This window comes from Podarcis vaucheri (genome assembly GCF_965113315.1).
Source record: "Podarcis vaucheri genome assembly, chromosome: 11".
NCBI lineage: Eukaryota > Metazoa > Chordata > Lepidosauria > Squamata > Lacertidae > Podarcis > Podarcis vaucheri.
In genome coordinates this window covers 47,724,244-47,868,422 of record NC_138749.1, presented here as the reverse complement: position 1 = coordinate 47,868,422, position 144,179 = coordinate 47,724,244, and the positions used below count along the sequence as shown (strand labels likewise).

Genomic DNA, 144,179 nt, shown 5'->3' with positions numbered 1-144,179 from the left:
AACAGTGTGACGCGGCAGCTAAAAAAAGCCAATGCAATTCTGGGCTGCATCAATAGGAGTATAGCATCTAGATCAAGGGAAGTAATAGTGCCACTGTATTCTGCTCTGGTCAGACCACACCTAGAGTACTGTGTCCAGTTCTGGGCACCACAGTTCAAGAAGGACACTGACAAACTGGAACGTGTCCAGAGGAGGGCAACCAAAATGGTCAAAGGCCTGGAAACGATGCCTTATGAGGAACGGCTAAGGGAGCTGGGCATGTTTAGCCTGGAGAAGAGGAGGTTAAGGGGTGATATGATAGCCATGTTCAAATATATAAAAGGATGTCACATAGAGGAGGGAGAAAGGTTGTTTTCTGCTGCTCCAGAGAAGCGGACACGGAGCAATGGATCCAAACTACAAGAAAGAAGATTCCACCTAAACATTAGGAAGAACTTCCTGACAGTAAGAGCTGTTTGACAGTGGAATTTGCTGCCAAGGAGTGTGGTGGAGTCTCCTACTTTGGAGGTCTTTAAGCAGAGGCTTGACAACCATAAGTCAGGAGTGCTCTGATGGTGTTTCCTGCTTGGCAGGGGGTTGGACTCGATGGCCCTTGTGGTCTCTTCCAACTCTATGATTCTATGATTCTATGAAAATACAGGCCAAAAGAGAACAGGTCTGGGAAGAGTGAGGCATACTATGGGTACCACCAGTGAAAATGCCCTGCTCCGTGTAGCTCGTGCCCTGTCATTTGATAGGGTGCCCATTTGTCCTCCTTCTTGACATGGAACTCTCTATTGGAGTCTCCAGGTCCAGTACAAAGACCATAAGAAGGGAGAGCAGAGACATTGAAGTTCCCAATAGCTGTTAATCAAGCAAGCAGGCACACAGGTCACCTTAGTCACAGTCAGGATGCCTATGTCTTGTTTTTGTACAATCTTGTTTGTTCTCAGTAACCAAAATTATATTATCAACATATACAAGCAGAAAAGTTGTTTTTCCTTCATTTGCAAGGAATTGTACAAAACAAAGTGGCACTAATAAAGAAAAGTTCCAGGGTGGCAACAGAAAGCAAACTAAAAATGCTTTCACAGTTCATCAAAACTATCCAGCAATATCAAGTTATAGGAAAACTGGTGCTATAAAAAGTAACCCTTCTAGTTGGTTTGGCAACTTCCATGCACATGGCATGTGATGCTAATTATTTCCCCAAAGAGTTAAATGATAACTACAGTTGCAAATGGCAACAAAATATCTGTGAAAGGAAGAGGAGCAGGTTTGCTCAAGTGTGTTGCAGGTAGAAATACTGTTTGTATTGAAGTGAGAGCAGGAGTTTACTTGCTCAAATTAACAAATAAGAAAGTTTTGAGAATTTAAATTCTAGATTAAAATTGATTGCTTAATTGAGAAGGGGATTGTAAGAAAAACACTGGGGCCTAAATTTAATAATAGAGTGCCTGGTATCTGGTGGGCAATCTCATCCTTTATTTCCAGACTGTGGCTGCAGACCAAAGCATTCGTCAGGAGAGGTATGAGATTCAGATGAGGGTCAGATGCCTTGACAATCCCAGGAGTTATATAAGAGGGAGACTGCCCTGGCCAGGCCTCTACCTGGTGGGACAGAGCAACAGGAGCACACCCCACCACGGGGATTCAAACCGCCGACCTTCCGATCAACAAGCCCAAGAGGCTCAGTGGTTTGGACCACCTGCATCCCTTGGCTACTTCCATATACTCTTCCTTCATTATTTCCAATTTCTTCCACTTCTTATACATGCCCTTCTTAAATCTCTGCTCATCTGCAAGTGCCTTATGCAGCCACAGCAGTTTCTTTAGATACCTCCCACTTTTTTTCCTTGTTGGAATTGTCTGTATGTGTGCCTTCAATATTTTACCTTTAAGAAACCATCTTGGACTCCCTTCTCTTTGAGTATTTCTGACATGAGGGAAGATTGGATAATTATAAAATATTTAAGAAAGGAAAGAACTAAATGAAATATGCATTTCCCATAAAAGCTGGGGGAGATGCATTTCATGATGAAATGGACTTATTAAGAGCTGTGGGCTTGAAAAGGATAGCATTTCCTTGCCAAAATATTGATTGCCTAAAATAAACAGAGCATAAAAAGCAGATGTTCCATTGGAAGAGTAATGAGTGAGAATCATCAATGAGATTTTCACACAATAAGCAACTTTTAATTCTGGGAGGACATTTTACCTTCACTAAAATTGTAAAAAAAGAGGGCTTTTTAAAGAAGTTCCTTTTTTTATCAAAGTGCTTTTTATTCATAGAATGAAAATTGGACTCAATAGTGTGTAGGATCTATGGAACTTAACTGGACAAAGCAGTTTTCACTGGCAAAGTGTTACCTTTAACAATATGGAAAAGCTTTGCAATAACAAACTAAACTGCATCACCTATAAAATACCATATGCCTACAAGATTACACCAGAATAAGTGGTGCTAATGAGCAATTAAGCTGATTCAGGAAATGTTTGTATGAACTTCTCTCAAAGAAGATGCATTTTAGCAGCTTGCAGACTCTCACCACTGTATCTTCAATGAAAAGATGCCATTTCAGGAATTTGTATGGAGAGAAACAGGACTTACGGTACTTCTGTCTGCATGACAAAGTGTTACCCAAAATATGTGTGCTTACAACAACAACAACAACAACAAATCTTTATTATCGCCGTAGACCAGCATAAGGATGGAGGGGTACAATAATTTAAAATCTAAAAAAGTTTTAAAAACTAAAAGGAAAGTATTTATAGAAGTCTGTGAGAATCCAGAAGAAGCTAAGAGAGTCTAAAAGGAGGTTTAGGAACATTAGACAAGAGTGGAAGAGCGTAAAAGGTTAGTATATATAAGACTATGGCTCTCAATCTACAGAGCACTCTGATATGAGTGCTCATTAAATCTAGTTTGTGGTACAGGTCATCATCTGACAAATTTTGAGCGCTACTGTGCAGAATCTGGCAGCATTGTATGTTGTAGCAGGGTTAGTATCTGAAAGCAGCAGGGAGGTATAGAATTGTCCTGGGCACCCTGGGTACTTATGCAGTAATGGTAAGATGAGGCTAGTACTAATATCTCTATAATAAAGGCACTGGAGAAGCACAATAGAGAAGCTCTATTGCTTCCATTTGTCCAGAGTCATAGGGGCATTGTCTCTCCTGGTACTGCTTACATCTTTTTCTATGTTTCCCCACCTACATTTGTTCCCTACTATCACAGGAAGGAATAAGCCTAATTTAGCTTGGTTAAGTGCACACTTACACTTTTCAGGATGATGGGATCAATATAACAATTATCAAAATGTTGACACTGCAGCGGACTGAGATGGCAGAACTCAGACTGATACACAGTTGGAATCTCATTCTTCCATTCCATGGGCATCAAGGGAATGTTCCATGTTTGTTCTTGACCGCAGATGAATTAAGAATATTGCTTGTAGTTTGGATCATTTACACTAGTGGCCAAAATTGTGGAAACCTTTTGGAAAATGTGTATTTCCGAGGTTTGATGGCTCATAACACCTGATTGGCTCTCTAAACACGCATGCTCATTGGCTATATTAAAATGAAAGAAACCTTCTGCATATCAACCTAAGCTAGTTATGCTCCTTTTTCTGGTTGTTTGGCTATAACTTTTGATAGAATACAGTTAACTGAACAAACTTTGTTGCATTGCATTCTTCATTAAATTATCTTTCCATTGATATATAATTTTATGGTATTACTCCAAAAAAAAAAAAAAAAACCCAAACAAAAACAGTGTTATGAGCCACCAAACCTCAGAAATACACTTTTCCCAAAAGGTTTCCACAATTTTGGCCACTGGTGTAGGAACATGGCTGGATGAAAAGACCTCTTATACTACAGTATGTCATAATGGCAAAGATTTTCTGGGATGCTCCCATGGTTTAATTATCAGTATGCTAGAACTAGACTTTAACCCAAACCACAATGACAAGAAAAGTAGAGGAAGACCCTAAATGATTTCCTATCCCCGCTTCAACATGAGTTTTCCTGAGTACATGGAAGTGAGAGAACAAAATTCCTGATGAGCTAGTTCACAAGAGCACATTACCAATACCTATTCTGATTTTTTGGCCACCCAGAAGTGTACATCTTAATTCTTCCAGGTTTCTGCATAATGTCCCACATCGTCACCTATTACACTGGAAAAAAGAACCCTTCAGCTATATGGGTATAGTATGAGCCATGATATCTATTATTATATCTTCAATGATGGGTGATTGGGTGGAGTAAATCCTTTTGAATTTGTTTTGAGAGGTGGATAGAAAAATGCACCATGTGAAGGAATGATTGCATGGCTTAGGCTCATGAATGATAAGTGAAATGTGCCAATCAAGTATACCTAACTATGTTCTAAGCAAGCCATAAATAGCACACAGTTGATAGGCTAAAACAGTTAAATGCAGCTCATTAAGTTTTTTAAAATCTTGTTTTATATAAAGTAGAATCTGAAATCCGTTTGGAGAATGTTCAGTATCAATTAAAACGTGAACTTAATAAACGCTTCAGGTTTGACCGGACTGTCATTGCCTGTCGTGTTCACTTTGTACAATTATATGTAATTCAGGGCAGCAAAAAGAATTTTAATGAGATATTATTTATTTTTGGAGCAACGTTTCTGGTTTTCTCTATATGTTGAAGCCAATCCAATGTTTTAACTGATTTTAATATGGTATATTTATATTTTATATCCTACCCATGGACCTTATGGCTAAGGGGAGTAAGAAAGCGAATAAGTAAATAAAGACTCTCCTCCCTGGAAGAGAGGGGAGTGGTTGTGGGCGGGAGACCGAGCTCCGCCCCTGGTAGGGGGCATTAGCCCCCTCCCCTCCTACCTGGCTGGCGCCCACGCCCACCGGAGGTGGCCAACCAGGTGCCTCCGGGGGGCGTGTGTAGCAGCTTAATGCTGTGGTGCCAGCTCCGCCTCCTCCTCATTCATCGTCGTCCCTCAGCGAGTCACCCACCCTCCACTCCCATTTAGCTCAGGGTCTAGGTTTTTGGCCTTGCTATGGACCTTAGGTTGGTCGCCCTGGTTGGCTGGGGGGCCTGGTAGGAATTTTTCCATTTGGCATTAGGCCTTTTGGTTTTTTCGCCTACCTCGTAGCAATCGTCACAACTTTTGTGGTATTGGTGGGTAGGTTAGGCATTGGATTCATGTGTTGTGCTGTGTCAAGGGCTAGGTGTGGCCATCGCCTATGCTATCTACCGTGGGTTATTCCGTTAAAGGAATCTGGCGGTCGTGTATTCCGTCCGATGCCTGCTTGGCGGGAGGCCATGGCACGACCCTCGGTGACATCAGGGGGTGAGCCTATAGTTGGATGAGCATCAACAGGCTCCACCTACTGTTGAATAAATCCACCACCTATAGTCATCCAATGCCTAAGCCAATACCTTTTCACTGCTGTAATCAATAAAGTTGTGGCCTTTTCTTGCCCATTAACCTTATATCACGTGTCCTTGTGTATTTATTTCACATAGCGGGGTCGGGCCCTCAATCCACAAATTGAGGATCCTATGGCAAGATCCACCGGGATGAGCAGTTTAGGATGTAGCATCGTAATTCTGGATTAGCTGAAGATATGTTGGCATAATTTGCTTAATGTGGCTCAGGCAGCTGACCTGGAGGTAGCTAAGCAGAGGTTGGTCTAAGTGCCAAAATGGTGCATTCTGCTTGTGTGGTAGGGGCAACACCAGAGAAAGGAGACTTGGGCTGGATCCTAAGCCCGTCCAGCTCAGCACATGACCTAGCAACCAAGCGAAGAATCTCTTTTTAAAGGTTTCTTTCCCTTCTGCCTGGCTTTGGCAGAGCAGCAGCCCCACTACTGAACGTGTTTTGGATCTGTAACTTGCAGTGATTTGCTTTATTCGAGCTAGGATTGGGAGCTGTTCACTTCTGAGGGCCTCTCCAGGGGATCTGCCTTTGCACATATGCCATTTCCTCCGAGTTGCGACAATGAATACAGGAAGCTCTTGCTACCCTGTTGGGAGAAAGGGAAAAAACTTTTCAACTCAGGGCCCATTGCATTTGAGAGCAGAAAAATCCTATTTTCATCAGAGAAATGTTAGAGGGTATGGAGTTATGTGACCCCTGAGCCAAGAACATAAGAAACTATGCAACCTTCAAGAGACATCTGAAGGCAGCCTTGGATAAGGAAGTTTGTATAATGTTTACTATTTCATTAGGTTTTATATACAGTGGCACCTCAGTTCTCAAACAAAATCCGTCCGGAAGCCCATTTGGTTTCCGAAATGTTTGAAACCCGAGGTGTGGCTTCCCATTGGTTGCAAGAGCTTCTTGCATTTAGCGGAAGCTGCATCACACGTTTGGGTTCTGAAAAATGTTTGAAAATGGAAGCATTTACTTCTGGGTTTTCGGCGTCAGAGAACTGAAATGTATGGCAATGGAGGCATTCAGGAACCAAGGTTCCACTGTATGTTGGAAGCCATCCTGAGTGGCTGGGGCAACCCAGTCAGATGGGTGAGGTAAAATAATAAAATTGTTATTTTTATGGAATAGGACATCCTTATTTTCATCAGAGAAATGTTAGAGCGTATCTGTATGTGTGTAGATATAGAGATATAGACATAGATATAGATGATATAGATGATATATAGATATTCGTGCTTGAAGATAATATTGGCTTTTGATTCATTTATTTCATAGTTGAAGATTTTGCCTGACTAGATTTGTGCATCTCTGTTCTTCAGTGTGCTTTCTTTGTTCTCGGCACTGTGGCTTTCTGAACCACCTTCTTTTCCAGGGTAGGTGGGTGATGTTTAAATTTCAGGGACAAGCTTAAAACGAGTGGGTTTTGATTGTTTGGAACCTGCCGTAGAAAAACCCTTAAAGCATGTGGGTGTAGCATCCACAATGGAGCCTGAATCACTTTTCTTCCTTTGCGGTTTCCATTTAATCAGCACCTTTAATGTGTTCAAGGCTGGCCTTGTGGAATTGCACTTGTTGAGACGGTGTTCTCATACAAATTTCGCAAGATCTCAGAAAGGCTCAGAATAAACGAGGGACAAAACAATATTAAGGTTGTTGTATTAAGGGGCCTAAGGTCATCACGACGGACTTGTCGCAGATAAGACACACTGACACTTCTGAGAATGCGGCTTTGTTTGAATAATAATAATAATAATAATAATAATAATAATAATAATAATAATAATAATTTATTATTTATACCCCGCCCATCCGGCTGAGTTTCCCCAGCCACTCTAGGCGGCTCCCAATCAAGTGTTAAAAGCAGTACAGCGTTAAATATTAAAAACCTCCCTGAACAGGGCTGCCTTCAGATGTCTTCTAAAAGTCAGATAGTTGTTTATTTCCTTCACATCTGATGGGAGGGCATTCTACATGGCAGGCACCACTACCAAGAAGGCCCTCTGTCTGGTTCCCTGTAACCTTACTTCTCGCAATGAGGGAACCGCCAGAAGGCCCTTGGAGCTGGATCCCAGTGTCCGGGCTGAGTGATGCGGGTGGAGACACTCCTTCAGGTATACAGGACCGAGGCCGTTTAGGGCTTTAAAGGTCAGCACCAACACTTTGAATTGTGCTCGTAAACGTACTGGGAGCCAATGCAGATCTCTCAGAACTGGTGTTATGTGGTCCCGGCGGCCACTCCCAGTCACCAGTCTAGCTGCCGCATTGAATGTGGTCACATGAAAAACAGCAACGGAGATGATACCATTGGGGTGTGTGCATCACAGAGATCCTTTCCGGGTGCAACAGGGACAAAATATCCCTCCTTCTTCCTTTGCTTCCGAAATGTTTCGCTACTATTTGTTACAGCTTTGTGGCAGTCAAACACAGTATTTGTTAGTATGTCATAAAGTCTTCCTTTATTTATACTTTTTGAAAGTGTGTGGCATATATTTCTAATGAAATTTGATAGAGTTTAAGTAGATCCTTTCCTCCTCTGAAGACTAAAAAGAAAACAAATGAATATGATAATAATTTATAATAATAATTTATTATTTATACCCCAGCCACTCTAGGCGGCTCCCAACAGAATATTAAAAACATGACAAAACATTAGACATTAAAAACTTCCCTAAACAGGGCTGCCTTCCGATGTCTTCTAAAAGTCAGATAGTTGTTTATTTCCTTGACATCTGATGGGAGGGTATTCCACAGGGCAGGTGCCACTACCGAGAGGGCCCTCTGCCTGGTTCCCTGTAACCTCACTTCTTGCCATGAGGGAACCACCAGAAGGCCCTCGGAGATGGAACTCAGTGTCTGAGCTGAATGATAGGGGTGGAGACACTCCTTCAGCATGAATTATTGCCTTTCCGTTACAGCTGATATCCACTCGCACCCAGCTGCACATTCAGCTATAGGGGAAATAGGATCCAGTAGATCAAATGCCGCTTCAGCAGATGTCATGACTCCTCCGAACAGTCTCACACATTGATCTTACTCCGAAGGGTACTTAGTGCACTTCAAGTGATTTTTCTGAGGAAGATCAACATGAATAAAGAAGAAATATCAGAGAAAGTAACATAAGAAATGGGCAAAGCTTAATTGGCAATGTACAAGTAGGGAACCTCTGTCCCCCTCAGATGTTACCTACTGAGAACTCTCATCATCATCCTATTGGCCATGCTGGTTGGGACGGATGGGAGATGGAGGCCAACAACATCTGGAGGAGAACAGGTTCTCCAGTTTCAGGTTGATGCCTATCATAGGAGATGAGGCATTTTTCAAATTAAAACCAAAACATTCTTACTGAACCTGTACTGTACAGATATGGTAAGGTAAAGGTAAAGGGACCCCTGCCTATTAGGTCCAGTTGTGACCGACTCTGGGGTTGCGGCGCTCATCTCGCTTTATTGGCCGAGGGAGCCGGCATACAGCTTCCCGGTCATGTGGCCAGCATGACTAAGCCGCTTCTGGCAAACCGGAGCAGCGCACGGAAACGCCATTTACCTTCCCATCGGAGCGGTACCTACCGTATTTTTTGCTCTATAGGACGCACTTTTTCCCCTCCAAAAATGAAGGGGAAATGTGTGTGCGTCTTGTGGGGTGAATGCAGGCTTTCACTGAAGCCTGGAGAGTGAGAGGGGTTGGTGCGCACCGACCCCTCTCGCTCTCCAGGCTTCAGGCAGCTATCCGCAAGTCTTTGGAGCGCTCCAAAGGCTTGCGGATAGCAGGCTGAAGCTCGGTGACCGCAGCACCAACTCCCGCTGTGCTCGCTGGGCTTCAGGCAGCCATCCGCAAGCCTTCTGAGTGCAGCGGGAGTTACCGCTGTGCTAGGAAGGCTTGCGGATAGCTGCCTGTTCTGGGAGCTGGGGTCGGGGGAAGCTTGGGCTTCCTCGCCCCCAGCCCCGCAAGCTCCGCGAGCGTCAGCGAGGTTGCATGCAATCTTGCCGCCACTCCTGGACCTGGAGGGGGGGAGAATAAAATGTTTTTTCTTTGTTCCCCCCCTAAAAACGAGGTGCGCCCTATGGTCCGGTGCGCCATATGGAGCGAAAATTACGGTATTTATCTACTTGCATTTTGACGTGTTTTTGAACTGCTAGGTTGGCAGGAGACAGATATGGTAGCTCACTGAAAAAATAAGCTGTTATTTACATGATTAAACTGAACTGTAACTCAATTTCTGCTTGCTTGTACCACCCCGAACCTGATTTTAGGAGATGAAACTACACAGAGAAAATAATCATGAGTTAAAGAAAACACTTACAGGATTATCCAGCTTTCCACTTTCAAGATTTTTTTTAGTGTTTTTTGGTTGCAAAATAGGGAAGCGCTTTGCAGGTTTGTGTGGGCTTGCTTTTTTCTTTTGCAAACTTTAATCCTGTAGTGGAGATGGAATTAAGTATATAAAAAATATTCTGCTAAGGATTGATGATGGTTTTGTTTCTGTTTTGTGAGAGGCACATTTTGCTGTCATTTCCGCAGGTTTGAGTATGGTTAAGTTGATTTTTTTAGGGATGCACTGGCCTTGTTCCCAAGGTAAGTTTGATTCAGTGGTAAAAACGTCCCATAACTCTACTGAGCAAAGATTGGTCTTCTCTTGTGACCACATGCCAATTATCAAAGAAAGAAATAAACACCATAAACCTCAAACAGAAATCCTCGTTTACAAATTATGCACACATTCACGGTATATCATTTCCCAGAATGCTTTTAGAACCTTACAGGTCCACCACATATGATAGAAGGTGCCTTCCTTTTGCTTAGATTTCCAGTAGATATTTGCATTTGTCCTATACATTTTTGCAAGCTTACTAGGAGTCAAATACCACCAGTACATCTTTTTCATATAATTTTCTTTCAGCGTACAGCAAGATTCTGCTGCCAAAAGAGCTCCTCTGTCATGGCCTGGACAGGCCGGGTCTTCCTGTTATATACCTGCTGGGATTGGCAAGGCATATGACCCTCACCTGAATCTCATTTAACTCTTGGGGGGGGATTAGCATCAGACGTCATGTGCTAAATCAATAAACCAACTAGGGGTACTGTGAATAGCACCACCTTTCCTATAAATTGATATTACTGGATAGTTCTGATGAACTGCAAAAGCATTTTTAGTTTGCTTTATGTTGCCTCCCTGGAACTTTTCTTTATTAGTGCCACTTTGTTTTGTACAATTCCTTGCAAATGAAGGAAAACAACTTTTCTGCTTGTATATGCTGATAATATAATTTTGGTTACTGAGAACAAACAAGAGTGTACAGAAACAAGTTGGGGTGCAGGCCTGGTCAGGACATAGGCGTGACATACCTGTGACAAAGGTGACCTGTGTGCTTGCTTGCTTGTTTGCTTGCTTGATTAACAGCTGTTGGGAACTTCAAGGTCCCTGCACTCCCTTCTCATGGTCTTTATATTGGACCTGGAGACTCCAATAGAGAGCATTCCATGTCAAGAAGGAGGGCATGTGCGCAAAGGACAAGGCAGGAGCTACACGGAGCAGGGCCTTTTCACCGGTGGTGCCCATTATATGGCTCGCTCTTTCCAGACCTGCTCTCTTTTGGCCTGTATTTTGGAGCTTTATATTCTAGGAAGACTTTGGAATAACAGGTTGACAAGTCTTATCATTTGCTGATGTATGAGCGGATTTTATTTGCTGTTATTCTGGGTTCCTGGTGCACCAGGGTTTACACCAGCGTAATAGAGTTGGCCAGGATGAAAGAAGGGATACAATTTATGAGCTTTCTCCATTATCTCCACAGCAGGGGTTGTTCAGTCAACAGTGCAAAGGCTGAGCTGAAGCGTTTCCTGCTGGTTACCTGCTTTCAGCAATAGGGGTCGCTGTTTGGTAGTACCCAATTGGTTAGCTGTCAGATTCTAGAGCTCCCTATTGGTGGCTCTTAGATAATTCCAAAAACACAGAGTCCATTAATAAAACAGTGTTCATTCATAAAGCAGGAACATAAATCTCCATTGCTATATGTTGAGTATATATTTCAGTGGTTGAACGTACAGCTTTATGGCCATGCTGTAGTGTAGTGCTTATGCAACTGTGAATAAAAGGTGGCTGGGCTCATCGTCCTTGGGCTTTGGGGTGTGTGTGTGACAAAACTGATTTCCAATAAGTGTGCCCCCTTTATTTCCATTACAAGTCCTTCAGCAGAAGGTGCAGGGCTTGTCAGTCCAACCCCTGCACAGACTCATCAGGGCTGACCTTAAAGCAATTGGAACAATTGGGCCAAATTGGGCCCTGTGGGCTGCTCCTAAGGGCCCCCCCACCATTATACCGGTAGATACCACTGTCGCGGGAAGGTAAACTTCATTTCTGTGTGCTCTGATTTTTGTCATGGTGTTCCATTGCACCAGAAGTGGTTTAGTCATGCTGGCCACATAACTTGGAATGCTGTTTGTGGACAAATGCCGGCTCCCTTGGCTTGAAAGCGAGATGAGTGCCGCAATCCCATAGTCACCTTTGACTGGACTTAACTGTCCAGGGTTCCTTTACCTTTTTTATTTTTTACCTTATCCCATGTTATGTACTAAGCTTGGATCCTAGAACAATAGGCAAGTAGAATCCTGATTGGCTAGCAGCAGCCCAGTCAGACCCCAGGAGGAAGCTAATTAGCCTATTAGGCTGGTAGGACTGTAGAATGCAACAACTGATTGGACTGCAATAGCAGCCCAATCAGGCTCCAGGAGGGAAGCAGAATCAGCCAATCAGACGGGACTCATTGTGTGAATAATGTATACAAAAGCCTGAGGTTTTGGGGGGAAATCATCACTGTTTTACAAGCTGCAATAAAGAGCATGAAATCACTTCAGGACTCCGAGTATATTTCACCTTTTCAGTGGCAGCACCCTGACCCAGAAGAGAAGTTTGCAAAGCTTTGGAGGTCCTCAGGTGGCATTTTGTGAGTCAAAGGGGTCTATTTAGGAAAGGGGGGGCTGACAGCTACCTGTGCACCCTCAGAAATGTTTGGTGCAGGATCTTGGCACTCAGAGCTGGAGTGCCAAGGCCTGGAACATATTCAATCCATCATTTGACTACTGTGATTGGAGTCACCAAGGTTTATAATCTTGATAATTAGACTCGCTCAGACATTTGTGATATAAAATAAGTGGGTATAAGTCTGCTAAATTAGGACGTGATATTGAGAAGTCGCCTACAGCTAAAGATGACTGAAGATTAAGACCTTTGAATTTAGTAGGGAACCAATTAAATATTTGGGAGTATTCATTGCAGAAGATAATGGATAACTTTCATACGGAATAATTTCTTGCAGTCAGGTGTAGAAATCTTAAGTAGATGTAAATGGAATGGATGAATTTAGGCTGTATTGGATAGTATATTGGAGAATAGTAACTCTAAAATGAATATCCTGCCAACATTTCTCTTTATTTCTTTTCACAATGTAGGGAAGATACTGGTTAAGAAGGAAGGAAAAATTATAAGTAGCAATTGTAAGTAGGCTTTGGGGAGCTGGTTTCATTGGGGGAAAAGATTCTTCTCCCCTTCCTATAAGGTTTGTGGATATGGAAAAACAAAATTAAAGGATGCAGATATTACGAATACCGTATTTTTCGCTCTATAAGACGCACCAGACCACAAGACTAGTTTTTGGAGGAGGAAAACAAGAAAAAAAATATTCTGAATCTCAGAAGCTAGAACAACAAGAGGGATCACTGCGCAGCGAAAGCAGCGATCCCTCTTGCTGTTCTGGCTTCTGGGATAGCTGCGCAGCCTGCATTCGCTCCATAAGATGCACACACATTTCCCCTTACTTTTTAGGAGGGAAAAAGTGAGTCTTATAGAGCAAAAAATGCGGTATTTATAAACCTCCAACTGAAAATAAATAAATACTGGCAGCATATAATAAAATCATCAACACATAATAAAATGCAATTGCCTATCTCAAAGATGATGCCATACATTTTCCCTCCTCTCATTGGTTCTTCATAAGCCACTGCATTTATTTTCTTGTACTGTAGGGATTTGTTTATGCCCCAGAGGGGCTAGGGATCCTTTTGCCGAGTTTCCTTGGCCTCCACACCCGAGGGAAATATTCCAGGATGAAGGAAATTAGAGTCAGATGCATCTGGAGCTTCTTCTTGGAATGTGGCTAGAGGCTGATATCTGGTTTCTCAAACACCTTGGTACTCAAACGCCTTGGTTCCCAAACGCTGAAAACCCAGAAGTAAGTGTTCCGGTTTTTGAACAGCAGCTGTTGGCTTTTATTTCTGGTGCACCTGCACCAATCAGAAGCTGCGCCTTGATTTTCGAACCTTTTGGAAGTCAAACGGACTTCCGGAACGGGTTACGTTTGGTGCTTTTGTTTTTGCTATTTATTTTGCGTTTTTGTGGCTTTTGGGGTTAATTTGCTTTTGTGACTGTGTGGAACCCAGTCCAGCTACTGATTGATTGATTGTGTGACTGCAGAAATGGATAAAAGCCCCCCATTCAAACAATGACTATCATCTGTGGAGGTAAGGGGGAAAAAGAAATTTTAATTTTTCTTATCTACAATACTGTCTTATTTATTTTATAGTACAGTACATTGATTATTGCTTACATTACAGTATTACAGTACATTGCGTGGACAGGCGGAGTCCCCAGATCCCGAGCGGTCCCCCCCATCATGTGGAATAACGACTCAAGACAGCATGCTATGGGATTAAATTGGCCACAACTTTATTAAATTTCAAATGTGGGTAGACCTTGGCTCAGGCATTGGGCGTTCTCCCTCCCCAGTCCCCAGCCGGGGACCTAGGGAGCATCAGGGTTATCCAGTGTGTGTGGGGGGGGGATGGGCCAGCTCTGGAGAACATATGTTCATTACGCCGCTGCCGCAGGGGAGAGCAATGACGACCTTTCGGCGTATGGTCAAAGCCTCCCTTCAGAAACCCCTTTAACGGGGAACCCTGGTATCGCCGCCGCAAAGAGGAAGATGGACTAAAGGATTCCACCCAAGGCCTGATACTGCCAAAGTTGTGACGTTTTGCTACGGGAAAGGCGAAACCTGCCAATGCAGGGAAATTCCTTTCCGGCCCTTTAACAGCGACCTTAACGTAGCAGTGCCCGCATACCTGTGAAGAAAAGTTAACCTGCAAAACCTGTGAAGAAAAGTTAACCTGCAAAATAAGACCTTAACTGAGGGTGGGTAGGGTGGGAGAAGCACTGGAGCCGAGTGAGGATTCCCAGGTAAGATCCTCCCTCTATTGTGTGGGCAGGTAATCCCTCTCCTACCTGGCCTGGTCTCCTTGGCAACGCTTCCCCCAGGTGGGATTGGACAACTGACTGAGGTAGGTGGAGGGAAGGCAAAGCCAAGCCTATGCTGATGGGGCCGGTCCAGATCTAGGGCTGCGCGCGTCCACGCAAAGGGCGCCCCCGTTTTAAGCGGGGAGCAGTCATTGATTATTGTTAGTAAAATTCATGTTAAATTGCTATTTTGGGGGTTGTTTTTAAAAGTTTGGATTGGATTAATCCATTTTGCATTACTTTCTATGGGAAAGCATGCCTTGGTTTTGGAATGCTTTGGTTTTGGAACGGACATCCGGAATGGATTAAGTTTGAGAACCAAGGTACACTGTACTGGTTCATCTACCGCAGACTGGTAGAGATTCTCCAAGGTTTCAGGCAGGAACCTTTCTCTCTCCCTAGAGATGTCAGAGATTGAACCTGCGACCTTAACTATGTGCTTACCAGTGAACTTCGTAGCAAATGGAGGCCGGTGTCTGGATTTCTGAGCTCTGTACAGTGGTGCCCCGCAAGACGAATGCCTCGCAAGACGAAAAACTCGCAAGACGAAAGGGTTTTCTGTTTTTGCGTTGCTTCGCTAGACAAATTTCCCTATGGGCTTGCTTCGCAAGACGAAAACGTCTTGCGCTTTTTTTAAAAAGCCGCTTGAAGAGGTGCAGTTGCGACGGACCGTGCTTCACAAGACGAAAAACATCGCAAGACGAAAAGACTTGCGGAACGAATTATTTTCGTCTTGCGAGGCACCACTGTATATGATTTTAGGAAATGGACTTGGAAACCCATAGCAACACTAATATGCATCATGCTTTTTCACCTCGGAACAAAGAAGCTTTACTTTCTTCCTCTCACTTTTAGAAATACATATTTATTTATTTATTTGCTTTGATGCTTGACTGCCCAGTGATTCTTGTTTCCTACTTAATATGTCCACTTTTACATATTGCAGAGTGTGTACAGATTTAATTTCTTTATGCCTGTTCAAGCTGAAATGCATTTTCATGCACTCTTATTGATAGCAGATGGTTGTGATTTCTATGACAAATTAATGCCTAGGGGCTAAAGAAAAACAGGCGCTGTGGTTTTAAATTTTTTTGGTATTGAAGTTGCCTGAAGTTGTGCCGTAATAAGTTGGAAAAGCACTTGCTTGACCCTGGTTCCCCCCTAAAATGCTTTTCACCAGTTCACCTGAGATCGATGTCAGGCTAATACCTCTGTAATTTCTTGGACTTCTTCTTTTTCCTTTTACGTAATATCATATTGGCAGGACTGGCCCAATAGATTTTGGCACCTGAGGTAGACCCTAAAATGGTGCCTCCCCTCCCTGCCAGGGAAGGAGGAGTGAGGGAAGATCTACATCAGAACCAAGGGAGAGAATTAAGAACAACATCAGAATTTGCTGCCCTGGTGGATTCTGCCACCTGAGGCAGGCACCTAACCCTGTCTCATATGTGGGCCGGCCCTGCATGTCAGTTCCTTTCCAATCTTTTAGTGCATATTGATTTTAGAGCCTTATCTTATGAGATGCATAAAAGGAATGCATGAGTCAAAAATAGCAGTTAAAGTGAAAAAAATCTTCAAAGTACAAAAATCACTCCAAATGATTCCGTAAACTGCAGCATAACAGGCTATATTTTCTGTTAAGGGAAAAAAAAATCACTACCATGAATAAGATGTTTTATGGACTTATATGTAGAGCTCTGAGATCAACGGGAAAGATTTTCAGTGCAACTCAGAATATTATTGCTTGTATTATATTTTTGAAGAGATCCACTGAGAGAGGTGAGTATTGTTTGTGATTTCCCACTTTTAAGAACATAGCTGAAGTTTTATGGCAAGGCTTCCAGTGAACAGAACACATATTTTGTATCTTCAATCTAAATTAAACAAACACAAACTGAGAAAGTTGCTTATTTGCTACTCTCAACACATATATCCAGGTTTTAGATCAAAGGATCACACTGAATCCAAATAGAATTGCTGTGGTATTACAGTATTTTAACATGAGTTAGAAAAGATTCAGAGACCAGATTTTTCAATAATTATTACTGGGCTGTAAAACTATATATGTATATATTGCAAAGCACTATCTTCTGCCCATTTCTCACTTCCCATATTATACCTAAAATTGGTCTCATTGGGTAAGATTCTTTTACCTAGACCCTAAGTACAGGGGAATACTTGCTATTTTCAGATCTATTATCTAATATTTATTCTTATAATTTATTTCAGGCACTTTTAGTCTATTCCACATTACCGTAAATTCCGTCCCAGAGGGGACTACAGAAGAATAAACATAATGCATAAAATATTATAAAAGCACATTTATATACAGATAATATAACTTTAAAAGAGCAGCAAAGAATTAGCAAGTCTAGCAAAGGACCCATCTAAGACGACAGCTATTTAGCTGAAGGCCTGGGACAAATGAATGTGTTTTAAATTGGCACCAAGAGCTGATGCGGTTTAGTGTCAGTTGAATGCAGGAGAGTAGGGCTCAGCAAATGTGGCCCATTTAAGAGGGGCGCGGGGACTGTGGGTTAAACCACAGAGCCTAGGACTTGCCAATCAGAAGGTCAGTGGTTCGAATCCCCGCGATGGGGTGAGCTCCCGTTGCTCGGTCCCTGCTCCTGCCAACCTAGCAGTTCAAAAGCACGTCAAAGTGCAAGTAGATAAATAGGTACCGCTCCGGCGGGAAGGTAAACAGCATTTCTGTGCTCTGCTCTGGTTCGCCAGAAGCGGCTTAGTCATGCTGGCCACATGACCCGGAAGCTGTACGCCGGCTCCCTCAGCCAATAAAGCGAGATGAGCGCCGCAACCCCAGAGTCGGTCACGACTGGACCTAATGGTCAAGGGTCCCTTTACCTTTACATCTCCATACAACTGTAACATCCAGTCAATTTTGTAGCGGGAGCAGGCAATTCATTGGGTAGGTTATCCTCTGTACAGTCGTACCTTGGAAGTCGAACAGAATCTGTTCCAGAAGTCGTTCGACTTCTAAAATGTTTGAAAACCAAAGCGCGGCTTCGGATTGGCTGCAGGAAGATCCTGCAGCCAATCGGAAGCTGCGGAAGCCGCATTGGGAGCCAAAACATTTGCTAACTGAGACTTCCGGTTCGGCGCCAGCGCTAATGGCTGCTCCCTCTCCGAGCTCCGGAGAGAGGACGGCTCTGCGAGTTCGGGTCTGACCCGCTACGGCAAGCGGGGGACCCCTAAAATCACAGGCACGGAGCCTGTGAACAAGGAGATTCGGTGGGCACCCGAAGCGCCCCCCTTTACCGCAGAAAGAGCCTTTTTAAAGGCTCCGGAACGACAACGGGGAGCGCGGTGCTGAGAATCGCTACCCAGCCCGCAGAGTGAAGCCGCGTCGCCATTAGTGGAGAGCGCCGATTCCTTCCTGAACAATTTGGACTGAAAAAACCCGTGAGTAAGATTGAAACTTTACTCATGTTAAAATACCTGCAATTAGGCTGAAAACGGGAAAGGCAAAATTAAGGAAGTCTGCCTTCCCCCCGACTGCATGACAACCAAAGCAACTAAAGTAAAGAAGCTGCATCCGTATGAGAGATTGCTTTTAACTGCCTAAATCTGACATCTGGACTTTGAATATCCCCTCTAGCTTGCAGGGCAGAGGGGAGGAAAAATAGACTCTATAAGCTGCATGATTAATTTAAAGAAAAAGGAAATTCTCTGCAGCCTCCAACCTGGTACGATCTGCTTATAGGACAACGGAACACTGAACTGACTCTATTCCTGTGAATGCTACATAGTGGAAGTTTTACTTGCCATTTGTTACAAAGTTTTGGGGACTTGATAGTTACAGTATATTAAGCAAGGCTAAGACTGTATCTTTGGAAAAAGTGCTGCAATATACATACAGAAGCCTCCTGATAAATTTATCCTTTAAATATCCTTTGTCTTTGTATGCGGACATTTTGATTTGCTCCCTCTAGAGGGTAAAAAGTTGCTACATCTTGGGACAGTGGAATTTTCCTCTAGGAGACGGTTCCTGTGGGAAACGACCTTGGGATATGAGTGGCCCAGCAGAGGAGATAAGCACAAGAGCCAAGACAAGGCAACATCAACAACAGTTACAGCAACAAAAGAAAAGAGGCTCGATTTCAGGCACAACACCTACAGTGACAACAGGACAAGAAAAAGGGACTGTCGTCTCCATGGATGCGGTGTCACAAGCTCTGCTTAAGATAAACCAATCTCTGGAGAATCTAACAAAGCAGACGGCAGAAAATACTAAGAAATTGACAGAAAATTCACAGAAACTGACAGACTTAACAACAAGACTTGATTTGAATACAGAATCCATTAACAGGCGTACGCAAGAAAATTCTGCCACACGCCAAATTGCGGAGGAAGCCAGAACTATTGCTGGAGAGACCCAGGAAAAATTACAACCGATTGCCAAAAAGGTCCATGACCATGATGCAACTCTGGCATTGTGGGAACTACAAAGAAAAGAAAGGAACCTGAAATTACGATCAATACCAGAGGACGAAGGGGACAATCTCTCGGATTTTTTAATGCAAGAGTTTGTTGACGCTTGGGAAGACCTAGAGGAAGACGAATTTAAGATTACAACAGCATTCAGACTGGGCAAAAGACAGAATAGAAAGGCACCGAGAGACTGCTTGATTACCTTGAGATCGAAAGAGGAAAGAGACAAAATCTTAAGACTGCACTTTGAAAAGGCCTTACAAATTGGGAACTCACAGATACAGATCTTTAAAGATATCCCTAAACATATTCTGGACTTGAGAGCTTTTTATAAGGATTTGGTTTATTTGCTGAAAAAGAACACCATCCTTTTTAGGTGGGAATTTCCACAGGGATTGTCTTTTGACTACAAGGGAAAGAAGGTAAAAATAAAGACGATACAGGACAAAGAGAAGTTCTTGGAAAGAAATCAAGAGGATTTACAGAAAGGAACTGTGGACCCAATTGCTGAACAAAAGAGGGCAATAGATATTTTGAACCTCTCGTTTGGACAGAATCTCCCACCACCATCAGAGGAAGAACAACAATTGGGAGCTGTTGGAGGAATACCAGAAAAATAACAAGATGGCCTTGCAATTCCTTAGTTGGAATTGTAATGGGCTCAACATGCCTTTGAAGAGACGACAAGTATTCCATATTTTGTACAGAGAACAACTGGACTTGATCTGTCTACAAGAAACCCATATATCTAGAGCTCACAGGAGATTGCTTATAAATAAAAGATTAGGACAAGAATTTATTTCGTCGGATAAAGTGAAAAAAAGAGGAGTTGTGATTTACGCAAAAGAGAAGTGGGCCCCAAAAATGATGTTTAAAGATGAACAAGGTAGATATTTAGCAGTGGAGATACAGGTACAAGGAGAAAAATTCTTGATAATTGGGATCTACGCACCAAATGAAGGCAAAGCAGAATTCTTCAAAAAACTCCATGAAACTCTGATGGACTATCTGGATTACAATATGATAATTATGGGAGATATGAATGGTGTAGTTTCTACAAATATGGACAAGACACAAAGACTGACACTTACTAAAGAAGGGAGACTTCCGAAGACTTTCTTTGAAATGACAGAAAATATGGACTTAATAGACATTTGGAGAACAAGGAACCCTCTTGAAAGAGAGGGAACTTTTTTCTCCCATGCAAAGATGACCTGGACTAGAATTGACCAAATATGGATTACTAGTGGAATGGCTCCGAAGATTAAGAAGGTAGAAATCTGCCCAAAAACCTGCTCCGACCATAACGCCGTGAAGATGGAAATGAAACTTACAATAACTGGTCAGTTTAGATGGAGGATGAATGACACCCTATTTCGAGATAAGGAGATCCACATGAAGGCCCAAAAAACTCTAAAGGACTATTTTGAAATAAATCTAAAGGACGATGTCGAAAAAAGAGTGATCTGGGACGCAAGTAAAGCTGTGATGCGAGGATTTTTGATTCAACAAAATTCAATAAAGAAGAGAAAGCAGAACGAGAAAAAGGAAAAGATTTTGGAAAAGATAAAAGAAGGAGAGAAAAAACTAAGATCAAAACCAAAGTCCCAGGAGATCTTGAGAGAGATTAAGTTATACCAAACACAATATATGGAATTGATGAACCAAGAGATAGAGTGGAAGATAAAGCAAATGAAACAAAAGACATTTGAATCGGCAGATAAATGTGGCAAACTTTTGGCATGGCAATTAAAGAAAAGGCAGAAATTGAATATAGTTACAAGCCTAGAAGTGGACGGAAAGAATATAACTAAACCCAATGAGATAAGAAATTGCTTTTTGAGCTATTTTAAAAAACTTTATTCTCAAGGATTACAAAACGAAGAAGATATAGACAAATTCTTAAATAAATATGGATTACAAAAAATCTCTCATCAAAGCAAGGTGGATCTAAATCAGACAATAACAGAACAAGAGATAGAGGGAGCCATTCAGGACATGCAACTGGGCAAATCTCCAGGACCAGATGGATTGACTTCCAGATACTATAAATCTTTGAAGGAGTGGCTGGTTCAACCGTTAAAGGAAGTATGCAACGAGATTTTAGAGGGGAAAAAGGCACCTGAATCGTGGAAAGAAGCATATATCTCACTCATACCAAAGACAGAGACTGAAAAGACTCAACTGAAGAACTACCGCCCAATATCATTACTTAATGTGGATTACAAAATTTTTGCAGACATTTTAGCAAAAAGATTTAAAAGAGTATTGATGGAGAAGATTCATAGAGACCAAGCAGGCTTTCTCCCAAAAAGACACCTCTCAGACAATGTTAGGAATATAATAGACATTTTGGAAAAGTTAGAGGTGAATATAAACACTAAAGCAGTTTTGATATTTGTGGATGCGGAGAAAGCCTTTGACAATATCTCTTGGAGCTTTATGAAAAAGAATCTTCATGGGATGGGGGTAGGGCAAGGATTTGAGAACGGTATGGGTGCAATATATTCTGAACAAAAAGCTAAGCTGATTGTAAATAATGTAATAACTGAGGAACTTAAGATAGAAAAAGGAACACGACAGGGGTGCCCAATTTCCCCATTGCTTTTTATTTCGGTTCTGGAGGTGTTGCTGAATACGATTAGAAATGACCAGCAGGTTAAAGGCGTACAGGTCGGAGATAAACATTATAAGTTAAAGGCTTTTGCAGATGACCTAGTATTGACCCTACAAGAGCCAGACACTAGTACGAAAAGGGTGTTGGAGATAATTCAACAATTTGGCCAGGTAGCTGGATTCAAACTGAATAAACAAAAAACTAAAGTCTTAGGAAAAAACTTAACAGATATGGAGAAGGAGAAATTCCAAGAAGAGACAGGTTTGATGTTGGTGAAGAAGGTGAAATACCTAGGGGTAAATTTAACATCAAAAAATCTGAACTTGTATAAAGACAACTATGAAAAATGTTGGTCAGAAATTAAAAAAGATCTAGAAATATGGTCAAACTTGAGATTGTCAATGTTAGGCCGAATTGCAGTGATTAAGATGAATGTATTGCCTAGAATGTTATTTTTGTTTCAAACGTTGCAGATTATTGACAAGATGGACTGTTTCAAGAGGTGGCAGAAAGATATTGCGAAATTCGTCTGGCAGGGCAAGAAGCCCAGAATAAAATTTAAAATACTAACAGATGAAAAAGAAAGAGGGGGATTTGCCCTGCCGGACTTAAAATTGTACTATGAGGCAGCAGCGTTTTGCTGGCTGAAAGAGTGGATGCTCCTCGAGAATACAGATATCTTGGACTTAGAAGGTTTCAATAATGCATTTGGATGGCATGCATATCTATGGTATGATAAAATCAAAGTGCATAGTGTCTTTAAACATCACATTGTAAGGAAAGCGTTGTTTAATGTTTGGATCAGATATAAAGATTTGTTGGAAAACAAAACCCCTAGATGGTTGTCACCCTTAGAGGCTAAGGCATACAAGAGAGTCAATATGGAGGTCGGATGGCCAAAGTATTGTGAGATTTTAGAACAAGATGGAGAGAAATTGAAATTAAAGAGCCATGAAAAACTAAAACCCAAAGTACAAGATTGGCTCCACTATTATCAAATAATGGAGGTTTATAAACAAGACAGGAAAATTGGCTTCCAGGTGGAAAAATCAAAACTTGAGACAGAATTGTTAGAATCCAACACTAAGAACTTGTCGAAAATGTATAATTTGCTGTTGAAATGGAATACACAAGATGAAATAGTTAAATCAGCCATGATTAAGTGGGCACAGGACATTGGTCATAATATTTTGTTTGCTGACTGGGAAAGGTTGTGGAACACCGGTATTAAATTTACGGCATGTAATGCCTTAAAGGAAAATATTATGAAAATGATCTATAGGTGGTACATGACCCCAGTCAAGCTAGCAAAAATTTACCATTTGCCCGATAACAAATGTTGGAAATGTAAAGAAACTGAAGGTACTTTTTACCACCTTTGGTGGACATGCCCGAAGATTAAGGCATTCTGGGAAATGATATATAATGAAATGAAAAAGGTATTTAAGTATACTTTCCTTAAGAAACCAGAGGCCTTTCTCTTGGGCATTGTCGGCCAATTAGTACCAAAGAAGGATAGAACTTTCTTTATGTATGCAACAACAGCAGCAAGAATATTGATTGCAAAGTATTGGAAGACACAAGATCTACCCACCGTGGAAGAGTGGCAGATGAAAGTGATTGACTATATGACATTAGCGGAGATGACCAGCAGAATTCGTGATCAGGGAAAGGAGACTGCGGAAGAAGAGTGGAAGAAATTCAAGATCTATCTTAAGGACTATTATAAACTTAACGAATGCTAGAATGTCGAGGTTTTCTAGAAAGAAAGGGTTGCAGTAATATAAGATCAGATTAAAAAAAAAAGGGACTATGATGAATTAGATTTGAAAAAACATTTATAAATTGCTGTTAAAATATGGACATGAGAATGCAGAAAGGGGAGGTATGGGGAAGTCCGAGGAAAGAAGTCTATGAAAGGTTATTATGAAGTTATGCTTGTTTGTTTGTCTTTTTATATGTGTGTTTGTTATAAAAAAACTTTTGTAAAACTAATAATTTTTTTTTTTTAAAAAAAACATTTGATAACTAAGCTGTTGGAAAAGCAAGGTACCACTGTACAATGGTACCTCAGGTTATGAACTTAATTTGTTCCAGAGGTCCATTCTTAACCCGAAACTGTTCTTAACCTGAGGCGTGCTTTTGCTAATGGGACCTCCCGCTCCCACCGTGCCACCGGCGCATGATTTCTGTTCTCACCCTGGGGCAAAGTTCTCAACCCGAGGTACTACTTCTGGGTTAGCAGAGTTTGTAACCTGGAGTGTTTGTAACCCGGAGTGTTTGTAATCCGAGGTACCACTGTATTGTGCTTTAAGGTCTGTATTCAGTGCTGAAGCTCCACTAACACAAAAGATGGACATGCATGCAATGGCATTCCTTTTCTTCTCCTGTCTCCCCCAACACCCTGCTCTGTGCCCTTGAGATCATCTTGAGAGACTGGGAGAAAACACTCTGGAGCTGATTTTGGGGGTTCATAGGGGGAGACCGGAATTTGATGTGGTTTGAATTCTGAGCAGTTCAACAGAAGATTTCTCCCCCCCCCCCAACTCTGTATTTTTGACATTAAAAATGTTGTGTTCAAGCCAGGTAATCAGCTCATGTTTTAGACAGGGTAACAGATTAGCCTGAGAAAAGTGAGAGCTGGACCATAAAGAAGGCTGATCACCGAAGAATTGATGCTCTTGAATTATGGTGCTGGAGGAGACTCTTGTTGCCTACTGAAGTACAGGAGAGATTTCCTCTGTAATAAATAACAGATTGTTTTATAAACTGAATCCAGTCTTTGCTGGTGCACACAGTACAGATTTACAGTGAGGATAACGAGAGGAGATGTATCAAAAGGTAACCTGAGACTCAAAGTCTGTTTGCCTTGTATTACAAAACCTCAAATGCAATTTTGCATCTCTCCATTTTTGTTGATGTTGTGAAAGCGCTTATGACGTGGTGAAAAGGAACAAACAGAGGAATAAGGTCAATCAAATACAAAACATTCTTGGTAGGAAAGATGTAAATCTGTGTCAGGCAGTGTACTGTAAATTAAAAGGAGTCAGGGATCAACAAAATTGACAGAAAAGGGAAAAGGGAAGGGGGAGATTAAAAGCAGATCAGGTTTGAGACTCAATAAATGGATATTGCTGCTGTGAAACCAAATTTGGGGCTATAAAAAACTTTCCTGATTGTTTCTTATAGTTATGCATATTTCAGAACATTAAAAGCTGGAAATAGCAAATAAAAAGTGACAATAATATAACAGTATAAACAATTTCATAATATCATAGTTTGTTACTGCTACTAGTAAATTCTTACATTTTGTAGTATTATGTATTTGAGGGTTGTGTTATTTTACAGCTGTTGTGGTTTGTTTTTTATCTCATTTTGTTTTTTATGCCCTGTGGCATGTTTCAATCTGTCTTAATGGTTGTTGTTTTTTAATATTTAGAAAAAGATGTACAAGAAAATTAATATTCTAAACTAAATTATTGTGATGAATTTATCTTGTTGCCCTGCTCAGACAGCGAATTGGTTTGCAAAGAACAAGAACGAAAAGAAAAAAATTCAATAAAACATTGGGAGATGGGACTGGTACACCTTCTTTAATTATTCAAATTTAACTTAGCCTTTTAAGTGTTTGGTCTAAGAGTCTGAGTGATCATAGATCAATCTTTTTTTCTAATTTAATTTCTCTATTGAATTTTTTTCAGTTATAAAGCAGTAAAATGATACAAACATTCATTAGTGACCAAACCATACAAAAGGAGATTCCCCCCCCCCCAATTCTGCTGATCTCAAAATTAAGTTTTTTAGAGATCTGAGCATTGATCACCCATTGTGATTCACTGGTAGAATTTGACACAGCATATATACCTGAACAGTTTCTAGGTGTAAGTGATAATTAAAGGCATAGATACCCACTCCAGTTAATGACACATTACTGGCTCTGGGTGAATAATTTGCTTCCACAGATAATTGACTCTCTTCTTTCTTAATTTCATTAATTTTAAATGTAGACTTTTAAACTTCCCTTATATCTCTAATAGATTTTAAAACCTTCACTGCAGAACCAGGTCTTAACTGTTTACAATTCAAAGCTTTAACACTGTACAAGCCCTTCGGTAATTTAAAGTCAATGTCATTATGTAAAATCTTGTAAAGATCTAAGAAACCTAAGAAACAGTTCAGTTCACCATGAGCTCTCTCTCTCTCTCGCCTTGAGTAAATGGTTTTAATATGCAGCTGTCAGGGGTTCAGAAGCAGAGACGCAGAGAAGGGTGGAAACAGAGAGCGAGGGGGAGGAAGCCGAAGGGAGAATGAGTGATGATGACGACCCGAGATCGCCAAGCCTAAGCAGTGAGTCAGAGGACTCCCAAAAGGGAGCCCCAGTGAGCAGAGCAAGGGGGGGATCCGGGGGGACACCCCAGGAGGAAGGGAACAGAGGAGACTCAGAGAGCAGCAGCTGGAAGTCGGGACCCACGCTCAAGACTGAGAGCAGCAGGGAGGAAGGCAGCCAGGCATCGGGTTCCGGAGGCCGTCAGCAGGAGGGAGGGCACGAGTCAGGGGTGGTCACGCCCTCCTCAGAGAGCGAGGCAACGGTCAAGAGGAAAGTAGAGAGTTGGGCGCGCGCGCCAAGTTCAAATGCAGCGGAAGCTGGAGCAGTAAGCAGCCCGGAGAGTGAGCCAGGTCCCAAAGCCCGCCGAAAGGAAGCGGAAGGATCAGGGGGGTCAGCGTCAGAGGAGAGTAGAAGGGAGGAGTCCCAGGGGGGCAGAAGGACCCAGAGACGTAGGGAGAGGCGAAGGAGGTGGAGCAAGGCTAGGGTATTAAGCTGGTGTGCAAGAGGCGGGGACTCAGATGGGTCTTCGCCGACCTAGGGCAGAAGGTGTAGAGCTGCACGCTGCAGTTCGGAAATGAAACCTGTAACTCAATAAAGACTCTTTTAAAGTGGACGCTGTGTGGCGTGGTCCTATGTGAGCTGGGACCTGGTAGCAGCTCTGACAGTAAGACCCATCTCCTCAAAGCTTCAGAAACCTGAAACCTCGCAGCGGGAGCAGAAGCCGCTAGGGGAGGAAGAGGGGTGTCTGTAAGCAAGCTCACAAAGGTTAGCAAGATGACGGAAGAACAGAGGATCTCAGCGCTGCAAGAGGCAGTGACCCAGTTGTCCTCAGAGGTATTGGCTTCCAAGAAACGGGAGGAGGAGACTACAGCTGCCTACAGAGACCTACACGCCAGGTTTGAAATGCTTGTTAAGCAAGGGCAACCGGGACCCAGACCGGAGGGCGTGGGATTGGCACGGAGAGCAGGAGGGCTTGTGGCTCACTTCGATGGGACTTTGCAACAGTACCCTAATTTTAGAGCAGACGTAATGTGCGCACTGCAACTGCTGGCAAAAGACTTTAGAGATGAGGAAGAGAAGGTGGGGTTCATATTGTCCCATTTGCATGGGGATGCCAAAGCCTGGCTGCGCAATTTGTGGAGGGATAAAGATCCGGCGCTTCAGAATGCAGATGCCTTTATCAAAGCGATGGATGCGTGTTTTTTGTCTACTATTGATGTGGATCTTGCCAGACGGGAGATTCATGGACTAAAACAAGGGAGGGCGAGCGTCCGGCAGTATCACGCCCGATTTTTTGCGCTGGTCAGTGCTTTAGAATGGGATCGGGATTCGCCCCCTGTCAGAGACCTCTTCTGGGAGGGTCTAAGTTCTGCGGTTAAGGATGAAATTGCAAGGGGGGAGAGGCCCCGAAGCACGCAGGAGGTGGTCCAAAGGGCGCTGACTGTGGGGGTGAGGCTGGAAGAACGTCCATGGTGCAGAGATGAAGGACGTGGAGGGCGCGAAGCAGCGAGAAGTTTCTCTTTCGTTCCGAGGGAAGCAGCGCGTGCGCAATCCACACCTCCGCCAGGAGGGGGAGGGGAACCGATGGAGGTTGGAGGTGCAAGGGCTCAGTCAGCAGCCAGAGCCCTAGCACCGGCAGCAGTGAAAGCGAAGCCTCCTAGAGGGAACAGGAAGTGTTACATCTGCGAGGATCCAGGCCATTTGGCGAAGGAGTGTCCCCGGAGGTTCCACAAGCACACTGCAGCCTCAGCAATGGTGACTGCAGCAACGCAGCAAGGAGAACCACAGCAGGGAAACGACGATGTCTGGCTGGAGACGGAGGCACTGGGGCCCAGCCAGACGCATCTGTGAAGCAGTCCCCAGCGATATTGCAACCCACGGATCCCCTCCCACCCAAACCAGTAGTGCAGCTCACAGCGTCTCTCCAGCTACCCGACGGCGTCACTATCGAAGTGCCGCTTTCTGTGGATTCTGGAAGCAACGCAGACTTTATAGCGCAGAGCTTTGTGGAGCAGCACGCTATACAGCTATTGCCTGCCACTCTGCCCCTGCAAGTCGTCACAGTGGATGGCAGAGAGTTGCTAGGGGGGCAGGTGGTGAAGCAGACGCCACCGATGGTGATGCGCCTTGGCAACCACAGGGAAGTCATCAGTTTTAATGTCACCCAACTGTCGGACACGCCCATTGTGTTGGGCATGAGTTGGCTGGACAGGCACAGTCCGACACTGGCTTGGTACCAGAGACAACTGATCTTCGGCTCCTCTTATTGCGCAGAACACTGCATCCTGCCCCGTCGGGAGGGAGAGGAGGAGGAATCACAACTGCAGTTGGGAACGTTGCAAGCGGTCCCCCACAAATACGCGAGCTTTTTGGAGGTCTTCTGCGAGAAGGAGGCGGACAAGCTACCCCCTCACCGGCCATATGACTGCAAGATTGACCTCCTACCGGGGGCGACGCTGCCGAAGGGGCGGCTATACTCCATGTCTGAAGATGAAATGCAGGAACTCAAACAGTTCATCGAGCATAATCTGGAGCGTGGCTTCATCAGAGAGTCCAAGGCAGTGGGGGGCAGTCCCGTTTTCTTCGTGAAAAAGAAAGACACGCCCCAAAAAAGACTCGTTGTGGACTACCGCCTTTTGAACCAGCTGACCAAACCGTCTGATTACCCCATGCCCAGGATTGACGACCTCCTCGCGACGGTGCGCAAGGGACGCGTGTTCACCAAGTTGGACCTGCGAGGGGCGTACAATCTCATCCGCATGCGGGAGGGCGATGAGTGGAAGACGGCCATGTTCACACCGCTGGGCACCTACGAATACAGAGTTATGCCCTTTGGATTACAAAATGGCTCTCACTGTTTTCAAGCTTTTATGCATCACGTGTTGGAGGGACTCCTCTACAAGACATGCGTCTGCTTCCTGGATGACATCCTGATTTTCTCTGACTCGCAGCAGGCTCACGACCGAGACGTGAGGGAGGTGCTCAGCAGGTTGCAACAACGTAGACTGTACGCCAAGCTGGAGAAGTGCCAGTTCGACACGACGGAGGTGGATTTCCTGGGATACAAGTTGTCGGACAAGGGGATAGCCATGGACAGCACCAAGGTTCGTGCGGTATTGGATTGGAAGAGCCCGCGCAACCGGAAGGAGGTCCAGCGGTTTGTCGGCTTCGCCAACTTCTATCGCAAGTTTATCAAGGGGTTCGCGATGCAGACGGCAGCAATTACGGACACGCTCAGCTCCAAAAAAAAGAAATTCATCTGGACGGAGCAGGCGGAACAGTCCTTTCAAGCGCTCAAGCATCTCTTCGCATCGGAGAAGCAACTGCTGCATATCGACCCCAGTAAACCGTTGAGGGTAGAGACAGACGCGTCAGACAGAGCCGTGGGAGCTGTCCTGCTGCAGCGAGACCCGCAGGGGGTGTGGCGGCCGGGAGCGTTCTACTCCAGAAAGCTCAGCAAGTCGGAGCAGAACTACACCATCTGGGACAGGGAGTTGCTGGCCATTCATGCAGCTTTCAAGGCGTGGAGGCACTTCCTAATCGGCGCCAAGCACACGGTGCAGGTCTGCACGGACCACAAGAATCTGGAGCACTGGCGCACGGCTCAGTTCCTGAACCAGAGGCAGATACGTTGGGCGGAGTTCTTTGCTGACTTCAATTTCCGAATAGAGTACGTCCCAGGAGACACCAACATCATGGCGGATGCACTGTCCCGAAAACCGCAATACCTAGAAGAGGTGACGCCAGCGGCGGCCATGCACATCTTCGCACCGACGGCGTGGGCGTGTGCCTCAGCTACAGTAGACCTGGATGCGGTGCGACGTGCATTGCGGGACGACTCATTCGCGCAAGACAAGATGGCGGAACTGCTCAGAGGCACGGCTACCACGGACGAGTTCCAGGTGCGGGACGGCTTGCTCCTACGCAAAGGAGCTGTCTATGTACCAGGAGACGACCTTCGCGCCAAGGTACTGCAACAGTTGCACGACGCACCCACGGCCGGTCACTTTGGCACAGAGAAAACGATGGAATTAGTCGCGAGAGACTTCTGGTGGCCCAGGCTGAGAGGGGAGGTCGCGGACTACGTCGCGAGGTGCGACACCTGCCAGAGGGCCAAGCCGGTACACAGACCACCGGCGGGACTGTTAGAACCGCTGCAAACGCCGTTTGAACCGTGGGAGAGGGTGGCCCTGGACTTTGTGACGGATTTACCCAGCTCGAGAGGCAAGACAGCTGTGCTGGTGGTGGTGGACTTGTTCACCAAGATGGCACATTTCATTCCGTGTGCGAAGGTGGCCACGGCGGAACAAACCGCCAAACTGTTCATAGATCACGTGTTCAAAGTGCATGGCCTGCCACGGTCTATCCTGTCCGACCGCGGACGCCAGTTCATCTCGTCTTTCTGGCAGAAGCTGATGGGTTTTCTAAATGTCAAGGTCAATCTGGCATCAGCAAGACACCCGCAGACCAACGGGCAAGCAGAGAGGGTCAATGCCATCATGCAGCAGTACCTGAGATGCTATGCCAATCAACAGCCTGCGACGTGGGTGGATTACCTGCCGCTAGCCGAGTTCGCTTACAACAACACGAAGCACGTGTCCACAGGAGTGACGCCGTTCTTTGCCAACAATGGGAGGCATCCCAGAACCTTCCCGGGACTGGAGAGAGTGGGGGAAGGAGAACCACAGACGGCGGGCGCGTTCGCGTCAGAGCTGCAGGCGGTCCACGATCAACTCAGACGGCAGCTGGAGCTAGCTAAGCACGCCTACAAGGTGCAAGCTGACAAGCACAGGCGGGTTGGCGAAGTGATCCAAGTGGGAGACTGGGTCTGGTTGGCAGCCCACGCAGTGCCGACCAGGTCACTTGCCAAGAAGAAGTTGGGGCACAAGCAGATCGGTCCGTACCAAGTCGAAGCGCAGATCAACCCGGTAGCCTTCCGACTGGCGCTGCCGGAGGGTTCCAGAATGCATCCGGTGTTCCACAGGTCGGTGCTCACTCCCTACAAGGCACCTCACAGGTTCCAGGAGCCAGGGACGGCGCCAAGTCCGCTCCGGGAACGGACGGAGACGCGGGGGGTGAAGCACCAGGACCACATCAACGAGGTCACGGAGATTTTGGACTCCAGATGGGGGGAAGGGGGAGTCGAATACCTCTTAGCCAGAGAGGGCACCCGGGCCAGCGCCAATAGCTGGGTACCAGACTACGCTTTGGAGGAACCCCTGCTCAAGGACGAGTTTCATGCCCTCTTCCCACACAAACCCATGCCAGCGAGCTTCTTCGACGACTGGTTGTTCACACCCACACTTTCTTCCAGCACGTTCCATGGATTCGACTCAGAAGGGGAACCCGCACGGAGCACCCGTTCCCCAGAAGGTTCACCGGCAGGTTCGGCATCAGGCAACTCGTATTGGTGGGACGATCGACCAGAGGAGCAATGGCGCAGGAAGTGGCTGGAGATGCCAGGTCGAGCGACCGACGCAGAGACTGACATGGACGTGTTCGGGGAGGACCTCGGGTTCGAACACGGCGGTACAGAGATGGAAGAGCAACAAGTCAACGTCGACGACCGCGAGGGGGAAGACTCGGAGGTCTTCAGTTGGCGGCCACCCACGGGGAGCGACCTGTATCCAGCATTCCCTCCCATGATGATGGAGCACCCAGCACCCACACCTGACAGCGGGGAGGGGGGAAGGGGGGGCTTCGAGGGGGGGATGGATGTCAGGGGTTCAGAAGCAGAGACGCAGAGAAGGGTGGAAACAGAGAGCGAGGGGGAGGAAGCCGAAGGGAGAATGAGTGATGATGACGACCCGAGATCGCCAAGCCTAAGCAGTGAGTCAGAGGACTCCCAAAAGGGAGCCCCAGTGAGCAGAGCAAGGGGGGGATCCGGGGGGACACCCCAGGAGGAAGGGAACAGAGGAGACTCAGAGAGCAGCAGCTGGAAGTCGGGACCCACGCTCAAGACTGAGAGCAGCAGGGAGGAAGGCAGCCAGGCATCGGGTTCCGGAGGCCGTCAGCAGGAGGGAGGGCACGAGTCAGGGGTGGTCACGCCCTCCTCAGAGAGCGAGGCAACGGTCAAGAGGAAAGTAGAGAGTTGGGCGCGCGCGCCAAGTTCAAATGCAGCGGAAGCTGGAGCAGTAAGCAGCCCGGAGAGTGAGCCAGGTCCCAAAGCCCGCCGAAAGGAAGCGGAAGGATCAGGGGGGTCAGCGTCAGAGGAGAGTAGAAGGGAGGAGTCCCAGGGGGGCAGAAGGACCCAGAGACGTAGGGAGAGGCGAAGGAGGTGGAGCAAGGCTAGGGTATTAAGCTGGTGTGCAAGAGGCGGGGACTCAGATGGGTCTTCGCCGACCTAGGGCAGAAGGTGTAGAGCTGCACGCTGCAGTTCGGAAATGAAACCTGTAACTCAATAAAGACTCTTTTAAAGTGGACGCTGTGTGGCGTGGTCCTATGTGAGCTGGGACCTGGTAGCAGCTCTGACAGCAGCGTTCATTTTTCAGCTTAATATCCACTATTAATTCTGGAAGTGCCATAAATGATATGTACATCTATTAAATATAATTATGAATTAATCTAAAGGATAACTATATGTTTTATCATAAATTAATGGCAGAAGCTTAAAGATCAGTACAAAGGCATAAATTTAAAAAGCAGAACACCATCATTTGCCTTGTTATGTCATTTGCTGAACCAATATGCATGTAGTGAAAAATGCTGGCCTTCCCTCCATCTCCAGTGAATTACAGGTGCTTTCCACACATAGGAATGATGAGGCTGGTTGCATAATCACTTCTCAAATTCATCCCTCTAAAATGAAGGTGGGAAAAGATTTGTAGCCAGCAGATCAGAATGCCTAGATAGAAAGCTCTGTGGCCTGAGTTCCAGAGTGGGCAGGCCCAGACCCAAATGTAGGGACACACACACAAGGTAAAAGTAAAGGTAAAGGACCCATGGACAGTTAAGTCCAGTCAAAGGCGACTATGGGGTGTGGTGCTCATCTCACTTTCAGACCAAGGGAGCCGGTGTTTGTCCACAGACAGCTTTCCAGGTCATGTGGCTAAGATGACCAAATCACCTCTGGCGCAATGAGACACTGTGACGGAAGCCAGAGTGCATGGAAATGTTGTCTACCTTCCCGTCGCAGTGGTACCTATTTATCTACTTGCGCTGGTGTGCTTTTGAACTGCTAAGATGTCAGAAGCTGTGTCAGGTTGCTGTCAGTGGCTCCCAGCTGGTTGCCCAGGAAAGTATAAAGACGAGGAAAAGTTTCTTTCGACAGGTCTTGTCCTAAAATACCTAACAAAAAAAGCTTCTGGTTTTTTGACAAATGTTCTTTTAAACATTTTTTTCAGTTCATTGTATATCATTTCCCAATTTTTTAAAAATAATCTTGCAGTCCCACCACATGTGGTAAAATGTACCTTCCCCTTCTTTACAGCTCCAAAAGTTTTTTTGTTCTGTATGTACAGGTGGTATATTACACCAGTAAAACTAGCAACAATGTTTGCTCTCCTACTTTTAAGGCTCGCCGGGTTTCTGTTTTCTGAATGCTCTTTTTAAAGACAATGTTTAGATAAGATTTGTGATATATTGCAGTGCAAAATTAACAAATCAAGTAAGGGTTAAGGGAAACTGCCACATTTCCCCCATATTTTTACTTTATTAAAAAAACGATCCTTTGCTCTCTTGACACGGGTTGGGGGGGGAGTTCAAAGGTGTAACAGTTATGGGGCCCGATCCTGGGGCATTTCAGAGGAAATGAGGGCCTTTAGATCCGAGAAATCCAAAGTTGTGGCTGCTCCATACCTGGAATACCAGTTTGGAGTCTACTACCAGCAGAAACACCACTGGAGGTAGATCTACACCCATGGACATCCTGCTACTAGCTGTTGGAGCTCCTTTGTAAAGCTACGATGTCATATTCAATGTAGCATTAAGGTGAAGGTTCTGTCAGTGCAAGGATATCTTCTGGTGCAGTGGAGCCTTCTGGCCTTCTCCCTCAGTACACTCCCTAAATTTCAGGGACATGGCTAAATCGAACGCCTAGGAAGAGTCAGGCCCTGGAGATGAAGGATTGCCAGTACAAAGAGAGCCAGAGTCTGACTCTGGAAGCAAGAGATCACAGTCACAGACAGAGCAAGAGTGAGGTAATTTGGCCCCCTTTTATCAAGAGTTCCCACACTCGGGGAGCTCACAAGCAGAGGGAGGGGAGATAGAAGACATTGAGGGTGTTGCTATGCAACCAGGAGGGAGACAGCGTTCAGAGGAATTGTCCTTTGATTGCAGGAAGAGCTGAAAGAGTTAAGATGCAACGGAAGTACATAAGAGGAAGGACTGGACTTTGGTGCCCTACGTATTGTGAAAGGGGAGGAGACTCAGAATGAACAACTCGTAGCAAAGAGTGGCAGGCTCGGAGCCGTGCTCTGGATGTAATTTGTAAATAAACGTACAATAAAACTGCCAGAGAGTCATTAATTCTTCTTGGGGCTTGCTTGCCCACCTGAGATCATTACACTAAATCTGTTTCTGGGTTTCCATCCAACCCTCCAAAGCAGATTTGGGGATAGCACAGAGAACACACAGGGGCTGGAGAAGGAAATTCCATTGCACTTGAACTAATCCTTGGGCAAGGATTGTGTTGAATATTGTCCTTAATGCTTAACACAAAACATTTCGAAAACACTGTGCACCAGAGTATTAGAAATAACATCCAATTTGCAGTTGATTTGCAATTAAATTGTGCCAGTTTCCCTTTCTTTTCCCTTATTTAATTTGTAGACTGAGAGGTCACAGATAAGACTCCGAGGCACATTCAGCCCTGCCAGGGAGCTCAGGAAGAATAGTCAAGAAGAGGTTGCCACCATTACTTCCATGTTTCCCCTGTATTTGCTGCCAGAGTTGGCCACCTCCCTAAAGTTCATAGTAGGATCAGTATTGATTTAATTCCTGTTCTGCAGTGGAAATTTCTGTCTTGATCAAATGCTTTCTTCCGATCGAACCAATAAATGTATTTCTTTTATTTAATTTTGAGCTTTGTGAGTAAAGTCTCAATGGCGAGTTGTAAACTGGTTATCCTACAAAGAAAAGTTAATCTGCTACGGAAGGCAGAAAACAGTAGATTTGTGCCTGGGGCAAATACACATTCATGCCCTCAAATGGAAATTTTCAAATACGTCAAACATCCAGACACATGGAGAACAATGGCAACAGCCATAGTTAATCTTTGTCAGAAATCCAAAGGGGACACGGTTTTATATTGAACAAGAAATGTAAGCTCTGTATAACAGAAAGAAATCATTTAAATAATAACAGTAAAACAAAAAACAAAAAACCCCTCTGTAAATATGTTCTTAAAAAACAAAGAACCCTTCTGTTTCTTTGGAAAGCTTTGCTGCATTACGAATAACTCAGTCTTATACTGTGACATTTCTTTTAAGGCTGCATATATAAAAAATATGTTGAGGGGGGACTCTTGTTTCATGTTTATGGTCAGAGATAGAAGTCGTGTGGTTATACTTTATGTGGGGCCTAGGAAGCCCTTCATTTTCAGGATAAAAGTGATTGAGCCCCAGCTGTAGCTAAGTGCCTTATCTAAGGGAGATTATTCACAGGGAATATCCAGCAGGAAAAAGCAAAATGGGGAAGCAATGGGGTTACTGGGACCCAGAGAGAATGCTCTGAGACACTCTCAGCGCTTCTGTCTCCCACTCCTCAAATGTGCATTGACTCAGCTGCCAAGTGAAGTGCAGACTGTAACATCTGCCAGAATCCCTTGAGGGCACCTCAGAAACTCAGGTGGTCTCTTGTTCCCAAAGTACCGTACCCCTAGTGGGGAACGTACTCCAAATAGTTCCATTGCTTCCTTTGACCACAGGACTCCATTCCAACCATTTGTTTTGTTTCAAATACATTCTTTTCTCTCCTCTCTTCTGTTACAGAGTTCTTCTCCGGACTCCCCTTGTACAGTGTCTGGCCTGGCCCTCCCTAACCAAGGAAGGCACACTTCTGATAGTTAATTGACGAGAAAAGCACTTTCATGGTGCTTCAGATACACACACACAAAGAGAGAAGCACTTTTAGCCTCTAGGTCCTGCGGAGCAGTTGCGGCAACAATAATAAATAATAATAATAAATTTTATTTATATCCTGCCCTCCCCAGCCGAAGCCGGGCTCAGGGCGGCTAACAACAGTAAAACAGTGCAAAAGTACAGCATAAACAACACTCTAAAATCATTCATTATAAAATTAATTAATTCAAGCCACTGGCAACCATTGGGCCAGAGCTCCACGAAGATTGCTGAGGGAGGGAGTCAGGCTGTGCCCTGGCCAAAGGCTTGGTGGAACAGCTCTGTCTTGCAGGCCCTGCGGAAAGATGTCAAGTCCCGCAGGGCCCTGGTCTCTTGTGACAGAGTGTTCCACCAGATCGGAGCCATAGCCGAAAAAAGCCCTGGCTCTAGTTGAGGCCAGCCTAACTTCTCTGTGGCCTGGGACCTTCAAGATGTTTTTATTTGAAGACCGTAAGTTTCTCTGTGGGGCATACCAGGAGACCTTGCCCCTCTGCCAGCTTATATACCCTCCCCAGATGTACTGTGTGCCCATTATCTGAGACTTCACCTGCCCTGAGGTCGTCACTGCTCTCCCTGCTTCAAGCCCCTCCTGGATCTTGGACACAGAAGGACAGAAGAAGGTGGGGAGTATACTGAGCCGTCCGTCAGCCGAACAGCCTGTTCTTCACCACATTCTCTGCCCCTTCCTCTGTTTCACATTGCCCTGACTCTCCCCCTCTCCTCTGGCTCCTGCTTTGCAGGTGGCATCAAACCCCATAAATTGCTGGTGCCCTCTCCTGGGTCACTTTCCTTGTCCCCTGCCACCACCTCACAGTCTTCCGAGTTCTGTCAGGTCTGACAGTGTCATCTCCTGCCTGCTTTTTCTTCCTTCTTCCCACCTTGGTTCTCCACTAAGGATGACAACCTTCTGCTACTTTACCTTCCCTCAATTGTCAAGTATGGGAGTTCCCCTGTCCCTTCCGGCAGCTTAACAATAAGAATTAATGAGCATTTGGTAGGTTTATAGTTCTTTTATTATGTTCCATTATATTGGAACATAACAGGCAACTTTCCGCAAGGATATCAGTAGCCTACTCTGACTCCTCCCCACTTCCACAGCAAGAAGCATGCCAACAGGAAGTCCCCCCCCCCACATCTCCTTTGCTCTCTGACACACTCGGAGCTCTGAGTTTGGGGGGAGGGAGGAGGTTCTCCCCCACTCTCTATTGATGTATCACCCAGCTGCTCCCTCCCTTCTGGTTGCTTAGCTACTATCTCATAGCTGAGTAGCTCCACTCTCAACTGAGCAACTTCTGTGTCTGCCTGTCTCTCTGCTTCTGGAAACGCTGGAAGCGGTGTGTGTGTGTGTGTGTGTGTGTGTGTGTGTGAATATTCTCCCTCCTCTTCTGTTGGAGCTGATCTCCCTGTGATTGCATTCCCCAATCTTCCGATCCAGACCAGCCCCTGACATCAATTGTCCTCACTGAGCCCACCCAAATTCCTTCTGCAGGCCACCTTTTCCTTTCCCCTTTCCTCATCAACCTCTCTCTCCTTGGTGTCCATCCTGCTTTGCCTGTATTTCCCCTCTGTTGCTTCAGACCCCCTCCTCTGTCTCCTCCCTGCCTGGACCCAGAGAGAATGCGCTCAGACATTCCCTGCCCTACCACAGCCCCATTCAGGTAAGTAACAGCGACACGGGTGTCAGTAGGGCAATTCTGCAGCTCTGCCCCATCCCATGCGCCATTACAGGTGCTTTCTGAAAGGCCCATTACATCCTCAGCTGGGCTGCCCTCTAAGTACAGGGAAACTGCAGAACCGTTCTTTTCTTTTTATATGAAATATTTCCACTTTCGGTGAAATCTGTGCAGAAAGTTTTTAAGGACTTCTCTTAAAACAAACGCAAGTCGAGGAACCACAGCAGTCTCGGGAGCTTGGCTGCCAATATGCTTGGCTTCCTTGACTTCACTTAAAACTCATGGGAATTTATAATGAGGTATCTTCTCCCATGGGACGCGGTGGCGCTGTGGGTTAAAGCCTCAGTGCCTAGGGCTTGCCGATCGAAAGATCGGCAGTTCGAATCCCCGCGGCGGGGTGCGCTCCCGTCGCTCGGTCCCAGCGCCTGCCAACCTAGCAGTTCGAAAGCACCCCCGGGTGCAAGTAGATAAATAGGGACCGCTTACCAGCGGGAAGGTAAACGGTGTTCCGTGTGCTGCGCTGGCTCGCCAGATGCAGCTTTGTCACGCTGGCCACGTGACCCGGAAGTGTCTTCGGACAGCGCTGGCCCCCGGCCAATAGATGTGAGATGGGCGCACAAACCCCAAAGTCTGTCAAGACTGGCCCGTTCGGGCAGGGGTACCTTTACCTTTACCTTTACTTTATCTTCTCCCATGGGCTTTTCCAGATCAGAAAGCGCAGGCATCTGGGGAGGCTGGAGAAACATTTAATAGAAAGAAAACCATACTTAACCACCCACACAGCCACTTCACGGCGATAAGGTCAGCTCAGAGCTGCACCCGCAAAATGATACAACTCCCAGAGAAGGAGACAGAAAAATGGAAGCCTCTTTGGCAGAGAAATAAAAATGTCAAGAAACTGAAGGACAGGTTTTGGCCTTTTTCTTCACCCTAATTAGAGGATCACTGTTGTGAAGATTCAAGAAGCAGCAGGGCTTCATCCTAAGGCCATTAGTGGGTTCTATTGTCCTATGTACAGGTTCTTTCAAGCATCCATAATCTAAAGATTCAGAATGTGGGCGAAAGCTATGAGTTCTCAGATTTCATCTCCATTCTCATATTTGTGAACAATCTTCTATTCCTTCCTAATTTTAGATATAACCAATGCCAGTCATCTCCAGCCTGATGTCCACCAGACATTTTGGTCTAAAGCTTCTGGCAAATTGAGGAAGACTGGAATATACCTTCTGGTTTTCAAATGCAGTCATAAACTCTGAGAATATGCTACAGAGAGTGATATTTATTTTATGTTAGGATGGTACAAGCCTTTAAAAAACAACTTCTTTAAATGCACACATCATACATAGAAACTGTCGCTCCCAGCTGGAAACTAGAAAACAAAAGTTACTTTAAAGCTGACTTAGCTACTCTGTGTTTGAGATCTTATCTTTTTAATTAAAAATAGGTGGCCATTCAATCACAGTCTCAGTCTTCTCTGTTGTTTCCATGAATCACACTATTTCACTCTGTTTCACTACAGACCAAAATAAATCTTGCAGCTCTTTGTTTCTTTTGGGACAAAGTCCTCCACTTTTATTTAAGTAACAATTCCCAAAAAAGTTGAGATACAAAATATTTGCATAAGAACGACCGCTACTTCCCCAGGTGGTTTGGATATTAAAAAGAAGCACATACCAAATATCATCTTGGGGGTTACTTTTTACATTTTCAGTTGAATATGTGGTAGAGAAATTCATGCATCTTCCCTTAAGTGTGATGCGCAATGTATGGTGCATGTGGAAGTGATGTGGTGGAAAAAAGGGAAATTCAAGTCTCTTAAGAATACCAGGTTGTGGTTCGAGGACCCGACCCCCGCACCGTGAAATGAATACGCAAGGACACGTGATACAAGGTTAATGGGCAAGAAAAGGCCACAACTTAATTGATTACAGCAGTGAAAAGGTATTGGCTTAGGCATTGGATATCTAAAACAAGGGGGTTTATTCACCAGTAGGTGGAGCCTGTTGATGCTAATCCAACTATAGGTTCTCCCCTGATGTCACTGAGGGTCATGCCATGGCCTCCCGCCAAGCAGGCATCGGACAAAGTACACGACCGCCAGATTCCTTTATCGGAATACCCAAAAATTGAAGGCATAGGCGATGGCCACACCTAGCCCTTCGACACACCACAACACAATATTCCAATGCCTGACCTACCCACCAATACCACAAAAGTTGTGATGATTGCTACGAGGTAGGCGAAAAAACCAAAAAGCCTAATGCCAAATGGAAAAACTCCTACCAGGCCCCCTGGACAACCAGGGCAACCAACCTAAGGTCCATAGCGAGGCCAATGACCTAAGACCCTGAGCTCAAAGGGAGTGGAGGGTGGGTGACTCGCGACGAGACAACAGCGAGGAATGAGGCCGAGGAGAGGCTGGCGCCGCAGCAAAAGGCTGCTGAACACGCCCTCCCGCAGGCACCTGGTTGGGTGGCCGCCGAGGGGCGTGGGCGCCAGCCAGGTGAGGAGAGGAGTCAGGGGGCTAACGCCCCCTGCTAGGGGTGGAGCTCGGGGTTCCGCCCACAACCACTCCCCTCTCTTCCAGGGAGGAGAGTCTTTATAGTCAATGTAGTGCTTCCGTGCGCACATCAGCAGTTGTGAGAGCCAGTGTGGTGTAGTGGTTAAGAGCAGTGGACTCGTAATCTGGGGAACCGGGTTTGCGTCCCCGTTCCTCCACATGCAGCTGCTGGGTGACCTTGGGCCAGTCACACTTCTCTGAAGTCTCTCAGCCCCACTCACCTCACAGAGTGTTTGTTGTGGGGCCGCTTTGAGACTCCTTCGGGTAGTGATAAAGCGGGATATCAAATCCAAACTTCTCTTCTTCCCAATTGGTGGTCTGCAGACCCCCTAACTCACCCAGGAGGTCTGTGGCACATATCCATCTACTGTCCAGGACATCTCGTTTTGGGGGACCATGCCCTCATGCAAGAGCACGGAATCCCAAAATGCATGAGAATGTGGCCAAACGCGCATCTTGCATGAGATTGAGGTGCCCCCAAAAACAGTTTTGGGGGAGCCATGTTTTCGCGCACTTCATATGACTCAGGTAGGAGCAGGACCCAGAAGATGCATGGCCTGTTTTTGCACAGGGACATGTTGGAGGGTCGGCGGTTCGAATCCCCGTGACGGGGTGAGCTCCCGTTGCTCGCTCCCTGCTCCTGCCCACCTAGCAGTTCAAAAGCACGTCAAAGTGCAAGTAGATAAATAGGTACCGCTCCAGCGGGATGGTAAACGGCATTTCTGTGAGCTGCTCTGGTTCGCCAGAAGCAGCTTAGTCATGCTGGCCACATGACCCGGAAGCTGTATGCTGGCTCCCTCTGCCAATAAAGCAAGATGAGCGCCGCAACCCCAGAGTCGGTCACGACTGGACCTAATGGTCAGGGGTCCCTTTACCTTTACCTATGTTGGAGGGTATTGTGGCTCCATTCATGTAGCAAAAAACTGCCACAGAGAGAATAACATTTTCATAAGTAGGGGGTCCATGGCTTGGTTTTTGAAAAACAAGGGGGTCTGCAGTACTTAGCTAATTGGGAACCAGTGTGCTACAGTGAGCACCCCCTAAATCTGTTTTGAGGTTTCCCCCAATTCTCCAGAGAAAATTTGGTGATCGTGTTGGGGGAGGAGAAGGGATATATCCCATTTCACTCCTGCAAGTATTTAGTTGAATACATTTGTTTACAGGGGACACAGTATTCAAGGGGCTATCTCAGAGAGATAATCCTCCATAAGTACAGCTGAATATGGACACATGGTCATTAATTTTCAGTAGCTCATAGGCAGCCAATTCAGTGCTTTGAGGATTGGTGACACATGACTCCATCTCCCAACCCACTTTGCAACCTGGCTGTGCAGTTCTGCATGAGCTATAATTTCTGTGCCATCTTCAAGTGTTGCCTCCTGCGGAGTGCATCCCAAGACCAAGCTGTGAAGTTTTTAGGACATGTATTGCTGAAACAAGGCTATTCTAGTCCCAAACAATAATTTTTTTAAATCACTCGTTTCTATTAAAAATATTCAAAGTGCTTTACAGTTAGCTATTGTTTATGCTAGGCAGGCACTGCGACGACATTTTGTGCTATGTAATCTTTAAAATGAGAGGCTCGAGGTTGTTTGGAAGACATTTATTTAATAAATGAAATGAATGAATGGGTATATTTCTGAGCACAATTCAAAGTGTTGGTGCTGACCTTTAAAGCCCTAAACGGCCTTGGCCCAGTATACCTGAAGGAGCGTCTCCACCCACATCATTTTGCCTGAGGTCCAGCTCCAAGAGTGTTCTGGCAGTTCCCTTCCTGTGAGAAGTGAAGCCACAGGGAACCAGGCAGAGGGCCTTCTCGGTAGTGGTGCCTGCCCTGTGGAGTGCCCTCCCTTCAGATGTCAAGGAAATAAACAACTATCTGACTTTTAGAAGACATCTGAAGGCAGCCCTGTTTAGGGAAGTTTTTAATGGTTGATGTTTTTAAGTATTTTGTTGGGAGGTGCCCAGAGTGGCTGAGGCAACACAGTCAGATGGCGGCAAATAAATAATAAAAGTATTATTATTATTTCCTCGGAAGAGTAAGGCAGTCTCTCCCTCATCAGGAGAGTCTCCTTTGTTGCCCTTGCCAAAGCTCTTTATCTATCGGTAGTGGCTACTTCCCTATGGAACACCCTCCCATTAGATGTCAAGGAAATAAACAACTATCTGACTTTTAGAAGACATCTGAAGGTAACCCTGTATTGGGAATTTTTTAATGTCTCTGTGTTTTACAATTTTTTGTGTGTGCTGTCAGCTGCCCAGAGTGGCTAGGGAATCCCAGTCCGATGAGTGGGGTATAATAATAATAATAATAATAATAATAATAATAATAATAATAAACAACTTTGGTAAATGCTGGCAGTTATTATTCTATATTTGGGAAGGGAATCAGCTTGCGCATGAAACACTTCTCTCCAGACAGCTTACAAATGGACTCAAACAATGCACATTAAGAAACAGCAGACTTTGATTTCAGAGGTCGAGGTTCCGTAATAGATTCTTCGATCTATAATCAAGTAATGTCCTGCTCACGCTGAGACTTGTTCCTCTTTTCTTTTCCTCCTCAATCTCTCTGGAGCTGCCCTTCTCCAACCCACTTCATCAATTGCTATCAGTCTGAAACCTGCCACTTCCTATCTCAGCTTCATTGTGTTCCTACTTTCTCATACCCCAAATACCTGTCCTCGCACTAACAGGTCTCTTTCCACAGCCTTCTCTGGTCTGCCTGAGGGCGGTTTCATGCTACCATGCTAGCCAAGCTTCTCTCTTAACTTCAGATAGGCCAGCTGCTAAAAAAAAGCGCTTCTTTGAGATGAAATTAGACAAATTCCTGAGGAGAGGGCCTCTAGCAACAGGAGGGGAGAGCACTCACAAGCACAGTATGTGAAGTACTCACATATCTCTTGCTTTGTGTGGGCATTCATGTGGCCTTCAGCTTCTCCCTCCTGCATCTTCTGTGGAGGAAGGAGCTGGAAACACGGCCATTTCCTCTCCTGAGCTACAAGGAAAGAAGAAGTGATGGTTAAGCAAGTCCTCCCCCCTCCCTCATTTCACCAATTTCTTTGAGAAAGAAAAGATGAAGGAGAAACCTATCCAGGAGGCAGAAGTTTCACAGAATTCAGCATAATCTGGCTGGCACTGTATCCTTCCCTGTGGCTGCATGGAATGCTCCCTTTTCCTGTTGGTCTCTGAAGCAAATGAACGTGTTGGAAGATGGGAGCATTATACATCATTATCACCAAATAGGTTTCTTATAAAGTGAGCAATTTTTATACCGCTTACGGGGGGGGGGGGGGAGGAAAACATGCACACGTATCTCCATTTGTTTTCTGAATCAGCATCATCACCATCCCTGATATATTTTAAGGCAGACCTTTGCCAGCTTGGTCTCTCCAGAGGTTTTGTTGGACTGCAACTTCCACCATCCCCAGATAGCATAGGTTGGGGTTGATGGACCTTGCACGAAGCTATTTTAAGGCCTCACATTGAAATCAGGTATTTGGTTTTGGGAAATTGAGGCTGCTCCTTCTTTTTTCATTGTGTATTTGACTGTTTTCAAAACTGAATGTTTGTTCTGCTGTGGTCAGGAATTGTCCCAAGAATTCCCTTTGATGAAGCGGTCTGTTACTCTCTAAAATAAAATAGAAAAGCAAGTTAAATGCCTGCTGTTGCTATAAAAAGATGTTATCTTCACATAACATCAGAAGCCAAGCAAAACACACTTGCAAGCAGCCCTTTGGTGTCTGATGATGATCTATTATGCAGAAAATACTAGCATCTATAAACTTCCTTTGGGGCAGAAGGATTGTCTGCCATTGGGTAGCTGTTATAGCCATGGCTTTGGCATTTGCCCCAAAGGCCAGATTCATAAAAACATGAATATTTATTTAAAATGCCTATCATTAATTTATATCTGGTAGAAAAAAATCGAGTTTTTCCATGTCAAATAATATTTTCCCCTAATATTTCATTGCAGTCCAGAGCTGGCTATTCATTATTTTCACAGAGCAGATGCTTAGAGAAATCTTTAACGTGCCACACTTATACCGTATTAATTTTGGAAGGAGGAACTGAAACAATGCAAGTCAAAAGACAGGGGAGGGGGAGATCCTATTGTGTTCCTTCTAAATGTTCTTAATTTTCATTTTGTTTGTGTTTTAAAGAGCAGGATCATCAAATAATCTCATTTCATTCTTAACAATATTAAGTTTCAGAATTCTTTAAGACTTATTAATATGCATTGCTCAGGATGTCTGCAATTTCTGAAGAACACAAGATAGGTATGCTCACTGCACATCAGGCTTGGTATATCTCCAGTGGTACGATCTTTTAATAAATGTGTTCACTGATGAGGAAATTAGAACTTGTATGTATTAAAAGGGCTCACTTCTTATACAGCCAAGTGCTTTCATGAATAGTTATGTTTCTGTCAATACCATAGCCCACTGGGAACAGGTTAAGTGCAACTGAAAAGTTTGGGAATCTCAGACAGGATCTACTTGTTCCTGCCCTAATTATTTTATTTTATTTTATTATTATTTATTTCAACCATTTCTATACCACTTCATCACAGTTATTTCTAAGCAGTGTACCAGAGACCTAATGCAGAAAGGCTAGCAAAAGGTAAAACATAAAATCAGAGTTCAATTTAAAAGTCTGCTGGAATAATAATCAAAAAAAGTTCAGTAAGTGCCAGAAGTTCAACATGGAGGAAGTGCCACAAAAGCGATGCCTTGATGCATAGTTCCTGTGGGATACAAGCCAGTGGCTCCCCTAAAGACCTCAGTAAACAATCAGGGATCCTGGACCCAATTTGTTAGGGACCTTGTATAATAATACAAGTACCTTGAATCTGGCTTGGTAGCATATAGGCTTTTGGTAGCATATAAGCCAGTGCAGCCTTTTGAGCAACAGAGTTATGTAATGGTGGTTGTCTCCATTAAGTTTAGCAGCTGAGTTTTGCACCAGCTTGGAGTCTCCAGACTAGGCCCAAGGGTAGCTCCACATACAGCACACTGCAATAATCAAGACCTGAGTTTCCCAATGCATGAAGCTGGATCCTCCCTTACAGAGGGTCCATGCTGCTTGCGGCCCCCGGGACTCCCCCCACCCGGCTGGTAGACGGGGCTTTGCCTTGCACCCGCCGGTGGACCAATGATCATGCCACTGGCTTTTAGCCAATTTGCATCATGACGTGAACGGGGTTAAGATATTTAATCTGCAGCGCGACGTGGGGACCTCCTCTTGCTTCGCGCTGCTGTACCCCCACCCACCCGTTGTTAGGTCAGTGTCTGGCCTTGCTTTGGACTTCGGTTGGTTGCCTGTTTTGGATTGGGGGCTGGGTAGGAATTTTTTCCAATATGGCAAATTGGCAGTGGCCACTTGGTTTTTGCCTACTTCTTAGCAATCGTCACAACGATTTGGCAGTTAGGCATTGGTTTAGGAGAGCGTGGGGAGGGGAGGGGTGGCCATCCCCTACCCCTCCATTTGATAGGGTATTCCGTTAAAGGAATCCGGGGGTCTGGATCTTGTCTGTTGCCCAGGGAGGGGCTAGGGCCATGCCGGGACCCCTGGGAACCCCAGGGGTGAAGACCAGTCAATAGCCATTGTTGGAGCTCCCTTTGCTAGTAGTTTACCCTTTCAGGCTCCCTTCAGGGTAGACAGGAGCCAGTTATAGTCATTGATACCAATGCCTAAGCCAATACCAGTCACACTTGTGTATTCAATCAAGTTGTGGCCTAAATTTTGCCCATTAACCTTTAAACTAAATTCTGTGTCCATCGCGTCTTTATTTCCTAGGGAGCGGGTTTCGGGGGATCGACGCGCAATCACCATGGCCAGACTATCCCTGTCCGAGAATGGCCATAGGTGGTATACCAGCCATAGCTGGTAACAGGCACTCATAGCCACTGAAACTACTTGCAGAGGTTGATTTAGGGGGACATTTCTGGTTCTCCCACACTGGGCACTGAGCCGAAATGGTGCTGCAGGGGGTGCCACAACAATGGAAGTTGAGAGGCACCAAATTTGGGCATCAAACAGTGTTTTGCTTAAATTTGAAAGCCCAAAGTCCACCACTGCTATTTATACCTCCAGTGGCAACGATGGACCCAGGGTCACCCCCAAACTCTGAACATGTTCTTTCAGAGGAAGTATGACTCCACCCAGAACAGAAATTAGCCAATCAACAGAACTACCAACCCTTATTGCTTTCTCTTGAGCTTTAGTGGGTGGGACCCTCCCAAATTTTGATGGGCATCACATTCTAAAACCTGGGCTTAAGTTTCCAGCTCCCAGGAGAACACCCCCGATCGCCTCCCACCCCAGTCATTAAGTTCTGCTATATTGATTTAGTGGGAAAGAGCAGAACAAAAAGAAAAAAGGAGGATACTTATGCGCTGCGATCGAGCTTGTTCCTGTGATATTGCCTGGGCTAATGGACTATGGAATAAAGTTCTCCTAATGGAACAATAGCTACAATCTGCACTCCCATCTCTGTTGCTGAGGTTACAAACATGAAAGGAGTCGGCACATGGATGCCCCTTCCACTCCATGCCTAGTCTGTCTGCTCTAATGCCTTTGGGTCACTCACAGACTGTTTGTAGTCGGCTCAGGGTATGACTCCAGTGGAAGAACAACAAGGAAAGGAGAGTTAAGAGGTAAATTACAGCCACTTTTGTACATACTCAGGAGCTGAGCTTTACCCATCAGGCTCACATAAATGCTTGCTTCCCTATCTGGAGAACTCAACAGCCATTAGGCAGCTCTTATCTGAGAGTCAAGAGATTTTTTAGGAGGGTTTATTCGTCTTAAATAGCCTTACTGGGTCACAGTTTAAATCTAGCCACTTAAAAAAAAATAAAAAAAAATAAAACCTTATGCTGTGTTGTGAGTCAGAATGAGGAGTCTCTTGAAGCTGAAGTTAACTCTACGATGCAATGCCAGAACTGTGGAGAAGAATCAATTCAAAGAAATGTCTATGAAATCTGGCATATAGACCACCCCCCGCAAGTTATCCTTTTCTATTCCGATGGTGGAAATGTCTTTTCCATTCTTTCATATACTTCTTTCTCTTCTCAGCTGTAGCATTTCACTTTCCTAAAGCTCTCGATGCAGTTATTTATTTGCTTTTGTAGATTTTCACGGGTACAGGAATGCAGGTTTGGGTGTCTTCGGGTGTCTTCCCGTGTAAGAGTCGGGGTGTCTGTGCGACGTTTCGACGAGGTCTCACTCGTCATCTTCAGGCTGGTGCTTTCGGCTTCTTGTTACTGGAACAGAGCAGAGTCTGGTGTTTGAGTTCCTATAAATACTGTTGAGGGGTGTGGTGTATAGCCTCCAACGTTCTGGGCAGAGAGGAAGTTCCTAGATTAGTGTGCCTTTTCTTCTTTTGTTCCTTAATTACTTGAGGGATATCTTGGGTGATTTCATGAGTGATATTCTGAATACCACTGGGTGGGTCATTAAGTGTAGATTAGTTGCTAAAGCATGTGTTGGTGCCTTTTCTTCTTTTGTTCCTTAATTACTTGAGGGATATCTTGGGTGATTTCATGAGTGATATCACCCAAGATATCCCTTAATTACTTGAGGGATATCTTGGGTGATTTCATGAGTGATATCACCCAAGATATCCCTCAAGTAATTAAGGAACAAAAGAAGAAAAGGCACACTAATCTAGGAACTTCCTCTCTGCCCAGAACGTTGGAGGCTATACACCACACCCCTCAACAGTATTTATAGGAACTCAAACACCAGACTCTGCTCTGTTCCAGTAACAAGAAGCCGAAAGCACCAGCCTGAAGATGACGAGTGAGACCTCGTCGAAACGTCGCACAGACACCCCGACTCTTACACGGGAAGACACCCGAAGACACCAAAACCTGCAGTTATTTATTTATATATACATATAAAAGTCTGCTCATCGCAGTCGCTACAGAAGGTGAATATTAGGCCTGGAATCACATAAGAAAGCCTCTTTCCCCATTTAGCACTTGTGGAAACAGCTCTCAGAACTCAATAAACCCTAGCCTGGGCTTGTGTCTTGCTGAGAATACTGCAAGGCACCTGGATTCTCCTCCAAACAAAAAACACACACACATTGAATTTGTGCTTTCTTTTTTTTAAAAAAAGAAAGCTTTAAACACAATAAAAAATGTTCATACAAGCATAATTTACTCACTTTTGGCTTTCATATTATTCCCATCTTAGTGACTCTACGCAGAAGGGCTTTTCCCCTCCCTGCACGTGTGTTTTTATTCCAGATTAGCATATTTTGAAGCGTTTATTCCAGATTAGTGTTCTTAAAGAGAAACAGCATGGCATATCAGCACCGGTATTTGAAAAGCAGCAGAATATTCATTATTTATGAATATCATGCTGTGTTCAAAATGCAGGTTTTCATGGCGGCATGCTGTTTCTTTCTAAAGTAGAATTCCTTGATAAATGAACATTGTATTTTGATCTGTCCCATCAGATATAAGCTGTCAGGAATTCAGTGGGGCCTCTTGCATTCTGATATATCACAATTCAATAAGGGGGGGGGGAGAGGCTTCCCCTGACTGTAATAAAATTTGAAGTACCTGAACTTGATGACATGGGTGTTGACAAAAATACACGCCGGCTCCATACTGATTTATGAATCTCAAATTATCCATACCAGAGGCATCCTGTCAAAGCAAAATATTGTAGTTGAGACAGAAGTTCAACCTTTGCAATGGCTCTTCAAAGAAAAAAAATGCACTGTTTTGGGTGGAAGATAACATATCAAAAATTCAAAATAGAGGACAAAAGCTGCAAAACCCCTCATTAGGTATGTTTCAGGAAACAGTCCCCAAATTACTTGCTGTGCTCAGTTTTTTCAGTTTCACTACGGCCATAAGTGAATACCTGAGGGTCCAATGCATTTTGTGAATACCATACTTTTCCGTGTATGAATAAGACGCCCCCTATTTTGGGGGACTAAATTTAAAGAAAATGAGGGGAGATGGCCCAAAGTTGTTGAGCTTTTTAAAGGGGGAATTGCATGCGCGCCATCACCCCAGCAGGGCCATTGCTGGGGGTTAGCAAAGTGGGCAACCGCTCCCCCCACACCACTGCGTTCCCTAGAGAGAGCGCCTGGGGGGCAGTTGTGCGCCCGCCAACCAGCTGGCTAGCGTTGCGGAGCTCGCCCCCCCACTATCTGTGTATAGGATGACCCCAGTTTTTTGACATGGTTTTTAGTCAAAAAACCTTATCTAATACACAGAAAAATACAGTGGTACCTCAGGTTACATATGCTGTAGGTCTGCTTAAAGACCTCCAAAGAAGGAGACTCCACCACACTCCTTGGCAGCAAATTCCACTGTCGAACAGCTCTTACTGTCAGGAAGTTCTTCCTAATGTTTAGGTGGAATCTTCTTTCTTGTAGTTTGAATCCATTGCTCTGGGTCTGCTTCTCTGGAGCAGCAGAAAACAACCTTTCTCCCTCTTCTATGTGACATCCTTTTATATATTTGAACATGGCTATCATATCACCCCTTAACCTCCTCTTCTCCAGGCTAAACATGCCCAGCTCCCTTAGCCGTTCCTCATAAGGCATTGTTTCCAGGCCTTTGACCATTCTGGTTGCCCTCCTCTGGACACGTTCCAGTTTGTCAGTGTCCTTCTTGAACTGCGGTGCCCAGAACTGGACACAATACTCCAGGTGAGGTCTGACCAGAGCAGAATACAGTGGCACTATTACTTCCCTTGATCTAGATGCTATACTCCTATTGATGCAGCCCAGAATTGCATTGGCTTTTTTAGCTGCCGCGTCACACTGTTGGCTCATGTCAAGTTTGTGGTCAACCAAGACTCCTAGATCCTTTTCACATGTACTGCTCTCAAGCCAGGTGTCACCCATCTTGTATTTGTGCCTCTCATTTTTTTTTGCCCAAGTGCAATACTTTACATTTCTCCCTGTTAAAGTTCATCTTGTTTGTTTTGGCCCAGTTCTCTAATCTGTCAAGGTCGTTTTGAAGTGTGTTCCTGTCCTCTGGGGTGTTAGCCACCCCTCCCAGTTTGGTGTCATCTGCAAATTTGATCAGGATGCCCTTGAGTCCATCATCCAAGTTGTTGATAAAGATGTTGAATAAGACCGGGCCCAAGACAGAACCCTGTGGCACTCCACTAGTCACTCTTCTCCAGGAAAGTTCAACAAATGCTAGTGTTGTACAGTAACTTTCAAAACAGGACTACTGCTCAGCAATAGCAGCTCTGTTCACTCCCCGCTGATAGGCCTGGGCGTGTGTTCTTGCCACCTTTGACTGGAGAACCATGTACTGTAGTGTGGCTGGTAAGCAGGGATGTAAGCAGACCTCATTTTCCTTTCTGCCCTATATGATTCAAATCCTCCCATTCTGCAGCAGTTAGCCTTCTCCAAAGGCCGCATTTGCCATCCGAATGTCCCCTGTGGTGAAATGCTGTGACTTGCATAATTCACATAAATACAGTGGTACCTCTGGTTATGAACTTAATTCGTTCCAGAGGTCCGTTCTTAACCTGAAACCGTTCATAACCTGAGGTATCATTTTAGGTAATGGGGCCTCGCACTGCCGCCGCACAGTTTCTGTTCTCACCCTGAGGTAAAGTTCTTAACCCGAGGTACTATTTCTGGGTTGGTGGAGTCTGTAACCTGAAGTGTATGTAACCCGAGGTACCACTGTATCTCAAAGGATTCCACTGTATCTCAAAGTCTGTAACCCGAGGTGTTTGTAACCTGAGGTACCACTGTAATTGCATAAATTCCGTTGCCATTATGTTACAGTGGTACCTCGGGTTACAGATGCTTCAGGTTACAAAACTCTGCTAACCAGGAAGTGGTTGCTCCAGGTTAAGAACTTTGCCCCAGGATAAGAACGGAAATCGTGTGCCAGCGGTGCAGCGGCAGCAGGAAGCCCCATTAGCAAAAGCACGCCTCAGGTTAAGAACGGACCTCTGGAACTAATTAAGTTCTTAACTTGATGTACCACTGTATTCTACCCCATTCCTTTCAGTGCAAATGAAACCAAATGTGCATCAGAGAGGGAGAACCCTACCCACCAAGCATCCTGGGGGAAAAGGGACATCCCATGTTCTTGAGGGAGATCACAGTGGCCATTTTGGATGCCAGGCTCTCATCCTAGGAAAATGCTTTTTTCAAGTTGAGATCGCGGAGGAGGTCATGTGATTCACCTGGGAGCGCATCCTGGAAGACGAGAGCCCCAAATTTTGACCTGAAAAGTTGGACAGTATGTGGGGAAACCCATAAAAATTACAGATTGTTTATGGACTGAAAGGAATAACAGCAGCAACTGCTGGTTTTATTCACTGTACATGAGATGGATAAGCAAACGCTGGCGATTTCTGCTCCTTTTCCTGTTTTTGTCAGACTTTTCCAACATCCTTAGTAGTGTGATGAAGGTAAAGGTAAAGGACCCCTGACAGTTAATTCCAGTCGGCGCTCATCTTGCTTTCCTGGCCAAGGAAGTTGACGTTTGTCCACAGACAGCTTCCAGGTCTTGTGGCCAGCATGACTAAGCCACTTCTGGCGAAACCAGAGCAGCGCACGGAAACACCATTTACCTTCCCGCCGGAGCATTACCTATTTCTCTACTTGCACTTTGATGTGCTTTTGAACTGCTAGGTTGGCAGGAGCTGGGACCGAGCAACAGGAGCTCACCCTGTCGCGGGAATTTGAACTGCCAACCTTCCAATCGGCAAGCCCTAGGCTCAGTGGTTTAGACCACAGTGCCACCCACGTCCCTAGTAGTGTGATAGGAAAGGAGGTGATGGGCCCAGTGGCCATGATCTTCGTTTTTTTGGTGTTGAGCTTCAGACCATATTTTGCACTCTCCTCTTTCACCCTACTTAAAAGGTTCTTTAATTCCTCCTCACTTTCTGCCGTCAAGGTTGAGTTATCTGCATATCTGAGGTTGTTGACATTTCCTCCGGCAATCTTAATTCCGGCTTGGGATTCATCCAGTCCAGCCTTTCGCATGATGAATTATGCATATAAGTTAAATAATCAGGGAGACAATATACAGCCTTGTCGCACTCCTTTCCCAATATACAGCCTTGTCATACTCTTTCAGCCTCTCCTACAATCAAACAAATAAAGCTAGTGGTTTTTCAGTCAGTGCTGCGAACATGCATCCAGTGCAGACTTAAGAGCTGTCTGAGTAGCCTGACGACATCCAGAAATCCATCAATGGAAATGATGTGTGCTTTTGCGTGCATAGTCCTTGATTCAGCGGGAAGTGCACATGCAGTGCTCATTGGATCAGTCCCTAAAGGCTTTGTGTAGTGGAGCTGACTAACTAAGCTGATTGACCACAACTGAATGAGGTTTATATTACCGTTCCACCAGGCCGTGGAAATGCCTTGAGTAGCTGAGAAACAAGACCCGAATCATGTAAAGCTGTCGATTCCAAGGTGTTTCATACAGATAAATGGGTTTTATATATACATTATGCTCCAATGAAATACGGGATCTCTGCAAAGTGTTCTATTTTCCTTATTTCATTTTATGATGATTTCATTTTGTGGGCGTTTGTGAGTATTTGAGGGCAGCGAGGTGTTTTATTGACTTCAGGGATTCTATTTCATTTTCAGGCACAAAAGGGGATTTTATTACACTAGATTTATTTCCCCAGCTTTGGCTATTTCCTACTGCATATTATCCAAGATGCTGGTAGACTAGTTTGTAATTATGCTCAAAATTGTGGGTTCATTAAAAACTCACCCAAAAAACCCACAAACCACATGTGAGCTTTATTTAGTACAGTTTCAGGTCATTAGATTTGAAACATTTTATCAGTCTATATTACCCGATGCTTCTAGATGATTTAGAGGCACTCATCAGTTTACTTCGCTTAGTTTCCTTAACTGAAATGTTTTGTCTCATTTCATTTTATGTTGAATGGCTCTCTCTCCCCCGCCCCTCCGCTCCCATTTTAGTCTGTATTTTAGGTTAACAAATATAACTCAAGGAAATCCTGTGACAGTGATTTTGAACTCTTGTTCAAAAATCATATTGACAGAAACCATTTTCACTGAAGAATAATTGTAACAGTCGACAGGATCCAGTCCTTCATATATTCATTGGGTGGGTTTCAATCCTATATGCAAACCGAGGAGTAAGCCCCACTAAACTCTATGTGACTTACTTCTAAGTATGAATATGGATGGCAGCACTTCTGAGTTCATTAGTCCTAGTGAAGGAAAAGGTCAGTGAATATTTGTGTGGGATCCTGACACAATGCTTCCCTTTTTCTGATGTCAGTCTCCTCTGGTTTTTCACTTCTGCTTGGTCCTGAAACTGAAGTGCAGAATGCTACAGTACGGTTGCCGGCAGGAATCAGACCTTGTCAGCATATAACTCAGAGATCTGTAGTGGGTGCCAGTTGTTGGGTTTTTTATTTTTTTAACAACTTGGGACCAGTCTACCTTGAAGGATTGCTTTCCCCTACATATGCCCACTTGACCACTTCGATCCGCAGCACTGCCACTTTTGCAAGTGCAACATAATTATAATTCCACACTTGAAAGAACTAATCTTTCAGCGTGCCAGTTCCCGCACCTTGGAACTCCTTCCCCATTGACATTAGGCAGGTGCCTCCTCTGCATTCTTCTTCTTCTTTTCTTCTTTTTGGCATGCTTTTTGGTTCAAGCAAGACTATCCATGTAAATTTGTGATATGTGACTGAATCCCACCAGAACAGTGGCATAGCGTGGGTTGCCAGCTCCCAGGGCCGTGCAGAGTGGATTGTGGGAGGGAGGGAAACGGAGTACGCCAGCATATTCAACTGCCTAATGGCATCTGCATCACCCACGGATTGCATCACCCACAGATTGCAGCCACAGAGATAAGGAAAGACAAGTCATTCCGTTGTCTGGAAAGGTTGCTTCCTGGTTTGCATGGAGAAGCCGTTTTCCATGGAGTCAAGCGATGGAAGCATGCAGCTGTATGGAGGCAGCACTGGATGTTGAAATTTTGCTAACAATTTTGTGCCCAGGGCAAGTGCCCCTGCAGCCCTCCTCACACTATGCCACTGCACCTGAAAGTAGAAACAGTCTGGACTGAACACAAAACCAGGATGATATATCCCTGTGGCAGGCTCTGCCCTGACTAATGCTCACTTGTGGGCTTCCCACAGACATCTGGTTGCCCATTGTGAGAAAATGATGCTGAACTAGATGGGCCTGCGGCCTGACTGCGCAGTGCTTTTCTCCTGTTCTTATGTTTAAAAGGAGCCTATGCTTGAACAATGGACGCGGGTGGCGCTGTGGGTTAAACCACAGAGCCTAGGACTTGCCAATCAGAAGGTCAGCGGTTCAAATCCCCGCAATGGAGTAAGCTCCCATTGCTCAGTCCCTACTCCTACCAGTCCCGCAGTTCGAAAGCACGCCAGTGGAAGTAGATAAATAGGTACCGCTCCGGTGGGAAGGTAAATGGCATTTCCGTGCGCTGCTCTGGTTCGCCAGAAGCAGCTTAGTCATGCTGGCCGGAAGCTGCACACTGGCTCCCTCGGCCAATAAAGCGAGATGAGCGCCGCAACCCCAGAGTCAGCCACGACTGGACCTAACGGTCAGGGGTCCTTTTACCTTTATGCTTCAACAAGCACATGTGCACGCACACACACACGAGTACTCTGCTTAAATGTCCTTGAAAGGGAGAAAAGACCTGCATTTAAAAAATAATAATCCTCAAACTGACTGTCCCCAGAATACATCTGTACGAGTGCTATGGGGGCAGACGCAGTAAATGTCAAAGGACTTTACATACTGTCAAATATGTTAAGCATCATCAAATCACCTTTTTCACACCATGCCAATTCAATGATGTTTTTTCTATAGTGTTTGGCACGCCAAGGAAAAGAGTGCTATGGGCCTCTATTATGTTGAATGATTCACGTTTCTCCCCTTCACAACCGCAGCAGCTGTGAAACTGCTGAAATGCCTTTCCCCTCTTTTCCAGTCTTTGATGAATCTTAAACTAAAGGTGAGCGTTATTATTTAGGGGAAATTCTCATTTCCTCCCCCTCCGCCCCAGAAATGATCTATAGTACTGTACTCATTATTCTTTTATGGTGCGTAGCTTTTTATTATTATTTAAAAAAGCTTGTCCAAGTTAATTTAGGGGAAATGTCCACGTTTCAGTGAAGCTTTTAAACTTATCTGATATAAATCAAGGAAAGAGTTCTTTTTTTGCTTTTTGGTCTGTCACTCTGAATAGTAAAAGAAGCCTGTCACCCTTTATCAGAGAAAGCACATGATGCGTGCATTCAACTTTTAGCCGAGAATGAGAGTGCAACTTGAAAAGAAACAAATACAATAAGGAAATGCTAGCAAAAGTTGGAATGGTTCTGGGGGGGGGATGTGTGCAAGAAGATTGCAGTATACCCCCTTACATTTCTGACAGTAAGAGCTGTTCGACAGTGGAAAGGTCTCCCTTGGGAGGTTGTGGACTCTCCTTCCTCAGAGGTTTGTCAGCAGAGGTTGGGTGACCATTTGTCATGGATGCTTTAGCTGAGATTCCTGCATTGCAGGGTTTTGGACTAGATGACCATTGAAGTCCCTTCCAACTCTACAACTCTATGATTCCATGATTCTATTTCTACTCACAAGTTCCACTGAATTCAATGAGATTGACTGCCAGGTAAGTGTGTTTTAGGGGACACAGGTGGTGCTGTGGGTTAAACCACAGAGCCTAGGACTTGCTGATCAGAAGGTAGGTGGTTTGAATCCCTGTGACGGGGTGAGCTCCCGTTGCTCGGTCCCTGCTCCTGCCAACCTAGCAGTTCGAAAGCACACCAAAGTGCAAGTAGATAAATAGGTACCGCTCCGGCGGGAAGGTAAACGGCGTTTCCGTGCGCTGCTCTGGTTCGCCATGTTAGTCATGTTGGCCACATGACCCGGAAGCTGTATGCCGGCTCCCTCGGCCAATAAAGCGAGATGAGCGCCGCAACCCCAGAGTCAGCCATGACTGGACCTAATGGTCAGGGGTCCCTTTACCTTTAATTTAAGTGTGTTTACTGTTGCAGACAAAAAATTCAATCATGTACATGATGATAATAATAATAATAATAATAATAATAATAATAATAATAATAATAATTTATTTATACCCCGCCCACTCTGGGCGGCTTCCAAAAGAATATTAAAATACTATGATACATCAAACATTAAAGGCTTCCCTAAACAGGGCTGCCTTCAGATGTCTTCTAAAAGTCTGGTACAGTGGTGCCCCGCAAGACGAAATTAATTCGTTCCGCAATTTTTGCCGTCTAACGAATTTTTCTTCTTGCGAAGCACAGTTTAAACGGTTTAACAAAGTCGCAAGACGTTTTTGTCTTGCGAAGCAAGCCCATAGGGGAATTCGTCTTGCGAGGCAAATCGCGAATGAAAAAACCTTTCGTCTAGCGAGTTTTTTGTCTTGCGAGGCATTCGTCTTGCGGGGCACCACTGTAGTTGTTGTTCTCTTTGACATCTGGTGGGAGGGTGTTCCACAGGGAGGGAGCCAGATAGCATTGAATGTGTACAGAGAAGAGTGATCAATATGATCAAGGGTCTGGAAACCAAGCCTTATGAGGAACAGTTGAAGGAGTTGGGTATGCTTAGCTTGGAAAGAGGAGACTGAGAGGAGATATAATAACCATCAACCAATATTGAAAGGGCTGTCACATGGAAGATAGAGCAAGCTTGTTTTCTGCTGTCTAGAGGGAGGACGCAAACCAATGGATTCAAGTTACCAGAAAGGAGATTACGACTAAACATCAGGAAGAACTTTCTGACAGTAAGAACTCTTTGACGGACTCCCTCAGAAGGTGGTGGAATCTTCCTTGGAGGTTTTAAAGCAGAGGTTAGATGGCCATCTGTCATGGTTGCTTTAGCTGAGATTCCTGCACGACAGGGGCTGGACTACATGACCCTTGAGATCCCTTCCAACTCTACTATTATATAAAAAAGTTTTGTGAAGTTATCCCTCTCAAAAGAAATCAATTAGCCCAAATTACCTTTCCGTTGTTGTGGTGGTGGTGGTGGTTGAATGATCAGTAAAACAGCACCATTTTGCAAAACATTATCTTGCTTGTTGTTTCTTATTGCTAGGAATTGCTTAGTGAGTTTTTCCACTTAGGCCAATAACCATACTTGGTGGAGACATTCTGGGGAAAAAAGTCTAATTCTGTGCTCTTCCAGTTCTTGGCTACAATGAGTCTTGCTACAGTTAGAATAAATGTTAGTAGTTCCTTATGAATCATAGATTTCCATTTCCCCTCAAACAGAATAATAAAGTCAGTGGAATTCTATTTCACCGTGTCACTACTTCAGGTTGTATACAGTGTCAAATTGCATACAACTGGCAATACCTTTGCTATTCGTGAATAATAAAATCTCATTTCTTTGAGGCATACTAAGTTTCTTTAAAAAAAAGCAAGCCAAAACTTCATTTTCGTGCCTCTGAAGGCTCTGTCATTGCTTCTTTAGCTCTGGAAGACAGCAGGTGGGATCTATGTGACCTTTTGGTCAGCTCTAGAGGTTTTCTGAGGGCTTCTTCTTGAAACAATGAACTCTTCAGGACACTATCACTTAGCCAGGTGACATTGACTAAGACAGTTAAATTTCATATGTGAATGCAAGCTGTCAAGAGCAGAATAAGAAAAGGCCTACCAAATATTGTGCTGAACTCAATATTCCTGAACCTCTCCAAGAAAACATAAAAATGTAACGGCACTCATAACTGAGAATGGAAGGTTAAAATAGACTGTTAATATAAATATAACTTTTTTGCAAGCAAAATTAAAGTGGGAGGATTTCCTTGAAAATTTTCTCCAAATATTTATTTCAATGCCAGAAAAGAGGGAACAGGGCCAGCCATGCTCTTCAGCAAAGTGAGGCAGTCTCGCATAACACATTTGGTAGTGATAAGCTTGAGGACATAGCTATGTATGCCATGTGACCTGCCCTGAACTGTAAGCTTCTCCTCAGATGCAGAGAAGACACTGTCCCATCAACAGTGTCATAGGTTTTCACAGGCAGTTTGGTTCATGGAATAGAAGATGGCTTCTGTCTCGAGGCACCAAAATATCTTGAGAGAAAACAAGATGAGGAAAGGCATACATTTAGGGATTGACCAATGTCTAGTTTTCCAGATAATTTAAATAGACAATTTCACTCTTCTCAGTGGGGAAAGTATCCCCTGCTTCTGTCTATTCTGTCTGTGGAACGCCCTCCCATCAGATGTCAAAACGATAAACAACTACCTGACATTCAGAAGACATCTTAAGGCAGCCCTGTTCAGGGAAGTTTTTAATGTATGATATTTTAGTGTTTTTTGGTTTCTATGGAAGCCGCCCAGAGTGGCTGGGGAAACCCAGCCAGATGGGCAGGGTACAAATAATAAATTATTATTATTATTATTATTATTATTATTATTATGCCCCCAATAACATTTTTTGCCATTGTTCTCTCAGCTCCTCAGAAGCATAATTGGTTTCAATCCCTTCCCTTCTTGTCTCGCTCTCTCCATATTTTCACAGAAGTAGCAAACATCTGTGGAAATCAATGACCAGATGATGAGTCTGAAGTCAAAACCTAATATCTTTTGGAAGCAGTTTGAGCTATGAAATGGCAGGGAAGGAAGACACTGTTCTCTACCTCCCTAGTCAATTCTACCATGGCTTTTCTTCAAAGGAATTCATCCTGTATCTGAGCACTTCCTTTGATTATCTTCTCTCACCAGCTCCCCATCTTTAACTGACATAAGTCATATCCTCATATAGAACCAGCTTTAATTCTCCCCCAAACCCCTTTAACTCATAATTAATTATTATCTTGTTATGTGAGATCTTGGTGAGCTTCTGAGAGGCGATAGCGATTATCTGTCTCATGAATCAGGACCCTGGAGAGCTCCCAATGGGCCATGCTGACGGTGTTTGCAAAATGCTGTCTCCACAAAGGAGAAAAGTCATCTGAAGACTTAAAAAGGCTGGCAAGACTCCTGACAGTCTCGCCAGCCTTTCAAAGTCTTCAGATGACCAATGGTATCAAATAGTATGGGAAACAGCCTTATTAGAAAAACTAACCAATAAACTGAAACTGACACGGGGGAAAATAGAAGAAGACACCTTCACTCTGGTTTGGTTCCCCTTTATCACATACACAAGACAACAAGACAACAAGAAGAATCTGCCGATAGCATATGAATCAATCTGGCTAACCTGATTCAAAAATACACACTCACACCCTGCTCACACACAAAAACAATTCTCACTACAGACAACCAACCACACTCTAAGCCACCCCCAACCTCTCTCACCACAAGGAAATACAAGTGAGCAGTAAGAGAACCCATACAAGTAACACTGACACAACCCCTCACACCCACTAAGTAGCATAAACACCCCACCCCCACCCCACTCCCCCCTCTTCCCCCCTTTGTTCTTCTTCTTCCTAATTGTTTAAACCAATTCATGAACCAAGAACTTATATATTGACCCCTAATGATGAAACATATGTTGTAGATATTTTTCCACATTTATTATGCTATTTTTGTGATATACAAATGACATGAGAAAACTTGGTATACTTATTTCTGTAACAATATTCCTGTTTATAAAACCCAATTTTAAAAAAAGTCTGTCGAGACCTTCCCTTTCAGTAGTGTTGGCCCTATGGGAGAGCTGTCTGCAGCCAGTAGATTCTGCTGCTGCTGTTACTACTATAGTGCTAATATAAATAGTTTGAACACTTACCGGAATAAGCAATGCAAGCTCTTAGCACATTCAGGAATCTTCACTGAAAGGTGAAGCAACAGCTGTCAGCTTAAGTCTATATTCATTTTTTTAAAAAAATCCTTCTGGTCAATAAGTCAGAAAGAATAAAAAACAACACTTGGAGTTCATGTCAGCAGGGAGAGCTTAAAGCCTTTAGCTTTAGAGGTGGCTGCTGTTTTCCCTCCTCTACCCTAAAAGCTTGATAAGTTTGTGAAAATGCAGGAAGAGGTGAGAAAGAGTGAAAGTGGCAGATGAGAGGGCTAGTACTATTTAGATCTAATGCCAAATTTGGGTGCTGAACACCCAAGTGGGGGAGTTAATTTACAATCCCTTCCCCCACTTTTCATATTTTCTTTTCTAATTTAAGAAAGGTACAGGCAGATACACTGAAGTGAAATGGGTTTTTCCCCATCCCTCCTTGCTTTTGAAATGTCAACAATGGTAACTATAAAGACTGCATAGGTTGGTGATACACAGCACACACAGATTCCTGTGTATTGGTAAAACAACAAACCAGTTATGAGTCAGTGCAAAATTGCAAGGCAGGTTGGACTCAGGTCAGAATGACTTGGAGATTACTAAAGTGGGGAAGGTTATTTATTTCTATCTCCTCCCCATTTTCATGCCTTGCCTCAATTTATTCCCATTGCTTCTGAAATGCCAACACACACACACTTCTGTCCATTGGTAAAACACACAAGAATCTTGATCCAGCTGTAATTATGATCACATCAGTTTTTGAAGTGCTTTATCAATGTACGCATTCATATCAGTGATGGAGAGTTTGGGGAAGGGAAGACAATAATGAACACAGGGAACTGAAATCTGTAGCAAACTGCATGCGTATCAGGAATGCAGAGGAGTGGGAAGACGATGATAGACTGAGGAATGAGAGCAGGAGCAAGCCATGTGCACACAACGCTCTGAACAGGATTCTGAAATCAATAAAAACAAAACAATGGAAATGATGACTGCAGACCTTGGTAACTCACAACGCTCGCCTTGCATCCATATTGGAAACAAGGCAAGGTAATTTGGATGTCCCAAATCAGGTGAGAAACAGAGATGTGAGGGATTTGGGAACCATCCTTGGTAAGAGTTCAAGCAGAGCCCTCTTCAGCAGATGAAATGATCTTGTGAGGGGGCAGTAGGGGCAAGCAGAGTGCTGGGGCAGGCTTCCCACAGGCATATGGTTGGCCACTGTGAGAATAGTATGCTGCACTAAGATGGGTCATTGGCTGGTTCCAGCAAGCTTCTCTTGTATTCTTATGGATGGTGACTGTCAGAATTGGGGGACTTTCAGAACCAATGGAACAATCCATGTTTTTTAGAGCCTTGAGTGTTTGTTTTTGTTGTTTAGTCGTGTCCAACTCTTCGTGACCCCATGGACCAGAGCACGTCAGGCACTCCTGTATTCCACTGCCTCCCGCAGTTTGGTCAAACTCATGCTGGTAGCTTCGAGAATACTGTCCAACCATCTCGTCCTCTGTCATCACCTTCTCCTTGGGCCCTCTGAAATGGGTGATGTTGAATCATATCGCCAGAAGAAGGCTTATATTTCATTTTTTGCCTTTTCTGAAATTACATACAATGCGTTTTCCTTAAATCCATGTTGGAAGCACGGGCTGAAAAGTTTTGTACTACCATATTATGAAGCAGCATCGCCGCAAGTTAAGTGGTCAAGTTAGGCAGCGGTATTTTTTAACATGCAATTAGAAAGTTGTCGGGATGTGGACTGATAATCAACATTGACTGAAGAAGTTAAGTGAGGACAGAAATAGGTACTCGAAACTAATCAGTGTTCCACAGATAACTTCCCCAGTCAAAGATACTGTGCAGAACTTGATTTGACTGTCCTCTTAACTGAAATCCCATTGCAAACAAAGGAAATGTTCTGTCCTATTGATTTTTTAAAGCTACTAAATTCTCCCAGGGCGTTATCAGTATGTCCTCCTCTTCTATTTTAAATATATTTTAATTTCCTAATACAAGCTAATCAGCAGGCTCAACATTAATCTTGCTAGGGAGGAAGTTTTTTGTTAATGCAATAATTGTAGCCCATCAGTTGACTTGGGTTATAAACAACTAGCTTTCGTTCTAATGCCCAAATGGGTCAACAAGGAGAAAAGTGAATTGTATTTCATGTTGACATTTTGCTGTTTAAAGCTTGCCGGCCGCAGAGAATCAGCTACTGTGTGGACCTGGAGCACAGCTCACTGGACTGAAGTTATTAACACAGCGACCCTAAACTATGATTACTCAGAAGTAATTCCTATTGAATTCAATGGGCTTACTCTCATGAGAGATGGGGTTAGATAGCAGCCTGACTTACCACAACACACTCTCACATCATATTCTGTACTTACGTAAAGGTGCTGAGCATAATCAGATACAGTGGTGCCTCGCAAGACGAAATTAATTCATTCCGCAAGTCTCTTCTTCTTGCGAGTTTTTCGTCTTGCGATGCACGGTTTCCCATAGGAATGCATTGAAAATCAATTAATGCGTTCCTAGGGAAACCGCCTTCAGACCAGGTCCGGGGACAGTCTGTCCCCGGACCTCTTCTGAAGGCGGGCGGGGGGGAGAGAAGGGCTTTTCTTCCCGCCCCCAGCATTTTAAAAAACCCTGGGACAGCGGAGGACTTCTCCACTGTCCGGGGCGATTTAAAAGCCCCTGGGAAGGCAGGCAGGGGGGACAAAGACTTTCGCCCCCCGCCCGCCTTCAGAAGGTGTTTCCGCCACCCGGCTTCGGAGCAGCGTTCCGAAGCCCGCGGCGGGAGGAGGCGTTCCCGCCCCACCGCCCGGCTTCGGAGGAGGTCCGAGGACAGTGGAGAAGACGCTCTGCGCTTCCCCACTGTCCCGGATATTTCCCTATGGGCTGTCGTCTTGCGAAGCAAGCCCATAGGGAAATTCGTCTTGCAAAGCGCCTCCAAAACAGAAAACCCTTTCGTCTAGCGGGTTTTCCGTCTTGCGAGGCGTTCGTCTTGCGAGGTACCACTGTAGTTGATTTCATGTAGGCCAATATTGTCTGCTCTGACTGGCATATGCTCTCCAAGGCCTGATGAAGGGTTTCTCCCACCCTTGCTACTAGGGGTCCTTTAACTGGAAACTGAACCTGGGATCTTAGCACTCATAGTGATGACGTATAATGGGAGAAAAGGAGGGGTGGAGACTCACTCTAAGCAACACCATTATTCCGAGAGGCCACATTCCCAAGCCTCTCTCTGTGAATATTGAATAAAAATGGATGGTAAGATTTTTCTCTTGTCTTGTCCATTCCAGGCAACCTGCCATGTGGGTTGGTTTCTCTGCTGCCGCACACTGTGGCCCTTTGAGTGTTGCTGAATTTCAGACTCAGACAGCATGGTCAATGTTCAAGGATGATGAGAGTTGGAGTTCAACAGCATCTGGAAGTCCACTGGTTCTCCATCTCTCTTGTACGACATCCTTTGTGCACATCAGAGATTCTTCAAATGTCATAGTACACTTCAGACATAGGTTATTTAGGTCGGAAGGCATCATGATAGACATTCACCTCCAGCTGGAGTCAAAAGTCCATTTTGACACCACCACCCCACTCCACCCCGGAAGAAAATACATATCTATACAGTGGTACCTTGAGTTAAGTACTTAATTCGTTCCGGAGGTCCGTTCTTAACCTGAAACTGTTCTTAACCTGAAGCACCACTTTAGCTAATGGGGCCTCCTGCTGCCGCTGCGCCGCCGGAGCACAATTTCTGTTCTCATCCTGAAGCAAAGTTCTTAACCCGAGGTACTATTTCTGGGTTGGTGGAGTCTGTAACCTGAAGCGTATGTAACCCGAGGTACCACTGTATCTCAAAGGATTCATTGTCCCATGTCTCATAAAAGTATCAGCTGTTCCTGTTAAATATGTATGTGCAAGTGTTAAGATTCTGTGTATTAAGCAACACATAGTATTTTGAGCAGAATTTGAAACAGGGTATAGGGAGAAAGGACTCACATAGTAGGACTCTAGACTGATCTGAGTTGAGAGGATGGCTAATCACTATGCAACACTAAGCACCATGCTAAGACCCTTATGCCAGCTTCTGTAGATCATTGCTTCAAGTCCATTGTTCATAGCATTGGGCCATGAAGCATATTCTAAGAATAAGGCACAGTGCCAAACATTTCGAATCAAAACAAGCAGATATTTTCACTGTGAAAGTGTAATCAAACATATATTACAAGCATCTTCTGCTGATGTGCCAAGGACCACAAATGACGCTCATTTAATTCCTCTTTGAGATATTCTATTTATTCTAATGCCGTGCAAGAATTCTTACCAAGTAACAAAAGGCGCTTTGCATTTTGAGACTCAAATGTCATCTAGAAGAACAGCAGTTTAAATATGGATGCCTTTAACAGGAAATGACAATGGTGTACATTAGGATTATCTTGAAGGAAAATAACAGATTTTTTTTTTAGAATAGCAAGCCACAACAAGTCCAGTTACTGCTGCCTGGGGCCATTGCATATTATTAAATGGTAAGAAATGTAAATCCTTTTGCCATTTATAAAAGGCAAACCTGGAAAGCAACCCAGAGTCTTCATGTGTTGTAAAGAGAATACACACTACAGCCAACGTTTACATAACTGCGCAATTGGGAAGCAGATGCTGTAGGAAGTGAAATGAGATAATTCATGTTTTATTGAGGTTATGGGACAGCAAGGGAAAGGAAGCTCATATCACTTAAAACTATGTTAAATAAGGGGCTGTGGAAAGAGTTTGAGTTAGAAGGAGCAGTTTATAAGGCAGCATCCTTTGGTAGCTACTGTGGTTAAGCCTTGTGGGAGCTGCTAGTTATGGAAAATTTTCTCTTCTGGCTTCCTGCCCTGGACTCTTTTAATTTTCCCTGCATCTCATCCCATACTGGCTGTTCCAAGTGCCCCTGCTAGAGAAGGCTTGTGGCCATGCTGAAATGACTAATTTATTTTCCCCAAAGAAAGAACATAACATTCACAATGTCTACAGCCTCACATTCCTGGCATTGGGCAGTTGGGACAGATTAGGGATTCTGCTGGTTTGCTGTCCGCCTCGCTGCCTAGTATTCTTCCTGCTTGAGCTGACAGAGCTGGTCTCAGAGGCAGTGTTGAGGCCTCCCAGACTGCTGGTTTGGGGGCACTTCAATATTCATGCTGAGGCAACTGGCTCTGGGGTAGAAGAAGAGTTTGGATTTGATATCCCGCTTTACCACTACCCGAAGGAGTCTCAAAGCGGCTAACATTCTCCTTTCCCTTCCTCCCCAACAACAAACACTCTGTGAGGTGAGTGGGGCTGAGAGACTTCAAAGAAGTGTGACTGGCCCAAGGTCACCCAGCAGCTGCATGTGGAGGAGCGGAGACGCGAACCCGGTTCACCAGATTACGAGTCTACCGCTCCTAACCACTACACCACATTGGCTCAGGACTTCATGGCTGCCATGACAACCATGGGACCGTCCCAACATGTCACCAGCCCAGTGCATGAGGCAGGCCACACTCTGGACTTTGCTTTATCAACTAGGCAGGAAGAGGTGGTTCTGAAAATGGAGGATATTGACATCAGTCAATATCCAGTCATGGTCAGATCACTTCCTGCTGAGATTGAGGCTTTCAGAGCTTAATTAACTATGAACCACAAAATCTGGGATCCCCATGAAATGGGTGTCAAAGTTTTGCAATCGTATTACAGCAAAACCTCCACGTTTTGCAGCATCCCACAAATGGAGTAATTGATACATCAAAATGTAGCTAATGCCTCCAAACCCAACGTTGTCCAATTTACTCCATACTGGTGCCAAAGTTTTGCAAAAGTTTTGCAGCAAAAACCCTGTATTTTGCAGTGCCCCACAAATGGAGCAATACCCACTCAAACCCAGGTGTGAATAAACTTTGGCACCATTTTCGAGAGGATCCCAGATTCTGGGGTTCGTAGCTAATGAAGCCAGCTTTCAGCACCTTTCCCCCTCTATAGAGGTGGGGGACTTCTGAGGATGGCCTGCCCTCGGAGGCTGATGGATCCAATGGGTTTCAAATGGTTCTGGGGATTTTCTGGCTGATAGACTGGCCTGTTGAAGCCCTGATCAACTTCTGGGAATTCTGAATAACTTGGGCTACTGACATGATTGCCCCTGAGACCCTTTCCCACTTCGTGGTGCCTTTTTGGCTCCCTGGGCAAGGAAACAAACAGCTTGAATGTGAGTAGATGAAAATGCCAGTCAAATGCAACTGAACAATGGTTCATTATTGAACCTACCTAGCGGCAGTGAAGGCAGCAAAGAAGGCATACTTTGTGGCTTCTATTGCATTCTCATTGCGCCATCCCGCAGAGCTTTTCCAGGTGGGGCCTTTTACGGTCTGGCCTGAAGGAGGTTGACAGAACTGATAGCTGGCTGTGACTTGTTTGCAAAGCACTTTGTGGATAATATCACCCGCATCTGCTGGGACCTTGACTCCACTGTTACAGCAGATGGATCTCAGCAGGGGTCCAGAGCAGTCATGTTGTGTGTTGAATGAGTTTCAGTTGATAAGACTCAAGGATGTATAAAAATGTGGACATTTGGATTTTGGTTATGTCACTCCACAGAACAGGATACTTCTTCATTCTTCTTTCTTACATCCAGTATCTTGCAGTAGCAGCTGACAGGGAGACGGTGGCACTCACCTGATGTCACTGGTGCCCACCAGGTTGGGGAGGGTGAGGGGCAAGGCAATGGAGAGGTCAACACGGTGCAAATGCACCAGCTAAGCCAGATCAATGCTGCTGGTGGTGTGTTTGCAACTGACCTTCCTATTCCCTTGCTGCAGTAAGCAGTAAGGACAGCTATTGAAAGTTGAGGTGAGTGCTGCTATCCCATTGCACCATTCACTACTGATTGCCAATGTGGCCTGATAGCACTGTGGTCATAGTAATAATGGCATGACCTCACAAACATACATCTAGCTCAGTATTGTCTATTCTGATCAACATTAACTTCCCAAGGTCTGCTATCATCCAGGCCTGCTGTTTTGTTACAAGTGTATAAGGCCTGCTGTTTTGTTACAAGTGGACTGTACAATCTGTACAATCTGACAGCCTTTTGACTGGACACACACTAGGAACCGATCCTGAGAATTTCTGCCTGAAAAGAACATGCTTCATGAACATAGAAAGCTGCCTTATGCTGAGTGAGACCTTTGGTTCATCTTGCTCAGTACAGAGACCTTTGGTTCATCTTGCTCAGTACAGAGACCTTTGGTTCATCTTGCTCAGTACTGTCTACACTGACCAGAAGCAGCTCTACAAGTTTTCAGATGGAGAGTCTCTCCCAGTTCTACTCTGAGAAGCCAGGAATTGAACTTGAAACCTTCTTCATGCAAAGCAGATGTTCTACCACTGAGCTATGGTCCTGTCCCTAAGGAACATAAACCTAGGACCCCCAGGTGATGGTACTTCCCTTTGTTGGTGGTCTTACCTCTGAGCTGTAGCTCTTCCCAGATACTGGCTCATCAATTAGATCTGCCTGGTCCTGCCTATTGAGAACTAATGAGTTTACCAAAGGGTTTCTTAATTAAATCACTGTTTTTGGTTTTGATGTTTTCCTGTTCCAAGTAGCTACTGCACCTGAGAAGCTTTATTTGGGGCTGATTCCAGGTCCCTTGTCGGTGTCTGAGGAAAGATGAAACCCAGCTAAATAAATTATTTAAATGACGTTAAGGAGCAATAAATCTGATTGCTCTTGGCAGAAGTATGATACAAAGATGGCATTTAGATGAGCTCTGGGAGGGGGGGAAATGTGTATTCGAAGATGAAAAGATGCTAAGCACCGTGCCCTGTGGGAATCTTCACAGAGCTATTCACAACGCGAAAGTCCAATCTGATTAGAACTTCGAAGCGCGATTGGCAATCAGGGACTGTGTCTTTGGCAAACCAGCTCTTCTGGGCTCCTTTGGAAAAATTGTGTGATGTGCTCGCCTTTTACCCTTTAAGCTCTTGAAGGAAAGCCAGCTGGAAGCCTCTTTAAAATACAGAAACGAGGCAGATAGAGGCTTAGTGGTTGTGTTTGCAGCCCACATTCACGGCTGATGCATGATTAAGTATCAACAAGCTTCAGCGTTAGGATCTGATGTTAGATAAGCACTCCAGAAATTAGTCATTTCCCACCCTGAACTCGGAACTTCTACAGTGATGGATCATAATCACAAAGAGCTTGACATTCTAGCATGATTTACCATCTCCTATCTCAGAAGGTTTCACCTCTTAAAGAAAGGTCAAAGTAGAAGAAATGTCATTGTGCAATTAGCAGAAGTGTGAAAGATTTTTAAATAGTCAATATAGGTGTTGGCGAGGAAGTGGGGCTCATCGTAATTGGGACCCCAGAATGGGGAGGGAGGGGCTTTAATCCTTTCGTCTGCACTTGCTTTTTGCATTAGAAATAAACTTTCACTTGCACCGCCAACAAGGAGAGCAGGTTGTTCACAGGTCAGAGAGACAGACAGAGAGAGAGAGAGAGAGAGAGAGAGAGAGAGAGAGAGAGACTTGGCCTACCTACCGTTAGTTTCTTTATTAAGGAAACAGAACATAGAACACACAAAGACTTCTAATGGTTGCTCGTGTCTTAATAAAGCAGTTGTCCGGACTGGTTTGTAGCTCCACCTTCACTACCTAGCCCTGGGTGTCAGGACCCTTCCTCTGTGTTCTTCTGCTGTGGTGTACTCTGAAGGACCCTCTCTGTGTCTGCCTGGCTCTCGGCTCAGTAACATGCAAAAAAATGCCTCATTCTGGGAGTGCAGGGGGCTGCAAGCTGTCAGAGTGGCTCTGTGGGAGAAGTCTGATTCCTGTTTCTGCCTCTTTGCTGTCCCTCAAGCTCCCAGCCTCCAGTACTTTCCAGATCATTCCCTCATCTGGGGTGTGGCCGGTTTCCCACCACCAGGATCCAGGATCCAAATCCTCTTCCTCCATGCTTTCCCGGGGGGTGGTGGTCTTGGTTAGGGAGATTCCACCACTCCTCCTCATCCAGCCAATCCTTGACACTCGATCAATATCAGGACTACAGCAGGAGCAAGTGGTCAAGCCCAATTTTCTCTGCTAGAGTTCCAGTCTGGATTGGAAACCCTGGTTCTAAAACAACAACAGCAACAACAACAACAGCAACAACAACAACAACAACAACAATAATAATAATGCATTTCTTTATTTATACCCCATCCATTTGGCCAGGCCCCACCCCAGTCGCTCTGAGCAGCTCCCAACAGAAGATTAAAAACACGATAAAACATCAGACATTAAAAACTTCCCTAAACAGGGTTGCCTTCAGATGTCTTCTAAAAGTCAGGTAGTCATTTATTTCCTTGACATCTGACGTGAGGGCGTTCCACAGGGTGGGCAGCACTACCTAGAAGGCCCTCTGCCTGGTTCTCTGTAACCTCACTTCTCACAGGAAGGGAACTGCCAGAAGGCCCTTGGAGCTGGACCTCAGTGTCTGGGCTGAACGATGGAGGTGGAGACACTCCTTCAGTTATAGTGGGCTGAGGCCGTTTAGGGCTTTAAAGATGTGTTTCATCAAAGGTGACTCTAAGAAAGTATTTTATGACAACTAGCACATCGCTTCACATCCATTGTTCAAGAGTCCCTTTATAACTCCTTACGCTAATAATATGAGCACATGCTGCACAGAGCTTTCCAGATGTTTCATGTTGTTAACACACTTTTTAGACATGCATCATTTCGTGAAACATTAATTCAGTTTTGCTAGCAAACCGGAGGTTAAACTAACCCCTTTCCAACCCCGTGAGAAGCAAGGGAAGTGTTCATGCGACAAACCTACACACTGCAGCCGACACACTAATGTGTTGCAACACACAGTTTGGAAAGCTCTGCTGTGGAGCGTAGTCATACCAAATAACTCACATCAGACTGGTCCAATGCGTGGCCCTCAAGGCCTTTTTGGTGGCCCTCGGCTACATCTGACATCCACCCATCCCTCATGCTGCTTTCCCAGAGCTGGGTAAGTGGAGTGCAGGGCTTTGGGAAGAAGGTGTGAAGGCTCTGACAAGGTCCTAGAGTCCTCCTGCTTCCTCCCAAAGCCTAGCTAGTGCTTTTCCAACTTTGGGAAGAAGCTGGAAGGGCTCTAGGACCCTGCCAGAGCCTCACACCTTCTTCCCAAAGCTTGGTGCCTTGCTTGGGAAGGTAACTTGAGGGCTGGGGGTGTGTGGAATCCAATTTTGGCCTTGCTCACCCCCTCCCCCTGCATGACAAGACAGTGTGTGGTCCATGGGTTGTACACTTGGTATGAAAACCTGGGGAGCTCTGCCTCACTCTTTCCTCCTCTCTCCCAATCAATTTTCCTTTTGTGTCGTGTCTCTATGAATTGAAAGCCTAAAGGCAGGGGCTGTCATTCTGAGTGAGCTGTAAGCTACTCTGGATGGTCCCTTCTGAGTGATGAGTCAGATTTTTAAAAGGTAATTAAATAAACCTTTTTAGCATCTATGATACAGACATCTAACAGGATTTATTTGTATTAGTTATAGGCTTCCCTACAGCAAAAAGTTCTCTGGGTGTCTCACAGTATAAAAATCTAACAAACAAAACAAGGCAATAAAATAAAATGCAACATTAAAAGCACTGTACAAAATAATAATAAAAACCAGGTCAAACAAATTGGAGATGAACAAATAAAGATCAATAGAGCTGAAACAGTGCTAAAAGCTACAGCATGATTTGAAAGGTTTAGGAAATTGAGAAGATATTTTCCAGGCACACAAAAAAAGACATATAAAAGTAGTTGCCAGGTGATCCTCACCCATTGAACTTCATTCAGTAGCAGCATCCCGAATTGGATCCCGAATGCCTTGCGAGTCAAACATATTGACTCCCGAATGCCGCAAACCCGGAAGTGAGTTGAAATATACTCGGAGTCCTGCAGTAATTTCATGATCTTTATTGCAGCTTGTTAAAACAGTGATTGAATTGCCCCCCAAACCTCAGGCTTTTATATACATTATTTACACAATGAATCCCATCTGATTGGCTGATTCTGCTTCCCTCCTGGAGCCTGATTGGTCTTCTCCTGCAAGCCAATCAGTTGTTGCATTCTAGGATCCTATCTGCCTATTGTTCTAGGATCCAAGCTTAGTACATAACAGAGTGTTCTGGTTTGTGAACGTTCTTTGGAACCCGAACATCTGACACGACTTCCACGGCTTCTGGTTGACTGCAGGAGCTTTCTGCAGCCAATCAGATGCCGTGCCTTGGTTTCCGAATGTTTTGGAAGTCAAACAGACTTCTGGAACGGATTCTGTTTGACTTCCGAGGTACCACTGTATAATGCTTCCATAAAAGCCAAGTGTGATTACTCTAGAGGAGCTCTCAGCTGCACATTTGCCCCTTCCTTCCCCAACCATGAATCTCTTTTGAAGCAATATTCTTTGTGCTCTTTCCCAGACTCTCTCATTCCCGAAGAGATCGCCAAAGAGATACCCGCTAACAAATAGTTCCCGTATAACCGCTGGCAGCCGGAGCTGCTGATTTCACTGAAAACTGTGTGGACAAATGTTCAAAGAAAATGTGTGCAGATGGGAAAGGGAAGTGATTTCTAATTCTGCAAATGTTTATCGAATAATTTCCCTGCTGTTTGTCGCAGCCAAGTCTCAAGCTGTTGACAAGCGCCGTGACAATTCTGTCTTTTATCGTTCCCTTTGGTTTTTATTTATTTTAAAAAAGGGTTTCTATTAGGTTAAACTTTTGAAGGGTCCCCTGACAAGAGAAACTTGATGCATGGTTTCATTTAATGATTATGTAATTCAGAGGACCGTTTGTTATTTGCAACAGAAGAGAAAGTGCAAGTGTGTGTGTGTTGTTTGTGCACAATGTTCATGGCAACATGAGCACAACTCCCTCTCTTCATCACTGCCAGCTTCTCTGCAGAATGGCTTTTAATTAGAATTCATTTACTAAGTGGTGGCCCATAAAGGGTTTGTTTCTAACCTAAGAAACAATTAAACCAGACCTTTACCTCTCCGAAATATGTTACTCATTTCCCCCCTGTCAAGATACTTAAGCCAGATGGTCTGCATTTATTTCACCGGCTTCACCTTTTCCCTGCACAGATGTCCTACTTGTGCAAGTAAGTTGTCACTTTGGAGTTTGCTTTTTGTTTTGTTTTGTTTCAGCTGCACTTTCTGTAGAATTTATATAAAGCCAAGCTATTTCATAATAAAGGGCTAGCCTTTGTCTTCCTGCAGCAGACTAACATGACTACTCATCTGGAATTTGTATAGCATTGTGAATTATAGTAATAATACTAGTAGTACCATATTTTTCGCCCCATAGGACGCACCGGCCCATAGGACGCACTTAGTTTTTTTGGGGGGAAATAAAGATAATTTTTTTTATTCCCCCCCCAAGTGCGCTGCGCTAATCCCGAAGATTGGGGCGTGCGGAGCTCAGCGCGCCCCAAGCTTCTGGGTGCAGGCAAGCTCTCCGCTAGCCCTGGGAGAGCTGGGTCTCCCACGGCTAGCGGATAGCTTCCTGAAGCCTGGAGAGCGAGAGGGGTCAGTGCGTACCGACCCCCCTCACTCTCCGGGCTTCAGCGAAAGCCTGCATTCGCCCCATAGGACGCACACACATTTCCCCTTCATTTTTGCAGGGGAAAGAGTGTGTCTTATAGGGCGAAAAATACGGTGTTTTTTACACCATTTCTATACTTGCACTCTCTCTTTCTCTCTTTCTCTCTCTCTCTCTCTCTCTCTCTCACACACACACACACACCTCTCTCTCTCTCTCTCTCTCTCTCTCTCTCTCTATCCTCCTCTATCTATCTATCTATCTATCTATCTATCTATCTATCTATCATCTATCTATCTTCTATCTATCCTCTATCTATCTATCTATCTATCTATCTATCTATCTATCTATCTATCTATCTTCTATCTATCCTCTATCTATCTATCTATCTATCTATCTATCATCTATCTATCTATCGTCTATCACCTCTCTACCTCTAAGTAGTGTACAGTAAACTAAAGAAACAACAACCTACAGAACAACCAGTATTACAGAAATACAGTTAACATAATACAAGGTTACATTAATACGCCCACAGTTCTTTCTTCAGCTTCTGCCCCCTTCTCCTCCAATTGCTTTCCATTTATAGTTTCGATCTTCACGGTCTGGTGAAGAAGGAATAATAGAATCATAAAATTGTAGAGTTGGAAGGGACCCCAAGGGCCATCTAGGCCTGTGATGCAGGAATCTCCGCTAAAGCATCCATGACAGGTGGCCATCCAAGCTCTGCTTAAAAACCTCCAAGGAAGGAGAGTCCACCACCTCCTGAGGGAGTCCCTTCCACTGTCAAACAGCTCTTACTGTCAGAAAGTTTTCCCTGATGTTTAGCTGGAATCTCCTTTTTTGTAACTTGAAGCTTGGAACTTGGAGATTGCAAGGTCTCCATCTAATGGCAGCCTGCAGCTTGTGGAGGGCAAACTACCACCAACACCTTCCTTGGGGATTTGCAATGGCTGCCCATCTACTAGCAGGCCAAGATTAAGGTGTTGGTAACATGTAAGGCCCTATATAGCTTGGGACCAGGGTCCTTGAAGAACCTTCTTGGTAGATCACTGTGGTCTGTTGCAGAGCTACTTCTGTAAGTTCCAAAGATATCACAACTCTGCTCCACAGACCCTGATGCAGGCAGAGTCAGATTTAGGGAAGTGTGACCAGTTGCACTGGGTACAGAGCCTTGGGGCAACATGGGGGGCTCTGTAACTATTATGTTGAATGGAAGGTGAGAGGCGGGGGGGGGGCATATTTTGGAGTTGCACAGGGAGCCACTGGAATTTGAGAACCTGAGGTCCACCACTGGCACAGGGATTTCGGCGTGGCTGTTTTGTGGAATAGCATTCCTGTTATTACTAGAAAATGATATATAATGAATGAAAAAGGATGTTCAAAATAACTTTTGTAAAAAACAAACCCCAGAAGCTTTTCTTTTGGGAATTATGGAGACCTAAATTGTATAGTAATTTATTTATGTGTGCTACCACAGCAGCAAGAATGCTACTCGCCCCAAAATGGAAAGAAGCAGAAGTCCCAACAAAGGAAGAATGGATACAAAAACTTATGGAATATACTGGAAGAATAAGAAATCAAGATAACAAACTTTTTAAATAAAAGAATGGAAATGGTTTATTTAATATTTACGGATAAATTGCAAACAGATAAAAACATTGGCAGGATTATTGTAATAACCTGCAGTTTCATAAGAGTTTATATTTAAAGTAGATAATTAAATGAATTTGGATATGCAGAAGATATTAAAAAATAAATTTAAGGAAATGCAGAAAGAGGGGAAAGAAAGTCAAACTTTGAAATGCTAAAATGACTGTAAAATTAATGAAATGTATAAATTTGAAAAGTATAAATAAAAATTGAAAAATAAAATAATAATAATAAAACACACACATTCCTGTTGGATAGAATCATAGAATTGTAAAGTTGGAAGGGACCTTGAGGATCATCTAGGCTGACCCCCTGCAAGGCAGGATATTCCACTGTCCCATATGAGGATCAGACCTGCAACCTTGGCTTTATCATCAGCAGGACAGGCACCAACTATCTGCACTTTCCATAAAATAACTGTAGACACTATTGTCCCAACAGTCTTTCACAGCTGGAGATCTCTCTCTCTCTCTCTCTCTCTCTCTCTCTCTCTCTCTCTCTCCTCAACATAGATCTGCTGTTTCCTTTAACTGCTTTTAACTGCACATTTGTGGAATGCAATAAAAAAATACATAACAGTATTATTGCATGGGCAATCTTTTCCGGATGATAATTGTAATTTTGAGGAGTTAGTTGATCTAGCATGCACATTTCTTCCTGCCTCTGTTTACTTCCTCTCTCTGTCTCTTGTTCTGCTCTTTGATGGCTGAGAACAGCCTTTTAATGCCCTATTACAGTGGTACCTTGGGTTAAGTACTTAATTCATTCCACAGGTCCGTTCTTAACCTGAAACTGTTCTTAACCTGAAGCATCACTTTAGTTAATGGGGCCTCCTGCTGCTGCCACGCCGCCAAAGCACGATTTCTGTTCTCGTCCTGAAGCAAAGTTCTTAACCTGAGGTATTATTTCTGGGTTAGCAGAGTCTGTAACCTGAAGCGTATGTAACCTGAAGCGTATGTAACCCGAGGTACCACTGTATGTGGAAGGAAGTAATAGTGCTGTGTACCTTCCTCCTTTGAAGTGAGACATTGGGAGAGGTGGCTAGCTAATGAATTATCTGTAGGTAGCTAGTAATATGTAGGCAGTCAGGCAAACCATACAGGTTAAAGGTAAGGGTAAAGGGACCCCTGACTGTTAGGTCCAGTCGCGGATGACTCTGGGGTTGCGGGGCTCACCTCACTTTATTGGCTGAGGGAGCCGGTGTACAGCTTCCAGGTCATCTTGCTAGCATGACTAAGCTGCTTCTGGCGAACCAGAGCAGCGCACGGAAACGCCATTTACCTTCCCGCCGGAACGGTACCTATTTATCTATTTGCACTTTGACGTGTTTTCGAACTGCTAGGTTGGCAGGAGCAGGGACCAAGCTCACCCCGTAGCGGGGATTTTAACCGCCGACCTTCTGATCTATAAATTGCATGGTTTGGGGGCATAGTTCAGAGAAGCTCATGCATGGGCTGATCGATCGCAGGGCTGTGAAACCTGAAACTACCTTGGGGTCACTTTGCCACATCTTGAGGGCTTCTCAGTGGCAGATCAAAGTGCTTGTTTGGTAAGGTATATAATGCTTGCTGTTTAGAATAAAATCTTTAATCTTCTCACTCACTTGTGTTTGTATTGCTTCTGAATCTCACTGAAAGAACCACCTTGCATTTGGCAAGACAATTATTCATACATTTATTTATACAATATATATATGGTACATTCTGGAGTCACATAAGTAAAACCATGAGTGATGTCCCTGCTCCAAGCAGCTAGCAATCGAAAGGGAGGGAGTTATGGCAGGACGCAGCAGAGGAGGAAAATGCGATCAAACTTCATAGCACCTTCATATGTATTTTGCATACGATAGAAATCAGACTTTGGAGTTTTAAGTAAGGAGTGTTTTAAGCAAACTGTTGAGCCTTGCAGAGTGCATTGCTGAAACCATCAAAAGAGAGGACAAAAGAGGACTAGGCTTTGTATCCAATATGCAGATGCACATTTAGAAATAATCAGAAATGCACATACTTAACATTTTAAAGAAGAGAAATCAAGGTTCATAATAAAATATTACTATTTCTTAAAAAATAAGAAAATAGCAAATGCATTATTTTTCATAGGTTTCTCAGTTCAGGGAAAGCTGGAACATGTGATTCTGCTGCAAGTGTAGATCCGCTTGAAGATGACAGAGCAATGGCTCTTGTTTATGTATCATTCTCCACTTTGTTTATTATTTTTGCAATTCGGAAAATGGTATACGGTATGATTGGTGGAGTTGTTGTTTTCTAAATGTTTCTTGATGTCGCATATCAAACACATTAGGCGTTATTAATGTTAAAGCAAGAAGCCTTTTCTCCATGACTATGAAGTGCATATTGATCCGTCAACAAAATAAAGTTTAAGTTCAATTTGTCAACGTTCCTAGCAGATTTAAAATGAAATCATAGTATCAGGCATATAGCTTGATTTGCTGCATTGCAGAAGCCTTAAAAAAAATACCTATAAAACTTAAGAGCTTGTATATCTTTAGGATTTCTAAGGACAGCTACAGTGTTTGACAGACAGCTATCCTCCCACACTATCTAGACGTAGTTGGAAATGAAGGATTGGTCCACTTTGTGCAGCTGAGCACAGTGCTGAATATACATTTGGTTTTGGGAAGGGAAGGGAAAATAAAATGCGGAGGAGGGTTATTCTACTGCTATCAGGCTCAGAAGGCCTGCTCATAAATAAATATGCCATTATGAGATGCATAATTTATGTTTATTTTTTATTATTTAGATGTGCCTTCTGACCTTCAACTGCATTATCAGAGCGGACTAAAATAATTTGTTGTAAATGCCACAAAACAATACAGTCGTACCTTGGTTGATGAACGCCTTGTGAGTCGAACGTTTTGGCTCCCGAACACAGCAAACCCGGAAGTCAGTGGTCCGGTTTGCGAACGTTCTTTGGAACCCGGACGTCCGACGTGGCTTCTGCACTTCCAATTGAGTGCAGGAAGCTCCTGCAGCCCGTAGGAAGCCACGCCTTGGTTTCCAAGTGTTTTGAAAGTCGAACGGACTTCTGGATGGATTCCATTCGACTTCTGAGGTACCACTGTACAGTCCTAAAGTTAGGGTGTGGGAAAAGTGAAGGGGTAGATGTGCCTCATCCAATGACTGCCCAGGGCAGAAGTCGGGCCACTGCAGTGTTCTTACATGTCTCCATCCTATTCAATACTCTTTGCTTTATTAATTTCTTTCCCATGGATGGCTGGTGAGACTCAGCCTACAGTGATTTTCACAGTAGCACAGAGGGAACCTGTGAGATAATGTAGAGAAGGAGATTTCTCCCTATCCTATTTCTTTCTAGTATCAGGCAGAGTGAGAACCGGGACTGGCCATAATGCTTATTTGTATGTTATTTTGTTAAATAATTAAGAAATCCATTTGTTGATGTGTTTAATTTTTTTACTGGTAACTGTTTTTAATGATTCTGTTAATTATTGTAACATCTTTGAGGTTTTTATCACAATCAAGTCATACCTTGGTTCTCAAATGCCTTGGTTCTCCAACGCCAAAAACCCAAAAGTAAGCTTAACGGCTTTCGAACGTTTTTCGGAAGCTGAATGTCCGATGCGGCTGTCAGCTGTTGTTTCCAAGGCACCTGCACAAATCAGAAGCCCTGGTTTTTGAACATTTTGGACGTCAAACAGACTTCCGGAGCAGATTAAGTTTGGTGCTTTTGTTTTTGCTATTTATTTTGAATTTTTGTTTTTGAGACTTTTGGGGTTAATTTGCTTTTGTGACTGTGTGGAACCGAGTTAAGCTACTGATTGATTGACTGATTGTGTGACTGCAGAAATGGATAAAAGCTCCCCATCCAGACAATGACTATCATCAGTGCAGGTAAGAAAAAAAAGTTATTTTGATTTTTTACCATCTACAATACTGTCTTATTTATTTTATAGTACAGTACATTGATTATTGCTTTCATTTTATGGATCAATGGTCTCATTAGATAGTAAAAAGCATGTTAAATTGCTATTTTAGGGGTTGTTTTAAACCCATTTTGCATTACTTTCTATGGGAAAGCGCACCTTGGTTTTGGAACGCTGTGGTTTTGGAACGGACTTCCGGAAAGGATTAAGTCTGAGAACCAAGATACCACTGTATATGCTTTTGGTTAAATTAATTAATTGAATCAAAATGTTCCTCTTCTGTTTGCTTCCCCTCCCCGCCCCCAATAACAACTACGAAATGGATATTAATTAAGGATTTTTTAATTGTATTTGAGGTTGCAATGGATATCCTCTCTGGTGCCCTTGCAGCTTTGTAGTTTGATAGCTGTATAGCCGTCTGCCCAAACAGGGATGGCTAAAATGGCCAAAAGCACTTTCTTTTTTTATGTAAATAGCCTGTCAAGGTCCATTAAGTGTCTGCTTTGTAATGTAAGCTAGGGTCCTGAGTTGCTACTGAATCTTACTAGTTGGAGATCCTTCTGGGAGGTGAGCAGGAAAAGGCATGCCACCAAGGTCTGAATGTGTCAAAGACAACAAAATAGACTGGCAGTCTTGATATTAGAGATGGAAAGAGACAAAGGCCTGACTTTCTCTCTGTTGAGCATCAGAAGCTATGGCTTCAATGGTCTCTCTAATGGAGCTGCAGGATCTGTTTTGATGTATTAATGCTGTGAGCATTCCTTTTTATGCTTAGTCTGTATATATTGTTATGAATTGTGGATGCTAGGCATCCTTAAAGTCCTGGATCCAATGAGTGCTAGAATTTAATTAAGACACAGTGAGACCCTGTGTATTATTATTATTATTATTATTATTATTATTATTATTATTATTATTATTATTATTTTGTACCCCCCCCATTTGAATGAGATGGCCCAGCCACTCTGGGCGGCTTCCAACAGAATATAAATAACACAGCAAAACATCAAACAACAAAAACTTCCTAAAACAGGGCTGTCTTCTTATTTTTAAAAAATGTATATATATTTTTATTAAGTTTTACATAACAAATTTAAATTCAAACACATCATTCACCTCCTCATTTAGGATTTTGCATAAGTGAACCTTACATTGCAGAAAAGAGTTAAGTCTCCAGCCTTCCGACAGCAGACAGTGCCCAAGAATGTAAATGAAGCCTGCTGGCCTGTGCTTCATATAGTCCAGCATACTTCCCCCCCCCCCCCAGTAGCCAACCAGATGCCTATGAGAAGCTTGCCAGAGGTCTCTCCCCTCCTCCAGTTTTCCAGCAACTGGTCTTCAGAAATGGACTGCCTTCCACTGTAGAGGTAGAACAAAGCCTTGTTGTTGTTTAGTTGTTTAGTCGTGTCCGACTCTTCGTGACCCCATGGACCAGAGCACGCCAGGCACTTCTGTCTTCCCCTGCCTCCCGCAGTTTAGTCAAACTCATGCTGGTAGCTTCGAGAACACTATCCAACCATCTCATCCTCTGTTGTCCCCTTCTCCTTGTGCCCTCCATCTTTCCCAACATCAGGGTCTTTTCCAGGGGGGTCTTCTCTTCTCATGAGGTGGCCAAAGTATTGGAGCCTCAGCTTCAGGATCTGTCCTTCCAGTGAGCACTCAGGGCTGATTTCCTTCAGAATGGATACGTTTGATCTTCTTGCAGTCCATGGGACTCTCAAGAGTCTCCTCCAGCACCATAATTCAAAAGCATTAATTCTTTGGCGATCAGCCTTCTTTATGGTCCAGCTCTCACTTCCATACATCACTACTGGGAACAAAGCCTTATCCTCCATCAATGTATCTAATCCTCTTTCAAAGCCATCCAGTGTGTTAGCATGAGAGAGGGGCAAAGGCTACATCATCTTCTCATATGAAAATGCCCAAAGCAACATGGAGGTGTCACTTAACACTTCATAGAGGCACCCAGTTCCTCTTAAGGTACACAGTCTAGACTGAGGCAGCTTCTGCGGTTTCCTATTGCTTTCGCTCCCTCTCTTCTTTCAAAGACTGCTTGTAAAGATACAGCTGCCAAGATTTTCACACTCACCCCCCTCCCCTTTTTCTTTTTGGTATAACGTATTCCGTTACTCCCTGTGCCAGCTGAACGCTCAGCAAATAGATTCATGGCTAGTAGAATTCGGATAGCTCTCCAGTTTATTGCTTTGCCACCTTTCTATTGAAGAAATGTTTCCTTACATATTATCACATTTTATCTCTCTCTCTCTAACATGGCAATTACCTGCTGCATTCAGGCTTCACTGCAGGAAACTTTTAGTGCCGTGTGTGCCCTATCTGGAGCCATTCATTCCATCTCATAAGCAACGGGGAGAGTTTAAGTTAAACTGCCCGCTTTACTGGCGAACAGCTCAAATCAAAGATGCACTGTTATTTACTCGCTCCTACAGAGCCCTGTTTAGTTTCCATTCCAGACACTCTGGGTATAATGTTTCCTTCCCCTTCCCATTTCTCGGGTAGCATTCAATGCAGGATGGAGGTGCGGGGCAGTGGGGAGAAAGAAGGCTGTGTTGTTTTTTTGCAGCACGTTTTCAGCAAGCTATCCTGTAGCACAGGGGTCAGCAAACTTTTTCAGCAGGGGGCCACCCCACTGTCCCTCAGACCTTGTGGGCGGCTGGACTATATTGGGGGGGGGGGTGAATGAATTCCTATGCCCCACAAATCACCCAGAGATGCATTTTAAATAAAAGGACACATTCTACTCATGTAAAAACATGCTGATTCCTGGACCATCTGCGGGCCGGATTTAGAAGGGGACTGGGCCGGATCCAGCCCCCGGGCCTTAGTTTGCCTACCCATGCTGTAGCGTAAGGAACTATTTAATTCCACCCACTGAAAGACGGTCGGGGGGAAGGATGTAATGCATAACGGATATCTTTTCTTCATAAACTTTAAAACTATGAGCAATTTGGCAGGCTTCCTGAAATATTAGAAAGAGTTGAAAAGTGGGGAAGATGGATTACTGTGGCTGCTGGGGTATCTTGTCTTGTCAACTCACATTTTTGGCCCCTCAAATGACGAGAAGAGCTTTGTGCAAACAGTCCCTAGAAATTATACATGCAATTTGTGTGCAGGGAAACTGAAGGGACCATTTCATGAAATTTCTCTATGGAGTGGAGAAATCCTCCTTGGTTTCTTGGGGACAAGTTTTGCTTAGCAGAAACTCTGCCTGTGCCATGTTTTTCCTAATACTTATATAGGTAAGAGGAATTCTGTTGGCCACCTTGCCGCCATCTTGCATCCTCCACAATGTTCCAGACCTAGTACTATTCTGGGGCATTTTGTGTGTGCATGTGTGGGGTAATGGTGGAGAATGCTTGGGGAAATGCTTTCTTGGTGACTTGGTGTGTGAAAGATGGGGGGGGAAGAGGGAGAGAGAGAATGAACAAAAATCTGAGAACCCCCCTCCCCGAAAAAATGTATTTGAGGCTGTATGGCTGAGCTCTGATGTAAGTTGAGTGACAGCAGCTTTCTGGGATTTCAGTCTTTCCCATTGTAATGAACTCAGGCAGGCAAGCAAGCTCCGATAAGAATTAAGGAGTCTCTGGCAGTTTTATGGTACATTTATTTACAATTAACACCTGCTGCTCTTAGCGATGAGTTGTTCACTCTGAGTCTCCACCCTTTTCGCAGCATCTTGGACAAAACCAAAAGTCAGACAGAACAAAGAAACAGCTTCCACCCTTTCCAGTATCAAACGGAGAAATTCTGCAATGTGGGGCAAAACCCAGTATCAAACGGAGAAATTCTGCAATGTGGGGCAAAACCCAGCACAATACTATTCTGTGATATCAAATTTTCATTTTATTTAAAAAATGTTTAATTAAATGTTTGATTATCCCAGACACCACCACCTAAAAAAAGCTCTGTCTAACTCAAAAGCAGACATTCTGAACTTTAAATGTCATCTGGGCTGAGCAAAGGTGTTTTGCACTGAAACATTGTTTGCTACAGAACCTGCAAAGAAGCAAAGAGGAACTTTCAAATGGCAATAGCAATAATCTCTCCTAGTAAATAGAAAACAGCGTGTAATGAAAAGAATGATAGCATATTGATACCATGGCATCATGAAAAAAGGCAGACGATTTCCTAGCAGTGTAATATACAAAAATAGTCCCATATATGAAATATACTTATGGGGAAATTGGCTCATGTGATAGTAGGCACAATCTCAGCAGGATAAATCATATTTTATACAAGGAACTGAATATACAGTACACTGCTGGGTGATTTATAAGTTCTAGCACTCTGACAGTTTGCTGGTCTATTACCTGTTTGGCAATGCCGTATTCATAAATCAGCATCTGTAAGGTTTCGATGGGATAGCATTCACTCAAGGACTTAAGCAAAGCAAGGTTGGAATCACAAATTCTGTGGTCTCCAAATATGTGTCAGAATAATTCCCCAGTTTTATTGGGAGCCGATAAAAGGAAGAGCATATATACTCACAAAGCCACTCAGAAGCAGTTTCAAGTTCTTTTCCCCTCTGACAAAATATCTATGGACCTGCAGCCTTTGAGTTTCCTTTATACTCAATTCCTAAGTAGATATGTTGCTGAGACACTTATTCCCAGGCTTGGAAATAGGGGTGCTAGGTTATTGCAATGCTCATGTACTGTGGGCATTATGGCATCTAGTTTCTCTTCAGCTTTGAATCTTGGAAAACCCCACAGCTTTCTTTTAACATCCCATACAGCCTCCAATTATGAATTATGGTGCTGGAGGAGACTCCTGAGAGTCCCATGGACTGCAAGAAGATCAAACCTATCCATTCTGAAAGAAATCAGCCCTGAGTGCTCACTGGAAGGACAGATCATGAAGCTGAGGCTCCAATACTTTGGCCACCTCATGAGAAGAGAAGACTCACTGCAAAAGACCCTGATGTTGGGCAAGATGGAGGGCACAAGGAGAAAGGGACGACAGAGGACGAGATGATTGGATAGTGTTCTCGAAGCTACCAGCATGAGTTTGACCAAACTGCGGGAGGCAGTGGAAGACAGGAGTGCCTGGCGTGCTCTGGTCCATGGGGTCACGAAGAGTCAGACACGACTAAATGACTAAACAACAACACAGCCTCCAATCTCACCCTCTATCTTGGTGCTGCTGCATGCCAGGTATGCGAGGAGTGAAGAGAAGACATTGAGCTCCCACTGCTTGCTTCTTCTTTGAGAGGAGCAGCAGAAAATAGGTACAGTGGTGCCTCGCAAGACGAAATTGATTCGTTCCGCGAGTTTTTTTGTCTAGCGAATTTTTCGTCTTGCGAAGCACGGTGTCGGAAAAGTTTTGGAAAAGCTTCAAAAATCACCAATAACCTCAAAAAAGGCTACCACACAGCGTTCTATGAGTTGCTCCTCAAAGTCAAGTCGCAACTGTATTAACGGTGTTAAGAAAAAGGAAACAAACTTGCAAAAAACGCAGGATGTTTTCGTCTTGCAAAGCAAGCCCATAGGGAAATTCGTCTTGCGAAGCAGCTCAAAAACCATGAAACCCTTTCATCTAGCGAGTTTTTTTGTCTTGCAAGGCATTCATCTTGTGAGGCACCACTGTAAGTGCAGGCACAGGCAAACTCGGCCCTCCAGATGTTTGGGGACTACAACTCCCATCATCCCTAGCTAACAGGGCCAGTGGTCAGTGATGCTGGGAACTGTAGTCTCAAAACATATGGAGGGCTGAATTTGCCCATGCCCGGGTAAGTGGGAAGGACTAGGGAAAAGAGATTTTGGAGATCATTGTTGGATACCTGCCATTTTGGAGGCTGGCAGAGCTGGGGGTTGGACGGCTTGGGAATTCAATTGAATTACAGTGGTACCTTGGTTCTCAAATGCCTTGGTACTCAAACAACTTGGAACTCAAACACTGCAAACCCAGAAGTAAGTGTTCCGGTTTGCGAACTTTTTTCAGAAGCCAAACATGCTCCGTTTTAAGTGTTACACTTCCGTTTTGAGCGCCACACTTCCATTTTGAGTGTTATGCTGAGGTCTGTCTGTTTCTGCTATTTATTTTGCATTTTCGTTTTTGCTGCTCTTTTTGTTTTGTTTTTGTGACTATGTGGAAACCCAGTCCAGCTACTGATGGATTGACTGGGTGACTGCAGTACATTGTTTATTGCTTTCATTTTATGGATCAATGGTCTTGTTATATTGTAAAATTCATGTTAAATTTCTGTTTTAGAGGTTGTTTTTAAAAGTCTGGAATGGATTAATCCATTTTGCATTACTTTCCATGGGAAAGCACGCCTTGGTTTTGGAACGCTTTGGTTTTGGAACAGACTTCCAGAACGGATTAAGTTTGAGAACCAAGGCACCACTGTATCTGAAAAATAAGCCATTTTCCCATTTCTTATTTCAGATGAGAAATAGCTCGGCTCATTGTGAGCTAATCTAATTCAAGCTTGCATAGAGCTCATCTCTCACCAGGAGAGCTGACTTGGGCCCCAGGTTATGAGTGCCTAGTGTGCGTGACATAATGATGTCATGTCGCAACGTAACGGTATGACATCACGCTCGTGCCCCCACCCTCAGAACCTGAGGTTGCATCGGGAGCCCTGTGGTGCAGGTGCTGAGCACCCACAACAATTTTTTGTGGGTGCTTGGGCACCCAGAGCCCCCTATAGTTGGCGCCCCTGTCTGTCACTGATTCTACATAGAAATGAATGAGAATGTTTTAATATCATTAACATATTTCTAAACAAACTATTTCTGATTGCACAGTATAATCAATAGATAGTTTTATTTGGCTAAAGGGAACTCACTGGGTAGCCCTGAGCCAGTTACTGTCTCTTCCCATGACCTACCATAGAGTGGTGTTAGCAGGATAAGACTGGAATCATCCCCATGACTTCTATCTGAAGTTCCATAGTGGATGGATGAAATTTAAGAAAACCAGGACACAATCCTAGACACTCTTACCTGGGAGTTAAATTTCATGGAACTCAAAAGAACTTGCTTCTGAGTAGACCGAGCTAGGATTGCACAGTTCATAAGCAAATCCTGTCCATCAATATTTTCATTTACAAGGATGTCTTGACAGAAACAGAAATAAAACCAGCCCCAAATATAATTATTTTTCTGTCAGTATTAGCCAGGTAGATACTTATTCATCAGAGCATTAAAATATATGCAGACTCTGTATAAGCACAGATAAGAAAGGGATTAGTCAAATCCTCTATAGGCCAGATACCATTGACTCATCTCACTGCATCCTCACTGGAGAACATCTCCTTTCATCTGTTATAAAATGGTGTTCAATCAATTAGAAAAAGTTAAAATTGGAATACTGTGGCTTAACATGGTTGGCAGTGCCATAAGGAAATCCATGTATAAGAATGAAGCATAATGACATTCTCTAGTGGCTTTGAGTCAGTTAAAAACAATGTTATCTTCATAAATTGGAAAAATGTAGACAGGATTTCCAAGGCCCAGCTGTTTTGTGCCTCATCTAAATATCCATGCTAGTGGATTTGTTTTGCGTTTATTTTAAATGTCCGAATTAGAATATGAAACCAAACCAGAAATATTCATATCCCAACTGTGTATTCATACCCCAACTGTGCTTTTTATGGTGGGCATGAGGAAGCCGTGGTCTTCCAGATGTTGTTAGATGTTGCTCCCATCATTCCTGACCACTGTCCATTCTGGCTGGAGATGATGGGAGTTGCTATCCCAAGTTGCCCATTCTTGGTTTACAGCAGGAGTGAGGAACCTCTGACTCATGGAAAAATATTGGCCTATCAGGAGGTCCAACTTGACCTGCAAAGGCACTGCCCACCTGTCAATCTGCTGGCCGGTGGTTGCACAAGACAGGCTTCCTTCTCCCTTCAGCTGATGGGCAGGGGAGCAAGTAGCTCTTTGCCAGCTCTATGCTCAGAGCTTCCCAGAGCACCAGCCACAGGGCTGCCAATGCCCATTATAGCAAGGTGTTTGGGATTTTGACAGGTGCCTGGGACAGTTCACCTGTCAATCATGTGGCAGCATAATTTGCCACAGGTTTGACAGATGAGTTGTCTTTCCAGCTCTCCAAGTCTTTACATGAGTAGAATGTGTCCTTTATTTAAAATGCATCTCTGGGTTATTTGTGGGGGCTGCCTGGTGTTTTTACATGAGTAGAATAGGAATTCGTTCATTTTTTTCCTTCAAAATATAGTCCGGCCCCCCACAAGGTCTGAGGGACAGTGGACCGGCCTACAGCTGAAAGAGGTTGCTGACCCCTGGACTCTAGAGGATCAACATCAGGAAAAGCTAAAGGTTGCTCCAGTGAGCAAGCAAGGAGCTGGAGTACAGGCAGAAATTGAAAAGTCCTGTCATTCCTACAACTCTTAGTACATAAGGGGGTGCAGGATAATTCACAAGGCATCACTGCCAAGCACATACAGATTTCTCATAAAAGCTGGGACTACTGCCAACAATGTATCGCCATCTGTTGTTCTGTAGGGGTGAGAGGAGAGGGCACAGGAACTATACTGTTTGGGTTTGCCGTTTTCTAGACTGGCAGTAGATGCCAAGTGAAATCCAGATCCTAACCCCCGGGAGACTGGAGCGAATACTTTAGTTCACACTCATTTATAAGGCAGAATGTTCACCGCTTGTTATCAGTGGAACGGAAAGAAAAATGGCCCAGTATTAATAAATATAAGCAATCTTTCTTCTGGATGAAAGCCCCTGCAGATTCTGCAAAGTAATGGAGATAATCATTGCCCGTATTTAATGGAGAGAATCTCAAAACTGTATAGGAGATCTGAGAAAGAAAATTACTTTCAGGAGGAATTTCTTGTTTAATTGAATTTAGCTACTTTTGAAATGTATAATGTAAAAGCCACTGTTATTTCTGCATGGAGCTGAATTACTAATGCAAGACATTTTGTTAATGGGCAACAGTGAATTAGATTCCTTCCCAGTGAAACTGTTTGATGCTCATTGCACCGGACGCAGAAATGGAGGTTAAAGACTACTTTATTAAAGCCCTATTGGCTTTACTTCTAGTTTCAGTTATCACATAAGTGAAATAACAATAGTAATAATAGCTATTATGGCAGTTAAAATATCAAAAGCAATAAAAATGTAAATAAAGCTTTAGATGCAAGCAGAAAAATGTACAAGAAATAACTATATATTTTATTGCTATGTAACAATTCCAGATGCCTGCAGACAAGCAATTGGCCAGTTGTTTCAAACAAATATAACACCAGTCCTAAAGGATCCACACTGGCTCCCATTACATTTCCGAGCACAATTCAAGGTGTTGGCATTGACCTTTAAAGCCCTACACAGCTTCGGCACTGTATACCTGAAGGAGATACCTGAAGGAGCGACTCCACCCCCATTGTTCAGCCCAGACACTGAGGTCCAACTCTGAGGGCCTTTTGGTGGTTCCCTCACTGTCAGAAGTGAAGTGACAGGGAATCAGGCAGAGGGCCTTCTCAGTAGTGGCGCCCGCCCTGTGGAACACCCTCCCACCAGATGTCGAGGAAATAAGCAACTATCTGACTTTTAGAAGGCATCCGAAGGCAGTCATGTACAGTGGTACCTCGGGTTACAGACACTTCAGGTTACAGACTCCGCTAACCCAGAAATAGTACCTCGGGTTAAGAACTTTGCTTCAGGATGAGAACAGTAATTGTGCGGTGGCGGTGTGGCGGCAGCAGGAGGCCCCATTAGCTAAAGTGGTACCTCAGGTTAAGAACAGTTTCAGGTTAAGAATGGACCTTCAGAAAAAATTAAGTTCTTAACCCGAGGTACCACTGTATAGGGAAGTTTTTAATGTCTGATGTTTTATTATGCTTTTATATTTGCCAGAAGACATCTGGAGTAATGGGCGGTGTACTACTACTACTACTACTACTACTAATTCACCTCTTTGCACTGTTTTGCCAGGTTATAATGCTGTTGAGCAGGGATAAGAAAGCAGTAGCTCATCAGCCCCAGCAAGCATAGCCAATGCTCAGGGATGAAAGGAGTTATATTCAAGCAACAAGGAAGGATGGGGCGCACTGCTGTAGAGACAACAGAAGCCACAATGGACATAATTTCCTTTTAAGATTTGCTACATCAAGAGTATAGAGCCTAAGTTAGGAGCAGAAAAGACTCTTCATGTATGGAACAACAGCCGCCTGGTTGTTATTAGCCCAGAGTTGGAAAGAAGAGAAGAATGGCAAACCAAGCTGATCGACCATGCCGAGATGGCAAAGCTGACTGGAAAACTCAGAAATCAGGAGGATAAAAACTTTATAAAAGAATGAGGGAAAATTATAAGTTATTTAGGAGATCACTGTAAGCACATGGAAATGAGAAGGATTTTGAATCACTTGTAGTGTAAAAATTACTATGGACAATATGGTTTGATATTAAAAATGGAGTACGGATGAATATGCAGTTGTAGATATTTAAAATAAGACCTCATGGAGGGAATGGGGGGAAGTCTTGAGATTCAGAGAATCTCTTTATACAGATATGTTGTTACTAGTTTGTGTTTATTTGTACTTTGTAAAACCAATAAAAATGATTTCATAAAAAAAGAGTAGATAGCCTAAGTCTACCCCATACTAGAGGCTCCATGAAGTTGAACAATATTCCCCAGGCACCACATGAATCCTGACTGAAATGAGAATATATATGTATAGTCACCCAAGAATGCCTGGAATTGATTGGCAACCACCTGCTCAAGAATTGAGAAGACTGCACCAGACTTGACTAAGTAAGCAGCAACCACAGCAATATGGTTGCCATCACAAACAGCTTCTGCGTGTTCAGGATTCCATGCAACTTTGGTTGTGTACGGAATGCTCTTCTTGTGTGGTCAATACCCACAACCTGCTCTTTTAGATGTCAGGGAGCCATGGTCTTGATCAGGAGATCTCGAAATTCCATCTGGAAGCTGAATCCAGATGTCTCTCCAATAAGCTTCTGCTGACGGCCATGTCAAACTAGTACTTTCCAGGAAGTCGACATGCCGCACGAGGTCAGGAAAGCTAAGGGAGGAGGCAGGTCACGAATTGGTCCCGTAAGCATGTTCTGCGGTGAGTCCACTGAATTTGTATCATTATTACAAGGTCTTGGCTGACATTTGAGGGCACTGTTAATGGAAAGAGGACAGTAAGAAACACTAAAGATTTGTGGGGGGGAATTGTGAGCGTTTGAAGTTCACATTTTCCTTTCATGAGCACAAAAGCTTATAAAATGGCCTTTTCTGACCCTAAACACAAAAAGCCCAGAATAGAACCTGAAAGGTTTCACATGCTGATTCAGGGTCGTTGGTTATTCATCTCTGTGTTTGAAACCACAGGTGACTTCAAGTTGTACTTTTGAATGTTCATAGGCTCTGCTCCTCAGCTTGAATTATCTTGTGTGAAACACAGCAGCCTTGCACAGCCACATTCAAATGACTGAACTGTCCCATATCTAATGTGGGATCAGGAATAAAGAGCCAGACTTAATGGGTTAAACATAAAGGAATGAGGAACCTGTGGCTACCCCCCCCCAGATGCTGTTTGACTCAAACTCCTATCAGGCCAGGCCAACATGTCTGAAACCAACTGCAGGGCTCTCCCTGGGGTAAAGTCTATATGAATTGTCCAGAAATCACAGGCAATTTTATAACCTGCTGCTGACTATAAATCAGTGTAAAAATGGAGGTAGCATTTTAGAAAAATAGAACTGTATGAAAAAGAAATACTTTTAAATACCACATGTAGATTTAAAATAAGAACATGTTTTAAAAATGCCACATCGTCCTACAGCATTGGAATTGTGAACATTTCTGTTTCATGATTTCTAATGCTGTAAAACTTTAAGGCCCATATATTTTAATACACAGTTTAACCACATGTTACTGTAAAGTGATATTATAAGCCTAGAGATGCTGACTCAGTAGAAAGGCTCTGCAATACCTATTAATTGATCCGCAAATTCCAGAAATGCATTAATCCCTGGTTTATTCTGCCTGTACACAAGGCCCTGGGGGCTTATTGTTTTTCAAGCCGCATGAGTTTGGCACTAACCAAATGCTTGAGTTGTGAATTCTGATATCTACATTCAAGGCTACCTGCTTTAACTAGCCCTTTGAGAACGGGAACTGGAAAAAGCAGATACTGCTCATATGCCTGAAGTCCACTGAGGGATGGAAATCATTTGCACAGACATGATTGACAGTAAAGAAATGATGATAATAAGAATAACGGAGGCAGCTATTAGAATTCTGGTGACCAGCACCCCTGTGGTATACTTATCACATCTAATCCAAGATACCACCTTCTCCCCGAAGCTATATTTCTGTAATGAATGGGAGCATTTTTGAAACTGAGAAGATTGAAAAATACACATTCACCGAAGACATCACAGTTTTTATTACTGCTACTAAATTGCGCATCTGAAGAACACATCCTTGGTTTATTTAGTAGCACTAATAAAATGGAAGTGTGTATCATTCTGTAACTCATACCTTGTTTTTCTTTCTTTTCAGGATTGTGGGAAGAATGAAAATAGAATCAATTCGTATCTGAACTACAGCCCTTTGGCCAGACACCAGGGTGTGTGGTCACTGTGCTGGCCACCGAATGTGTGGTTTGTAGGCTTTGTGCCTAGACTGCAGCTTAGGGATTGAACACAGGCTTCCTTAAAGCTTATGGAAATAGCATTGAGCACACCAAATGGATTGCAGATGCCAGAATATTTGGCTACTGTTTTGTGAAATGGGATGAAACAGAATAAAACAAAAAAATAAAAATAGGCGAGCCAAATGATGAATCACAGAAGACAGTTCATAAGTTCCAATCAATGAATGTTCGATTTTCAGATAATGTGAATAAGAATAGAACAGAATCCACACACATAAACTCCTTTTCTTCATGTGTGGGCATTGGCGGCTGAAAACTAGAAAGGAACAATGGGCAATTGCAGAGATCTGGACTCTACTCAAACTGGATTCAACTTTGGGGGGGGGGAGTTTTCCTACACACACACACTTCAAATTTATCAGCATCACTAAGGTAAACCAAGCCTTCACAGCAGCTTAAACATCCTTAGAAAGGAACCATTTTGACCTGTTTCCACAGTTTTGGAAACCTGCAGGTTTGGCGTGCTATGGCAGCACTCTTGTGAATGTAACAACAAAGCCTCCAGGAATATTTCTTTTTTATAAGATACTTCTTTATTCATTTTATGTACAATCTTTACAACAGAAGACTTCACATCCAAGACAAAACAGTATATAACAAAACCTTGAGTCTCATATTTTCGTTTGTACTGGTTCTTCTCAGATTCCCTTATTTTACTGTTCCTTAATGTCAGGGTTACTTCCAGATCCTAGCTCACAGAGGATCACGCTAGCCAGCGATTGTTAAATAAAAGTCTTTATTGAGTTACAGTCTCCATTCTCGAGCTGCTGCGTGCAACCCTACGTCTTATGCTTAGATCGGCGAAGCTCCGTCTGAGTCTCCGCCCCTTGCGCACCAACTTAATATCCTAGCCCTGCTCCACCTTTTCCGCCTGACAGTTCTCCTCTGGGTCCCTCTGCCCCCCTGGGTCTCTTCCTTCCGGGATTCTTCTGACGCTGACCCCCCTGACTCTCCTGTCTCCTTGCGCCGGGCTTTAGGACCTGGCTCCCTTTCCGGGCTGCCTACTGCGCCACCTTCCTGTGCATTTGAACTTGGCGCGCGCGCCCAACCTTCCACTTTCCGTCTAACCGTCACTTCGCTCCCCGATGAAGGTGTGGCCACTCCTGACTCGTGCCCTCCCTCCTGTTGCGAGCTGCCAGCGCTTGCTCCCTGGCGCTCTTCCTCTTTCCTACTCTCTGGCGGTGACGTCGGTCCCGATCTCCAACTGCTCCCCTCTGAGTCCCCTCTGGCTCTTTCTTCCTGGGGTGTCCCCCTAGTCTCCCCCCTTGCCCTGGCCACTGGTGCTCCTTTTTGTGAATCTTCTGATTCACTGGAAAGACTCGGAGATCTCGGGTCGTCGTCATCACTCATCCTTTCTTCTGCCTCCTCCCCCTCGCTCTCTGTTTCCTCCCTTGCCCTCGCCTCTGCTCCTGAACCCCTGACATCCATCCCCCCCTCGAAGCCCCCTCTTCCCCCCTCCCCTCCTTCCGGTGCGGGAACTGGGTGCTGCAGTGTCAAGGGGACGAATGTCGGGTACAGTTCGCTTCCCGTGGCGGGCCTCCATCCGAAGTCTTCCGGTTCTTCCTCCCTGCTCTCGTCGACGACGGTCACCTCTGCTTCCATCTCTGTGCCGCCGTGCTCGAGACCCTGGTCGTCCCCGAAAACGTCCATGTCCGTCTCTCCCTCGCTTCCTGCTGGAGGCGTTGCTCGTCCTGGACCCTCCAGCCACTTCCTGCGCCACTGCTCCTCTGGTCGATCATCCCACCAATACGAGGGTTCTGAAGCAGATCCCGAGGGCGACCCCTCCGGGGAACGGGCGTCTCGTGTCGGTTCCTCATCCGAGTCGAACCCCCGGAACGTGCTGGCTGAAAGCGTGGGCGTGAAAAGCCAGTCGTCGAAAAAGTCCGCTGGCATTGGCCTATGGGGGAAGAGGGCATGAAACTCTTCCTTGAGCAGAGGTTCATCTAAAGCGTAGCCCAGCACCCAGCTGTTGGCACTGGCCGGGGTGCCCTCCTTAGCGAGAAGGTATTCTACCCCCTCTTCCCCCCATCTGGAGTCCAAAATCTCCGTGACTTCGTTGAGGCGCACCTCCTGTGCCACTCCCCGTTGCCTGGTTCCCTCTCGGAGCGGACTCGGCGCCGTTCCGGGTTCCTGAAACTTGTGCGGTGCCTTGTAGGGAGTGAGCACCGATCTGTGGAACACCGGATGCATTCTGGAACCCTCCGGAAGCGCCAGCCTGAAGGCCACCGGGTTGACCTGCTCTTCGACTTGGTAGGGCCCCAGTTGCTTATGCCCTAGTTTCTTCTTGGCCAAGGACCTGGCCGGCACTGCGTGGGCTGCTAACCAGACCCAGCCTCCCACATGGATCTCTTCGCCAACCCTTCTGTGTTTGTCTGCCTGCACCTTGTATGCGTGTTTGGCCAGCTCCAGGTGCCGCCGCAGCTGATCGTGGACCTCCTGCAACTCCGACGCGAACGCATCTGCTGTCTGCGGCTCCCCCTCCACCAGTCTTTCCAGTCCCGGGAAGGTTCTGGGGTGCCTCCCGTTGTTGGCGAAGAACGGCGTGACCCCCGTGGACACGTGCTTCGTGTTGTTGTAGGCGAACTCGGCGAGCGGCAGGTAATCCACCCACGTCGCAGGCTGTTGATTCGCATAGCATCTCAGGTACTGCTGCATGATGGCATTGACCCGCTCCGCTTGCCCGTTGGTCTGCGGGTGTCTCGCCGACGCCAGGTTGATCTTGACGTTTAGGAAGCCCATCAGCTTCTGCCAGAAATTCGAGATGAACTGCCGCCCGCGGTCGGACAGAATAGACCGTGGCAGACCGTGAACCTTGAACACGTGGTCTATGAACAGTTTGGCGGTTTGTTCCGCCGTGGCCACCTTCGCACACGGGATGAAATGTGCCATCTTGGAGAACAAGTCCACCACCACCAGCACGGCCGTCTTGCCCCTCGAGCTGGGCAGATCCGTGACGAAGTCCAGGGCGACTCTCTCCCATGGCTCGACCGGAGTTTGCAGCGGTTCCAACAGTCCGGCCGGCGGTCTGTGCACTGGTTTGGCCCTCTGGCAGGTGTCGCACCTCGCCACGTAGTCCGCGACCTCCCCTCTCATTCCGGGCCACCAGAAATCCCTGGCGACTAATTCCACCGTCTTCTCCTTGCCAAAGTGCCCGGCAGTGGGCGCGTCATGCAGCTGATGCAGTACCTTGGCGCGAAGTTCGTCTCCCGGCACGTAGATGGCCCCTTTGCGGATGAGCAATCCATCTCTCAGCTGGAACCCGTCGGTCGCTGCCGTGCCCCTTTGCATCTCTGCCATCTTTGCTTGCGCGAAGGAGTCATTCTGCAACGCTCGTCGCACCGCCTCCAGGTCCACTGTCGCCGCAGCGCACGCCCACACTGTTGGTGCGAAGATGTGCATGGCGGCCGCTGGCGTGGCGTCCTCCAGATACTGTGGCTTACGGGAGAGCGCGTCCGCCATGATGTTGGTGTCCCCCGGGACATACTCTATCCGGAAGTCGAAGTTCGCAAAGAACTCAGCCCAACGTATCTGCCTCTGGTTCAGGAACTGTGCCGTGCGCCAGTGCTCCAGATTCTTGTGGTCCGTGCAGACCTGCACCGTGTGCTTGGCTCCAATCAGGAAGTGCCTCCATGCTTTGAACGCTGCATGAATAGCCAGCAACTCCCTGTCCCAGATGGTGTAGTTCTGTTCGGACTTGCTGAGCTTCCTGGAGTAAAACGCTCCGGGCCTCCAAACCCCCTGCGGGTCCTTCTGCAGCAGGACTGCTCTGACGGCCCTGTCCGAGGCGTCTGTTTCAACTCTCATCGGCCTGCTGGGGTCGACATGAAGCAGCTGTTCCTCCGACGCGAAAAGACGCTTGAGTGCCTGAAAGGACTGCTCCGCCTGCGCTGTCCAGATGAACTTCTTTTTCTTGGAACTGAGCGTGTCCGTGATGGCCGCTGTCTGCATAGCGAAGCCTTTGATGAACTTGCGATAGAAGTTCGCGAAGCCGACAAACCGTTGGACCTCCTTCCGGTTGCGTGGGCTTTTCCAATCCAACACCGCTCGAACCTTGGCGCTGTCCATGGCGAGCCCCTTGTCAGACAACTTGTAGCCCAGGAAATCCACCTCCGTCACGTCGAATTGGCACTTCTCCAGCTTGGCGTAAAGCCTATGTTGCTGGAGCCTGCTCAGCACTTCCCTGACGTGTCTGTCATGCTCCTGCTGCGATTCCGAAAAGATCAGGATGTCATCCAAGAAACAGACGCACGTCTTGTAGAGGAGCCCCGCCAACACGTGATGCATGAAAGCTTGAAAAACGTGGGAGCCATTTTGCAATCCAAAAGGCATAACTCTATATTCGTAGGTGCCCAGGGGCGTGAACATGGCTGTCTTCCACTCATCTCCTTCCCGCATGCGAATGAGGTTGTACGCCCCTCGCAGGTCCAACTTGGTGAACACGCTGCCCTTGCGTACTTTTGCGAGGAGGTCGTCGATTCGGGGCATGGGGAAGTCCGACGGCTTGGTGACACTGTTCAAAATGCGGTAGTCCACTACGAGTCTTTTTTGGGGCGTGTCTCGCTTCTTCACAAAGAATACAGGACTGCCCCCCGCTGCCTGGGACTCTCGGATGAAACCGCGCTTCAAATTATGATCTATGAACTCTTTGAGTTCCTGCAGTTCGTCTTCAGACATGGAATACAGCTTCCCTTTGGGCAGCGCCGCCCCCGGCAGCAGGTCAATTTTGCAGTCATATGGTCTGTGGGGGGGTAGCTTGTCTGCCTCCTTCTCGCAGAAAACCTCCAAAAATTCTGCGTACTTGTGGGGAATCGCTTGCAGCGTGCCTAGCAGCAGCTGTGACTCCTCTTGCTCCCCTTCCTGCTGGGGCATGATGCAGTGTTCAGCACAAAAGGAAGAGCCGAAGGTCAGCTGCCTCTGGTACCAAGCCAGCGTCGGGCTGTGCTTGTCCAGCCAACTCATGCCCAATACAATAGGCGTGTCCGAGAGTTGAGTGACGTTGAAGCTGATGATTTCCCTGTGATTTCCAAGCCGCAGCACCATAGGTGGCGTCTGCTTCACCACTTGCCCCCCTAACAGCTCCCTGCCATCCACCGTGACAACCTGCAGGGGCAGCGTGGCAGGCAGCAACTGTATAGCGTGCCGGTCGACAAAGTCCTGCCCTATGAAGTCTGCATTGCTTCCCGAGTCGACGGTGATTGGCACGTCCATGGTGATTCCATTGGGTAGCTGGAGCGATGCGGTGAGCCTCACTACTGGCTTGGGCGGGAGGGGGTCCATGGGCGGTAAAATCTCTGGGGACTGCTTCACTGACACGTCTGGCTGGGCCCCAGTGCCTCTTCCTCCAGCCAGACATCGTCGTTTCCCTGCTGTGGTTCTCCGTGCTGCGTTGCTGCAGTCACCATTGCCGAAGCTGCAGTGTGCTTGTGGAGCCTCCGGGGACACTCTTTCGCCATATGCCCTGGATCCTCGCAGATATAACACTTCCTGTTCCCTCTAGGAGGCTTCGCTTTCACTGCTGCCGGTGCTAGGGCTCTGGCTGCTGACTGAGCCCTTGCACTCCCAACCTCCATCGGTTCCACCCCTCCCCCTGTTGGAGGCGTGGATTGCGCACGCGCTGCTTCTCTGGGAAGGAAGGAGGAGCCCCTGGCTGGTTCGCGCCCGCTGCGCCCTTCGTCCCTGCTCCACGGACGTTCTTCCAGCCGCACCCCCACCGCCAGCGCCCTCTGAACGATCTCCTGCGTGGTCCGGGGTCTCTCCCCCCTCGCAATCTCATCTTTAACCGAGTTGTGCAAGCCCTCCCAAAAAAGGTCTCTGACAGGAGCCGAATCTCTGTCCCATTCCAGGGCACTGACCAAAGCGAAAAAGCGGGCATGATACTGCCTTACGCTGGCCCTCCCTTGCCTTAGTCCATGCACCTCCTTTCGGGCAAGATCCACGTCAATGCTTGATAAAAAACAGCCATCCATCGCTTTAATAAAGGCGTCCGCATTTTGGAGCGCAGGATCCTTATCTCTCCACAAATTGCGCAGCCATGCTTTTGCGTCTCCATGCAAATGGGACATGATGAACCCCACTTTCTCTTGTTCATCTCTAAAGTCTTTGTGCAGTAGTTGCAGTGCACACATTACGTCTGCTCTAAAGTTGGGGTACTGTTGCAAATTCCCATTGAAGTGCGAGACTAGACCGCCTGTGCGTCTCCCCAACCCAATCCCCTCTGATTTGGGTGTCTGTTGCCCTTGCTTCGTAAGCACGTCCAACCTGACCTGGAGATCCCTGTAGGCGGCAGCTGCTTCCTCCTCTCTCTTCCTGGACGCCAGCGCCTCGGCATTCAGTCGTGAAACTGCTTCTCTGAGTTCCGTTATTTGCTGTTCGGCCGTCATATTGTCTGCCGTTCGTGAGCTCTCTTGTAGGCACCCGCTTTCCCTCCTCTCCGCGAGGCCGTGGATGCCCACAATTTGATGAGACGGAGCTTACTGTCAGGGTTACTTCCAGATCCTAGCTCACAGAGGATCACGCTAGCCAGCGATTGTTAAATAAAAGTCTTTATTGAGTTACAGTCTCCATTCTCGAGCTGCTGCGTGCAACCCTACGTCTTATGCTTAGATCGGCGAAGCTCCGTCTGAGTCTCCGCCCCTTGCGCACCAACTTAATATCCTAGCCCTGCTCCACCTTTTCCGCCTGACAGTTCTCCTCTGGGTCCCTCTGCCCCCCTGGGTCTCTTCCTTCCGGGATTCTTCTGACGCTGACCCCCCTGACTCTCCTGTCTCCTTGCGCCGGGCTTTAGGACCTGGCTCCCTTTCCGGGCTGCCTACTGCGCCACCTTCCTGTGCATTTGAACTTGGCGCGCGCGCCCAACCTTCCACTTTCCGTCTAACCGTCACTTCGCTCCCCGATGAAGGTGTGGCCACTCCTGACTCGTGCCCTCCCTCCTGTTGCGAGCTGCCAGCGCTTGCTCCCTGGCGCTCTTCCTCTTTCCTACTCTCTGGCGGTGACGTCGGTCCCGATCTCCAACTGCTCCCCTCTGAGTCCCCTCTGGCTCTTTCTTCCTGGGGTGTCCCCCTAGTCTCCCCCCTTGCCCTGGCCACTGGTGCTCCTTTTTGTGAATCTTCTGATTCACTGGAAAGACTCGGAGATCTCGGGTCGTCGTCATCACTCATCCTTTCTTCTGCCTCCTCCCCCTCGCTCTCTGTTTCCTCCCTTGCCCTCGCCTCTGCTCCTGAACCCCTGACACTTAATATTTGTCTCCTTGTTTTGGTTCCTTATCCTTAATCTCTTAGGTCCCATATATATCTTCAACAATTTTTCAGTTAATGCCCTCACCTCCCTCACTCTAAACCCGTTGCTTCCCTTCACCCATGTGCAATCTTCCTTACTTACTGTTTGGGTTTTTGTTGTGCTAACAGCTGTTTGTAATTGTTGTTCCATATCTGTTTTAATATTATCCTATAACCTTGTGCCCTTTAAACTATTGCATATTAATTTTAGGCTCCAAAGCCAACTCTTTTCTTGTAATCCTTTATGCATTCCCACTCTTCATAATTTTTTTGATTAGAACAGCTTCTAATTGATGCTGTTAACTTTGCCAATACTTTGGCCACCTCATGAGAAGAGAAGACTCCCTGGAAAAGACCCTGATGTTGGGAAAGATGGAGGGCACAAGGAGAAGGGGACGACAGAGGATGAGATGGTTGGATAGTGTTCTCAAAGCTACAAACATGAGCCTGACCAAACTGCGGGAAGCGGTGGAAGACAGGAGTGCCTGGCGTGCTCTGGTCCATGGGATCACGAAGAGTCGGACACGACTAAACGACTAAACAACAACAACAAACTTTGCCATCTCCGCAAATTCACAAATTTTAGCTTGCCATTCTAATAATTCTGATATTTTGTCTGTTTTCCATTTTTTTTTTGCCACTAATATTCTGGTCGCTGCTGTTGCATAAAGGAATACATTCCTTTTATCCTTGGGAATGTCACTAGATATTAAACCTTCAGGAACATTTCTAGGTTACATAATTACAACAATGTAAATTTCAATATTTTATGTGACTTGCAGTAGTCCTGAGCATGTGGATGCATAAGAATATTAACTATGAATCTGATTCATTGACTCATGACATTGGAATTCATATCTGATCATAGTAGCACTAGTCTTGCTAAGACATATGTTGTAGCCTGGCATTATCCCCTCATTCAGTTTCAGTTGCATGAAGAGGAGAGTGGGCTCCCGCTACACCATTGTAAACCAACCCAACTGCCCATGCTTTTCTATTAGGAATTTTAGGTGCTGACATTCCAAAGGAACAGAAAAGGCTTTTTATATATGCGACGACAGCTGCATGGATGTTACTAGCCCACAGATGGAAAGAAGACAAAGTCCCTACCAGTGCAAATTAAACAGTTGGACTATGCCAAAATGGCAAAACTGACCGGAAAGCTCAGGAACCAAGAAGACCAAAATCTTAATAAAGAGTGGGAAAAATTATAATTTATCTTGGAGACCACTGTAAGCAGATGAAAACATCAGCAGGATTGCAATAGCACTTGTAATGCAGCAAATACTATGGAGATAATGGAGTGACTTAAAATATGGACTAATAATATGCAGTTGAAGAGGTTGACAATAGGACCCATGGAGGGGAAGGTGGGAAGTCCAGAGATTCAGAGGAATCTTTAAATATGAATGTGTATGGTTGTATTGTTATAATTCTATACTTGTAAAATCAAATAAAAATTGTTATTATTTTTTTTAAAAAAAGTCAACCAAACCAACTGTCCATGCTGTGATGGGAAGGGAAAAATGAAGGGGACAACCTTTTCTATTCACATGCATACATTCGGAGCAAGATGCAGAATCTTGATCATGTAGGATTCAGTGTCACTGGGCAGAGGTGCGTGGGTGCGCATCTAAATATCATTCTCTAAAGAATGCCCCAGAAAGTAGGGTCTCAGCCCAAGGTGGGTAAAGCTTTCCCCCAAAACACTTGCCCAAGAGAACAGCATTCAAGGTGCAGCACAGTCTCAAGAAGTCAAGGTCAAGCACAGAAAGCAAATCTACTGTAGGTCCAAAACATTATCCAGAAACAATGACAGCAAACAGTCCATCTTAGATGGCTCTAGGGGGTCTTCATTAGGTATCAACCCAGAGGGCTCTCAGCATTGGATTCAGGGTACCCAACTTCTTCTTCAAAGTCCCTGATTTGTGGAATGTCTTGTTCATCCTCCAAGGACTCAGTATCTGGCACCAGGTAAGGGCTAGGCATAAGAGTGGAACACATTTCTATATTCACATAATGCATGGGTGTTGCTGGGGTGGGGAATGGGTGAGATGTAATTGTGGGGTCAGAGCAGGGGTGTCAACTTGAATAAAATATTGGGGGGCAGGTAAACAAACACCCTGCAGAAGTGATCACATGATGCGGCACACACACGAGCACGCACACACACTCTTTGAATGGCAGTACCCATCAACTTTGGAGAGGTGGGCAAAGGGACCTCAGGCGCTAGGGGGTGGCTCCTATGGGTCAGGAAGCTCACCTCTGCCACTTGTACAATGTTAATAATTGTGAGATCGGATAATGCTCACAGGACTGTATTTTCTTTGGTCTCCCTTTAGATCGTATTCAGTCGGGTTGCCTGGATTCCAGAGCAAGGTTACCTAACTTGAATCTATACATATGCAGAAGATTAGAATTGCCATCCCAAAAAGAAGCCATGTGGATTAATGTCTGTTTTATAATACTTAGAAGGGTTTAGAAGGGATCAATGCATAGGCTTCCCCTGGGAACTATTTGACTTTGTCAGCTACCCAGACAGGTCTGAATTTTGCTTGAAGAAGTCTTCTGTGCGTGCATCAGTGGAAGCGATGGTATGTCCTTTTGGGGACTGGGATGTTTATGAACAATGTATTGATTGGCCTTGGAGGAGCTGTAAGAGATGAGTAATTTTTAAGGCATTTGTTGAATAAAACAGAAGCATTTGCTACCAGCTGTTTGAAATTAGGTATAATGTGAGTCACGAAAAAGTCAGCTTCATTCTCCTCTAGCAACGGCATATGCATAAAAATGACTTCAACAGAGTCTCCATAGTCAACAAGTGTTTCTGAAACCAGATTGAACAACAACAAAATCAGATTAAATTTTAAGAATCATTAGGCATTATCAGTAGTATGATATTCTCTGTGGGTTTCCTTCATATATAGATTTTCCTGGCTCTCTTAGGCATGCCTGGCAACATTATGGAGTATTACTAGATAAACCCCATGAGATCTGATTATTTATCTACATAAATGTAGATTGTTTCATGTGTAATTCACTTTGAAAATTGCAAACTGAATAATGTCAATATGTTTTGGTAGCATCTTACTGCTTTAGGGAGTATAGGTATATATCATGCTAGGGTGTTTGTAGGTTCTTTAAAATATCGAAATGATTTTTCTTGTGTTTAATGTTATTTAGAGCCTGATGCTAGCTACGTTCAGCTATTAAGACACCTAGGTTTCCCTAGGCTTGAGCAAAAGAAGAGTTTAGAAGATTTCCCTTAGCCTTGCTGTTGCCTGAGAATATCCTCACTTTCATTTTCTTCATTTCTAACTCAAAAAGTAAGAGTAAAGTTCACAGCAGTGCTATTTTTTTAGAAAAAGAGGTGCAGGAACTCACCATGAATGCCTCCCTTGTTCTCTTAGAATGGCAATGGCACCCACCTGAGAGGTGTCAGAACTGAGTTCTGGCTGAAAAAAAGCCCTGGTTCATATCATCAGGATTCCTCATCAGGATGAGCCAGTGTGGTGTAGTGGTTAAGAGCAGTGGACTCATAATCTGGTGAACTGGGTTCACGTCCCCGCTCCTCCACCTGCAGCTGCTGGGTGACCTTGGGCTAGTCACACTTCTCTGAAGTCTCTCAGGCCCACTCACCTCACAGAGTGTTTGTTGTGGGGGAGGAAGGGAAAGGAGATGTTTAGCCGCTTTGAGACTCCGTAGGGTGGTGATAAAGCGGGATATCAAATCCAAACTCCACCTCAATCCACAATACAAAACAAACCAGCTCAGGCCATTTCAAATGCCAAGTAAGATCCCACTCCCTGTCTGAGAGAAACAGGTGGTCATTTCTGGAGAAGATAATCAGAAAAGGACATAAATAGAGCATAGGGAAAGCTGAAGGAAGTCTAGGACTTAAGCAGAGAGAAAATACACAGCTCCAAAGGCACACATAATAGCTTCCAGTATCCCCAGTTCCTAGCCTTGAGCTCGATTTGCATGGTCAAACTGATGCTGGTAGCTTCGAGAACACTGTCCAACCAACTTTGTAACCAGAGGTTCAACTGAATAGAATCTGAATCACATGCCCCACAAGGCCTATGCAGCCTCAACTTAAGATGGCTCCCCAGCCTGGCTTTGCACTGCAAAGTTTGCAGCAGCACGTGCAACAAAATGGTGTCCAGCATTCAAAAACCCCCTCAGCTTGCATTAACTAGCCACACACACACATCCTGCCCCTCGCCATGAGATCGCCAGTCACCCACCATTTTAGTCAACCAGCTCCTTTCTTTGCCCCCATAAGTCAATCGAAGGAGTCTCCAAAACAAATTCAAAAGCCCCCCCCTTCCACGAGATCTCCTTTCCTTTCCCCCCACCATGTGCCCCCGCTCCAGACAGACCTTTTCGCCGGCAAGGGTGAGTGGGCCGTCGATGACGTATCCATCCAATTCCGATCCAAGCACTCAACACAGGTATGTTCAACTTCTGAGCCCCTCTGAGCCAAAGGCAGAAAGCCCAGCCAGCAGCCAAATGAAGCCTCAAGGAAAACCACCGTCACCTCTCCGCTGGGAAGCGCTGAGCAAAGGCGAGTCCCCAGGCAATGCAGCCGATTTGATCAGCACAAGGCATGCAAGCTCCACCCCCAGTCGTTCTTAGACATCTTATTGGGTGAGCAACACAGCCAAGCAACACAGCTGGAGCCTCCCTCCTCCCTGGCTGGCAGGGAGGGAGGGAGAGGAGCTGCTTCCTTTGAAATTTAAGGGACATCATTTAAGGGACATCCATCAATAAGGGACAGCAGCGGGACATGGCGCTACCAAAAAAGGGATGCTTGACAGCTATGATCTCTCCAGGTGGGCATTTAGGAATGATATGCAGGTATACTAACAACAGCAATAGAAAACATTCATATAGCACTTCCTGGTGTTGAAATATAATTTGCTGCCTTTCCTCTCAAGGCGAGTAGTGAAAATAAGACGATTGCTTGCATTTGTTTGTTTGTTTATAAAAATGATTTCTATGTGTACTCCTCTAACCTTTGCCTGACACGCAGCTGCTCTTTTATGGTGTTTGTTGAAATTTCAATGGCCCTGGCAGCTTATCAATAAAAATAATCCATTCATTTATACCTCTTTGCATCCTGAATGCAAATATCTAACAAAGAGCACATGTGTGCTGTTTACTTTTTTTGGCATACTTTCGCTTTTATGCATATCTTTGTTGTTGTTTTTCCTCCCTCTCACTTTTCCTTCTCCCCCCCACCCCATATCGCTTTATTTCTTTTAACTAAAATCACCTTAATAAAATATAAATATTAAAATGTGTGCTGCTTGCTTGGTTTTCTATATCAGCATATACTGATTTGGTTTTCTATAACAGTATATCAGGAAAAAGATTCCAATCACAGCACATTCCGTTATAGATCATTATTCCTAAATGCTTGCAGGAAGTGATGAAATGAGAATTTCATTCAGAATAATCAATTGCCCTCTGTCATTAGCCCTATTTAGTCATTTCCCCCCTTGTGTGATAAAGGTGGAAGGGAATGGACTTGCAAGGTAGCAGCTCCCTGCCCATCACTTGCCTGCCACCAGCCCTGCTAGCCTCCCCAGTTTGAAGGACAAACTGTCACACTGGACAATCCTGCTCACAACTGATAGAATGGATCAGGACTTCCAGTTGCACAAGCCGCAAAATCTTGAGCAGGTTTTGTTTTTTTTAAAAAATGGAATTAATCACTGACTGGATGGTTTATTTATTTTTAAAGGTAGCCAAGGGTCTGTCAAAATGTCCATTTCTATGAAAGATAATTGGTTGGACAGGAACAGGACAAATCATGGGGTGTGGGGGAACTTAAGCAGTAACAGGCTACCTCAAGCCCAGGGGCTGAATCTGACCTTCTAGACTCATACCCGCCAACATTTCTTTGATAACAATAGGGATGCCCTATATACTACTAATAATAATAGTAACAACAGCAATAATAATTTAATTAATTTATTTTATTTTATTGCAGTCGTACCTTGATTCTCAAAGATAATCCATTCCAGAAATCCATTCAACTTCTGAAAACATTCAAAAACCAAGGCATGGCTTCTGATTGGCTGCAGGAGCTTCCTGCACTCAATCGGAAGCCAAAAAATATGAGTACCAAGGCATTTGAGAGCCAAGGTACAACTGTTTTTTTTATTTTTTATACCCCGCCCATCTGACTGGGTTGCCCCAGCCACTCTGGGCGGCTCCCAACAGAATATTAAAAACATGATAAAGCATCAAACATTAAAAACTTCCCTATTCAAGGCTGCCTTCAGATGTCTTCAAAAGGTTGTATTGTTACTTATTTCCTTGGCTTGGGGGGTCGCATAACCCCATACCCTCCAACATTTCTCCAGTCAAAATAGGGACGTCCTAAGGAAAAGTGGGACATTCTGGGATCAAATCAGAAACAGGGACGGCTTCTATAAATCCGGGTTGTCCCTGGAAAATAGGGACACTTGGAAGGTCTGCTATTTGACTTGCAGGACTCTCCTGAGGATATGCATCCTTCGCAGTTCACATCCATCACTGGCCTTTTCCATGTCCTCACCAAACATTTTTGCAATGTGTCCTTGAACTGTGACAATGGATTCCCCACTTCTGATTTACATGGAAACATTGAACGTTATCACAAGCTCACTCTGTACTTGGATTGGCCTTGCAGAAATCATTTCTCTTCACACTGGACAGCACTGAAACAGTTAGGGGGGAAGAAAATTCTCAGATGAGATCCGGTGGTTTAAATGAACAATAACAAATAAACAACCTTAGAACTGTAAGCATCATGTAATGCTCTGACAAGAAGAAGCCACTTAAATTTATCTCAAAATCCTTGCCTTGCCTGAGGACCTCCATTTTGCTGTTGAAGAGCCTGTTAACATGCTTGCTCATAAGCCAGCTCCCGGAGGTTAAACACAAGAAGCTTTCATAGTTTGCTTTCTGTGAAATGAGTCAAGATCTAATTTATGGGGTAGAATTTATGTGGAAACAAAGAAGAAGACGAATTAGATCGAGAATCCACCTTGGTGGAAATTTATGAGGTTCACAATTCACCCTGGAGGTGGTGGAATGTGAAGTCACATGAGCCAGAGCCAGAGTAATGGCAGAAGACAAGGGATTCAGATACAGTGGTATCTTGGTTCTTAAACTTAATCCGCTCCAGAAGTCCATTCCAAAAGCAAAGCGTTCCAAAACCAAGGTGCGCTTTCCCATAGAAAGTAATGCAAAACAAACAACACCTAAAGCAGTAATTTTACACGAATTTTACTATCTAAGGAGACCATACCATTGATCCATAAAATGAAAGCAATAATCAATGTAATGTACCATAAAATAAATAAGACAGTATTGTAGATGATAAGGGATGTGGGTGGCACTGTGGTCTAAACCACAGAGCCTAGGGCTTACCGAATGGAAGGTCGGCAGTTTGAATCCTGCGATGGGGGTGAGTTCCTGTTGTTCGGTCCCAGCTCCTGCCCACCTAGCAGTTCAAAAGCACGTCAAGTGCAAGTCGATAAATAGGTACCGCTCCAGCAGGAAGGTAAATGGTGTTTCCGTGCGCTGCTCTGGTTTCGCCAAAAGTAGCTTAGTCATGCCAATAAAGCGAGATGAGCGCCGCAACCCCAGAGTAGGTCACGACTGGACCTAATGGTCAGGGGTCCTTTACCTTTTAAGTCTGCTGGAAACTAACCTGTTCTAAATACTTGTATACATCTCAAGCCCCTTTTACCAAAGATGAGATAAGCTTGCCCTCTCCTTTTCTCCAGCCTGCTGGTATCCATTGCTCTTTGAATTATATGTAGTGTCAGGATGTTTAAAGCTGAACGCAAGGTAATTGTTTATGCTCTACTTCTTTTTCTCTCTGAGGTAACTATATCAGACTTATTGTGCTCAATCCATTACACCACCTTTCAAGGTATATAAATCTGAAAACTTGGCTGCAACTTGTGCAGCTCGTTACAATATTTTACGCTGAATGGGATCAAATTAATTTGTGGTGGCAACTCAAAGCAATTATTTTTTCCAGAATATATTGTTCCCTAAGGATTTAGAGTCCACAGAGAAAATCAGTATGCAAGCTAATATTCCCAATTATTAGTAAATTGATATTCTTAACTTTTTACCCTTGCAGAAATATAATGGAAATGAACATTTTCCCATGGTGCATTTATAAAGGGTCTTGGGGGGATTAACATGCTGCAGTTTAATTTCTTTAAAAACAGTAAAATATTCCAATAGTAAGAAAGACTGGGCTACAAACCAATTTATAGATGTCTATGGGGCAATTGAGAGTTTCCAGTTCAAATAATCATATATCTGTGTAGGCTGTGCTTCATTCTGGATTGAAAACAACTGCATTCAGATCACCAGCCTTGACACATTCATCCAGGCAACAATCCCACGCACATCCTCCAGTGAGTAAGTCCCACTGAATGCAAATAAAAGTTCTTAGGACTGTGATATTGATCTCACATTTGTCTCCCACTATCCCTGTACTAATTACAGTGTCTTTCATATACTGTCAGGGACTGTGCTGAGGAGGGCTGCACTGAAGAAGAATGGTTGGAGCCCCCCCCTTCCCCCGATCCTGGATCTTCCCAGGAGCAGGAGGATAGTGTAGATTTGGAACAGTGGTTTGCAGAGGGGCATAGTTCAGAAGGCAGAAGCTGGGAAATAATGGATGGGGAACAGCTAGAAGAAGAAGAAACACTGGGAGAGGGAGGGTTAACAGATTCACAGTCATTGGACAGCATTCCTCTACCACCCTCCCCAAGGTCGAGAAGAGCTCAGAAAGTCTCAGGGGGAAAAGCGCAGAGGGTACAAGCTCAGTTTACAAGACGTAGGAGTGACATAGATTAATAGGGATGGAGAGGGGGAGTGAGCCTTACTTGGGAGCACCGCCATTTCTAGGGAGACGTGGTCTTTTGTCTCTCACTGTGATTATTAAAGACTCTAACTGGTAAGACTTCCTTTCGTTTGATCTTATTATTTACGGCCACAGGGGAGGAAGCTGATCCCCCAAAGCCTGACATATACATAAGCTTCTTCATACCACATTTTCAAGCTTGGTTTAACATTTTTTCCTAAACTTTGGGTGATATCCAATGCCACACAGATAAACTTCTCCACAGGCAATGGGACTTTTCTTCTTCTCCTATGCCCTGAAGATCCCTACCTCCACCAGCAAAAAATCTCCCCCTTAAGGTCTCCCCAGCCTCCTGACAAATGGACACCATCAAATGGACTTATCTGTCAGTTTTTGTTCTCTCATTGTCTTAATTTTCCCAATCTTAAATTCTCCCTACTTCCACAGCAATTTCTTCATGAAAATTCACCAGTTTTGTAGGGCAAATTTCCTAATATATGCAGTTTCTCATTTTATATGCAGTTGTAACTAATCTAATGTTCAGATTTTCACAAGCAATTTTCACCAACAGAATGAATATGTCTATGTTGTTTTATTTGATGAATATTCATTCAATGCAATTTTCTCTAATGGATGCATTTTTGCAAAACATTTTATTCTAATACATTTCATTGCATGTTATTTCATCCCTATATGCATTTCTACACATGCTCTATTACTGTATATGCACTCTGGAACACATTACTTGAATGGAAATCATCATTGCAAAATTCAGAGAAGTGCAAATTTTGAGGGTTATCTGTGTTTTAGTTGACATATTGTTTTGGAAAGTGTGAATTAGGTAGATATGCCTTTAAATGTGAACTGAATTGAATTTCTCCCAAGCATTCCATCACCAGCATTTCAGGCTGTGGTGTCTTTCAATCCTACTCTCCTACAGTCCTATAGCTGAATCAGTCACCTTCTTCATGCAAAGCAGATGCTCTGAGCCACAGTCCTTCCCCTGATATACAATTAATGTACAACTTTCTTCAAAAATGCATTCTTCAGATTGCAAATTGCAAGGCATAACTGAAGCTGGCGATTCAACCATGTCCCTTCTTTTCGCAAGTAAATGCTCTGGTGAGCTCCGATTGCTCAAACTGCCCATTTTGTTTCTACCTGATGCAATTATTAGAGTTTTCTTGGTTTCTGCACTGCATTGAGCTGTTCAATAGTGGTATACATTTTGTGTGACAGAATGTCGTTTCAAGGAGGGCAGTCAGCTTAATTCCATTATTTGCATTCTATTTGCCTTTTTGCATCTGATTAGACTAGAAGGAAAAGCGGAAGAATAACGATCTTATCAGGTGTATGTGTCTGTAAATGTGTACATGCAGGTGAATATATTACAGGAAGGAAGAGAAGGCGGAAAAGAGGAATGGTGAGGATTAAGAGTTACTCTTTCAACTACTGTGAGTTTCTGATTTCTTAATAATAAGGAGAAACAGGTAGGATCTACAACAAAGTGTTGCATTGTGAAAAGCTCCCTTTAAGGGTTCCAGCCACATTCTTTTTTTTCCTTTTTGATAATAATTTTTATTAGTTTTCAATTACAACAATCCAATAACAATCTCATTATAACAATGCCAAATTATCATACAATTAATAATACCAATCACTGAAATGTGAAATTATACAATTTAGGTGTCCCCCATGCACTAGAATGAATACTTTGATGCTTTCCTTTGTTCCGGCATTCCAAAGTCTTATAAATTCCAATTATGCTCCAGTCTAGGTAAAGGTAAAGGGACCCCTGACCATTAGGACCAGTTGTGACTGACTCTGGGGTTGCGGTGCTCATCTTGCTTCATTGGCCGAGGGAGCCGGCATACAGCTTCTGGGTCATGTGGCCAGCATGACTAAGCCACTTCTGGTGAACCAGAGCAGCACACAGAAACCGCCAGAGCAGTACCTATTTATCTACTTGCACTTTGACGTGCTTTCGAACTGCTAGGTTGGCAGGAGCAGGGACCGAGCAACGGGAGCTCACCCGTCACGGGGATTCAAACCACTGACCTTCTGATCGGCAAGTCCTAGGCTCTGTGGTTTAACTCACAGTCCCTTATATCGCAGCTGCAATTTTAACAACTTTCATTCATATTGACACATTGAATAGGGTTCCAGCCACTTTCATTCCATTCCCTGTTTCTCCAGGTTTTTGATATCTCCTCACAACCATAAAACAACAATTATGAAGTACATTGTTTTTTTCCTGCCCTAGGCCATTTATTTCGTGGCAGGGCCTTGCTCCTTTCAAATTGGTAGTACAGCTACAATGCAATGCTATCAAGGACAAGGGTTCCTTTGTATGCAGAATTTACTGAGTGCATTAGTCTCCCAAGATTTGCTGCACCAGCAAATATGTGCTTAGAATGGAGCAGTTCAACGGCAGCACAACATCTCTGAACAGGACATTACATTAGTATTGCACTGTGTCTGACAGCATTGCAGGCTGATCTTCAGGCCCAACTGTTTTAAGAACATGGTGTAAATCTTTTCAAAGGACTTGTTTACCATGATAGCACTGAAGTACTGAGAATTCTTCGTTACAATGTGCTGGCTTTTTGTATGTGACAAAGAATGTTAATTTAAATTTTAAAAGAATCACGGGAATGGTAGTTTGTTAAGGGGTACTATGTGGTGTGAACTACAGTTCCCAGAAACCTTTGTGGGTATGAGTGTGCTTTTAATGTGCTTTAAATGGTGTGTGCATAGCCTGAGAGTTTTCAGACAATTAAAATAGAATAACATACTTTTAAAGAAACAACCCACCCTGCTACAAATCAGACCGCAGTAGTATAAAATGTCAGTATAAATAGGCTTAAAAATACTCCAAAGCATGGGCAAATTAAGAAAACAAGGGTGGCAACTTCCTTGAGGAACAAATTCCAGAACTTTCCACAACTAAAATGGTCTGTCTTCAGTCACAACCCACCTTACCTCAGAAGGTGGTGGGACTCAGAATACTCTTCCCGATACTATTAAAAAAGCAATGATAAATCCTATTATATGTCTTGCATATTCCATGAACAGAATTCTTACAATGAGCTGCTTCCCGTCCCCCACTGCACCCCAGTCACACTAGGAGTAATATATGATTTGTTTTCCTAGACATGACTGACACTAACACACAGCATACTGGGAAACCAACATCAAGCAGCCATCACAGGCCACACAACTGCCCACCACTCGCACCAACTCCAGCCATTATATAGTGGCAGCCAGTGCTATTTTTCTAGAAAAAGTTTTGGAGCTCACACTTTCTCTCTTAGAATGGCAGTGGTGCACACCTGAGAGGTGCCAGAACTGAGCTCCAGTGAGCTCTGGCTGAAAAAAAACTCTGGTGGCAACTGATGAAGAGCATGAAAGAATACCTCAGGAGAGACTGGACAACTCTGGGCCAGACAACCAAACTCAATACAGATATATTTTAATTATGCTACAGGGTGAACCCAGTCTTGATATGTATATGCCAGAGATAGGTCCAGCATAATAATCAATGGGATGGAATCAGATCATTTTTAACAAAATGGGAGGGGGTATCCAAAAGGATTTGTCCAAGAGGTAGCCAGGGCAGTCTCCCTCTTATATACTTGCTGGGATTGTCAAAGCATCTGACCCTCATCTGAATCTCATAACTCTCCTGACAGGTGATTTGGTCTGCAGCCACATTGTGGAAATAAAGGTTGAGATTGCTCACCAGATACCAGGCACTCTACTATTCAAATTAGGCCCCAGTGTTTTTCTACCAATCCCCTTCTCAATTAAGTAATCAATTTTAATCTAGAATTTAAATTCTCAAAACTTTCTTGTTTGTTAATTTGAGCAAGTAAACTACTGCTCTCACTTCAATACAAACAGTATTTCTACCTGCAACACACTTGAGCAAACCTGCTCCTCTTCCTTTCACAGATATTTTGTTGCCATTTGCAACTGTAGCTGCCTCTGATTAGCTCTCCCTTCTTATGGTCTTTGTACTGAACCTGGAGACTCCAATAGAGAGCATTCCATGTCAAGGAGGGCAAGTGGGAAACCTATCAAATGACAGGGAAGGAGCTACACAGAGCAGGGCCTTTTCACCAGTGGTGCCCATTGTATGCCTTGCTCTTTCCAGACCTGCTTTCTTTTGGCCTGTATTTTGGAGCTTTATAATTTAGGGAGACTTTGGAATAACAGGTTGACAAGTCTTATCAGTCTCTGACGTATGAGCAGATTTTCTGGGTTGTTCTGGGTTTCTGGTGCACCAGGGTTTACACCAGTGTAATAGAGTTGGCCAGGATGTCAGCAGGGATACAATTTATGAGCTTTCTCCATTATCTGCACAGCAGGGGATGTTTAATAAACAGTGCAAAGGCTGAGCTGAAGCATTCCCTGCTGGTTACCTGCCCCACTGCTTCAAATTGGGCCCCACTGGCTAGCCCTGAGTCTCATAGTTGCTGGGCCTGAGTTGGCCTGCCCTTGCATGAAGTCCTGGGTTTGCAATTTTGGGATAGGGGAGACTGTGGCACTGGGCAGCGGGCTGGCTGGTGAGGCCCCATAGATTTAGAGGCCTGAGTTGCCCTGCCCTCGCATGAAGTCTTGGGTTTGCAATTTTGGGAGAGGGGAGGTTGCCTGCTGGGGAGCGGGCAGGCTGGCAAGGCCCCCTAGATTTAGAGACCCTAGGTTTCAGCCTACTTAGCCTATACATAAATCCAGCACTGCTAAGAGGTGAAACAGGAAGGTGTTGCTGCCTTCCTCCCACCCCACCTGCACTGAAGCCTCACTTACTAGGGTCATGAGTCTGTAGTGGCTTCCAATAAGATTTTGCTGAAAGCCACTGCCATGGTGCAACCCCAGTGGCAGGGATGGGGCAAATGTGGCGGTGCTGCCCCATGGAATTCTGCTTCCTGATGTGGCTGCTTCAGTCTGCCTCATGAGTGGGTCAGTCCTGTAAAGAGGATTGGGCAAATTCATGAAGAATAAGATTATTAATGACTACGAGTCACTTTAGAACAAATAAGACATATAATCATACCTTGATATCTCATATTACTTAAATTTACCCAGAGCTACTAGATTATCATTGTTTTTATTAAGATCAGTTACATAGGTGTTTTCCCCTCCCTTTGTGTACAGAAGGAAACTGAATACCATCTTCCCCCTCTCTATGTTGCAGCCAATTGCATTTTTCTCCGTACTTTAGTGAGAAAATTAAAAACTCATGAAGGGAATGTTAAAATACTCCAGGAAATGAGTTAATTTGTCTGGAGCATATATGCAGTCCTGAGGATGAACAATTGGGGGCTTTTTGTACCCTCAAAGGATCACCAGTTTATATGTAGCTGTAATTCTTCAGTGGAAGATATTAAAACCTGCATCACACACAGGAAATATGAACTTTTATTGATGCTCCCACAAAACAGGTATGCAACCACAGAAGTCTCACCAGAACTATAATTTGAATTCTGGGAATCTAGCATAAAAGCCTAGTAATGTGTTCAGTATTGCTCATAGGTTTCCATTTTTATAAGAGGATTGTCTTTAATTCACCCAGGATTGGTAGAGTTTGGGCTTATGGCTGGCATGTGGGGCTCAGTTTTTGGACTACTAATTGTGGGGGGTGGGGGATTGTCAGTAGATGCAAAATAATTGCTCCTCACCATAACTTGGGATCAGTCTAGGAATAGATTCCAACTGCATTTTTTTGTTTTTTGAGAACAAGTGCAACCCTATATTTAAAAGTTTGTCATTTTTGTGCTGATACTCATTACTAGTTCATCTATAAGCAATACTCTTTTTATTCCTCTTCCTGTACAGATAGCCTGCTTTTGCCTCACAGCTTCTAATAGGGTTGGGCACAAAAGACTTCTAAAAATTATCCACCCCATTTGTGGGAAGGGAAACTGAAGTGGTGGAGAGAATTTTAGCAACTCTCTACAGGAAGAGGAAACATTGACCAACTATGGTTTCTCACCATTAGCAATGGTATTTGCCAATCTTTCTCTCTTTTTTATATTTTGCTTCCACTGCAGTGTCCTTCACAATGTTCCAGACCTACATTTGTTCTAGGACATTGGGGCAGAGGGCGGAAATGGCAGGTGTCACAAAAAAAGAATGTTGGAGAAAATTGTGGTCTTTTTTTCATGTCTCAGCTTTAAATTCTACACCTTGGAAAGTGCAAGATTCCCCCAAGCCATTAACATTGGACCCTGTTTTATGTGCATGGATCCCTTGAATCTCTATTTCTTTTCTTTTATATGTTTTCATTATACTGTTGCTTTATTTACTTTAGGCTGTATTTTTGTTTTAATGGATTTTTTAAATATTGTACATAGTGTAGACCACTTAGAGAATTATTTTTTTTTTGAAAGTGGTTCAGAAATGATTCAAAGTATTTAAATAAATAACTAATATCCATGGACTTGGATCCTAAGATAAATTAGCTTAAGAAAGTTCCCAGAGTGAAAGATTACCTCCTCCTGCTTCCTGCACACACCTGCAACCCCTCGAAAGCTGCTCAGGAAAGTCTCAAACAGCATGGAAAGAAAGGGTCATTGCAGACTGCTGGGGGAGGCAAGAATCATCCAAAATTGAATCGTCTTCCACCCTATATTGTCCAGGAAGGTCCTCAAACTTCTGGAGTGACTCGGGGGTGGGCAGATGGCTGTAGGGAGAAGAGGAGGCAGTACCTTTTCCTTTTGTGGATTTCCTTAAATTTATCTTAGATCTGAGCCCTGTTGACTTGAGTCCGCATGTTGCAAAAGATTACCACCATTTACAATGTATCCAGCTCTAGAAGTACAGTGGTACCTCAGGTTAAGTACTTAATTCGTTCCAGAGCTCCATTCTTAACCTGAAACTGTTCTTAACCTGAAGCACCATTTTAACTAATGGGGCCTCCCACTGCTGCCTCGCCGCCGGAGCACGATTTCTGTTCTCATCCTGAAGCAAAGTTCTTAACCTGAAGCACTATTTCTGGGTTAGCGGAGTCTGTAACCTGAAGCGTATGCAACCTGAAGCGTATGTAACCTGAGGTACCACTGTATGGCAACTGCAATCCCATCATTGTATCCTATTTTCCCCCTAGTAGACACATAAATTTACTGAATTGTAGCCCTGGGCTCAAATCCTACTTCCACTGTGGATTCAATGCATGATAGGAAAGCAGGTGGCACTGGGGTCTAGACCACTGAGCCTCTTGGGCTTGCCTAAGGGATAGACCATTCTCTCTTAGTCTCATGTGTACAGTGGAAATGTTAATGACCTGTCTCTCCTGTTTGTTGTGAAGGCAAGAAATGCAAGCACTGTCCAGGACATCTTCAAGTATACAAATGTATGTGTAATGAGGAAGGCTAGGTTGAGATCTTGTACCTAGCCCTGGAAAATGAAACATCCCAGGCTCCAATTTTCTTAGGGGTCATTTTTACAAGAGATAAATCGCAGATAAAGGTAAGGGATCCCTGACCGTTAGGTCCAGTTGCGGATGACTCTGGGGTTGCTGCGCTCATCTCGCTTTATGAGCCGAGGGAGCCAGCGTACAGCTTCTGGGTCATGTGGCCAGCATGACTAAGCCGCTTCTGGCAAACCAGAGCAGCGCGCGGAAACGCCATTTAGCTTCCCGCCGGAGTGGTACCTATTTATCTACTTGCACTTTGACATGCTTTTGAACTGCTAGGTGGGAAGGAGCTGGGACCAAACAACAGGAGCTCACCCTGTCACGGGGATTCAAACTACCAACCTTCTGATCGGCAAGCCCTAAGCTCTGTGGTTTAACCCACAGCACCACCCGCGTCCCATTTAAATTACAGTATGGGAGTGCTATAAACATTCATGTGCATACCTCGGTGCAAATGGGAATGGGAATGCACATGGGTCAAGAAGTCAGATCCGTGGCTGAGATCACCATCCCTCTCCATTCATTTGTACCCTCAGTAATCACAAACACAGAGCTGTAAAGTCTTTGAATTTATACTAGCAGCTGCAGGGGGGCGGAGCTAGTTCTGTGTAATTCAGCAACAAAGATGATTTACTGGAACACTGTGACACACAGTCAAAACTGGAGAAAAATGCATATAACTTTCTCTTCCCTAACCTTGAAAACACACTTCTTCTGGCTTTCCACACGTCTGGTTTCAAAATGGGATCCTGTAATGTTACCGTTCACCTCAGTGAGTCGATGGGGCAAAGCTGAGAAGTTGCAGCCATTCTAATGAATTGAAGTGTGCAATCATTCCAATGTTTCTGTAGCCTGTGCATATTTTATAACCGAATGTAGTTGCTCTGCCATTTTCAGAAATGTATTTCTTTGAACACTGGGTTCAGTTCATTGAACAGGAGCTAATCAAATAAGTAACAGATTTTCACTTCATAGAGATTAGAAGAAAATGGAAGCTCCCCACCTCCTTTCTTCTCTCCAAAGCAGTTTTCGCCTTCCAGAAGTGAGGGCTGTGTCTCCCCAACATGGGTAAACTTTTTGAAAACATACTTGAATGTGTTTTTTCCACGGAGAGAGGAGAGGGGAATCTGTAATGCATTTCATTTCAGTCATAAACAGGCCTTCAGGATTAGGCAGAATGCGTCTGAGTTTTATCAACCTCATTTCGATGTTTCAGTTCTTACTTTATAAAAGAGCATGCTGTTTTAATGACATTTTGCTAAAGTTTCAGAAACTGCTGACTGACACCACTTTCTGGGGTTTGTGTCCCTTCCTACGGCCAGAACAGTTGCTACAGGTATGTGCAAAACAGTTCTGATAGAAGAGCCAGGGGCACTCAGAATTCTTTTTTCTTTTTTTTAATTTTTAAAACTTTTTAATGATATAGCAAGAAAAAAGAAAAAAAAACCACAAATACCAAATTACACACAGGAATAACCATAGACACATAATTTTCTTAACAAACAATAAAACATATATTGGTCTTAACACTAAAGACCCAACCTCCCGTCTATTCCATATTTCGATTTCATATTACTTATCAGGGGTACTCAGAATTCAATTGGCACCAAATGCTGGATTTGAGTAGGATTGGGGACATCAAGGTTGGACACAGGGTTGGGAGGAGATGCCCCTTCCCAGGTGAGAACAGTAGCAGTGTGATAAGCCACAGCAACTCCAACTGATGGTCAGTTAGAGTTATGGATTATACCTTCCCAGGGAAGACCTGAATTGATGTAAGTGTACAAGGGGGGAGGTCAGTGTGCCGTTTGCCCATTATTTTAAAAATGTCTGTGCAGGGGGAGAGAAAAAGTTAATAGGTAGACGAATAGAAAAGCCAGAGATGGAGCTTACCTGTTTATAAAAGGGCTTAGCCCAAGGTTTGGGTTGGTAGTTGGTTGGTTGAAAAAAGGCAGTTGGGAAAGCAGTTGGCAGACAGTTGGAATTAGAGAGACAGTTAGTGCAGTTGGTTCTTGTGTGAGGGGAGGTAGAAGAGTTAGGGACAGAATGAAATAAGACTAAGAAGGTAAACAATAACAATGTTTTGAATGCAGTTCAAGTTTATTTGTGTTTGCAATAAACTACACTCTTCTTTGTTAACTTAAGAACCTGACTGAGACTAAGTGATTCACAGGGGAGGACCTGGTTGGTGGCAGCGGATTAGTGGTGTATGGATCAATAGTCCGTGAGACAACCGGGGGCTCTGTATGAACGCCACAGTCAGGAACACTGAAAATGGAAACTACAGGCTTGGGTGGTTGTATTGTCATGGGACAATAGAAAGTTGGCTTTTACCAGGTCACACTATTTGTTCATCTGGCCTAGAATCATCTGCACTGATAGGTTGCAGCTCTCCAGGATCATTGGCAAAGGTCTTTCCCATCATAGAACCATAGAATTATAGAGTTGGAAGGGACCCAAGAGTCATCTAGTCCAACCCCCTGCAATGCAGGGATCTCAGCTAAAGCATCCATGACAGATGACTATCTAACATCTGCTTAAAAACCTCCAAGGAAGGAGAGTCCACAACCTCCTGAGGGAGACTGTTCCACTGTCAAACAGTTTTTATTGTCGGAATGTTTCCCCCCTACGTTTAGTTGGAATCTCCTGTCTTGTAACTTGAAGCCACTGGTTTGAGTCCTACCCTCCAGAGTAGGAGAAAACAAGCTTACTCCATCTTCCACGTGATAGCTTTTGAGATATTTGAAGATGGCTATCATATCTCCCCTCAGTCTCCTCTTATCCAGGCCAAAAATACCCAGCTCATTCAACCGTTCCTCATAAAGCTTGGCTTCTAGACCCTTGATCATCTTTGTTGCCCTCCTTCCTAAATACTGGTGCCCAGAATTGGACATTGTGTTCCAGGTGTGGTCAGAACAAGGCAGAATAAAATGGTACTATTACTTTCCTTGAACTGGAAACTCTACTTCTGTTGATCCCCTGATCATTTTAACTGGAGATGCCAAGGAAAAAACCTGGGCCTTACTGCACACAAAATGTCTGTTCTGCCACTGAGCTACGATCCCTCCCCTTGGACTCATCTGGAATAAACAGGACCCAGCTGGATGACAGTGTTCAAATGGGGACCAGCACTCTAAGTTTACCCTAAGCCAATGCTTGGAATGAACTAAATTAGCTAAATGAACTTCACTGAACTAGTTCGCTAGTAGGTGTGGAAGTAGTTCCAATAATCATTGGGTGAACTAAAGGTGAATTAAGTTCGAATGTAATTCAATCAGGCATCTATAAAGTTTGAAAACGAAACATAGAGACAACAATCTATGGCTCATTGTTCAGCTGCAGAGGTGCTGCTTTTACTAAGGATGCTTAGCCACTTAATCACTGTTGCTAAGCTATCAGAGGGATAGAATGAGACATTTCCTGCATCTTCCTTGTTGAAGAGATTTGCTTTCTTCCATCGGAACAGTTTTCAGAGAGAACCACAGGGACAGGTCTAAAGTCAATGACATCTTGTGCCTTTAAGAGCTATGGGGCAGGCAGAAAATAAACAGGGCAAGCCTTTTCTAGGAAAAATGCAATTATGGGGAAAGCTTCACTTGATGACATCCTGTCTTCTAGACATCTTATTACTTGTGTGTGAGCCCTCTGATTTACTTCAGCACAGCAGTTTGTAACATGATGAACTTTTAATGAATGAAAAAGTTCCTTTGGATGAACTTGGGCTGAACTAGTTCGTTTAGCAAAAGTACAAAATTTAATTGGAACTAGTTCCTTTTGGTATGAGATGAACCTGAATAAGTTCTGTTTTAAAAAATAAACCTTCCAAGCACTGCCCCAAGGCACCAAGGCATTTATAGAAAGTGGAAAATAATGTAAAAATTAACATTTAAATGGAAATTCCGTAATATCGCTCTAAATAGAAATATAGCCAGAATTGCATTTGAACACTGTAAAAGGAATATACTGTGCAGCATTCAGGATCTGGGAGTTGGGTAGAAATTTCAGTAAGACACACATACTCAAAAGACGACAAGAGATTTCATGACACTGTTTCTCTGTGGCTCGCTAGCTTATTCTTTGCGTACCCAGCTGGATGGAGAGGAGTTCATAAAACAAACACAAGCAACACATATCCAGCAGATAATGAGCTAAAGTAGAAGTTGTTTGATGATGTGCAACTCAATCTGCCATGAGCATCTCCTGTGCAAGCTCAGAGATACCTTTCCATTGATATTTAGATTAATGGGGCTTGTGCGGGAATTGTTTTGGGTGGATTCTATGCATATAGCACCATCATGTTGAACCAAATAACCTGGAAGAAAATGTCATCTCCTACATTTGTCGCCTATTTTTATCGCTACTCTGTAAATGTTGATTCTACAGGGCAGTTTTAATAATCATCTGCTCTCATTGTCTGGTTTTTTGTTTTTGTTTTGCCCATGCAATCTTACAGTTAAGGAATATTGCATAGAAAACCAAATGGCAATTCTTTTTGTAACCGAAATATAGCATGTTTCCTTCATGTGATCTTAGATTTGGTGTTTACTAACTGCCCAGAGTAGGGATGCAGATGGCGCTGTGGGTTAAAACACTATGCCGCTTGGGCTTCCTGATTGAAAGGTCAGCAGTTTGAATCCCCACGATGGAGTGAGCTCCCGTTGCTCGGTCCCAGCTCCTGCCAACCTAGCAGTTAGAAAGCACGCAGTACAAGTAGATAAATAGGTATCACTCCGGTGGGAAGGTAAACGGTGTTTCCGTGCACTGCTCTGGTTTTGCCAGAAGTGGCTCAGTCATGCTGGCCACATGACCTGGAAGCTGTCTGCGGGCAAACGCTGGCTCCCGCAGCCTATAAAGTAAGATGAGCACCGCAACCCCAGAGTTGTTCGCGGCTGGACTTAATTGTCAGGAGTCCCTTTCCCTTTCCCTAGCGGCCCAGGGTAGCATAAGCAAAGGAAAAGGGGTGGGGAGGGGAATCTAACTCACTACATTAGAAATCCATTCAGAAACCTGCATTTCAGACAGGGTGAATTACAGAGCTAATATTAATATGGTTTTCCTCATTACAGTCATGAGAATGTGAGATTATAGAGTGTACCTACTGTAACTAGCAATTGGGGGTGAGCAGTGAGGGGTTCAGGTTTGCTGATGACAGCCAAATATTCAGGGTGATAAAAATGAAAAAGTTATTCTGAGAAGCTCCAAAAGAATCTCTCCAAATGGTGTGACGATGCTTTAAAACAGCAACTACAGTTCAATGTAAGTAAATGCAAAATAGTACACATGGAGAATCTTAACATTACACCTGCACTGATGGGGCTTGAACTGGGCAGGAAAGAGACATTGGGATAGTGGCAGATTCCTCAAAGAAAACATTGAACCAATGTGCAGCAGCTATGAAAATGGCAAATTTGGTGCTAGGGATGATTAGGAAGGGGACTGAAAATAAATCTGGGATTTGCTACTGTATCTCTGCTTTGACTCAGTGAACCCCCTCACACTGGTATTCTATAGTTCTATGATTATTCACTTATGAGTTAGAATAATTTACAATAGAATAAAGGTAAAAGGTGGAGGGACACGGGTGGCGCTGTGGGTAAAAGCCTCAGCGCCTAGGGCTTGCCGATCGAAAGGTCGGCGGTTCGAATCCCCGCGGCGGGGCGCGCTCCCGCTGCTCGGTCCCAGCGCCTGCCAACCTAGCAGTTCGAAAGCACCCTCGGGTGCAAGTAGATAAATAGGTACCGCTTACCAGCGGGAAGGTAAACGGCGTTCCGTGTGCTGCGCTGGCTCGCCAGATGCAGCTTTGTCACGCTGGCCACGTGACCCGGAAGTGTCTCCGGACAGCGCTGGCCCCCGGCCTATAGATGTGAGATGGGCGCACAAACCCCAGAGTCTGTCAAGACTGGCCCGTTCGGGCAGGGGTACCTTTACCTTTACCTAAAGGTAAAAGGTAAATAATAGGAGCAGTTGGTGCTGTTGTCTAAACCACTGAGCCTCTTGGGCTTGCCGATCGGAAGGTCGGCAGTTTGAATCCCAGTGATGGGGTGAGCGCCCGTTGCTCTGTCCCAGCTCCTGCCAACCTTGCAGTTTGAAAGCCTGCCAGTGCAAGTAAATGGATACCTCTGCAGCGGAAAGGGAAATGGTGTTTCCATGTGCTCTGTTTTCTGTCATAGTGTCCCATTGTGCCAGAAGTTAATGTTAGGGCCATCATGAGACATCCGCCAGCTTCCAACCATGGATATCAGCAGCCTTCAGGCAAGAAAACTTACCTTATTATCGCTCCCAAAGATCCCACTGCCTGAGGATTGCCTCCGTCCATTTGGCACTTTGCCTCCTCCAAGTGGAAGAAACCTGGACAGTGCTGAATGTCACATCCATTGCCAAGTGTGTCCTCTTGGAAATAGAAAAGGGTTTTCCCCTTGGCCTGCCTTTATATCCACTCAGTTGCCAAGTGCTTTTGTGACATCACAAGAAACCCACAGCCAATGGCAACAGCTGGGGAGGCATCATCTTCATTGCTTTGGGTCCCACATTGGTGGGTGGACCTATCAGTGACTGTGTGCCTGTTTACTGGGGACACGGGTGGAGCTGAGTTTGAACCACTGAGCCTCTTGGACTTCCCGATCAGAAGGTTGGCGGTTTGTATCCCCATGGCAGGGTGAGCTCCCATTGCTCTGTCCCTGCTGAGCTAGCAGCTCGAAAGCACACCAGTGCAAGTAGATAAATAGGTACCACTGCGGCAGGAAGGTAAATAGCATTTCTGTGTGCTCTGGCTTGTGCCATGGTCCTTCATGCACCAGTAGCGGTTTAATCATGCTGGCCACATGATCTGGAAAGCTGTCTGTGGACAAGCACCAGCTCTGTTGGCCTGAAGCGAGATGAGCGTTGCACCCCATAGTTGCCTTTGAGTGCACTTAGCTGTTCAGGGGTCCTTTACCTTTATTTTTTACAATAGAATACTAAATACTAATATTAGCTAAAATGATCTACAATCAGAAGAATAGGGTGCATCCTGAAAACCACAACATAACTAAGCTGTCAAGGTAATGGTAAAAGTAAAGGGATCCCTGACCATTAGGTCCAGTTGTGACCGACTCTGGGGTTGTGGTGCTCATCTCGTTTTATTGGCCAAGGGAGCCAGCGTATAACTTTCCTGGGTCATGTGGCCAGCATGACTAAGCAGCGCACGGAAACGCCATTTACCTTTCCACCGGAGCGGTACCTATTTATCTACTTGCACTTTGATGGGCTTTCAAACTGCTAGGTTGGCAGGAGCAGGGACTGAGCAACAGGAGCTCATCCCGTCGCAGGGATTCAAACCGCAGACCTTCTGATCGGCAAGTTCTAGGCTCTGTGGTTTAACCCACAACACCACCTGCGTCCTTAAGCTGTCAAAGAGGTTATCAAAAGCTATAGAAGAAATGAGCGAGACACACCCCTCTGCAAGGAGGGGATTCCACAGTTTAGGAGCTGCCAATGAGAATTTCCTCTCCCCAACTGCCACCCTGCTGAACTGCCACCCCTGTTATCTTAACACACAAGAGGATCTGTGTGAAAGAAATCGTCTTTCAAATATTTCAGAGCATGGTGCTGGGAAAACCATGTCGTACAGCCAAGCATCTTTTACATTTACTGAACTGGCTTTGGCAATTAGTCTTTCTCTTCTCCTTCTGATTTTTTTTATTCTCAGGGCAGCTTCCATGGAGCATAGAGTCATATTAAACTTGTCTGCTGAAAGGTTACCAACAGATGGAAAATAGAGGCTTTCCTGAAATCAGTGCTGAAAAGTCCTGCACTTGTACTGGGCACCGGATTCGTTTCTTGAATGCATGGATAATATTTGACTGAGAGGCATGATTTGTAAAGCAAAAATAGGATTTTCACACCATAAGCTGCCCCACAGGGATTTCAACTTTAATCTTCAATTCTGATAAGCTACTTCTGGCAAACATGTAGCTGTATTTTTCCCTGTGACTCCTAATTCCTTTGTATTAACAGATTACATACCATTTTATCATGGCTCCTATTATCTAGGCATTTCATTTACCATTAAAGTTTATGTAGTAATATACTGGGGGATTTCAGAACCTTACAAATCACTTACATGGTCCAGCTACAATTTGCACAGGAAGCTTTGGCGGACTGAGCTGCAATAACATGTATCGGGCAGGATAGCACAGCATCCAGCACTGCTGTTCCTTGAACTCTTGGATACTTGGAAAGGTTAGCAAAAATATCACTGTGGTTAAGTTATAATAAATTACAGCATTTAAGGTTGCTGTTCCAGAGGAAAGCAATGTGTTACCAAATGCTCAAATGTGGCTATTAAAGAACTATTACGGCAATTCAATTTTTGCCGGTGTTGATCTTTCAAACAGGCTATTCTATTTGTAACAAATCCAGAAAGTTGGTAGTTTTTAATTCTTTTACAGGTGGAAAAAACCCCCATCCATCTACTTTCTAATGTTTTGATATTGACAACAATACAATTTTCAGTATTGAGAATAATTTGCCATTTTGTCATTTCTCCCTAACTAGGTTAATGGACAGTAGAAAGGTGGTTAAGATTAAATATACCGGTAAGTGATTGTAAATTAATTGAGAGAGAGAAACTAGGGCTGTGTCTTATGTTTCTGTGACCCCCAAATTTCTGTGTAACAATAGGCCAGAAGAAATATTTGAGGTCAGCTGCGGAGACTTCAGGCCTTGAGGTAGGTAGAACTGAGACTGTTTTCTTGGCTGAAAGCAAGGAATTTAAAATTTGCCAGAGGGCCTTGTCAGCAATAGCATCTCAGCTGTGGAACATACTGTCTGATCAGCTTTGATGGGCACCTTCATTGTCCATCAATCAGCACCAACTAAATAGCATCCTCTTCTACTAGGCTTCATGAATTGATGGTGTAAGGGCATGCTGGACATTGGGCAACATGGCTGTGCTATTTGTATTATATTTAATGTTTGTATTAGTGACTACATTGTACTTTTGTATTTTGACTTTATTGGCTATTATATTAAAAAAAAAAAACAACTTTGTGACCCACTCTGGGATTACTTGTGATGAAGTGTGGGATATACGTTTTATTGTACAGTTAGTATCTAGTTTTTCACATTGCTTATTCCAAGGAATCAGAGGAAAGCTAGCAAAGGAGTTTCTGGGGTTTTTTTTCATCCTTATATCTCTCCAAAAGATGTACAGATTAAATACATCATCATACTTTCCATTTCAGACAAAAGACATTTTCTTTAAATTGGAAATGTCAAACGCAGCCAGAGGATGGATTTCTAACTTCCTATGCCATTTTCCTTTTTTTTTTTTTTTTTGTAATTTCCGACATAATAATGGTGAATCATAGGCTTGTAGTATGGTTTTATCACTGTGTTTTCACAGTTGATAGAAGGCTGGTCCTTATCAAGGCCCGATAACAGATCAGCCTAATAATGCACCCACCTTTTTTTTTGACAACATGTGAGATGAAAAGGATTATCCAGTGTGCCTATGTTGGTATCATCACTGTCGCAGTAGCTGATTCTTAAAGTTTATCTGTCTTTGTCTATTAAATGCAGTGGGACTAACAGTGTGAAGTGTAGATATCAATATTTACAGGCGAGAGGGAAAATGTGGGGCTTTGAAAATAAGCCCAAACTCTACATCAGATGTCATGGGCTTTACTCAATGAAATCTCGTGTCATAATAAATCTGTTAGTCTTTAGAGTACCAAAAGTTATAATGTGTGTGTTTGGAACTAGTCAACTTGATACCCAACTGTATGAAAGGGATCAGGAAGTCAGGGAATCTTATATTTTGTATAAGTTTTATTATGTTTTTATATGTGTTGGAAGCTGCCCTGGGTGGCTGGGACAACCCAGTAAGATGTGTAAATAGTAAAATTATCATTACGGAATGGGCTGTCCCTATTTTCATCAGATAAATGTTGGAGGGTATGAGTTAGTGGTCTCCCATGGCTAATAATAATAATAATAATAATAATTTATACTCTGCTCATCTGGCTAGGTTTCCCCAGCCACTCTGGGCAGCTCCCAACAGAACTGAAAGCACAATAAAACATCATATCCACAATGAATTGTTTGTTCAGCATTGTTAGCCCAATTTTCCAGAACTGTCTTTCCATTGAGATCGAACAGGCCCTCTTCCATGCCTTGAGGGGTTTTTTTTAAAAAAAAAATCCGGCAAACATCTTACCTGAATTCTGATTTTACAGTTCTGATTTTTATATTTTGTACTGAGTTATTTGAACACTGTGTAGAGGCAATTCTAATTAGGTGGTATATAAATAAAATAATAAATAATAAACCTCTCCCGTTGAAAGTATAGGATTCAGAGCACGATCCTACCCCTGAAATGTTGGCTGGAGGCCATCAGATCCCAAAGATCAGCAGACACCAGAGATCTATACATAAAAACCATCTTCTTTCTACCATGCTTCAAGTTCCATCCAGAGAAGGTAAGATGCACATAAGTCCTGCTGAAATAAAGAGGTTTATATCTGATCATTTAAGGAAGTCCCATGACTTCAATGAGATTTAAACATTAATTATCTTTTTTTATAAAAAGGTAAAGGTAAAGGACCCCTGACAGTAAAGTCCAGTCATGAACGACTCTGGGGTTGCAGTGCTCATCTCGCTTGGCCAAGGGAGCCGACATTTCTCCGCAGACAGTTTTTCCGGGTCATGTGGCCAGCATGACTAAGCTGCTTCTGGCGAAACCAGAGCAGTGCACAGAAATGTTGTGTACCTTCCTGCCACAGTGGTACCTATTTATCTACTTGCACTTTGACATGCTTTTGAACTGCAAGGTCAGCAGGAGCTGTTGCCATTGGCTGTGGGTTTCTTGTGATGTCACAAAAGCACTTGCATAGCTGTCAACTTACAGATTTGAAAATATGGGACCAGCAGCCTTGAAAATAAGGGACCAGAAGCTAAAATAAGGGACCTGCAGCCTCACCTGTTCCAGACACTCCAGTCTTCCTGTCCTCCTGCAGTCTGGTCAAACTCATGCTGGTAGCTTTGAGAACTCTGTCCAACCAAAGACCCCAAAGTCTGCCACTAGCACCATTGAATTCAATAGGACTTTTGAGTAGACCTGGTTCACATTGTGCTGTTAAGTCCCGCAGTTTTCAAAACTTTCAATTTTGAACACAAGAAGTCTGCTACTGTGTCCCCGTTGTACCAATGGAATTAAAAGCACACACCACCTTAAAGGATAAAGGTTTGCTATTAGGCAGCAGCTAACCATGCTTTTAATTTGACAACGCACAGTGTGCAAGCTTCCTTTCTTATTATTTAGATGTTTTTCTCTTGTCATTAGAAGCCAGCAATGGACATGAATGCTTTGTATATAATTATATAGCACTTAGAGGCACCAGGAAATAAAACTCTTAGATCCTGCCAAGCCGTTAAAATGAGACTTGCAACTTGATCAGAATATGTATCAGATTTTAAACCATGATTAACTTTTATTAACAACACGAAATGGGACGAGATGGTCCTGGTGATATGTTCGTGTATTTTATTTTCTGAATCACTTATTCCCTTCTCTAAAAGTAAGATGTTTGCTATCAACTCAGTAAAACACCACATTTTTCAGGGTCATTACTTTTGAATAATGACTGGGAACATGGTTCTGAATTTATCAGTCAGGTTTATAGAGAAAAGAAGCGGGCAAGCACTGGGCCTGATGCTGGCATCAGAAATGAGTGAGGATTAATCTCATAGCCCATGTCATCCTCCCATTGTTTTTTTGATTACGTCTACTGGAGTAAGGTTACCAGATTTTTTTCAATGAATCCGGGGACACTTTTCAACTTCCTACTAAACAGATAGATTTTGTCAGGGGACTGTTTTGTAAATCCGGGGACTGTGCCCAGGAAATGGGGATGTCTGGTAACCTTATACTGGAGGGGCCTGTCAGGAGTAAGCATAGATCAATGATATCAAATACAGTGGCACCTTGGGTTAAGAACTTAATTCATTCTGGAGGTCCGTTCTTAACCTGAAACTGTTCTTAACCTGAGGTACCACTTTAGCTAGTGGGGCCTCCTGCTGCCGCCGCGCCGCCACTGCACAATTTCTGTTCTCATCCTGAAGCAAAGTTTTTAACCCAAGGTACTATTTCTGGGTTAGCGGCGTCTGTAACCTGAAGCGTCTGTAACCTGAGGTACCACTGTAGTATGGGAAACAGCCTTATTAGAAAAACTAACCAACAAACTGAAACTGACATGGGGACAAATAGAAGAAGAAACCTTCACCTCAATATGGTTACCCTTTATCACATGCACAGCCCAGCAAGACAAAAAGAAGAACCCATATGTCAACCATATGTCAGGAGTGCTCTGATGGTGTTTCCTGCTTGGCAGGGGGTTGGACTCGATGGCCCTTGTGGTCTATTCCAACTCTATGATTCTATGATTCTATGATTGAACCCTCCAAGAGCATTCGAATCAATCTGCTAACCTGATCCAAAAAAACACACAGACCCACCCACCCGAAAACAAAGCTCACCACAGCCAATCAAAGACAACCAACCACACCCTAGACCAACCCCAACCTCTCTCACCACCAAAGAAATACAACAAGTGAATAGTAAAGAGAACCCACACAAGTCACGCTGACACAAACCCCCACACATACACTAAGTAGAATACAAGTATTGCCTCCACTCACCACTTGCCACTCTCCTCTTTCTCCCTGTTTCCCCCTTTTCTTCCTAACGTAACACTAATGTCTTGACAAATGAAACTGACCTGTAGAAAATGTAACTTGAAAAAAAGAGACATTGCACGTACTTTTGTAAACCAAGAAATCTTTAATAAAAATATATATTAAAAAAAAGAAAAAAGAAATGAGGAGAACAGAAACAAAGGATAATAGTACACTGGAAGGTCCTTGCTGGTCACAAAGGAAATATTGGGTTTGGAGAGAGTTAATGTAGGATCTGTTTCAGGAGCAAATGAGAAGGTGATGATGCAAATAGGTTTATATGATCTGAAGAGAAACCAGAGTAAGGATGAACAGTTAAGAAGTAGTGGGAACCAGAATGAGATTTAAGACATACCTGACTGTTTATGTATGCTACAACAGCTGCAAGGATGCTGCTTGCTCAGAGTTGGAAAGACGACAAGGTCCCTACCAGAGTGGACTGGCAGACTAAACTAATGGACTGTGCAGAGATGGCAAGAATGACTGGGAAAATCAGAAACCAGGAGGATCAAAACTTCAAGAAAGAATGGGAGAAATGTATATTTGACAGACCACTGTAAACACTTGAACTCTTGGCAGGTCTTAAATAACTCTTGTAATGTTACACAGACTTTGGATACAATGGAGGAATGAAAAACTCGGAGGACTTGCAGTTGAAAAGTTTAACTAAAGAACCCGAGGGGAAGAGGGAAGTCTAGAGATTTGGAAGAATCTTGTGTAATTTTTAATACTAGTGATTTTGAGTGTGAATGAATTTGTAAAACCAAATAAAAATCATTCTTGAGATTTAAGACATACCTTATTGTCAATTTCGGATTTAAGTGGGTCCTTGTTTTTCTAGAAGGTCCTCCACACAATGCAATTCCTAGAGGAATGGCCATCTTTCTCAGTGTACATCATCATTCACCATGTGGTATTGTATTTTACTCTTACTTAGATATTTGAAACTTATGGTTTCGGCTCCCCCCCCCCCCGTGCTCCACAAAGTAGCTGACACAATCAGGTAATAGGAACTTCTAGTATATTTCTTTATACAAGCATCTTCTTATAAAAGTAGATTTTAGCAAGGCAAGAAAATATTTACAATGCAACAGTCCCTGCTTTTGTTAGCTGCATGTCTGGATTTACTATTACAAAGCTCCATACTTCAGATACTACTAACAGCACAAGGCTGTGCAAGTCTGCTCAGAAGTAAGCCTCATGAGGTTCCATGGAGCTTACTCCCAGGTAAGTAGGTATAGGATTGTCACTTAAAATGAACTCTTGCAATTACCAAAATAATAATAAAAAGTATACAATTTCATTAGGTCATGTATGGTCTGCTTCCTAGAATTTCCAGAGAGGTGGCCTTGTTCAGTCTATATCAGCAAAAAAACCCAAACCCAAACCAAATCAAAATAAACAGAGAGCCTTGCAGCTCCTTGAAAGATGAAGATTTTAAAATAAAAATTATGGTATACATTTTTGTTCACTGTTTTTCACTACGTTCTAGAAACTCTGATATGTTTAAGACAGAAGCAAAATTATGGTTGTTTACATGCCTATAAGCTTTTCTTTGCTATGAAGCAATGATTATAGCACATTATTATTGCATTACATTACATCCCCAGGTGTCTCCAAAAGCCCTTACTTATTTATAAGGTTTTAAAGAGTGGTTTGGTCATCGTACACCTCCAACTCAGGCAGCATTTTCAAACAGGACTAATCACAAGGTGAAATACAGGTGTACAGCAAAATCACTCAAATCCTGTTGATACCTAATCCATGGATTTTATATTTTCAATAAGCAGTGCCATTAAGCAGAGAACAAATTAGGCATCTCATTTTGCTAAAATTTGCTTTTTAGCACATATGCCATCTGCTCATCTTACTCCAAGAACAACAGACTGTAATTCAGCTCTTTAATTACATCACTAATTATTCCAGTTAGTTCGTAGGTCCGTGTTTGTTTTTTTTAATTTAAAGCTTTTCAGATCGGGAGCTACACTCAAGGTTGTGGAAAGGGAGGAAAGCGAGGGAAGAATTGTAATTGCAACCAGGCATCAAAAATGGATCTGTGCTGATTTTAGCAAAGTAGTACCAGCAAGTCCCAACACAGTAGCATTCAGAACAAGTGGTACCTCTGGTTAAAAACTTCATTCGTTCCGGAGGTCCGCTCTTAACCTGAGGTACCACTTTAGCTAATAGAGCCTCCTGCTGCCACCGTGTAATTTCTGTTCTCATCCTGAAGTAAAGTTCTTAACCTGAGTTACTATTTCTGGGTTAGTGGAGTCTGTAACCTGAAGAGTCTGTAACCTGAAGCGTCTGTAACCCGAGGTACCACTGCACAGGGCTGCCTTTGGATGTCTTCTGAAGGTTGTATAATTATTTATCTCCTTGGCACAGGGGTTGAATAACTCCATACCCTTCAACATTTCTCCAATGAAAATAGGGACGTCCTAATTTGCCAGAAGTGGCTTAGTCATGCTGGCCACATGACCCGGAAGTTGTACGCTGGCTCCCTCGGCCAATAAAGCGAGATGAGTGCCGCAACCCCAGTCGGTCACAACTGGACCTAATGGTCAGGGGTCCCTTTACCTTTACCTTTTTAAGGATAAGCAGGACATTCTGGGATCAAATCTGAAATCAGGACGGCTTCTCTAAATCAGGGGTGTCCCTGTAAAACAGGGACATTTGGAGGGTCTGTGATAGACGTGCATTGAACAGAACATTGGCAAGATGGTTGGTGCTCATACAGTTGTATGCATGGAGGTTCTCCATGCTAGCAGCTATCCTGATGGCACATGGCTCCCCTTGGAGTGCAGATCTTATCTGTGTGCAGCTGCATGTACATAACACACACACACACTGTCCAATGTTGTATTTGGCGCATGACAGATGTGCCGACATCAGGGCTAGTAGATGTGGTCTCACTGCCCTCTCTTCCCCTTGGTTACACACATGGAGAACTCCTGAGACGAGCCCTGTACTTCCAATGCAATTATACATCTCACGGTAGAGTGCTCTGTGAAGCATTTCAAATATGTTTCTACAACTTCAAGCTACCCATGATTCTAGCATTTGGGGAATAGAGCAATGAGATGCATAGCAATGTCATGCATTCTATCCTATGCAGGCTGACTTGCAACCTAAGGACACCCTGAGTGCCTTTTCTCCAATAGGCAGGAAAGACTCTCATAGGGAAAGGGTGTCACGGTCCAGGTTATGGGCAGTCGGAGTCCTGGCTTGGTACGTCAGGACCGGGGTAGAGGTCGGGAAGCAGGAATCAGCAGTCTAGGGGCCAGGAAGTCTAGAGTCCACAAGTCAGGAAGCCAAGGGTCCAAGAGTCAGGAAACCAGGAGTCAGGAAGCCAAGGGTCCAGGAATAAGGATACCAGCAGTCAGGAAGCTGAAGCACAGCTAGGTGGGTAGCATGTTGCTGCTCTGGCAAAGAGCCAGAGGGAAATGCTGGTCTTATATACCCCTCCTGGCCCTTGCCATCAGGTGCTCAGAGTCTTCTGTCAAGCCTCACCTGAGCGGCTGTGCCTTGCCTTTCCAGGCCAAACTCAGTCACAGGGCCTGGCTCCTGCATGCACTCCTGACAATGGGTCAGTGGGGAAGAAACAAACCCTTCAGCCTCCCTCTCGCACAGCAGTAATTTGTCCTCACTAATACCAAAGCAAAGCACTTTTCTGCAGTATTAGTGTGGGAGTAAACTACTGCTGAACCTTAAAGATAATTGGAAATGCAGCCTATATTAAAGGTCCTTCAAGGACTCATACTTTTCTTATTGATTTTAGGTTGCTTGGTTTTTTACAACTGGGTCCAATGAGAACAGAAGCACATTTTTTATGTCAGTTATTACCTTTTTCCTCCTTTCTTTTTTGTCCAGTCCTTTCTCATTTATTTTGCTTTTCAGGTTTTGCTTTGTTTTTCCTGGAAAAGTCCTGCTTTGTCATCAATCATGCTACTTTTTTTTTGGCTCAACATGAAACAAAAGCCATAACAAGAATTGTAAGCAACAGTTATAATTAGGGCTCGGCCAAATATTCTACTGTTCAGATTTCGAGCACAGAAAAAGTGCTTTCTGGAAGGGTAAAATGTTGCCTCCAACAAATCTGGCTTCTCAGAACGGTTGTTCTTCTTTGGCCTGTTTGCAGGTTCTGTCATCAGCTGAGGCTGATCCTCCCCTGTCTTTTCCCTTCACTGCATGTTCCCAGCCAATCAGGGAGCAGGTAGTGATGTCACAATGCTACATAGTCACTAAGATATAGCCATGTGCTGACTTCACTGAGAACTAACCGAACTGATTTAGAGTGAAAGCAAAACTTCCTGGACTGGTTGAATCTGTGATCCTAGGTGACAAATGAAGTCTCTGCAGGACAATATTTCTTGAATAAGCAAATATTCACATTCCTTTCACAGCAATGTATGAAAGATTGCTGCAAGATGGCACCTCTCTGTGCTGATGAACTTGTTATCAAAAATCACTCATCCTTTCAACTGAGCCCCAGTCATGATTGATTATGCAATAACAGCAATCCATAACAATGATAAAAAATAGAGCGTGCTTGAAAAGAATAAACACTAGTCATGGTGCTACCAAGCCTGCAAACAGAGCAATGAGGTAATGAGTCATTCAACATGATTTCTTAGGGTTTGCTTGTTTTTTAAAAAGAACTTTCAGCCTTATATAGTTCTGGGGGCGCTGGACTCTTCTCTGCCTGCTGTTGCTATCCTTTGCTGAACCCCCCCCCCCCCAGCCAGCCTCAGATCTCTTATGCTTCAGAAACAAGTAGTGCTTTCTTACAGAGCTACATACCGATGCTCAATGGTGATGGTATCACAGCCACTAAAAGATGCTTGATCAGAGTCCTACGCAAATCATACTATTATTTTATTCTCCTGTGTGCTGTCTCCATTCATACACTATGAGCACAGCCTAGATAATCTGTGATCAATAATTTATGTAACGGGGTGAGTCTCTCTTTCACACCAACATCCTCACATCCATGAATTATTCACATTTATTTTATAATAGCTTTTCATTTGTCTAACCCCATGGCATTAAAATACATACATGGTGAGCAAAGTTTCACAGTCTGTCTTAAAGTCATGGAACCTAGAAGTTAATCCGCTGTTGAGAAGTCTGGGTCCATCTTAAACTCAGGGTTAAGTGCAATGCACTGTGATCCAAAACATTTTACTTAAAAGTAACTTCTGTTGTATTCAGCATCAGTCTAGATTCTGCCTTGATTGCATACACTCCAATAAGATCACAACTCATTACCAGCATGGTCATAGGATTACGGTCTGAAGAAATACTTATGGAACATGGAAACAAAGGATCTACTTAAATACTGAAATTGGATCACACAGGGATCAGACAAAGCAAAACTCATTTTATCCAGTCCCCTGCCTCAAAGCAAAAATCCTATACATATAACCTTCTCAATCAATGATTGTCTAACTGATCCTTTGTTGGTGCCCTCCAGCTGTTGTAGACTACAACTCCCACCAGCCTCTGCCACATGCTGCCTTGGGCTTATGGGAATTGTAGTTCAAAACAACTGGAGGGCATCAGGTTGAGGAAGTCTGGTCTAAACTTTTCTTCAGAACCTCCCAGAAAAGAGATCTCACAACTCTTGTAAAAGCTATAACATCTGTCCCAGAGATGAACTACTCAGCAATTATTCTTACTGTTTAGCCTAATTCTAGGTCTCCTTTTCTTTAAACCAATTTATTCTCATCTTGTCTTCAGTGAATAGGGTAAACTTTTCCTCCCTGTAAATATTTGATTATTCTGGATCTTCTTATCATCTTGGAAGCTCTCCTATGAATAGTTTCCAGTTCATAAGCACATCGTGCCTAGAATGGAATTGAACTAAATAAAACTGAATGGAATAGCTCTTGCTTGCCCCCTTCAATGGGTGCTTCAGTCTTGCAGGGCAAGCAGACAGCATATGGCCCAAGGGAGGACTGAGAAGAGAGTGGGCAGAAACAGGACCATGGACAGCTCCAAGATGCCCAGTTGACTGCAGCATTCTCCTCCCGAGGCATCTACAGGTGTTTTTGCAGAGAGCTAGAACCAACTGAAAGCCTTATGTCGACTAGGAAGACCTGAAGTGTGGTAGACTCCAACTCACTGGTGGAGCCGGCTAGCTGGGTGAATAAAGGACCACAACCTTATTCTGTTGTCTTGGACTTCTGTTAGGCTGCAAAGACCAAGGTATCCAAGGGACGCATCTCCTGAGTCAGAAGATGGTGCTGAGGCTTTGTTTTCTGGTCCCTCACCCAGGAAGTAGCTTGATCACTATCCACATCAGAGTCCTCCATTGTGCAGTGTACCAGAAGTTGCTTTGGGGTTTTGGCACACATGACATAATTGACTGATGAAAGGTAACATCATGATTACTTTACAATTCCAAATGTGGATGTGATAGACTAAGTGATGGACATATTACTCTATCTTCAATCCATGTGACTTTACTTTAATCTACCCCCCACACACCATTCCACCCTTCTAGTGCCCATGCACCACTCAGGGCAGCTTAGAACAATTTAAAATCCCAGTACAACAAATATATTAAATTACAAAGATGTTAGCAATAGAAATTCGCATTAAAATCCCATTTAAAAGGAACAATGGCAGTGCTTACAGGTTAAAACAACCTTAGCAACCCTGCAGCTTGCTGGAATAAAAATGTATTTACTAACCATTTTACCATGTGTTCATTAATAAATCTATTCTGTCCCATTTTTTTTCATAAATCAGAGATACTTTCTTTTTTAAAAAAGCAGCATGAAAATTCATAATTTAAAAACATATTTATCTTAAAATACACATTTCCAAATGTTTTTTTCACTCTCATAATATGCCTTAGAATGTGATAGTTCCTATTGGATCATCTATGAAGATGTCTTTGAAAAACAAAGTCCTACTTCTAGTCTATATGTTCCCAATAGGTTTGAAGCTAACACACCTTCCAATTCCTGTCCGCCGTAATTTAATTTCCTTCATTCATTGAATTGCTCCTGTTGTACTATTATATCAGTGAGATAAGAAGCAGGCCAATAATTCCTTTCTTCCTCCCTTCAATTGCATATTAACTCTTCATTAAAATGCACCCTCTTGATAAAAGTACATTTTCCTGAGCCTGGGATGTCATCAGCATTTACATATATATGGTTCTCTCTACTTCAGTTCCTTTCTAACAGGCACTTTCAGCACTGTAAGTCAACCCACAATTTCTCTTTACGCAACAGCAAAAGAATATTTTCCCCTGCATATTTTTCAATTATTATTTTCCTCCATTGCCAGAAGAGGCCAAGTTGCTTCTCCCTAAAGAGCTCTATTAAAATGCTAATAACAGTCCACACTAGAAGTCCATTTGTTAAGTGATGGGCAGAGATTCTTAGTTCAGGGTTTAGTGAGGAATACAAAATTGAAAATCATAAGTGCCCCAAACATCCAATTGTTAAATGCTCCAAAGAAAGAAGAGGAGGATGAAACACGGAGGGTGTGCATTTTGCGCAGTATAGAAATTACTGCTCTAATTACTACTGGGCTGTCAAAAAATCTGATAGGTAAAATAATGAGGAAGTATCCTCCTGGTCTTGATCAAAATTTATTGTTTTGGCAGAGGCCAGGGTTTGGAAACCTGAGATCAGGGAGTCAAATGAAGCCATACCGGTCTCCCTATCTGGACTTAGAACTCTCCAAAGGCCACACCCACTCCCAGTCACACCTCTTTATTCAGGCCACATCCCTGAGTGGCCTTGTTCTTCAGAGCCCTTGAGCATTTTTGCATAGCTGCAATGTGTCCTTGGTCAAGGGTTTGTGTGTGTTGCAGAATAGAAATTGTTGTTTAGTCGTTTAGTCGTGTCCGACTCTTCATGACCCCATGGACCAGAGCACGCCAGGCACTTCTGTCTTCCACTGCTTCCCGCAGTGGAAATTAGCCAACTTTAAAAAGATTAAAAAACTCATTTCTTGCTTTGCTCACTTTTGCTTCTGGCGCCACCCCATCCCCTCCAACATCGCTCTGATTAAAATGGGGATGTGCATATCTTGGTGCTGTACTCTCGCAGGAGCCAGCTGACTCTTGCAAGAGCACAGCAACACTGCAAGTGTCAGCGCTGGCTGCAAGCACCAGCCCAAGCTCAGTGGCGGCGGCACTGGAGGGGGAAAACAGGGCACTGTGGGATTAAATCAAGCTGGGATGGCTTCTGTAATTCCAGGATTTTCCAGAAAAATTGGGATACTTGAAGGGTTGCTTCTCCCATGTGGCCTCTGGAAGGTTGCCTCAGATGGAACATGGCCCTCAGGATGAAAAACATATGCCACCCTGGTACTGGGATTACCTGAATGAGATATATCACTGCATGCATGCAGCGTTTTCCCCTAGGAGTACTCAAGGATACACAGCACGGGCATCATTTCTTCTAGAAGAAAAGTACTGGCTGCATGTAAATTTATTTAATGATGTTCAAAAAAACCAAACCCTTTATTTATTACTGTAATTAATATCCTGCTTTTTACAAATCAAATGTAAAAAATACATCAATAAAATCACATTGAAATATGACCGAAACATAAGAAGTCATTGGAATGAAACATTGCATTCAATAGCTATCTGGAAAAGAACCATCTTACAGTCTTTTCTAGTATCAGTTACTTCCTGGTAGTCATTGAAAGTCCTCATTCCTTGGTAATCCACTATTATCAGCTTCCAGGCCATCTTTCAGTTGTCTTTTGGGTGTTTTGGAGTTATAAGAGAACACACAAAGCTCTTCAGGTTTGACTAGCTGCAGGCATTCCAGGAAGGAGGTAGAGACTTCATGACAGATCTGCTCCTACCCAAGAACAAAGTAAGCAACATGCAAGTTCCTGGAGTGAATAAGCAGCAGGAAGCCCGATATGGTCATAGGCAACTTCTCCACAGTAGGAATATGGTGGTGAACTCCATGTTTCACACTATGTAGTCGAAGCATCTACATAAATCAGATGAGTTACTGCCAAATATAATACTCTATTTTCATGCGTCCTGTTGGTGTAACAGTCCAGTAATTTGTCATTTCTTCCTTTGGCAATTTGATGTGTGCTGTGGTAGACGGAGACCCACTCCAGGCTAAGCACCCCTCACTGGCTCCCTCACCACAGAGAACAATGGAAGAGATCTGAAAAATAAATCAGGATTCATAGAGAAGAGATATATTTTGAGTTTTAACCAACTTTACCCAAAAGTTATTCTACCATCCTTTTTCAAGAAGGGGGGGGGGCTACTTTAGGATGATATGTATGAAATGCCATGGGGGAAATGTGCTTGTTTTCCTGAAATTCTCTTAACTTCTCTGGTAATCAGGGACCTAAAAAATTGTGTCGAACTTCACTTGAAGCAAGTCAGGAATCCACAAATTCCTCTGCGGAATTGCACCATTCTTCCTAGAATTTTTCGCTTGTTGGCAATTCCAACTCAAATGACTTTGGAAGCTTCCAACACTGGGAAAAATGGGAAAAACATTGGGAAACGTTGGGAAAAATGCTCGCCCTTATCTCTGTAGTCAACTGCCATATACTTGAAAATATATTTGAGCTCCACTGTTCATGTGCCTGGTCACATAACTCAAACTTCCTTTTGCTAGCGATGCTCTGGGACTTAGGGGGCGATCTAAATGGACAGGTGGGACTTTACAGAGTGGCAACCTCACTACCATAAACACATTGCCCAGCTGTGCACAGCAACCCAGAGGGAACATGGGGGCAGGACAATTGCTATGTCAGCCTGTTGCTAGACCAACCATCAAGCCTAAATTAGGCCTGCTGCCATCATGCTATCTCAGTGCAAATGGTTAAGGCTCAGCCCCTCCAGAATTTCCTGTTTCTGGGTCTTCTGCTAGAAGGCCTTCCACCTACCCACATGGTGAGATGACCTTGTGTCGATTGCAGTAGTCATTGTATCACCACCTTGCTAATTGTTTTATTGTTTCACTCTATCAGCGGCAGACAGGCACACAGGCTGGGGGTGAGGGAAGCACAGGTATTTGATCTGGCTAGAGGGAACCCAATCTTCTTCTCTCTTTTTTTTTTAAAAAATATACTTTTCAGGTTTATACATTTCACTGATTTTACCATCATTACACTCAAAGCTTGACTTCCTTCCCCCTCTTTCTGCGGTTCCTTAAATTTATTTTTAATATCTTCTGCATCTCCAAATGAACTTATTTGCTCATTTATTCATCTTCTTTAAATATATACTCTCATGAAACTGCAGGTTATTACAATAATCCTGCCAATGTTCTTATCTGTTTACAATTTATCTGTAAATATTCAATAAACCATTTCCATTCCTTTGATTAAAAAATCTTGATTTCTTATTCTTCCAGCAACTCTCGCCATTTCTGCGTGTTCCATAAGTTCTTGTATCCATTCTTCCTTCGTTGGGACTTCAGCTTCTTTCCAGAGGGGGAACCCAATCGTCCCCCTTCTTCCCACCTGCAGCACGGCACGTGGAACGTTGAAGTGCTCCACCAGCCCAAAAGCAACCGTAACATATAGTGGCATGATGTCACCAAGACTCTGAGGGGAAAAATAGTGGTGTTATCTAACATGTCACACACATACATCTGTGCAGCTGGCTGCCCCAAATTTCAGTGGCTCTGCTTTCACTGCCCCCAATCTAATTTGCTCAAGTTCCCTCAGTTGCACTAGTAGATACTCATCCGAGCTTTAACTGTAGTGGAATTCTGAATTGCTCATCCAGCATTACTCCTGCTATTCTATCAGTTCCCTAAGGTCAAAAGACGAGCTTCAGAACAGGATTTCTTGGCAACTTTGGAAACCTGGCAGTCTTGGCAGCTTGCATTCTCTGTTGAGGCTGCAAGCGCCTTAAATTTCTATAGAATTTGTAATGATCCTGTTTAACACTATCTGACATTAGATAGGAAGGAGGCACACATGACCTTGATTAGACTGGAAGTTTTACATAACAAGAACTATTAATGAATTTTCCATGTCCCCATGTATATTTCATCTATGTGCTCCATTTAATTAGTGGTATAAGCTTATCCATTGTCTATATTAGACCACTCAATCATGCATTTTTATTCAGTAACTTCCTGATTCAATGATGTTTTAACCAGATGTTATCAATGATACATTTCTCCCCCCCTTAATTTATTGGGGGGGTTATAAACAAAATCGTGAATATAGTTGTCAGAGCTGCTACCAGGTCCCAGCTCACATAGGACCACGCCACACAGCGTCCACTTTATAAGAGTCTTTATTGAGTTACAGGGTTCTTTTCCGAACTGCAGCGTGCAGCTCTACGCCTTCTGCTCTAGGTCGGCGAAGACCCGTCTGAGTCTCCGCCCCTTGCACACCAGCTTAATACCCTAGCCTTGCTCCACCTCCTACGTCTCTCTCTACGTCTCTGGGTCCCTCTGCCCCCCTGGGTCTCCTCCCTCCTTGACTCTTCCGAGGCTGAGGACCCCCCGGAGCCTTCTGCCTCCTTGCGGCGGGCTTTGGGACCTGGCTCACTCTCCGGGCTGCTTACTGCGCCAGCTTCTGCTGCATTTGAACTTGGCGCGCGCGCCCAACCCTCTACCTTCCTCTTAACCGTTTCCTCGCTCCCTGATGTGGGCGTGACTGGTCCTGACTCATGTCCTCCCTCCTGCTGAAAGCCTCCGGAACCTGATGCCTGGTCCCCTCTCTCCCCGCTGCTCCCAGCTGGGCACGTTGGTCCCGATTTCCAGCTGCTGCTCTCTGATTCCTCTCTGGCCCCTTCTTCCTGGGGTGTCCCCCTTCTTTCCCCCCTTGCTCTGACCACTGGGGCTCCTTTCTGGGAGTCCTCTGACTCACTGGAAAGGCTCGGGGATCTCGGGTCGTCATCATCACTCATCCTTCCTTCCTCTTCCTCCCCCTCGCTCTCTGTTTCCTCCCTTTCCTGCGTCTCTGCTCCTGAACCCCTGACAATAGTGAATATAGCTGAAAGCAGCTGTGAACTTTATGAATCTGATGGTTTATTAAGTGTGATTTAACAAATGCACATTTCTCTGTTTTTGCGAATTTGTCCAGTCTTTTGTGGTATATTAGAGACATTGTGAAAACATCTTCTAGAAGAGCCTGTTGCAAACTTGCCACCCTGTGGCATGCTTGGGCCTTCAGTCTCAAAGCCCCATTAGGAATCCCCTCATGGAAAATGCCCAGCATGACCTCTGTCTATGGCATAGGCCTACAGGTACGACACCCCAACATAATTTGGGATAGAAAGTAGGAATCAACAGGCCTTCTGTCCAGTCAGGATGTGGATGACACTGTGGTCTAACCCACCGAACCTCTTGGGCATGCAGATCAGAAGATCGGCGATTCGAATCCGTGCGACGGCGTGAGCTTCCGTTGCTCTGTCCCAGCTCCTGCCAACCTAGCAGTTCAAAGCATGCCAGTTCAAGTAGATAAACAGCTACCACTGTGGCGGGAAGGTAAATGGCATTTCCATGCACTCTGGCTTCTGTCATGGTGTTCTGTTGTTCCAGAAGCGGTTTAGTCATGCTGACCAAATGACCCGGAAAGCTGTCTGTGGACAAACGCCAGCTCCCTTGGCCTGAAAGCAAGATGAGCACCACACCCCATAGTTTCCTTTGACTGGACTTAACCGTCCTGGGGTCCTTTACCTTACCTATGGGATAGACCATTCTCTCTTAGTCTCATGTGTACAGTGGAAATGTTAATGACCTATCTTTCCTGTTTGTTGTGAAGGTGGGAAATGTAAGCACTGTCCAGGACATCTCCAAGTATACAAATGTATGTGTAATGAGGGAGGATAGGATGATAACTTGTACCTAGCCCTGGTACAACCATCCAGGGTTTTCTGAGGGGTCATTTTTAGAAGAGATAAATTATGGGTAGGGAGCTTGATAAACATTCATGTGTATACATCAGTGCAAATGGGAATGGGAATACATACGGGTCAAGAAGTCGGATCCGTGGCTGAGATCACCATCCCTCTCCATTCATTTGTACCCTCAGTAATCACAAACACAGTTGTAAAGTCTTTGAATTTATACTAGCAGTTGCAGAAAAAAAGCTAGTTCTGTGTAATTCAGCAGCAAAGATGATTTACTGGAACACTGTGACACACAGTCAAAACTGGAGAAAAATGCATATAACTTCCACTTCCCTAACCTTGAAAACACACTTCTTCTGGGTTTCCACACATTTAGTTTCAAAATGAGAACCTATAATGTTGCCGTTCACCAGGGGTCCTTTAACTTTTTTATTTTATTTACCGTACTTTACTCATAAAGCCCAAGCATTGTAAGAATAGTTATCAGTCTCATATTCACACACAAACACACACGTCATTTCCCACGTCATTTCAATTTCCTGTAGTTGCGTGGATGCCTTGCTAAACCATTTTTCAGCAATGGTGCATTAATAGGAACTCAGTGGCAGGGGAAAGAGTGGCAAATAGGAAGCTGCCTTATTCAGAGCCAGACACCATTGTCCAGTTCAGTAGTGTTTTATACCCAATGGAAGCAGGTCTCTAGAATTTCAAGCAGGGGATATTTCCAGCCCTGTCAGGAGATTCCAGGGATTGAACCTGTGGAAGGGCTGTAGTTCAGTGCTAGAGCAGGCAGAAGGTCCCAGTTTCAATTACTGGCATCTCAGGCATGGAGAGACTATCGTATGAAAGCTTGGGGAGCCACGGCCTGTCAGTGCATAGCTGTCAAGCGTCCCTTATTTGGCGGGACAGTCCCTTATCCCAGCGCCATGTCCCGCTGCTGTCCCTTATTCATGATGTCCCTTAAATTTCCCAGGTTTCAAAGGAAGCAGCTCCTCTCCCTCCCTCCCTGCCGGCCAGGGAGGAGGGAGGCTCCAACTGTGTTGCTTGGCTGCGTTGCTCACTCAATTAGAAGTCTAAGAACAACTGGGGGGGGTGCTTGCATGCGTTGTGCTGATCAAATCGGCTGCGTTGCCTGGGGACCTGCCTTTGCTCAGCGCTTCCCAGCGGAGAGGTGACGGTGGTTTTCCTTGCTGCATCCCCTTTGCTGGGTTGCTGTGCTGTGGGAACCACTGCTTGAGGATTCGTTTGGCTGCTGGCTGGGCTTTCTGCCTTTGGCTCGGAGGGGCTCAGAAGTTGAACATACCTGTGCCCGGAAAATCCCTTATTTTGGCTGCTGATCCCTTATTTTTGATGCTGCTGGTCCCTTATTTTCAAATCTGTAAGTTGACAGCTATGTGTCAGTGTAGACAATATTGAACCAGAAGGAGCAATGGTCTGACTCCCCATGGTCTATCAACATGAGCTGCATTCAGGTTGCCTCTGCTCTCCATTGCAACACAACCAAAGTCAGGCTGGGAAAGAAAAAGAATGCGAGAAAACAGGGACTGCCTATCTAAAAGAAGAAAAGGAAATAAAGAAAACTTGGACGTTTTGCAATTTTGTGTCTGAAGTAACAAAGGAGAAAAGACTTGAGTGAAATGAAATGGAAGTGTTCTGCCTGTTCCTTAGAGTTGTTTGTTTAATGCCTCTGTGGGCTCGACCTTTCTCAACCCCTATTAAAACAAAAGAAAATTTCCAATTGCTTTGTAGAGAAACTGCAACATGCTGCAAGGGCATATTGTACTGTATAGCTGGGATAAAATTAATGCCTCACCGTTAGCTGGGTAAACAACTGAGAGACCATGCTGTGCAGAGCTGTTATCTTTCAACGGTGTAGAAATCTAATTGATTTTCCTTTACATTCTTTGCATTGGCTAGATCTTGATGCCTTTGAGGGTCTTCCAACTTATTTATTTGCCTTACACTATAGGGTCGCAGGAGACATTAGAGCAATTTTAACTCCTTCTCACCCAATGAAGTTGGTAAGATCACAAGTGCAGCTAACTTATTGGGGGCCAATAGCTGTGCTCAGTAATTATCCCTGCGTTTCTCCTCACCAGCCAGCCTTCAAATTCGTTGTTAACTGTAACATTGTGCCATGTTAATTGATCCTGGGTGGTCAAGGTGATGTGTAATTCATCTTCATCTGGGTAGCTCCTGTTCATTTGTTCTGAAGGCTATACAGTGGTACCTCAGGTTAAGAACTGAATTCGTTCTGGAGGTCCATTCTTAACCTGAAACTGTTCTTAACCTGAGGTGCCACTTTAGCTAATGGGGCCTCCCACTGCCGCTGCCGTGCGATTTCTGTTCTCATCCTGAAGCAAAGTTCTTAACCCGAGGTTCTATTCCTGGGTTAGCGGAGTCTGTAACCTGAAGCATCTGTAACCTGAAGCATCTGTAACCCGAGGTACCACTGTATTCAAGGAATCAGGGATGGATATTTCCCCCCTTCTCCCACTGGCTTTTGTGTTGGGAAGTCGAACCTGGCAAATAATGGTCCTACTGGGCATAGGAATGAATATGGATTCAGGCAGAAGGACACATGAATCATGGGTGGAACTTGTGGTGGGTGGAGAAAAAAGTGGTGAAAATACCAGAATGGTTTAGGGAAGAGGACTCAGGTCAAAAAGTCCAAAGATTATGCCTTCCTGTGTTATGCAATTGTTTCTCTTCTCTTTCACACACACTGCAGTCTGCCTGTAACTCTGTTGCAGACAGAGAAGCATAGGAGCCAATGCCAAGGGGCTGAGTTCACTTTGGCCCCTCCTAATGAAATATTTGAGGGGGCAAGTGGAAGGGAACAGCAATACCCACAAAAGAAGAATGGATTAACAAACCAATGGACTATGCTAAAATTGCAAAACTATCTGCTAAATGATGAGTCTCTAATCATGAGGTGTCAGTGGAAGAAATGGAAACCCTTTTCAGATTATTTTAGTTTATTTTAGATTATTTTCAATATGAGATGGATTTATATCTTCAGCAACAGAAGAACAAGAATATGTTATTTTCGGGTTTATAGTTTATGCTTTGTGTTATGTTAGAAACAAATGGGCAGTTCAGAGAGTGGAGATATAACGTCTTATTGAGTGATATGGGAAGTCACAGAAAAATAAGAATGGTAGCATATAGTTTTTAAAAAGATGTATTAGGTGAAAACCACACACACACACACACACACACACACACACACACATATATATGGAGCTAGGCCCCACCAAAGTTAATGGGAATTGCCATTCACATAGATCTGTGTGCCACATTTTGTGATTGACTGCAGAGAAGGCAGTCATCTCTTTAATAAAGACAAGGCGGGCAGCTTCCTCACACAAGTAGCTTTGCTGGAAAGAAACGCCATTAATTTTGTGGCTGATGTTTAGAGTGGCAGGCTATGCAGCTTTCTTCCTTGCTTGCCATGATAAAATGCAAGCTTGGAAGTATCCTGATAGAAAGCCTTCATTCCCCTACATGCTGCACATTCAACGTTAGCCACTCTCTCCTCCCAACCAGCTCCTCAACCTTGAATGTGACTAAGTTTAGAGAGAGGTTTAAAGATGTTCTCAAGGCAAATCTAAAAAAAAAAAGTAGTATAAGCAGTGCTAACTGGGAAGCACTGACCTGTGAGCTCTCCAGTTGGAGAACAGCCTTTTTCAAAGGTGTCATGGACTTTGAAGAAGCATGAACTAAGGGCGAAAAGGAGAAACGAGCTAAGAGGAAGGCACGTTTGGGAAACCCTCACCATGATCACCTATGTCCCTGCTGTGGAAGGACATGTGGATCCAGAATTGGCCTCCACAGTCACTTATGGACTCACTGTTAAGACGGTTTTCATGGAAGGCAATCTTACTCGGCTACGAGTGATCACCAAAGAAGAAGAAGACTTAAGTTGAGCGCACTCAGTTTGTTTCAGAAGCCAAGTCTGATATCAGATTGCTCCCAAGTCACACTTTGGCTTGCAAGAAGTTTTGTTTTCTTCTTGACTTGTTGTTTTGCAAACATCCATGCTGAACGTCATGTATGACCTACCTTGAACCTTGAGAATTACTTCATGGCCTGCAAATATTATATTGCATTTTACAGTGTTAATAGATTAATCAAACCAATTAATAGATGAA

At 44.2% G+C, this 144,179-nt stretch overlaps 3 long non-coding RNA genes across 4 annotated transcripts; 2 read left to right on the top strand and 1 right to left on the bottom strand.

Moving 5' to 3' along the window:
• Window positions 1–58,300: 58,300 nt before the first annotated feature.
• Window positions 58,301–116,483, bottom strand: LOC309514510. Of its 2 annotated transcripts, none has more exons than XR_014212026.1 (5): window positions 116,382–116,483; window positions 105,613–105,685; window positions 77,855–77,975; window positions 73,232–73,300; window positions 58,301–58,462 (listed from the first exon to the last, which is right to left on the bottom strand). It is a non-coding gene; the product is annotated as an uncharacterized lncRNA (long non-coding RNA). The 2 variants fall into 2 exon arrangements; XR_014212027.1 differs by lacking the exon at window positions 58,301–58,462 and adding an exon at window positions 68,693–69,251.
• On the top strand, window positions 116,473–122,835 carry LOC309514516. The gene is made up of 2 exons (XR_014212034.1): window positions 116,473–116,553; window positions 122,176–122,835. It is a non-coding gene; the product is annotated as an uncharacterized lncRNA (long non-coding RNA).
• A 1,979-nt stretch (window positions 122,836–124,814) lies between these two features.
• On the top strand, window positions 124,815–128,371 carry LOC309514522. The gene is made up of 2 exons (XR_014212041.1): window positions 124,815–124,948; window positions 127,584–128,371. It is a non-coding gene; the product is annotated as an uncharacterized lncRNA (long non-coding RNA).
• The last annotated feature ends 15,808 nt before the right edge of the window (window positions 128,372–144,179 follow it).